The 139,784-nt window shown below is 48.4% G+C and overlaps 7 protein-coding genes across 12 annotated transcripts; 2 read left to right on the forward strand and 5 right to left on the reverse strand.

The window, feature by feature from the left end:
- Positions 1-485: 485 nt before the first annotated feature.
- On the reverse strand, positions 486-14,539 carry LOC310684414 (cytochrome P450 2B2-like). Its single transcript, XM_083455538.1, has 9 exons — positions 14,111-14,539; positions 12,719-12,881; positions 10,528-10,677; positions 7,860-8,020; positions 7,465-7,641; positions 5,811-5,952; positions 4,151-4,338; positions 3,129-3,270; positions 486-850 (listed from the first exon to the last, which is right to left on the reverse strand). The coding sequence occupies exons 1-9, from the start codon at positions 14,285-14,287 to the stop codon at positions 669-671; spliced, it is 1,482 nt and encodes a 493-aa protein (XP_083311664.1). The 5' UTR covers positions 14,288-14,539; the 3' UTR covers positions 486-668.
- Positions 14,540-22,145: 7,606 nt separating this feature from the next.
- Positions 22,146-35,394, reverse strand: LOC310684415 (cytochrome P450 2G1-like). Its single transcript, XM_083455539.1, has 9 exons — positions 34,624-35,394; positions 33,596-33,758; positions 32,652-32,801; positions 29,782-29,942; positions 29,387-29,563; positions 27,392-27,533; positions 26,176-26,363; positions 24,883-25,024; positions 22,146-22,499 (listed from the first exon to the last, which is right to left on the reverse strand). Exons 1-9 carry the CDS (start codon positions 34,798-34,800, stop codon positions 22,318-22,320), a joined length of 1,482 nt encoding a protein of 493 aa, XP_083311665.1. The 5' UTR covers positions 34,801-35,394; the 3' UTR covers positions 22,146-22,317.
- A 9,679-nt stretch (positions 35,395-45,073) lies between these two features.
- Positions 45,074-69,517, reverse strand: CIPC (CLOCK interacting pacemaker). 5 transcript variants are annotated; one of them, XM_083455535.1, is made up of 5 exons: positions 69,421-69,517; positions 66,959-67,100; positions 49,700-49,919; positions 46,918-47,099; positions 45,074-46,740 (listed from the first exon to the last, which is right to left on the reverse strand). In XM_083455535.1, exons 3-5 carry the CDS (start codon positions 49,896-49,898, stop codon positions 45,862-45,864), a joined length of 1,260 nt encoding a protein of 419 aa, XP_083311661.1. In that variant the 5' UTR covers positions 49,899-49,919; positions 66,959-67,100; positions 69,421-69,517; the 3' UTR covers positions 45,074-45,861. The 5 variants fall into 5 exon arrangements, with proteins under 5 accessions (XP_083311661.1, XP_083311659.1, XP_083311660.1 ...); XM_083455533.1 differs by lacking the exons at positions 66,959-67,100; positions 69,421-69,517 and adding an exon at positions 58,699-59,378 and having other exon boundaries at positions 49,700-49,911; XM_083455534.1 differs by lacking the exons at positions 66,959-67,100; positions 69,421-69,517 and adding an exon at positions 58,737-59,377.
- Positions 69,518-71,417: 1,900 nt separating this feature from the next.
- Positions 71,418-85,022, forward strand: LOC310684628 (uncharacterized protein). The gene is made up of 5 exons (XM_083456039.1): positions 71,418-71,715; positions 78,021-78,279; positions 80,343-80,376; positions 81,009-81,129; positions 83,856-85,022. Exons 1-5 carry the CDS (start codon positions 71,658-71,660, stop codon positions 84,161-84,163), a joined length of 780 nt encoding a protein of 259 aa, XP_083312165.1. The 5' UTR covers positions 71,418-71,657; the 3' UTR covers positions 84,164-85,022.
- A 4,537-nt stretch (positions 85,023-89,559) lies between these two features.
- Positions 89,560-111,623, reverse strand: LOC310684810 (uncharacterized protein). The gene is made up of 7 exons (XM_083456413.1): positions 111,120-111,623; positions 110,935-111,024; positions 108,491-108,580; positions 105,492-105,764; positions 101,293-101,462; positions 91,462-91,538; positions 89,560-89,939 (listed from the first exon to the last, which is right to left on the reverse strand). The coding sequence occupies exons 1-7, from the start codon at positions 111,187-111,189 to the stop codon at positions 89,810-89,812; spliced, it is 900 nt and encodes a 299-aa protein (XP_083312539.1). The 5' UTR covers positions 111,190-111,623; the 3' UTR covers positions 89,560-89,809.
- A 5,553-nt stretch (positions 111,624-117,176) lies between these two features.
- On the forward strand, positions 117,177-131,771 carry ERCC1 (ERCC excision repair 1, endonuclease non-catalytic subunit). 2 transcript variants are annotated; one of them, XM_083455849.1, is made up of 10 exons: positions 117,177-117,597; positions 119,453-119,532; positions 121,145-121,456; positions 122,176-122,279; positions 123,074-123,173; positions 125,785-125,861; positions 127,484-127,583; positions 128,425-128,496; positions 129,639-129,707; positions 131,477-131,771. In XM_083455849.1, the coding sequence occupies exons 2-10, from the start codon at positions 119,464-119,466 to the stop codon at positions 131,528-131,530; spliced, it is 957 nt and encodes a 318-aa protein (XP_083311975.1). In that variant the 5' UTR covers positions 117,177-117,597; positions 119,453-119,463; the 3' UTR covers positions 131,531-131,771. The 2 variants fall into 2 exon arrangements, with proteins under 2 accessions (XP_083311975.1, XP_083311974.1); XM_083455848.1 differs by lacking the exon at positions 117,177-117,597 and adding an exon at positions 117,663-117,708.
- On the reverse strand, positions 131,675-136,254 carry POLR1G (RNA polymerase I subunit G). The gene is made up of 3 exons (XM_083455678.1): positions 136,165-136,254; positions 134,148-134,286; positions 131,675-133,110 (listed from the first exon to the last, which is right to left on the reverse strand). Exons 1-3 carry the CDS (start codon positions 136,205-136,207, stop codon positions 132,060-132,062), a joined length of 1,233 nt encoding a protein of 410 aa, XP_083311804.1. The 5' UTR covers positions 136,208-136,254; the 3' UTR covers positions 131,675-132,059.
- Between the last annotated feature and the right edge of the window lie 3,530 nt (positions 136,255-139,784).

Consider the following 139,784-nt stretch of genomic DNA (forward strand, 5'->3'; position numbering starts at 1 on the left):
ATCACTACAAAAGACTGGACAGGCTCCACAGGCAATCCAATCAAGTAACCTGCCAGACAGGAGATAAACAAGAACAAGAGAAAAACAATATTGAAATTTCTGTTTTAAGACCACCTTTTCTGTGATGTATCTGAGGGGTGGTCTTAGGTTACACCCCTTCTGTGATGTATGTATGATGTTTCTGGGGGTGGTCTTGATCTACATGGTGGCAATTTCAAAAGTCTTTATAAGGCCTTGCAGGCCATTTTTCTGGGTCCTCTTCCTCTCCTGCGGGTGAGGGGAGCACCCTGTTGCAACAGATCAATAAAGATCAAGCTTACTAGCTGCTTTGCTTCTCAATATTCTCTGCTTGGCCTCTGTTATTTTCTCCTACCAATAGGGAACCTATGTAAGGACTCTATATGGGCTCTTGGATACCCCATAAGGGAAAAGGGCATATTTTTATTTACAACCATGAGAAAAATCAAAAACAGAAGAAGCACAAGCAGGGCAGACTCCTTTTATATTGAGTTCTACACATCACACACTTTAGTCACAGTGATTTTCAAAGCAGTTTTCCAGCCACGAACCTTCTCTGTGTTAATATTATCTCCCAATCAGAGAGAGAGAGACATAGAAGAGGCACCTGCAGACCCCAAATATTTCAGCGCTCATGCAGCAGGGACCATTTACCGTGGAACCACGCAAAGATTATAAGGCCGGGGAAGCTTTGAACTGCCTCGCACATCCGCTGAAATGTCTATTTCCTCCCTCTCCTGGAGGGATTTTAGGTGGAAGTTTTGCAACACCGTTGTGAAGAATAGGAAGAGCTCCATACGGGCCAAACCTTCGCCAAGGCAGACCCTTTTCCCTGGAGAAACAAGAAAGACAGTGGTACCTCAGGTTACAGACGCTTCAAGTTACAGACTCCACTAACCCAGAAATAGTACCTCGGGTTAATAACTTTTTTATGTTGCGAACTGCCCTAAGATCTTCGGGTGAAGGGCAGTGTTATGTACTGAGTTGAATAGGATCCAAAAGGCAGCAGTCTGATTGGTCCTAGAATAATAGGGTCCAGAATACAGGAGTCTGATTGGTCCACAGGAGCCACCCAATCCAGCTCCATGTGGAAGTGAATCCACAACCTGATTGGCCTACAGGTGAATCCTGGAATTAGCCAGTCACGTGGGGCCCATTGTGTAAATAATATTCAGGCCCGTGCAAAGGGTGGGAGGGGCAGCTGGGGACACTTGCCCTGGGCTTCCGAATGATAAGCTGGCCAGGGGGCCCCATCAGACTTACGCTGCCATGCCAGGAACACCCTGTTATTCCCAGATGACCGAGAACCCCTGCCCCGGGCCACAGACAAGCTCTGCACTGGCCTGATAATTATAATAAAGGTAAATGTAAAGGTACCCCTGCCCGTCCGGCCCAGTATTGACCGACTCTAGGGTTGCGTGCTCATCTCGCTCAAGAGGCTGGGAGCCGGCGCTGTCCGAAGACACTTCCGGGTCACGTGGCCAGCGTGACGAAGCTGCATCTGGCGAGCCAGCAACAGCGCAGCACACGGAAACGCCGTTTACCTTCCCACTATAAAGCGGTCCCTATTTATCTACTTGCCCTTAGGGGTGCTTTCAAACTGCTAGGTGGGCAGGAGCTGGGACCGAACGACGGGAGCTCACCCCGTCGCGGGGATTCGAACCGCCGACCTTATGATCAGCAAGTCTTAGGCACTGAGGTTTTACCCACAGCGCCACCCGCGTCCCTGATAATTATAATAGTAATATTAATGTTAGAACAATATTCCTCCAACTGTGGTGGTGGCCCAGAGGGCCACAATAAATGTGATAATGTGTATCCCTGTAACTCCTTGAGTGTGTTTCTACTAGAGGAGTTATGGTAATCTGTTGCCTTATGAAACTGATGATTTTGCAGGCTGCCCCATTGGGGCAGGAATACAGCTAACAGGTGAATCACAGAGATTTAGCTCACAGCTGGGACATGGGTTGCTACATGGTGCAAATGGCTACATGTAATGCGGGTCCCCAACATGCATACTATCCATGTAACAGAACACGGTGGGATTTACCTGCCCCAGTGGTCCATGGCTATCCCACCGGTTCTTTGTGAGCAGACAGAGTCTGCTTGAGAATGCCCCCCCAAAAGTTATTTACAACAGCGTTGACAATCATGTACTGGTGGGGACTTGCTTATGTAGCAGTTTATAATCTTGCTTTGGACATGCACATATATTATGTCACGTGACAAGTTGTTTGTTCAGTACTATAAATGCCCAGCTGCAAAAGGAGTATAAATTAATATTTCAGTTAGGAACCTTATATCCAAAGGGTTTGAATACTGAATTCGATCTGGGATGCTGTGTATGAGTTAATATGTATACTGTTGTTTGGTTGTATTCATGTGATGATTGAATCTATACACCTGTATTGTATTTAACTGCTTGTTATGAGTCTGAACACTAGCTGGGCCTGTGAATACTTTCTTTATCCTGAGAAAACTGTTGCCCACTTGTGCTATTCTCACCAGGGTGGTGGCTTTGATTTGCCTTCCCATGATTAATCCATGCATACGACTTTGTGTTTCCAACTCAAGACCCATTAAAGAACATCTCATCCCGTTCAGTCTTTGAAAAACAGCTTTGAAAAACTTTCATATTCTCCAGTGTGCTACCCTTGCCGTTGTGGTGGCACAGGGTTGCCGTTCTGTGATTGGACTTATGCTGCTTGTTGAACGGTTCATTTATCCAGTCTGTATAACGTTTACTGCACATGTAACTTGTTAAGATAGAGTTGTACATTTATCCACTCCATGTTTGCAGTATCTCCAGGCTTTGTCTTGCACATGGCACCTGAGTATGTTTGTTGCTTGAATGGTTACAAGTCTATCTCTATTCTAGCCAGTTTGTGGTGGTGGTGTTTCCTTGGAAGAACCCATGTCGGCTTTACTGGAAAAGATTCCCGCTACACTAACACAATGCTCAATCCAAGACTTATTTTCCTATTAATTAATTGAACATCCTTGCCCTTCTCACTCTTTCTTTCCTCCTTCACATCCTTAATTCCTTCTAAGGTTTAGCCTAGCCTGCCCTCCCATGTGTTCCTCCCTACCATGAAGCTGATGTGCAATACCTGTTGAAAATGGGAGGGAGGCCTCATTCTTCTTGAAGGACCCTCTTTCATCCAGGAAGTGCTGAGGATTGAACTTCCTCGGTGTCTCAAAGTGCTGGGGGTCATGCAGGGAGGACGACAGGAATGGCACAACTGTGGTTCCCTGAAGAGGAAAGACAGAGACCCCAAAAGCAACGGTTGCTGATATATAAAATATATCAGAATTGGAGAGTAGCCTCTACCAAAGGCAGCATGGACTTTGAAGGTTTTAAGTGTTTTTAATGTTCTGTTGAAAGTGGCCCAGAGTGGCTGGGGAAACCCAGCCACATGGGTGGAGTAGAAATAAGAAATTATTATTATTATTATTATTATTATTATTACTACTACTACTACTACTACTACTACTACTATTACTGCAACTGATTCAGTTCAGGGCCTCCTGTTTCCTCTTTATCCTGCATTTGGCCTTTCGCCCTGTGCCAGACCCACCTACAGCTTAAACCTCTTGAACTTTCTGCATTAATAACACAATAAGAAACGTAGTCAGTTCAAACCTGCTCAAATGCAGGAGTGGAGATGGCTCAGGTTATTTAAGGTAAGACAGCTCAATTATAACAGGATGTTGTGTGTGACTGAGTTTGCTTCCACAGTGATGAGGGACTGCTTTTCTGTCCATCAGGCATGATTTGCACCACAGGCATCGAGTTTGCTGCACTACACAGACGCACATCTCCTTCTGCTTCCTGTAAATGATGGAAAGTGGAACCACAACCATCTAGGCCAGGCATAGGCAAACTCCAGCTGTTTGGAACTACAATTCCCATCACCCCTGACCACTGGTCCTATTAGCTAGGGATGATGGGAACTGTAGTCCCAAACATTTGGAGGGCCAGAGTTTGCCTATGCCTGGTCTAGGCCACTGCAGCTTCCTACTCTTTCACAGTGGAGTGCGAACACACATGTGCACAGCTCTATCTGTACACCTGCAGGTAGGCTTTTGGACCTGTCACTAATGCTTCTGTTGGCCACATGCCTCACCGCACCTTGGGAATGCTGAAGCCCCGGAAATGTGTGTCACAGGTCACCGAATGAGGAGGTGCCAGTGGGGAGACGTCTATAAAGCGCTGGATCTCATGAATGACGGCATCCGTGAAGGGCATCTGACTCCGGTCCTCTAAGGAGGGGCTGCGGTTTCTCCCAATGACCCGGTCAATCTCCTCTTGGACCTTAGCTGTAAAGAAGAGAGAAGGGTTAAAACTATAAACTGTGGTACCCAGGTGGTGGGAGGTGGTTAGATATATGCATTTATAGGAGGGGGAAAGATTTTTGATAGCCTTTCTTTCCTTGGCAATCACTCTTGGCTGATTAAGATTGTTTTCCATGAATGTGGTCTTAACAGTGTGTCCATAAGTGACTGTGGAGGCCAATTCTGGATCCACACATCCTTCCACATTAGGGACATAGGTTTCTGGGCGGGAGTTGATCACAGTGAGGATTTGCCAAACGTGTCTCCCTTTCATCCTGAGTTCATGCTTCTTCAAAGTTCCCTGATGCCTTTGGTAGAGGCTATTCTCCAATTCTGATATATTTTATATCAGAGCGGTATAGAAAGTAAAATCAAAATGCAGCTCAAGCTTAGCATACAGAATATTATTTTTCTGGCATCTCCAATTAAAGGATTAATGTAGAAGCTGATGGAAAGAACCATTCTCCACCTGAGAGCCTGGGGTTCTGCTGCCACTCAAAGCAGATAATAAGGGGCTAGACTCGGGGTTAGGAAGACCTTTTTGAAACCAGGGACCGTAGTCTTTTGTGTAGAACCTTTCAGGGACCACATGACAATGGTGGGTAGAACCAAAGCCAAACGTGGATGGAGCAACTCTCTTAACACTGGACAGTCGGCTACCTTCCGGTCATGCAAAAGACAACAACCTGCGCCATCATCTCAAGAAGCTGCTAGGAATGGTCTAAAACTACTCCAGATTATTCCCAGCAGCAATTTCACATCAAACCACCACTGTTCCAGTGTGAACCCTAGAATAGTAAGAGTGCTTGCCATAGATGTTCTGGCCCCGGGGTGATCAAAGAAAGGACCAGGGCAGGCTAAAGTTCGGGTTTTGTCCCAGTGGAACTTTCATAGGCTAGAGCTAAGAGGGAGCCCTGGTTTATTTGGCAAGGAAGGAACCCATAAGGCAGCCCAAAAGACGGGCAACAAGACTGAGTGAGGAAGATTTGGTCTTGTTTTTTCACCTTCTATCTCTGGGTATCGGAGGAGGATGAGAAGCCCGTATCTGAGGTTCCCAAGGTGCGGTGAGGCATGTGGCCTACAGAAGCATTAGTGCTAGGTCCAAAATCCTACCTGCAGGTGTAGAGATGGAGCTGTGCACATGTGTGTTTGCACCCCCCTGTGAAAGAGTAGGAAGCTGCAGTGGCCTAGACCAGGCATAGGCAAACTCCGGCCCTCCAAATGTTTGGGACTACAGTTCCCATCATCCCTAGCTAATAGGACTAGTGGTCAGGGGTGATGGGAATTGTAGTCCCAAACATTTGGAGAGCTGGAGTTTGCCTATGCCTGCCCTAGATGGCTGTGGTTCCACTTTCCATCATTTACAGGAAGCAGAAGGAGATGTGGCGAAAGGCCAAAATGCACAGGCACAGGGCGAAAGGCCAAATGCAGGTTAAGATTTGGTCTTGTTTTTTCACCTTCTATCTCTGGGTATCGGAGGAGGATGAGAAGCCCGTATCTGAGGGTGGTGCTGACTGTCTCTGTCCCTGCAAAGAACAGGTTAAGAACCGTAACAGCCAAGTTCTCATTATGGAATTCCGAAGTTGTGTTCTCTTTCTCCTGGCGCAGGGAGGAAGAAGAGGAGGAAAGAAGAGAGCAAGTTATACAACCAGGAGCCAATCAGCATGCCTACACAAATATTTTATGGAAGGCTGGTGTATGGCCAGCAGGATTTCCTTTCTGTATATTTAGATCAATTATGAAAGATCAATTATGCTGTATATTGTCACCCTCTATTATATAGAAATATTTTGGTTTATACATTCCCTGAATGAGATTGACTGGATAGGAGTTAATGAAAATGAAGACATCTGTACTTGACAGAAAATATTTAAGTTGAGGTGGTCCTCCTACGAGATTTTGCCCTGTCAATTTATTTTGACAGCAGATACTTTTGAGATTGTGGGACGCAGGTGGCGCTGTGGGTTAAACCACAGAGCCTAGGACTTGTCGTTCAGAAGGTCGGCGGTTCGAATCCCTGTGACGGGGTGAGCTCCCATTGCTCAGTCCCTGCTCCTGCCAACCTAGCAGTTCGAAAGCACGTCAAAGTGCTCTGGCAGGAAGGTAAACGGCATTTCCGTGTGCTGCTCTGGTTCGCCAGAAGCAGCTTAGTCATGCTGGCCACCAGCTCCCTCGGCCAATAAAGCGAGATGAGCACTGCAACCCCAGAGTCGGCCACGACTGGACCTAATGGTCAGGGGTCCCTCAGGTTACAGACACTTCAGGTTACAGACTCCGCTAACCCAGAAATAGTCCTCCAGGTTAAGAACTTTGCTTCAGGATGAGAACAGAAATCGCGCAGCAGCAGCGGGAGTCCCCATTAGACCCCCACACTTGGGGGTCTTCCAAACTTACATTTTGCCCCGTGCCTTCTAGGCAGAGGTCTGTGCTTTAAAGCTCCAGGGCCAACCACTTTTTGATTGTTTGTTAGCCCTGCCACTTTCCCCAGGAAAATCCACTTTTCAATGCTGGACATTGGTGGAGGAAGCCGCTCAGGCGCCTGGGGCGGTGTGCCCAAGGGCGGGGCGAGTCGCCCATAGGGGCAGGGCACACTGCGGGGCCTCTGGAGTCTGCCTGCCTCCTCCCACTCAGCCGCCCTACAGCTGTGGGGAAGGCAGCGGACGGACCGTTTGGGCAGCACAGAGCCTGCAGGCGCCCAAGCCACCGTGTCTCTCCCAGGAGAAATGTGTGGCTTGGGCGTGCTGCAGGCTCCACGGTGAGTGCCGTACGGAATTTTGTCACCTCCCTTAGTGGTGACACCCAGGGCGGTCCACACCCACCGCACCCCCCTTGCTCCGCCCCTGATGCTGGACCAGAACAAATGGCAATTTGGGTTTTTCCATGGATTGCTGTTTGCTCCGATTCATTGGCAAAGAGTAGATTGTAATGGAGAAATCATGGGACCAAAAAGAAAAAGGGGGGAGCATTTAGACATGGTGCTTTCAAGTGTGGACCTGTGCCTAGAAATGCAGCACAAAAGGAAGTCTGGATGAGCCCTTTATGGCAGAACAAAGACTGGTGAGAAGGTCAACCTCCAATAACTGGGAGACGCACGGTTCCCCCAACAAGTACCTGCTCCATTCTGGCCAGGAAACAGTCAATGAAGTCCCGGGGGCAATTTGGATCGAAGGATTCCCGGTGGATCTGGACCCTCTGAGAGATGAAGTTTATTAACTCCTTCATGTACTTGGGAATTTCTTGGTGAGGCCCAGGCAGGATCCGCATCAGGCCCGGGAAAAAATTCTTCATCTTTGAAGAAAAATAACAGACGTAACTGTCTAAGCTTCCTCATTGTATTGCACACCATGCTCTGGACCCCTTAATGCCCAGGCCCTGTACTATGTCCTCCCAACCCACACCCAAATAAAAATGAGCCATTTTTTAAAAAGTGGAGGGCATGAAATAACCAGGTTACAGGAGGCTATGGATGCATTCTCTTGTCCCAGGTGAGCAGGTGCCTCCATTACCTGTGACGCTGTGGAAAACATGAGCCGGAAGGATTTGTTGATCACATCAAGTAAAAAGACAAACTGTTTGTCTTCATATTCGAACCGCTGGCCAAAAACCACAGAGCAGATGACATTGGAGACGGCATGGCTGAGGTAGAAGGTCGGGTCAAATGGGTGCCCTGTGGAGGTGGAAAATGGGGACAACATCACCTAAGATGCCAGGATGCATCTGTGGTCAAAGGAGTTATAATAATAATAAATAATAATAATAATAATAATAATAATCGTTAAGTTGTGGGTGAACATATCAGACGACACAGCGATTCTTCAAACAGCTCTTGTTTATTCGCAGGCCAGGACAGAACTGAACTGAAGGGTTCAGTCAGCCTGCTTATATAGAGCTCCACTAGAACACAACAGTAACCATTTTCTGTAACTATCCAATCACTGAACGTCACTTTCAATCCCTTATTTGCATAACTATCAACAGTATCCCCCTGCTGGCCCAGGGTGAAAACTTCAGTAGATAACAATAATAATTTACTTATACCCTGCCCATCTGGCTGGGTTTCTCCAGCCACTCTGGGCAGCTCCCAACAAAATATTAAAAACACAATAAAACATCCAACATTAAAAACTTCCCTAAACAGGGCTGCCTTCCTCAGGAGAAAGAATATGCCTAATGGACACTGGTGCATTTAGCTAAAAATGGCTCCTGAATGTTTTAACAGCATCCAGAAATATGCAAACGATGCTTCTCCAGCTAGATGAAGCCAAATAAACCTCTGCACATGGTCAGGATCTTGCCATGCCGTGGAATACTAGAAAGCTTGGGGGCTGTCCTTCCTCTTAATTAGGCAAGATATAGAAAGTCCCCTCAATTCTATTAAAAACTTTCCAGAGGGACAGAGAAACAAGAAAAATTATTTTACATTTAAAGAATGCACTCTTATTTAATATTAAACTGTCAAGGCGTAGGCAGAAAACACAGAGGGTTATATCCACCCTCATGTGCAAACTGTGCCCAAAAAAATTAAACTCTATATAGTGAATTTCAAGAGATCCTTAAGACAATGACTTGGAAAGTTGTGGTAAAAGAGAGGCAGCTTTGCCTTTTCAATAGCTGAGGGAAAAGCCTAAGGAAACGAGGAAAGGGGACAAGGCCATCTTGCAGTTTCACCCAGCAATGCAATTCCAAGCCATCCTCTAGGGGGGACCTTCCAAATTCCTCAGGGACTCGTGAGGCGTGTTTAGTGATTAATTTATTTCAGAATGACGCATGTGTAGTGATTAATTTATTTCAGAACGAGGTATGTCTAGTCATTAATTTATTTTGGACGGTCGAGCTGTTCCGAAGGTCTTACTCTGTGGGGCGGGAGGGCAGGAAAACCTTTTGAATCCTCCTTAAAAAACAAAATCCTGAGGCAACTCCTGTGGCCCTCTAAAGGCCCATGGCCTTGGAAAGGCTCCCCTGACCCTCCAGGCCTTGAGGAGAGAGAGAAAGGGAGAAAGGAAGAGGCAGAAAGGCAGCCATTTTGAGCCTGGCGTTCATCAAGCGTCTTCATGGCGGGAGAGTGGGAAAAGGCGGGAAAAGGACTCCACTAGAGGATGGCTCCCTGGTCTCTGCTCAGTTTGCTCACATCCCTTGTCTGGTCTGAGGAGAAAGAAAAATGGGTCTTATTTCTCCACAGAAACAATCCTGGTTCCTCACCAGATGTCTCACCCCTTGAGTCTCTGAGGGAAGAGGGAACGGAGGCAGAGAAGCCCAAGGTTTATACAGGGGTCAGCAAATTTTTTCAGCAGGGGGCCGGTCCACTGTCCCTCAGACCTTGTGGGGGGCCGGACTGTATTTTATGAGGGAGAAATGAAGGAATTCCTATGCCGCACAAATAACCCAGAGATGCATTTTAAATAAAAGGACACATCCTACTCATGTAAAAACACACAGATTCCCGGACTGTCCATGGGCCAGATAGAGAAGGCGATTGGGCCGGATCCGGCCCCCAGGCCTTCGTTTGCCTACCCATGGTTTATAATAATGATGATAATGTATTATTTATACCCCACTCATCTGGCTGAGTTTCTGAGGGAAGGCGCTGGGTGCTCAGAAAACCACAGCACCACAATGGACCCCTCTGTGGTGATTAAACCCTTTTTTGCACATCTGGGCTGGAACACGAGGAGGAAGGAGATCCTTTACAGTGGTACCTCGGGTTAAGTACTTAATTCGTTCTGGAGGTCCGTTCTTAACCTGAAACTGTTCTTAACCTGAAGCACCACTTTAGCTAATGGGGACTCCCGCTGCCGCTGCGCGTTTTCTGTTCTCATCCTGAAAGAAAGTTCTTAACCCGAGGTATTATTTCTGGGTTAGCGGAGTCTGTAACCTGAAGTGTATGTAACCTGAAGCATATGTAACCTGAGGTACCACTGTATATGCCACAATCTTCCTGAGGGACTAACGCCATCTCCTGAAACCAGATGACAAACTCTGTGGGCAAAGCGGCAGGTGCAAAGGAGGAAAGCCAGACCCACTTGTTTGACAGGGGACTGAACGGTTGTGAGGAAAGCACGGCGGGTGTCTTGGCAGGATGAGCGGCCGTTCCTCAGTTACAACATCGTTTTCCTCGCCTCCTGCTACGGCAATGTCAAAAAGAGCACAGCGCCCCTTCTGAGGGGAAACGTTCACCTTCCGTTTTCCTCAGGGCTTCCACCAGGAACTGGGCCTCCTCCTGGATCCGCTCCTCGATGGACCTCTTCCCCATCCCAAAGTTCCTCAGGGTGGTGAGGGAGAAGCGACGCAGCTGCCTCCACCGTTCCCCGTTGGTGGAAACCACGCCTGGAAATGGAGGAAAACGCCACAGAAAAGGCAGAAGACGGGGAGAAGATGGAGGTGCTACATGGAAAACAATGGCACACAGAACCTCCCTCCAGTCCAACAATCCCATTCTCACAGGGGCAGCCATATGTTCCAGGGGGGACATTTTCTTCACTACAAGTCAGGTCCAAAAGAAGATGGAAGGGCCACACAGAGAACAGTGGGAAAAGCAATGTTTTTTCTGGTTTCTCTGAGATGAAGAGGGATAGAATCACAGTATTGTAGACATGGAAGGGACCCCAGGGGTCTTCTAGTCCAACCCCCTGCATTGCAGCAGTTATAGAGGAAGCCCTGGCATGGAAGTCACCGCACAGAAAGATGGAGGGACAGTTGGCATGAGTTGAGGGGAAGCAGACTTGTGGTATAATTTCATCCCCTTGAATCAGCTCCAGGGCAGCAGGCCTGTGGATCGCAGGAACCAACCATCAGGCCTATGGCTCTCCTTCTTGGGACCTCCCAACCATCCCAACAAGCGTTTGGCTTTCCAGTGGTAACAAGAAAGAAATGGAAGAAGGAGAGAGAGAAGGCGAGAATAAGGGCAGGGAGGAAGAGGCAGCTGTGAAGGGAGAGAGAAGAAGCAGCTTACCTACATTAAATAGGGATGGGCATAAAATTAGATTCGGTTCACATTTAATTCACACTCATTTATACTTTGCAAAACAATAGGAGCCACACTTCAAAATCTGCACTTATCCAAATTTTGCAGTGCGTTTCTCCAGTCAATATTTATAAAAACAGTGGAAAGCAGGCATTAAGATATATTCGTGAAACAGTGAAAATAACATCAAAATGCATTGTACCGGGGGAACTTGCTTGCAATGATAAAATGTGTACATTAGTCACAACGGCACACAAAAATGTGCTTACTAGAAATCGGAACTAAAACACTAAAGAATTTTGGAAAGGTTTGTTGATGTTTTTACAGAAAAGTGGTGTGAAAATGTGGAGAAGTGGAAAAAGGAGAAGTCTAGAAAAGCCAAATTGGTTGACCTTGCCATTCCGAGGAGTGAAATGGGGGAAAGTGAGAGCACTGGAAAGTGAGAAAATCGAGTCAAATTTCTCCCCCATCCCTAGAAAAGGAAGATAGGAAAGCTGCCTTAGAATGATAGAGTTGGAAGGGATCCCCATGAACGTCTAGTCCAACCCCCTGCCATGCAGGAATGCAGGAATACGGAGTCAGACTCTTTAGTTCATCTAGCTCAGATAATACTGAGAATAGAACAGATGGAAGGATGATGCGTGTGTGGCAGAAAGAAGGCGAAAGGGGGGAAGGAAGGGAGGGAGGGAGGGAGGGAGGAAGGAAGGAAGGAAGGGGGAAAGGCCATGCAAACCTTTTCCTCTTCTTTCCCCCCACACCTTGGCTCCAGCACCACTTACCACAGTCATGCACATCACTGAAAAGTTTCCTACAGTGGAATGCAATTTTCAGGCTAAAAGTAGTCCTGAGCTATATTAAATTATAGAATCACAGTGCTCCTTCTCCCTCTGGTGGCTTCAGTTATAGGTTCATGTTTTGGTATATCTTGTAAATCAAGTGCACCACACCTCTTGTTTTCTCATTTATTATGATGGTACTCTCCACTTGTATGTTATCTCATCGCAAATATCCAGATAAATTGCTTTATTATTGTGGATGTAGAATCCCAGGCTGGGCTTGGTTTGATATACTTTTTATATGTTTGACTCATAAAGTTCTATTTTTTTATTGGGTTTACATGGATAATGTTCAAAAATAAGAAGAAAAAGACAGGGATCATAGAAAGCTGCCTTCTATCGAGTCAGGCGTGTGGTCCAACCAGCTCAGTATACTGACTGGCGCCTGCTCTCCATTATTTCAAGTAAATGCCAGAGACTGTAGCTGGGACATTCTGCATTCAGAGCAGGTACTCTTGACACTGAGCTATGGCCCTTCCTCTAATATTGCAAGATAAATTTATCCCATCCCAGCTTTCGGTTGCATTCATTTCTGCTACAAACACTCTATTTTCAAGCTGCCACTTACCATAATCCCTGATGCTTTCATCCATACCCATCATCAGTCCTCTCCCTCCAAATGCTTCTGCATTATCTATGAGTGCTTCCTTTATGGTTCCATAACCACACAGCACCACAATTGGCCGGGAGCCCATGTAGACTGTGAAGACTGAGCCATACTGCTCCTGGAACTGCCAAGAGACAAAGAACACACCTGATACTTGGATGGAAAGCAACAGCGTGAGGAGTCCCCACCTCCAGGGCCGGCTGAGCTGGGGCAGGGGCTTGAATCTGAAGGGCCCGCACCTCAGGAGCAGACACCAGATGAATCCACTCTGGCTTCGGAGGCTCAGGGCAGAGAGGGGGAGGGAACTAAGTTCTCTCAGGAGGAGTGCATGCCTTAAGGCCAGGAGAGGCGAGTCACCTGTGGGCCGGGACCGCCCTAGGCCTTAGAGGAGATAAAGGCCAGTCAGCCCAGTCCCAGGTTGCGGGAGCAACATCGCTGGAACAAACTGGAAGGTGTCCAGAGGAGGGCAACCAAAATGGTCAAAGGCCTGGAAACGATTCCTTATGAGGAACGGCTAAGGGAGCTGGGCATGTTTAGCCTGGAGAAGAGGAGGTTAAGGGGTGATATGATAGCCATGTTCAAATATATAAAAGGATGTCACATAGAGGAGGGAGAAAGGTTGTTTTCTGCTGCTCCAGAGAAGCGGACACGGAGCAATGGATCCAAACTACAAGAAAGAAGATTCCACCTAAACATTAGGAAGAACTTCCTGACAATAAGAGCTGTTCAACAGTGGAATTTGCTGCCAAGGAGTATGGTGGAGTCTCCTTCTTTGGAGGTCTTTAAGCAGAGGCTTGACAACCATATGTCAGGAGTGCTCTGATGGTGTTTCCTGCTTGGCAGGGGGTTGGACTTGATGGCCCTTGCGGTCTCTTCCAACTCTATGGTTCTATGATTCTATGATTCTATGGAAACCTGTTCCTGTCAGCACCCTGACCTGTTCTTCCGGAGTTCCTGACCAAGCCCGGCTCCTTGCCTTGGAACCCGCTTCGCCCTTGACAGACAGCCTCCAGACCCTCGACCCAGGATCGGACTCAGACCACGCTGCACGGTAACCCCCCTGGGAACAGCACAGTGTGATTCAGTGGAAGACCACATGCTTTGCATGCAGAAGGACCCAGGTCCAGTCCCTGCCATCTAAAGCCCTGGAGAGCTACTGCCGGACAGTGCAGAGCAGGAAAAAACATGACTAGATGGATCAATAGTCTGAATCTGTATAAGGCCGTTTCCTCTTTTTCTGCAGTAACAAATCCTGCCTAGGGGTAGCTCCTCCTCTTCCACTCCGAATGGCACTGAGACACCTCCTTCACATAGCAGCCCCCAGCCCTGCTGGCAGCAGAGACCCACACTCACCTTCTGAAAAGATGTTATGATGTTCCGAACATCCAACTGGAGCAAATTGCCCAGCAAAGGCAATGGGGTGGGGCCTGGGGGCAGCTTGCCCTTTGTGGCATCTCTCCTCCGGATTAGGATAAGCAAGAAGGTGATGCAGGAGACAAGCAAGAAGGACAACACTCCAAAGAGGCCCATTTGGGAGCTGACGGCCGTCGTTGACTTTGCTGCTCCTGGTACTTTGGTTCTGCAAAGAAGTGGATGGGCATCCCAAGCGCTGCCTATAAATCCAAGGAGCCTGAACTCATTTAAAGATTAACTATTTTCCACGAATGAGCCTGTGTTAAGAATAACAGGGATAAAGGTCAGTTTGCATAACTTATCTATTATGAGTTTTGCCAGCACACTTTGGTGTCCTCTCCACATTGGTATCAGCAAGGAAGGCAACAGAGGACACTCCTCATGACTAGATAGGTTAATCCCCCCCCCCCCGATTGCCCCAGGGCAATGGTCTGAGTGAAGAAAAGTTCATTCAGTGACATTATTTTGGGAGAAAGTCTACATAGTTTCATGTATTTGGGCTGTTCATTGGCCAGACCTTTGCTGCATAGGGGAGGCTGAGTCTGTTCCCAGCAATAGCAGCGCCTCTGGGTTCAGCGCGCAGAGACAACTCTAGAGGACTGTATCCAGTGGGGCCATACCAGGCACAGAGCTTCTGGGCCTCACTGAAATTCAAGGCCAGCCTTTTCTCCCCGAGGCCCAGGATCTCCAGGATGTTGTTCTTTGCAGATCGCATTGTCCTTTTGGGGGCATACCACACTGCCCCACACCTGACATCATGCATGATGCGAAAGGTAGGGTGGGATGTGTGGCTTGGCCAAAAGGGCTTAAGGGGCCAAAAGGTAAAGTCTGATAGGCCTAATTGGAGATGCCCCACTGCTGGTCTGGACATAGCTGAGCCAACCCTACACTCTGAAATTTCTGAGAAATTCAACTTCCCCCAGTATCCAGAGGATCTGTCTATCGCCTCTTACCTCCTTCCAAAAAAACTTGAGCTCTGACATTTAAGACAACTCTTAAAACTAATGCTTTTTTCCTAGAAAAATAGGTGCTGGTACTCACCATGAAATTGTTACACTAAGTACCACAATTTTTTAAGCAAGAGAGAGAGGGGTATGGGTACTGGGTGCCCTTCAGTACCCCCTAGGGGGAAAGCCCTCTTAAAACAATTCCACTCGTTGATTTCCCCCCCTGCTGTCATCCCACAGAGAAAGCTTAGTTTCGGAAATTTTAAGAGAAATAAAGTTATATCAAGTTCAATATATGCAAATGATAAATCAAGATATAGAATGGAAAATTAGACAAATGAGACAGTAAACCTTTGAATCGGCAAATAAGTGCGGGAAACTATTACCCTGGCAAATGAGGAAGAGACAAAAGTTAAATACAATAACTAATTTGGAGGTGGAAGGAAGGACTATACAGAACCCAGCTGAAATTAGAAGTTCTTTTCAAAGGTATTTCCAACGGCAATATTCACAACAACCACAGAAAGAGTTGGATATAGATGAATTTTTGAAAGAAAATGGATTACAAAAAATCTCTCAAGAGAATAAATTGATGTTGAACTATAGAATATCAGAACAAGAGATAGAAAGTGCCATCCAGAATATGCAACTGGGCAAATCTCCAGGGCCTGATGGACTGACTTCTAGATACTACAAGACGTTGAAGGACTGGCTGATTCAACCTCTGAAGGAAGTCTGCAATGATATATTGGAGGGGGAAAAGGCACCAGAGACGTGGAAAGAGGCATTTATTACACTTATACCAAAAACAGAGATTGAAAAGACACAGCTTAAGAACTACCGCCCTATATCATTACTTAATGTGGATAACAAAATTTTTGCAGACATTTTGGCTAGAAGACTAAAGAAAGTTTTAGCAGAGGAGATTCATAAAGAACAAGCAGGCTTTCTCCCGGGTAGACACCTATCTGATAATGTGAGAAATGTAATTGGCATTTTGGAACTTTTACAGGAGAAAATTAATATGAAAGCAGTTTTGATTTTTGTGGACGCGGAGAAAGCCTTTGATAACATTTCTTGGAGCTTCATGAAGAAGAATCTCCAGGGGATGGGGGTAGGACAAGAATTTGAAAATGGTATAGGTGCAATCTATTCTGAACAAAAAGCTAGATTAATTGTTAATAATGTTGTAACAGAAGAGTTCAGAATAGAAAAAGGTACACGTCAAGGTTGCCCAATCTCTCCATTGCTTTTTATATTGGTCCTGGAGGTTTTGCTTAAATATGATCAGAAAGGACCAATTGGTTAAAGGGATACAGGTCGGAGCTAAACAATATAAATTAAGAGCATTTGCAGATGACCTAGTTTTGACTTTACAGGAGCCAGAGTCTAGTACAAGAAGAGTTTTAGAACTGATTCAAGAATTCGGTCGAGTAGCAGGATTTAAATTGAACAAATCTTTTCTTTGGAAAAGAATCTAACAGAAACTGAGAAAGAAAGGTTTCAGATTGAGACAGGGTTGACAGTGGTTAAGAAAGCGAAGTATTTGGGGATTAATATGACAGCTAAAAATGGGAATTTATTTAAAGACAACTATGATAAATGTTGGACTGAGATAAAGAAAGATTTAGAAATTTGGTCAAAATTGAAGCTTTCACTGTTAGGCCGTATTGCTGCGATAAAGATGAATGTATTGCCTAGAATGTTGTTTCTATTCCAGACACTGCAAATTATTGACAAGATGGATTGTTTCAAGAAGTGGCAGAAAGACATCTCTAGATTTGTCTGGCAGGGCAAAAAGCCAAGAATAAGATTTAAAATACTAACAGATGCAAAGGAAAGAGGAGGCTTTGCCCTGCCAGACTTAAAACTTTATTATGAATCAGCAGCTTTCTGCTGGTTGAAGGAATGGCTACTTCTTGAAAATACTGACACCTTGGACTTAGAAGGATTTAACAATGTATTTGGCTGGCATGCATACTTATGGTATGAAAAGGTTAAGGTGCATAGAATGTTTAAAAATCACATTGTCAGGAAAGCATTGTTTAACGTTTGGACAAGGTACAAAGATTTACTTGAAAATAAAACCCCAAGGTGGTTTTCTCCAATGGAAGCAAAAGCTCTAAAAAAAGCTCAATATGGAGGCCAACTGGCCAAAATATTGGGAGATTTTGGAGCAGGAGGGAGATAAATTAAAACTGCAGAGTTTTGAAAAATTAAAAAGTAAAGTGCGAGACTGGCTTCATTATTACCAGATAATGGAGGCATATAAATTGGACAGGAAAATTGGCTTCCAGGTGGAAAAATCAAAATTGGAAACAGAACTGCTAGAACCCAAAACTAAGATTCTGTCAAGAATGTATAACTTGCTGTTGAAATGGAATACACAGGATGAGACAGTAAAATCTGCAATGATTAAATGGGCACAAGATGTTGGTCATAACATAATGATGGCTGACTGGGAACGGTTATTGTCAGGGAACTGCCATCGGCAGCACAAGAGGTGCCAAGGCTCTCTGAAGTAGAGAGAGACGTAACACCTGAAGAGGGAACCAGTAGGGGGCGAACAGGAATGTCAAGGGAAGGGGAGGCGGAGGAATGGCTCAGAGATGCTTCCAGCGAAAACAGTGGGGATGTCTCAGGTCCTCCTATAGGGACACCCGTTCCTCGCCGGAAACTGTCACGCAGAGAGTCCAGAAGACGTGTTTCCGTTAAGGAGCTTTTATGTTGGAAACGTTTCCGAAAGCAACCACTTTCGGATTCTGCTAGCGACTGACGCAGCCATGCTGGAGGGGCTCCGTCACAGGCAGAGGTTTGAGAAACTGTTCAAACTCTGAGGGATTTGCAGTTTACACACAAGCAGCTCTTCATCCCATCACAGTTATGGACCGCTGGCATGAAATTCACAGCATGTAATGCCTTAAGAGAGAATATTATGAAAATGATATATAGATGGTACATGACACCAGTCAAGCTAGCAAAAATCTATCATTTGCCCGATAATAAATGTTGGAAATGTAAAGAAACTGAAGGCACATTCTTTCACCTTTGGTGGACGTGCCCAAAGATTAAGACCTTCTGGGAAATGATCTATAATGAAATGAAAAAGGTGTTTAAATACACCTTCCCGAAGAAACCAGAGGCCTTTCTCCTGGGCATGGTCGGCCAACAGGTACGAAAGAAGGATAGAACCTTTTTTATGTATGCCACAACTGCAGCAAGAATACTCATCGCACAGCTTTGGAAGACACAAGAGCTACCCACTCTGGAAGAATGGCAGATGAAAGTAATGGACTATATGGAATTGGCCGAAATGACTGGCAGAATCAAAGACCAGGGAGAAGAGACGGTGGAAGAAGATTGGAAGAAATTTAAAGATTATCTACAGAAATATTACAAGATTAATGAATGTTAGAATGACATCAGATTGAATGTAAAAGGTTATTAGTAAAAAGGTGTAAAATTAAAAGATCCAATATTTCAAGATACCAAGGAGATTAAGATATATTAAGATACTAAAATTAAGACAAAGATCAATTAAGATAGAGGGAAGGGATTTGCTGATTAAATATATGATTTGGAATACAGTGAAGGGAGGTGTGGGGAAGTCGGGGAAATAAGTAAATGCAAGAAATATTATGAAGATGGAATTGTTTTTATTACTTCTTTTTCGTTTTCTTTTTTTCCGATGCTTTTTGTTGTTTTGTTGTTTTGTGCTTTTGTAATTTTGTATTTTTCTGTTGTTTCTTGTTTCACTTTTTATGTAAAAAGCTTAATAAAATATTATTTTAAAAAAAAGAGAGAAAGCTTAATTTCATTTCAATTGCACTGACTTCCATTTTAGAAACCGACTGCTTTTAACAAATGGGCTGCTGCCGTTCTGCTTTTGCTGTGATTGTATGTGATGTGTGTGGGGTGTGTGTGGTTTTAATTTTATTAATGTTTAATTGTTTTATTTTATCCAAAAGCTTCCTTGAGACCCTGTCAGGGGGAAAAGCTGAGGTATAAGTAAATTGTTGTTGTTGTTTGTTTTTTGTTGTTAATAATAATAATAACTTTCTCCAGCTCTACAATTTCCTTTTGGAGGTCAGGCAAACAGAATCACACATAGTATTTGTAGCAGGAACCCCCCCCCCCTCATTCAGTTTGTACAAACTTCACACACACTCACACACTACATACGCTACACTTCTGTTATAAATTCATAGAAAATCAACCATACATCGGATTTGCACTGTTGCAATCAGCAGAATAATAGAAGGGGAGGAAATGGAGGCAGTGAGAGATTTTACTTTCTTGGGCTCCATGATCACTGCAGATGGTGACAGCAGCCACGAAATTAAGAGACGCCTGCTTCTTGGGAGGAAAGCAATGGCAAACCTAGATAGCATTTTAAAAAGTAGAGACATCACCTTGCCAACAAAGGTCCGTATAGTAAAAGCTATGGTTTTCCCAGTAGTGATGTATGGAAATGAGAGCTGGACCATAAAGAAGGCTGATCGTCGAAGAATTGACGCTTTTGAATTATGGTGCTGGAGGAGACTCTTGAGAGTCCCATGGACTGCAAGAAGATCAAACGCATCCATTCTTAAGGAAATCAGCCCTGAGTGCTCACTGGAAGGACAGATCGTGAAGCTGAGGCTCCAATACTTTGGCCACCTCATGAGAAGAGAAGACTCACTGGAAAAGACCCTGATGTTGGGAAAGATGGAGGGCACAAGGAGAAGAGGACGACAGAGGACGAGATGGTTAGACAGTGTTCTCGAAGCTACAAACATGAATCTGACCAAACTGCGGGTGGCAGTGGAAGACAGAAGTGCCTGGCGTGCTCTGGTCCATGGGGTCACGAAGAGTCGGACACGACTGAACGACTAAACAACAACAATAACAATCAGCAGAATAGCACAGCAGACACGTGTGATGAAAAGAGGATTCCCAAGACGTTGCTTCTGTTTTTAAAGTCTCTTTATTGTCCCAGAAAAGCAAGTATTTACAGATCAAACTCCATCTGAATGTAGCTGCATGTTTCTGCCTCCCTCTTCCCTGCTATGCAGTTAGCAGACTGCACTTTTGATTTCGACTGAGCTCAAACAGCATTCCAAACTGCTCACGTCACATCCTCCTGGCTCACTTCCCTCGCAAGCCCTTCCCCTCAGCCTCGAGGCACAGAAGGTTAACCCTTCACTACACCCAACAATACGCTACACTTCTGTTATAAATTCATAGAAGATCAACCATACATCGGATTTGCACTGTTGCACTTTTATTTTACTCCATGAAGGAAAGACTACAAAATGGGGAAGGTTGGATACAGGGCGCCATAATCCCTTCACCATACCAGCACATCCGCAGGAGCCCTGCCTAGTTGCTATGCCAACCCTGATGATCCCAGACAGAAGACAATCAATATCACAAAGAACTTGCATATGGGAGTGGATTCAGCATGGACTGGAACAAAAGACAATGATCAGATCTACCCTCAGGGGGCAGGAAAGTGCGACTACCTTTTGTCTTCAGAAAATGACTCATGGGGAGGGGTAGAAGGGAACCAGCCAGGTGACAGGACACTCAGGTTACCACCACAACTCCTCCCTCAACCCCTCCTTTCTGTAATGTATGCATGATGTTTCTGGGGGTGGGCTTGACCTAGAGGAGGGGAATTTCAAAAGTTTTTATAAGGTCTTGCACACCATTTTCTGTGTCTTTCCTCTCTCTTGCGAGTGAGGGGAACACCCTGCTGCAACAGTTCAATAAAGGCCAAGCCTACAGGCTGCTGATTTGCTCCAATTTACTCTGGTTGGTGTCTTTACTTTTTGTCCAAGGGAGCCCTCGGGTTTTTCCGGTAACATATTCCAAGGGCAATTGCAGCATTGATTCATATATTTATCGAATCATATTAATCAAGGGAGACGGGGCACGTTCACACTTCTTGTGTTCCTGCTTCGTATTCTTTTTCTCACAGCTAGCAATGATCGCTCCACTTTCATTTTCTCATGTTCTTTAGTGGCAGGGAACAAAAAAAGATACTGAAATTTCTATCCATTTAAATCTTTAATTCCACCATCAATCAAGCTTTCTGCTTTGCTTTCAACAATTTAATAATTACTTTCTTTTGTTTTTCCAGCAACAGAAGGCAGTACTCCCAAATCTCTAGTCTTTGGATTGCTTTTCTTTAACATGATGGCAATGAACCTTTCTTGTATGGAAGTCAAGATTGTTCTCGGAACTGGTTTTGGGTCATTGTCACTGATATGGTGTCTCCCTCTCCAGCTACTGATGAAGTGGGGCAGCACCTGCCATTTCTGAACTATGCTTTGTTGTTTGGAATTTAAGATTGCTCCCCAGACTGGTGCTTTTTTGTGGGTGTATTCTGCAACATGCCATTTATGTAATAATAATGCATTCTCAATGGATTTATACAGGACTACCAGCAGGTGGCGCTGTGGCCTAAACCACAGAGCCTAGTGCTTGCTGATCAGAAGGTCGACGGTTCGAATCCCTGCGACGGAGTGAGCTCTCGTTGCTCGGTCCCAGCTCCTGCCAACCTAGCAGTTCAAAAGCACGTCAAAGTGCAAGTAGATAAATAGGTACCACTCTGGCGGGAAGGTAAACGGCATTTCTGTATGCTGCTCTGGTTCGCCAGAAGTGGCTTAGTCATGCTGGCCACATGACCCAGAAGCTGTATGACGGCTCCCTCGGCCAATAAAGCGAGATGAGCGCCGCAACCCCAGAGTCGGCCACGACTGGACCTAATGGTCAGGGGTCCCTTTACCTTTTTACCCATGCAACATTCCAATTTATTAGTAATTCTCCAACGTTTTCCCAATGCAACTACATGATTGCTGCCAAGAGGGGCACACTTGTGCTATAGCACAACGAAAGCAAGATATAAAGCAATGCTCCACAACATCTGTCATGTGAAAAGACCCGGGATGGTTTTTTAAAAAATTATTTACTTGGTTTTTCAAATTAAAATTTTGCAGAGATATATAAAAAAATAAATAAATCAAAAACAGAAGAAGCACAAGCAGGGCAGATTCCTTTTATATTGAGTTCTACACATCACACACTTTAGTCACAGTGATTTTCAAAGCAGTTTTCCAGCCACGAACCTTCTTTGTGTTAATATCTCCCAATCAGAGAGATAGAAGAGGCACCTGCATCCCCCAAATATCTCATCGCTCATGCAGCAGGGACCATTTACCGTGGAACCACGCAAAGATTATAAGGCGGGGGAAGCTTTGAACTGCCTCGCACATCTGCTGAAATGTCTATTTCCTCCCTCTCCTGGAGGGATTTTAGGTGGAAGTTTTGCAACACCATTGTGAGGAATAGGAAGAGCTCCATACGGGCCAAACCTTCGCCAAGGCAGACCCTTTTCCCTGGAGAAACAAAAAATAGGATTTTATTATGTATTTTGTCTTCTCATTTTGTATTTTTTATGTTGTGAACTGCCCTATGATCTTCGGGTGAAGGGCAGTATACAAATTTGATAGTAATAATAATCAGCCAGTGAGAGAGCCAGTGTGGTGTAGAGGTTAAGAGTGGTAGACTCGTAATCTGGTGAACTGGGTTTGCGTCTCCGCTCCTCTACATGCAGGCCCGTGCAAAGGGTGGGAGGGGCAGCTGGGGACACTTGCCCTGGGCATCTGAATGATAAGCTGGCCAGGGGGCCCCGCCAGACTTACGCTGCCATGCCAGGAACACCCTGTTACTCCCAGCTGACCAAGAACCCCTGCCCTGGGCCTGGTAATTATAATACAGTGGTACCTTAACTCGTTCCAGAGGTCCGTTCTTAACCTGAAACTGTTCTTAACCTGAAGCACCACTTTAGCTAATGGGGCCTCCCACTGCCACTGCGCCGCCAGAGCACGATTTCTGTTCTCACCCTGAAGCAAACTTCTTAACCCGAGGTACTATTTCTGGGTTAGCAGAGTCTGTAACCTGAAGCGTATGTAACCTGAAGCGTATGTAACCCAAGGTACCACTGTAATAATATTAATTTTAAAACTTTTTTCCACCAAATGTGGTGGTGGCCCAGAGGGCCACAATAAATGTCATAATGTGTGTCCCTATAACTCCTTGAGTGTGTTTCTAATAGAGGAGTTATGGTAATCTTTTGCCTTATGAAACTGATGATTTTGCAGGCTGCCCCATTGGGGCAGGAATACAGCTAATAGGTGAATCACAGAGATTTAGCTCACAGCTGGGACATGGGTTGCCACATGGTGCAAATGGCTACATGTAATGTGGGTCCCCAACATGCATACTAACCATGTAACAGAACACGGTGGGATTTACCTGCCCCAGTGGTCCATGGCTATCCCAGCTATTACCGGGGAGGGGGGGACATCTTTAAAGTTGTTAAATGTAACAAATATTATGCATAAATGTATCCTTTCAACTTGACAGCTCAGGGAAGTTACCTAGCTTTAACAATCATATAAAATCAACTCCTTTGCCACTTTCCTCCATTTCAACACCATTTTGCCCTTGGAAAAACAACTATTTTCCCTGCCACCTCCTCAAGCGAGGACATGTACACACACCTCCTACCCCAGGAAGGGCCCAGAGGTGACAATTGCTGAGCTGATTGTTGGCCAAGGAGAGCCTAATCCCATCACCAGTCTTGCCAAGGGGTCCAGACATGCAAAGGAAGTTCTATTGTACTTTGGGTGGTGGGACTCCCGAGGTGTTGTCCTCTGCTAATCTTATACCTGGGTGTCGTGGGGAAATGTCTGCTTATGCTAATCTTGTACCAAAGACTTGTCTGGACATGTTTGCCAAGGTTAAAGTAGTGTAACCCCTGTCTACCCCTCCCCTTTTGAGACATGTCAGTGATGTAGCAATTATCCTGTATGAACTGTATTCTGGGATATGGTGGGAAAGTTTTAAAAGTCATTGTCACCTCATCCTCGGGGTTCAAAATTCCTCTTTGAACCTGTTGCACAATAAACTTTGGTCTACAACTTTGGTGGCTGGGCTCCTTCCTTTATTCCGCAGGGACCCGCGGGTTCTGCCCGACCAGCTGGGTGACTGAGCAGCCTCACACCTAGATTTTTCCGTAACAGCAGGCAGAGTCCGCTTGAGAACCCCCCGTGGAGAGTTATTTACAGCAAGGTTGACCTGTTCCCAGACTTTGCAAAAGACAGCAGTCTCTGAGAAACGGATCGAGGAAGTGAGAGTCTGGGTCTAATCTTGAAACTTGCTTCTAAAATCATCATGTACCGGTAGGGGTAGGATTATTGGTACTTCAGCTTTTGCTTATGTAGCAGTTTATAATCTTGCTTTAGACATGCACATACAGTGGTACCTCGGGTTACATACGCTTCAGGTTACAGACTCCGCTAACCCAGAAATAGTGCTTCAGGTTAAGAACAGTTTCAGGTTAAGAACGGACCTCCGGAACGAATTAAGTACTTAACCCGAGGTACCACTGTATATTATGCATGTGACTTGTTTGTTCAATACTATAAATACCCAGCTCTGGCTGGAGTTGGGGCTTTTTGCTTTTGGGAAAAGATCCCACGAAAAGCCTGCTGCAGCAAAGGCTTTACTCGGAAGAACCCATGTCGGCTTTATTGGAAAAGATTCCCGCTACACTAACACAATGCTCAATCCAAGACTTATTTTCCTATCAATTAACCCGACATCCTTGCCCTTCTCACTCTTTCTTTCCTCCTTCACATCCTTAATTCCTTCTAAGGTTTAGCCGAGCCAGCCCTCCCATGTGTTCCTCCCTACCAGGAAGCTGATGTGCAATACCTGTTGAAAATGGGAGGGAGGCCTCATTCTTCTTGAAGGACCCTCTTTCATCCAGGAAGTGCTGAGGACTGAACTTCCTCGGTGTCTCAAAGTGCTGGGGGTCATGCAGGGAGGACGACAGGAATGGCACAACTGTGGTTCCCTGAAGAGGAAAGACAGAGACCCCAAAAGCAACGGTTGCTGATATATAAAATATATCAGAATTGGAGAGTAGCCTCTACCAAAAGCAGCATGGACTTTGAAGGTTTTAAGTGTTTTTAATGTTCTGTTGAAAGCGGCCCAGAGTGGCTGGGGAAACCCAGCCATATGGGTGGAGTAGAAATTATTATTATTATTATTATTATTACTACTACTACTACTACTACTACTACTATTACTGCAACTGATTCAGTTCAGGGCCTCCTGTTTCCTCTTTATCCTGCATTTGGCCTTTCGCCCTGTGCCAGACCCACCTACAGCTTAAACCTCTTGAACTTTCTGCATTAATAACACAATAAGAAACGTAGTCAGTTCAAACCTGCTCAAATGCAGGAGTGGAGATGGCTCAGGTTATTTAAGGTAAGACAGCTCAATTATAACAGGATGTTGTGTGTGACTGAGTTTGCTGCCATACTAAAGTCCTTCCACAGTGATGAGGGACTGCTTTTCTGTCTTTAGGCGGGATTTGATGTTAGGATATAGTTTCCGTTCCTCCTTAAAAGAGTCAGGCATGATTGTTGTGTGTCCCATGCCTGTTTACTCCCAGAACTGTTCTCACTGGGAACTTCCGTTTTGTATATAGCTTTTGTTCTGGCTGTTTCCTCGACCCGGATGCAAGCAGTCATGTTTTTCCTTTGTTCTGACCTACGTTGAATAAAGCTGTAAATATGCTCTTCTGTCTGAATCTTCCATTGCAGAGACTGCTGAAAAGGGCATGCATGAGTCTTGGAATGCGTCTGAGGCCAGTGTCGCTAATTGACTGATGCTGTTTCCACGGGAGACCGGTGATCGTCCGGAGACGACGATGGAGGCCTGCCTGATTGCCTCTGTCTCCCTGGCAGTATCCCAACATTTCTACCACAGGTATCCTGCCTCACTGATTACTCCTCAAGTTTGCTGCACTACACAGACGCACATCTCCTTCTGCTTCCTGTTAATGATGGAAAGTGGAAGCACAACCATCTAGGCCACTGCAGCTTCCTACTCTTTCACAGGGGGGTGTGAACACACATGTGCACAGCTCTATCTGTACACCTGCAGGTAGGATTTTGGACCTGTCACTAATGCTTCTGTTGGTCACATGGCTCACTGCACCTTGGGAATGCTGAAGCCCCGGAAATGTGTGTCACAGGTCACCGAATGAGGAGGTGCCAGTGGGGCGACGTCTACAAAGCGCTGGATCTCATGAATGACAGCATCCGTGAAGGGCATCTGACTCCGGTCCTCTAAGGAGGGGCTGCGGTTGCTCCCAATGACCCGGTCAATCTCCTCTTGGACCTTAGCTGGAAAGAAGAGAGAAGGGTTAAAACTATATACTGTGGTACCCAGGCAGTGGGAGGTGGTTAGATATATGCATTTATAGGAGGAGGAAAGATTTTTGATAGCCTTTCTTTCCTTGGCGATCACTCTTGGCTGATTAAGATTGTCTTCCATGAATATGGTCTTAACAGTGTGTCCATAAGTGACTGTGGAGGCCAATTCTGGATCCACACATCCTTCCACATTAGGGACATAGGTTTCTGGGCGGGAGTTGATCGTGGTGAGAATTTGCCAAACGTGTCTTTCTTTCATTCTGAGTTCATGCTTCTTCAAAGTTCCCTGATGCCTTTGGTAGAGGCTATTCTCCAATTCTGATATATTTTACATCAGAGCAGTGTAGAAAGTAAAATCAAAATGGAGCTCATGCTTTGCATACAGAAGGGTCTGTTTCTGGCATCTCCAAATAAAGGATTAATGTAGAAGCTGATGGAAAGAACCATTCTCCACCTGAGAACCTGGGGTGCTGCTGCCAGACAAAGCAGATAAGAAGCAGCTAGACTGGGGGTAAGGAAGACCTTTTGGAAAGCAGGGACCGTAGTCTTTTGTGTAGAACCTTTCAGGGACCACATGACAATGGTGGGTAGAACCAAAGCCAAAAGTGGATGGAGCAACAGGTGTGACTCTCTCAACACTGGACAGTCGGCTACCTTCCAGTCAAGCAAAAGCCGACAACCTGCCCCATCATCTCAAGAAGCTGCTAGGAATGGTCTACAACTACTCCAGATTATTCCCAGCAGCAAGTTCACACCAAACCAACACTGTTCCAGTGTGAACCCTAGAATAGTAGGAGTGCTTGCCATAGATGTTCTGGCCCCGGGGTGATCAAAGAAAGGACCAGGGCAGACTAGAGTTCAGGTTTTGTCCCAGTGGAACTTTCATAGGCTAGAGCTAAGAGGGAGTCTTGGTTTATTTGGCAAGGAAGGAACCCATAAGGCAGCCCAAAAGACGGGCAACAAGACTGAGGGAGGAAGATTTGGTCTTGTTTTTTCACCTTCTATCTCTGGGTATCGGAGGAGGATGAGAAGCCCATATCTGAGGGTGGTGCTGACTGTCTCTGTCCCTGCAAAGAACAGGTTAAGAACCGTAACAGCCAAGTTCTCATTATGGAATTCCGAAGTTGGGTTCTCTTTCTCCTGACACAGGGAGGAAGAAGAGGAGGAAAGAAGAGAGCAAGTTATACAACCAGGAGCCAATCAGCATGCCTACACAAATATTTTATGGATGGCTGGTGTATGGCCAGCAGGATTTCCTTTCTGAATATTTAGATCAATTATGAAAGATCAATTATGCTGTATATTATCACCCTCTACTATATAGAAATATTTTGATTTATGCATTCCCTGAATGAGATTGACTGGATAGGAGTTAATGAAAATGAAGACATCTGTGCTTGACAGAAAATATTTAAGTGTACAGGTTGAGGTGGTCGTCCTACGAGATTTTGCCCTATCATTTTATTTTGACAGCAGATACTTTTGAGATTCTGGGATGCGGGTGGCGCTGTGGGTTAAACCACAGAGCCTAGGACTTGTCGTTCAGAAGGTCGGCGGTTCGAATCCCTGTGAGGGGGTGAGCTCCCATTGCTCAGTCCCTGCTCCTGCCAACCTAGCAGTTCGAAAGCACGTCAAAGTGCTCTGGCAGGAAGGTAAACGGCGTTTCCGTGCGCTGCTCTGGTTCGCCAGAAGCAGCTTAGTCATGCTGGCCACATGACCCGGAAGCTGTACACCAGCTCCCTCGGCCAATAAAGCGAGATGAGCACTGCAACCCCAGAGTCGGCCACGACTGGACCTAATGGTCAGGGATCCCTCAGGTTACAGAGGCTTCAGGTTACAGACTCCGCTAACCCAGAATTAGTCCTTCGGGTTAAGAACTTTGCTTCAGGATGAGAACAGAAATCGAGCAGCAGCAGCGGGAGTCCCCATTAGCTAAAGTTAAGCTCAGGTTAAGAACAGTTTCAGGTTAAGAACGGACCTCCAGAACAAATTAAGTTCTTAACCCGAGGTACCACTGTAGTTTAATAAATATTATATTATTATCTTTTTGGATAAGCCGTTGACAAAGGCATTTTTGGCCAAACCGTATTGGGCAAATTGTGTAAATTAAGAACCCATCTTTTAGGGAAAGAGATGTTCTTTTTTGGACATCATCCTTGTATGCTTTCTGTTTGTGTGTACATCATTCTTCAGTGGAGAAAGCACAGTGTAAGTCCCACAGACATCTCACTTTCTGGGCTCTTTCTCATTCCATGGCCCTTGCATGAAGGAAGCCACACTTGGGGGTCTTCCAAACTTACCTTTTGCCTTCTAGGCAGAGGTCTGTGCTTTAAAGCTCCAGGGCCAACCACTTTTTGATTGTTTGTTAGCCCTGCCACTTTCCCCAGGAAAACCTGCTTTTCAGTGCTGGACATTGGTGGAGGAAGCCGCTCAGGCGCCTGGGGCGGTGTGCCCAGGGGCGGGGCGAGCCGCCCATAGGGGCAGGGCACACCGCGGGGCCTCTGGAGTCTGCCTGCCTCCTCCCACTCAGCCGCCCTACAGCTGTGGGGGAGGCAGCGGACGGACCGTTTGGGCAGCGCAGAGCCTGCAGGCGCCCAAGCCACCGTGTCTCTCCCAGGAGAAATGTGTGGCTTGGGCGCACTGCAAGCCCCATGGTGAGTACCGCCCAGCATTTTGTCACCCCCCTCAGTGGTGACACCCACCACACCCCCTTGCTCCGCCCCGATGCTGGACCAGAACAAATGGCAATTTGGGTTTTTCCATGGATTGCTGTTTGCTCCGATTCATTGGCAAAGAGTAGATTGCAATGGAGAAATCATGGGACCAAAAAGAAAAGGGGGGAAGCATTTAGACACAGTGCTTTCGAGTGCGGACCTGTGCCTAGAAATGCAGCACAAAAGGAAGTCTGGATGAGCCCTTTATGTCAGAACAAAGACTGGTAAGAAGGTCAACCTCCAATAACGGGGAGACACATGGTTCCCCCCAACAAGTACCTGCTCCATTTTGGCCAGGAAACAGTCAATGAAGTCCCGGGGGCAATTTGGATCGAAGGACTCCCGGTGGATCTGGACCCTCTGAGAGATGAAGTTTATTAACTCCTTCATGTACTTGGGCACTTCTTGGTGAGGCCCAGGCAGGATCCGCATCAGGCCCGGGAAAAAATTCTTCATCTTTGAAGAAAAATAACAGACATAACTGTCTAAGCTTCCTCATTGTCTTGCACCCCATGCTCTGGACCCCTTAATGCCCAGGCCCTGTACTATGCCCTCCCAACCCACACCCAAATAAAAATGAGCCATTTTTTAAAAAGTGGAGGGCATGAAATAACCAGGTTACGGGAGGCTATGGATGCATTCTCTTGTCCCAGGTGAGCAGGTGCCTCCATTACCTGCGATGGTGCGGAAGTCGTGAGCCGGAAGGATTTGTTGATTACATCAAGTAAAAAGACAAACTGTTTGTCTTCATATTCGAACCGCTGGCCAAACACCACAAAGCAGATAACATTGGAGACGGCATGGCTGAGGTAGAAGGTCGGATCAAATGGGTGCCCTGCGGAGGTGGAAAATGGGGACAACATCACCTAAGATGCCAGGATGCATCCTGTGGTTTAAAGGAGTAATAATAATAATAGTAATAATAGTAATAATTTACTTATACCCCACCCATCTGGCTGGGTTTCTCCAGCCACTCTGGCAGCTCCCAAAAAAATATTAAAAACACAATAAAACATCCAACATTAAAAAATTCCCTAAGCAGGGCTGCCTTCCTCAGGAGAAAGAATATACCTAATGGACACTTTTATATGCCTGTTGCTTTTGTCCATGGAGTAAACACAGAGGAATTATACCAGAAAGATATGGATGTCTCGTGTACCCCAGGTAGTGTGGTTCCTGACCTTGAGCCAGACATCCTGGAGAGTGAAGTCAAATGGGCCTTAGAAAGCACTGCTAACAACAAGGCCAGTGGAAGTGATGGTATTCCAGCTGAACTATTTAAAATTTTAAACGATGATGCTGTCAAGGTGCTACACTCAATATGCCAGCAAATTTGGAAAACTCAGCAGTGGCCAGAGGATTGGACGAGATGGATGGACAGTGTTCTCGAAGCTGCAAACATGAGTCTGACCAAACTGCGGGAGGCAGTGGAAGACAGGAGTGCCTGGCATGCTCTGGTCCAGGGGGTCACGAAGAGGCAGACACCACTAAACGACTAAACAACAACAACAACAATGGACACTGGTGCATTTAGCTAAAAATAGCTCCTGAATGTTTTAACAGCATCCAGAAATATGCAAACGATGCTTCTCCAGCTAGATGAAGCCAAATAAACCTCTGCACATGGTCAGGATCTTGCCATGCCGTGAAATACTAGAAAGCTTGGGGGCTGTCCTTCCTCTGAATTAGGCAAGATATAGAAAGTCCCCTCAATTCTATTAAAAACTTTCCGGAGGGACAGAGCAAGGAAAGAAGAAAAATTATTTTACATTTAAAGAATGCACTCTTATTTAATATTAAACTGTCAAGGCGTAGGCAGAAAACACAGAGGGTTATATCCACCCTCATGTGCAAACTGTACCCCAGAAAATGAAACTCTATATAGTGAATTTCAAGAGATCCTTAAGACAATGACTTCGAAAGCTGTGGTAAAAGAGAGGCAGCTTTGCCTTTTCAATAGCTGAGGGAAAAGCCTAAGGAAACGAGGAAAAGGGACAAGGCCATCTTGCAGTTTCACCCAGCAATGCAATTCCAAGCCATCCTCTAGGGGGGACCTTCCAAATTCCTCAGCGACTCGTGAGGCGTGTTTAGTAATTAATTTATTTCAGAATGAGGCATGTGTAGTGATTAATTTATTTCAGAACAAGGCATGTCTAGTCATTCATTTATTTTGGATGGTCGAGCTGTTCCGAAGGTCTTACTCTGGGGGGCGGGAGGGCAGGAGAACCTTTTGAATCCTCCTTAAAAAACAAAATCCTGATGCAACTCCTGTGACCCTCTAAAGGCCCATGGCCTTGGAAAGGCTCCCCTGACCCTCCAGGCCATGAGGAGAGAGAGAAAGGGAGAAAAGAAGAGGCAGCTCCTGGCAGAACGGCAGCCATTTTGAGCCTGGCGTTCATCTAGCCTCTTCATGGCGGGAGAGTGGAAAAAGGCGGGAAAAGGACTCCGCTAGAGGATGGCTCCCTGGTATCTCCTCAGTTTGCTCACATCCCTTGTCCGGTCTGAGGAGAAAGAAAAATGGGTCTTATTTCTCCACAGAAACAACCCCAGGACTCGTTTGGTTCCTCACCAGATGTCTCACCCCTTGAGTCTCTGGGGGAAGAGGGAACGGAGGCAGGCAAGCCCAAGGTTTTTACAGAGCTCAGGAAATTTTTTCAGCAGGGGGCCGGTCCACCGTCCCTCAGACCTTGTGGGGGGCCGGACTATATTTTATGAGGGAGAAATGAACGAATTCCTATGCCCCACAAATAACCCAGAGATGCATTTTAAATAAAAGGACACATCCTACTCATGTAAAAACACGCGGATTCCCGGACTGTCCATGGGCCAGATAGAGAAGGTGATTGGGCCGGATCCATCCCCCAGGCCTTCATTTGCCTACCCATGGTTTATAATAATGATGATAATGTATTATTTATACCCCGCTCATCTGGCTGGGTTTCTGAGGAAAGGCGCCGGGTTCTCAAAAAACCACAGCACCACAACGGACCCCTCTGTGGTGATTAAACCCTTTTTTGCACATCTGGGCCGGAACACGAGGAGAAAGGAGATCCTTTACAGTGGTACCTCGGGTTAAGTACTTAATTCGTTCCGGAGGTCTGTTCTTAACCTGAAACTGTTCTTAACCTGAAGCACCACTTTAGCTAATGGGGCCTCCCACTGCCACTGTGCGTTTTCTGTTCTCATCCTGAAGGAAAGTTCTTAACCCGAGGTATTATTTCTGGGTTAGCGGAGTCTGTAACCTGAAGCGTATGTAACCTGAAGTGTGTGTAACCTGAGGTACCACTGTATATGCCACAATCTTCCTGATAGACTAACGCCATCTCCTGAAACCAGATGACAAACTCTGTGGGCAAAGCGGCAGGTGCAAAGGAGGAAAGCCAGACCCACTTATTTGACAGGGGACTGAACGATTGTGGGGAAAGCATGGCGGGTGTTTTGGCAGGATGAGCGTCCGTTCCTCAGTTACAACATCGTTTTCCTCGCCTCCTGCTACGACAATGTCAAAAAGAGCACAGCGCCCCTTCTGAGGGGAAACGTTCACCTTCCGTTTTCCTCAGGGCTTCCACCAGGAACTGGGCCTCCTCCTGGATCCGCTCCTCGATGGATCTCTTCCCCATCCCAAAGTTCCTCAGGGTGGTGAGGGAGAAGCGACGCAGCTGCCTCCACCGTTCCCCGTTGGTGGAAACCACTCCTGGAAATGGAGAAAAACGCCACAGAAAAGTCAGAAGACGGGGAGAAGATGGAGGTGCTTCATGAAAACAATGGCACACAGAACCTCCCTCTAGTTTAACAATCCCATTCTCACAGGGGCAGCCATATGTTCCAGGGGGATATTTTCTTCACTACAAGTCAGGTCCAAAAGAAGATGGAAGGACCACACAGAGAACAGTGGAAAAAGCAATGTTTTTCTGGTTTCTCTGAGATGAAGAGGGATAGAATCACAGTATTGTAGACATGGAAGGTGTTGGGATATTTCCGTTCCACCTTAAAAAGGAGCAGGATTTTTGTGTCACAGCCTGCGTATTTCCTGTTCACAGGATGTTTCTGTTGTGTCTTTTGCTTTCGTTTCTCTCTCACTGCCGGAACTCTCTCATGCAGGCAGTCATGGTTTTTCTCTGTTCTGATCAACACTGAATAAACTTCTATATAATGCTCTCCTGGGTGCAACTTTTGCTGTGTGAACTCTGCTGATAGAGTGTGCAAGAGCTCTGGATCTTTGGCAAGCTATTTCTGGAGCTCCTGTCGCTAATTGCTGATACTGCGTGTCTACAGGAGATTGATGGATGTCCGGAGACGACGTGGAGTCAAGATGGACTTTTTCTCCCTGGCAGTATCCCAACAGAAGGGACCCCAGGGGTCTTCTAGTCCAACCCCCTGCATTGCAGCAGTTATAGAGGAAGTCCTGGCATGGAAGATGGAGGGACAGTTGGCATGAGCTGAGGGGAAGCAGACTTGTGGTATAATTTCACCCAAGCTGCCACTTACCATAATCCCTGATGCTTTCATCCATACCCATCATCAGTCCTCTCCCTCCAAATGCTTCTGCATTATCTATGAGTGCTTCCTTTATGGTTCCATAACCGCAGAGCACCACAATTGGCCGGGAGCCCATGTAGACTGTGAAGACTGAGCCATACTGCTCCTGGAACTGCCAAGAGACAAAGAACACACCTGATACTTGGATGGAAAGCAACAGAATGAGGAGTCCCCACCTCCAGGGCCGGCTGAGCTGGGGCAGGGGCTTGAATCTGAAGGGCCCGCACCTCAGGAGCAGACACCAGATGAGTCCACTCTGGCTTCGGAGGTGACTGAGGACCCATTGCCTGCAGGTGCTCCTCTCCCAGCCCTGTCAGGGGAAGGTGAGGTTGCCTCTAGGTCCAGTAACCCTCCAGCCTCTCCTGAGCTGCAGAGGCTCAGGGCAGAGAGGCGGAGGGAACTAAGTTCTCTCAGGAGGAGAGCTCGCCTTAAGGCCAGGAGAGGCGAGTCACCTGTGGGCCGGGACCACCCTAGGCCTTAGAGGAGATAAAGGCCACTCAGCCCAATCCCAGGTTGTGGGAGCAACATCGCTGGAAACCTGTTCCTGTCAGCACCCTGACCTGTTCTTCCGGAGTTCCTGACCAAGCCCGGCTCCTTGCCTTGGACCCCTCTTCGCCCTTGACAGACAGCCTCCAGACCCTCAACCCAGGACCGGACTCAGACCACGCCGCACGGTAACCCCCCTGGGACTAGCACAGTGTGATTCAGTGGAAGACCACATGCTTTGCATGCAGGAAGGACCCAGGTCCAGTCCCTGCCATCTAAAGCCCTGGAGAGCTGCTGCCGGAAAGTGCAGAGCAGGAAAAAACATGCCTTGATGGCTCAATAGTCTGAATCTGTATAAGGCCGTTTCCTCTTTTTCTGCAGTAACAAATCCTGCCTAGGGGTAGCTCCTCCTCTTCCACTCCGAATGGCACTAGGACACCTCCTTCACATAGCAGCCCCCAGCCCTGCTGGCAGCAGAGACCCACACTCACCTTCTGAAAAGAGGTTATGATGTTCCGAACATCCAACTGGAGCAAATTGCCCACCAAAGGCAACGGGGTGGGGCCTGGGGGCAGCTTGCCCTTTGTGGCATCTCTCCTCCGGATTAGGATAAGCAAGAAGGTGATGCAGGAGACAAGCAAGAAGGACAACACTCCAAAGAGGCCCATTTGGGAGCTGACGGCCGTCGTTGAGTTTGCTGCTCCTGGTACTTTGGTTCTGCAAAGAAGTGGATGGGCATCCCAAGCGCTGCCTATAAATCCAAGGAGCCTGAACTCATTTAAAGATTAACTATTTTCCACGAATGAGCCTGTGTTAAGAATAACAGGGATAAAGGTCAGTTTGCATAACTTATCTATTATGAGTTTTGCCAGCACACTTTGGTGTCCTCTCCACATTGGTATCAGCAAGGAAGGCAACAGAGGACACTCCTCATGACTAGAGAGGTTAATTCCCCCCCCCCCCCGATTGCCCCAGGGCAATGATCTGAGTGAAGAAAAGTTCGTTCAGTGACATTATTTTGGGGAGAAAGTCTACATAGCTTCATGTATTTGGGCTGTTCATTGGCCAGACCTTTGCTGCATAGGGGAGGCTGAGTCTGTTCCCAGCAATAGCAGCGCCTCTGGGTTCAGCGCGCAGAGGCAACTCTAGAGGACTGTATCCAGTGAGGTCATACCAGGCACAGAGCTTCTGGGCCTTACTGAAATTCAAGGCCGGCCTTTTCTCCCCGAGGCCCAGGATCTCCAGGATGTTGTTGTTTGCAGATCGCAATGTCCTTTGTGGGGCATTCCACACTGCCCCACACCTGACATCATGCATGATGCCAAAGGTAGGGTGGGATGTGTGGCTTGGCCAAAAGGGCTTAAGGGGCCAAAAGGTAAAGTCTGATAGGCCTAATTGGAGATGCCCCACTGCTGGTCTGGACATAGCTGAGCCAACCCTACACTCTGAAATTTCTGAGAAATTCAACTTCCCCCAGTATCCAGAGGATCTGTCTATCGCCTCTTAAGGTAAAGGTAAAGGTAAAGGTACCCCTGCCCGTACGGGCCAGTCTTGCCAGACTCTAGGGTTGTGCGCTCATCTCACTCAAGAGGCCAGGGGCCAGCGCTGTCCGGAGACACTTCCGGGTCACGTGGCCAGCGTGACAAAGCCGCATCTGGCGAGCCAGCGCAGCACACGGAAACGGCATTTACCTTCCCGCCAGTAAGCGGTCCCTATTTATCTACTTGCACCCGGGAGTGCTTTTGAACTGCTAGGTTGGCAGGCGCTGGGACCGAACGACGGGAGCGCACCCCGCCGCGGGGATTCGAACTGCCGACCTTCCGATTGGCAAGCCCTAGGCGCTGAGGCTTTTACCCACAGCGCCACCCGCGTCCCACCCGCTATCGCCTCTTACCTCTTTCCAAAAAATAAAAAAACTTGAGCTCTGACATTTAAGACAACTCTTAAAACTAATGCTTTTTTCCTAGAAAAATAGGTGCTGGTACTCACCATGAAATTGTAACACTATGTACCACACTTTTTAAGCAAGAGAGAGAGGGGTACGGGTACTGCGTGCCCTTCAGTACCCCCTAGGGGGAAAGCCCTCTTAAAACAATTCCACTCGTTGATTTCCCCCCTGCTGTCATCCCACAGAGAAAGCTTAGTTTCATTTCAATTGCACTGACTTCCATTTTGGAAACCGACTGCTTTTAACAAATGGGCTGCTGCCGTTCTGCTTTTGCTGTGATTGTATGTGATGTGTGTGGGGTGTGTGTGTTTTTAATATTATTAATGTTTAATTGTTTTATTTTATCCAAAAGCTGCCTTGAGTCCCTGTCAGGGGGGAAAGCTGAGGTATAAGTAAATTGTTGTTGTTGTTTGTTGTTTGTTGTTAATAATAATAATAACTTTCTCCAGCTCTACAATTTCCTTTTGGAGATCAGGCAAACAGAATTTGGAGGTCAGGCAAGGGCAATTGCACCATTGATTCATATATTTATCGAATCATATTAATCAAGGGAGACGGGGCACGTTCACACTTCTTGTGTTCCTGCTTCGTATTCTTTTTCTCACAGCTAGCAATGATCGCTCCACTTTCATTTTCTCGTGTTCTTTAGTGGCAGGGAACAAAAAAAGATACTGAAATTTCTATCATCCATTTAAATCTTTAATTCCACCATCAATCAAGCTTTCTGCTTTGCTTTCAACAATTTAATAATTACTTTCTTTTGTTTTTCCAGCAACAGAAGGCGGTACTCCCAAATCTCTAGTCTTTGGATTGCTTTTCTTTAACATGATGGCAATGAACCTTTCTTGTATGGAAGTCAAGATTGTTCTCGGAACTGGTTTTTGGTCATTGTCACTGATATGGTGTCTCCCTCTGCAGCTACTGATGAAGTGGGGCAGCACCTGCCGTTTCTGAACTATGCTTTGTTGTCTGGAATTTAAGATTGCTCCCCAGACTGGTGCTTTTTTTGTGGGTGTATTCTGCAACATTTATGCAATAATAATGCATTCTCAATGGATTTATACTGGACTACCAGCACGTGGCGCTGTGGGTTAAACCACAGAGCCTAGGACTTGCTGATCAGAAGGTCGACGGTTCGAATCCCCACGACGGAGTGAGCTCTCGTTGCTCGGTCCCAGCTCCTGCCAACCTAGCAGTTCGAAAGCACATCAAAGTGCAAGTAGATAAATAGGTACCGCTCTGGCAGGAAGGTAAACGGCATTTCTGTATGCTGCTCTGGTTCGCCAGAAGCGGCTTAGTCATGCTGGCCACATGACCCAGAAGCTGTACGCTGGCTCCCTCGGCCAATAAAGCGAGATGAGCGCCGCAACCCCCGAGTCGGCCACGACTGGACCTAAAGGTTAGGGGTCCCTTTACCTTTTTACACATGCAACATTCCAATTTATTAGTAATTCTCCAACGTTTTCCCAATGCAACTACATGATTTCTGCCAAGAGGGGCACACTTGTGCTATAGCATAACGAAAGCAAGATATAAAGCAATGCTCCACAACATCTGTCATGTGAAAAGACCCGGGATGGTTTTTAAAAAAATTATTTACTTGGCATTTCAAATTAAAATTTTGCAGAGATATATCAAATATTAATCATAAAAACAAGATTGCAAGGAATCTCCTGGTCTTCCATCCTCCCCTTTGTGGGTCCTATTATTATTCATTTCCTCCCGCATCTTTTATGATGATCCAAATCTTTTACATCTCCACTGTGTCTGGAATCCACCCTTAAATTACAAGAGATATTCCAACCCTATTAACCATTTTAACTGTTTACAATGGTCTTTAAGATAAGTTATAAATTTCCCCCATTCCTTATTTAAATTTCGGTCTTCCTGATTTCTGATTCTTCCAGTCATTTTGCCATTTCAGCATAGTGCATCAACTTCATGTGCCATTTTCTCTGGTAGGAACTTTATCTCCTTCCCATCTCTGAACCAATAACATCCATGCAGCCATGGTCGCATACATAGTCTTTTCTGATACCTTGGGATTTCAGCACCTAGAATTCCTTAAAAGATAGCTTCAGGTTCTTTAGCAAAGGTTATTTTTAACATTTTTTTCAACTTGTTATATATCATTTCCCAAAACCCTTTTACTACCTTACAATTGCATCACATATGATAGAAGGAGCCTTCTTTTTCCTTACATTTACAGCATACATTTGAGCATGTTTTATCCATTTGTGGTAATTTACTAGGAGTTAAATACCATCAGTGCATTATTTTCATACGCAACATATATTTATATGCAAATTTAAGTTGTTGGTAGACTCTAAAGACAGAGGCAGATTCCCCCTGCCAGATTTATGATATGAGGCGTCCTGTCTATGCTGGCTAAGGGAATGTCTATTATTTTAAAATACTGATGTTTTAGACCTGGAAAAGTCCCATGGTTTTAGCAGGAGACCTCTTGCAAAGAACAAAATACGAATGCCTGTAAGTGTTTGCAGGAGCAAACAGTACTGAAATCATGATCCCATATGTTGTTGTTGTTTAGTCATTTAGTTGTGTCTGACTCTTCGTGACCCCATGGACCAGAGCCCACCAGGCACCTATAACCACCCCAGCTGCACCACGAGCACAGATCATGAACAATGCTCAGTAAAAATAATCTGGAGGGGCCAATCCATGATTCCTTCCCCCTAAATCCTTTCATTATTATTTGACTTGCTCTAAGGAAGAACATTTTTGCCTTTGTATCTCTCTTTTTTTTTTTACTTCGAATGCATATGTATACTAAGACAGAACACTGAGTCTATATGTACAAGAACTTCCACCTTATCCCCTTCTGGAATTCCATTAGGGTTAAGACTAGGTTTACATTGTGGATTATCAAGCTCCTTTAGTAAGTCCAAATTTGTCTCATTTGCCTGACTGAGTTTCAAATTCAATACCTCAACTTTTCCCCCTAAGTGAACTACCTCAGTTGTCATTTCTTTGATATTCAAATTATGAAGCTCACTTTCACTTTCAAGATCTTTGCTTTCTTCTCCTGGGTAATAATCCATTTACCTTTTTCTACCATGAGAACAATCAGAAACAGACGAAATTCAGAAATTCCTTTTATATTGAGATCTGTGCATGCGGCAATATAGTTGTAGAAATTTTCAAAACAGTTATTCAGCCATAAAACGTTTACACTGAAATCTACGCAGAAGGTTTTCTAGTGAAAGAGATTTTCGCAGCAGTTATTCGGACACAACCCTTCATTGTGTCAATATTATCACCAAATCAGAGAGACAGAAGGAGTTCAGATTAAGAAGAAACACACACAAGGAACAGTCCCCTGAGTCTCCCAGAGATTTCAGCTCTCTTGTATCAAGGACCATTCACTGTGGAACCACACAAAGCTGATCATGCCGGGGAGCGTGTCCATTACTTTCCACTTCTGGCGCAATGTCAATTTCTTCCCGCTGCTTGGGCGTTTTCAGATGGAAGTTTTGCAACAGTGTTGTAAGGAACACAAAAATAATCATACGGGCCAAACCTTCACCAGGGCAAGCTCTTTTTCCTGGAAAACCAAGAAACAGGAGTTCCATTTATATATACAGGATGAGTCCTAACCCAATTATTTCCCAGGCCATACAATCCAACATTTTATGCTCTTCTTTTGCATCCCCCTCTCTTTCCCACTACAGATCCTTAGATTCCTTCTAAGGTTAAACCAAGCCAGCCCTCTCATTCGATCCTCCTCTCTATTCTGGATGTATAAAACAGAGGCCCATCACCTGCTCCGAATGGCAGAAAGGCTTCTACCTTCTTGAAGGCCCCGTTTTCATCCAGGATTGAACTTCCTGGGTGTCTCATAGTACTTGGAGCTCTTCATGATGGATGACAGGAAAGGAATAACGGTGGTGCCCTGCAGAGGAAAGACAGAGACCGCGGAGGCAACGGTTACTGCAACTGGCCCAGCTCAGATATTTCCTCTTTAGCCTGCCTTTATCCCTGGTTCAAATCCCTTAAGGACTGGACAATGCTCTGCTGATTAGGAGATGGTACCCTCCATAGGGAATCATTCAATTTATCTGAAGAGTCTCATGGCTTGGCACGAGCCAGGGGCATACAGTGGTACCTTGGTTCTCGAACTTGATCTGTTCCAGGAATCCGTTCGACTCCTGAAACCGTTCGAAAACTGTAACAGTTACAGAACTATACCGGGAAACAAGCTTCTATCAGAGCCCTGATAGAGGTTCAGTTAAAACATTGCAGGCCTTGCCCTGGGTAGCTGCAGGGCCCCACCTCAAGACCCCACCTCTCCGGATTACATCCTTCCAGTTCGAGAGTTGAGTACAAACGAAACAATCTCTCATTCTTCCAGCACAGAAGCTGTGCATGGTCAGGTAGGGAGAGTCCCATAGGGGCATGTAACTTTCTAGCAGCATTGCCCAGAGAAATGCTTGTGCAAGTCGAAATTCCCCTGAATTACAGGTTTTTATTCTTTCTGCTTGCACTTTTACAAAAAAAAAGTCCATCTCTGGGAGGGGGAGGCTCCTTGGATTTATAGGCAGCGCTTGGGATGCCCATCCACTTCTTTGCAGAACCAAAGTACCAGGAGCAGCAAAGTCAACGACGGCCGTCAGCTCCCAAATGGGCCTCTTTGGAGTGTTGTCCTTCTTGCTTGTCTCCTGCATCGCCTTCTTGCTTATCCTAATCCGGAGGAGAGATGCCACAAAGGGCAAACTGCCCCCGGGTAGTTGTTTATCTCTTTGACATCTGATGGGAGGGCATTCCACAGGGCGGGCACCACTACCAAGAAGGCCCTCTGCCTGGTTCCCTGTAGCTTTGCTTCTCATAGTGAGGGAACCGCCAGAAGGCCCTCAGTGCTGGACCTCAGTGTCTGGGTAGAACGATGGGGGTGGAGACGCTCCTTCAGATATACAGGACCGAGGCCGTTTAGGGCTTTCAAGGTCAGCACTAAGACTTTGAATTGTGCTCGGAAACGTACTGGGAGCCAATGTAGGTCTTTCAAGACCGGTGTTATGTGGTCTCGGCGGCCGCTCCCAGTCACCAGAGAAATGTCCCTATTTTCTCCTGAGGAACATAGGAGGGTACCTGCACCTTCAGCTTCCAGAGGATGCTGAAGATTGCCCCCCCCCCTTTACCCTGTCCTTTTGTCACTTGATGTCTCTGTTTTTAGGACCCACCTTGCTTTTATAATTGCAGGTTGTTTTGGACAAGTTTCCAATGTTGTGACCTGCTCTGGGACCTCAAGGTGAAGGGATGGGAGCAAATAACAAAATCATTTATTATTTTTATTTCGTTACCTTCTGCGTTGCTTTTGATGCTTCCTGGCCGTGGAAATTGCTTGTGGAATCTGTTACATCAGTTTCGGTCGTCGCGGATAGCAAGGCCGACTAATGTTTTAGCTGAACTGCAGCAGGGTGGAAATGGCAGAGACTGCAACCAACTCAGGATGGGACCGAAATCACTGCCTCCGTAACATCCCTACTGCCTAGTAGCTGACTCAGAAGCCGCCAGTAGGGGGCTTCCTAAGCTTTTTGAAAGTCTAAGTGCACCACGCTGACTAGATTTGCTACTATCTAAACACTTGTGTCCGTATAGTTCAAGCTATGCTTTTCCCAGTAGTGATGTATGGAAGTGAGAGCTGGACCATAAAGAAGGCTGATCGCCGGAGAATGGATGCTTTTGAATTCTGGCCTGGAGGAGACTCTTGAGAGTCCCATGGACTGCAAGAAGATCAAACCTCTCCATTCTGAAGGAAATCAGCCCTGAGTGCTCACAGATCCTGAAGCTGAGGCTCCAATACTTTGGCCACCTCATGAGAAGAGAAGACTCCCTGGAAAAGACCCTGATGTTGGGAAAGATGGAGGGCACAAGGAGAAGGGGACAGCAGAGGACGAGATGTTTGGACAGTGTTCTCGAAGCTACAAACATGAGTTTGACCAAACTGCGGAAGGCAGTGGAAGACAGGAGTGCCTGGCGTGCTCTGGTCCAGGGGGTCACAAAGAGCCAGACACGACTAAACGACTAAACAACAACAAAACAAAACAAAAAACACTTGTGGACTTGGAAAACTCAAATAAATAGGTGAGACAGGATTTGCCTACGCCCGATGGTTCTGCTCCAGCAAAGTTGCTGTTCTCATGCGTGGGAGTTCTTGCCTTTATCCATGCTTTCCACCAGTTTTCCTGAAATCCACTCCCTATCTGTTGCATTCTGCACTTCCTTTAATCTTGCTGTTGTGTCAGTCGTCAGGCTAGTGGGTTGTTTGCATTAGGTACAAGCCTAACGCCAGCAGCCATCCAGCCCCCATTCTGGCCCTTGTAGTGGAAACAATAATATAAATGCTTTGATAGGTAAAGGACCCCTGGACACAGTGGTGTAGCTAGCCGCTCAGGTGCCTGGTGCAGGTGTCCTGCAGCCAGGGGTGGGGTGACCCACGCCCATGGGGGCAGGGTGAGCTTCTCCAACCTTAGAGCCTCTCCGGCGCCTCTCCCTCAGTTGTATTTTATTTTTTTCCAAAAAAAAATACTCATTTTATAACACAAATAAAAAACACAGACAGAAAAGACAAACAATACGGACAAATTTTTGTCATACCCTTATTTTTCTAAACATCGTTAAGTTGGCTTCCCCAAGTCCCACCTATCTGATTTTCATTTTACTTCATCTTTAGTTTACATATATCGTCATTTCTAACCATCTTTTTTTAAAAAATCATACTTAAAATAACTTCACATTTTATCACTTACAAATAATACTATTTTAAAATACCCTATCTTCTACTTCTGGGTGGGATGCGGGTGGCGCTGTAGGTTAAAGCCTCAGTGCCTAGGGCTTGCCGATCGTAAGGTCGGCGGTTCGAATCCCCGTGGCGGGGTGCGCTCCCGCTGTTCAGTCCCAGCGCCTGCCAACCTAGCAGTTCGAAAGCACTCTCAGGTGCAAGTAGATAAATAGGGACCGCTTACTAGCGGGAAGGTAAACAGCGTTTCCGTGTGCAGCTCTGGCTCGCCAGAGCAGCGATGTCACGCTGGCCACGTGACCCGGAAGTGTCTTCGGACAGCGCTGGCCCCCGGCCTCTTTGAGTGAGATGGGCGCACAACCCTAGAGTCTGTCAAGACTGGCCCGTACGGGCAGGGGTACCTTTACCTTTTTATCTTCTACTTCTAACCCTACAGCCTATATCCACTTCCAAAGCTATTCTAAGGTTTAATATTCCTTAAACTTCTTCCACCATCTCTTCTCTCTGGTCTCGAAGTCTCCCGGTCAGTTCGGCACGTTCCATCATCGCCTCTCCCTCAGTTGTAGGGCAGCTGAGGGAGAGGCAGTAGACAGACGCAAGCTCCACACAGCCATTTCAGGCAGTACAGAGCCTGCAGGTGCCTAAGCCACCACGTCACTCCTAAAGTTTCATGAGCCCAGTTCTTTAAAAAATTAACTCATTTTGTCACACACCCCTCAGTGATGACACCTGGAGCAGGCTGCACCCACACACACCTCTTCCTCTGCCACTGCATGGATGGTTAAGTCCATTCAAAGGCGACTCTGGGGTTGCAGCACTCATCTCGCTTTCTGGCCAAGGGAGCCGGGGTTTGTCCACAGACAGATTTCCGGGTCATGTGGCCAGCAGGACTAAACCACTTCTGGCACAACGGGACTCTGACGGAAACCAAAGCGCACGGAAACGCCGTTTACCTTCCCACCGCAGTGGTACCTATTTATCTACTTCACTGGTGTGCTTTCAAACTGCTAGGTAGGCAGGAGCTGGGACAGAGCTTTATATTTGACTTTCTTCAGAAATGTTTGTCTGGATTGTTTTATTGATTTAATATGCTGTAAACAGCTTTGAGATTTTTCTTCAAAATATAAAGCGGTACAGAAATGAAATGAATAATAACAATCCTTTTCTCCACCTGCATTACATTTGGCGGCCTGGAGGCAAACTGGACTCAAAAGGCCTCAGGATTAGCAAAAGCCTATGAGTAAAAAGAGTGAGGTGAGCAAAATTAAAATCAAAGATACAGAAGCAAATTCTAACACTGAGCGTAATTTTTCGTTTGCTTATTGTAGGAGCTCTTGGTGTGACTGAAGATCTTTCCCCACTCCAACCCCTTCTAAGATGTTTCTTTGATGCTTAGCCAGGGAGCTACTGTGACGAAAGCTCTTGTCACACTACAGTCATACCTCATGTTGCGTCCGCTTCAGGTTACGTGTTTTCGTGTTGCGTCCCGTGGCAACCCAGAAGTACCGGAACGGGTTACTTCCAGGTTTCGCTGCTTGTGCATGCGCAGAAGCACTGAATTGCACCATGCGCATGCGCAGACGCAGCACTTCGGCTTGCGTCAGTTCCATGTTACGGACGGGCCTCCAGAACAGATCCCGTCCATAACACGAGGTTCCACTGCACACCAAACATTTCTAAGGTTTGTTCTTTGTGTGAGTTACTTTATGTCTAGAGAGGTGACTACGCCGAATGAAGCTCTTTCCACACTGCAAACATTTAAAAGGCTTTATGACGCCATAAAATCGTAGTTTCCACACGTTGTTTTGGAAATTGTGAATTGCGTAGGTTCACCTTTAAATGCAAACTGGATCCGGTATCTTCTTGCTAAATCAGGCATCCAGCACTGATAACGCAGGCATGCTTTTCCTCAGACCAAAATAAAGCTGACTGGTGCAGTGGCTGAAGAAATCCACAACACACTATTTGCATTCGATTTCAATCACATTAGGCGTCAAACAAATGAAGGTGAAGACAGAAATGGAAATAGTCCCCATTTGTTTTCTTTGCCACATCCACTGGCAAAGGGAGAGGGAAGAAATCCAGCGTCTTACCCTCCGGCCATCCCATTTCACTAGAGAGACTGCCAGGCTTCCAAGGGTCCTGACCTAGAAGAAAGCCCCCAAAGGGGCAAACTCTTTCTCACCACAAACAGCAATGGACCTTTTACAGTTAATAACACACCAGATTATCATCATCACCATCATCATTTCTTTATTATTATTATTGGACCATCTTCTGTCGGCAGTGGAGCAAAACAAGCTTTTAGTGAGGCAGAACTCCTAACGGGGCAGAATGTCGCTCGCTAGACCCTTCAGTCTGAGCATCATTGAATCGCTTCCCCCAAAACCAGAAAATGGGTGAGCGGAGGCTATTCTGCCAAGACGGAAACAGACTCCTTCTGTAGCAAAGGAGCAACTTAGTGGGCAGGAGAGAGTGCTCCTTACCAGGGAGGCATGAGTTAAAATACAACACTTCCTTAGACGGGCCTTGGCCACATTGCTCTCCCCATCTTCCTCTCAGGGCTGGCTGTTTCAAATATTAAAACATTTGCTGCTCCGAAATCCCAGCTGAGAGCAAATGGGATGAATCGAGACAAAAGCAGCAGCTGCACCTTTCGTGCCGGCTGCCCAAGGCCTCGCCCGGTCGGCCTCCAGGAACACAATTCCTCTGCTATTTCAATCCTAAACTGGACCAACAGAGCCCAGCCCAACCCAATTCCCCATGCTGAGATTATCGGAGCCCAAAGATTATCTCAGGAACCCTCCACAAGCACACGGCAGGCTTCAACAGCCAACAAACCCACTGAAAGGTCAGCAGTCCAGTCAGGAGGGGCCTAATCCGGCCTTCCACGCTGGCCTCCTCAGCCTCACCAACGACAAGAGGCTGGGGTTGCTGAGGGCTTGGTGGCCACGTCACAAATTCTTGCGAAGAGGTTTTCTTCCGGAGCAACACCCTTCAGCCCAGGGCATGATGGCAGAGGAGCTAAGGCAGCGCCACGTGCTCTGAAGTGTCCGGTGTGGGCGACAGGCTCATGGGCGAGCTGGGCAGGGGCTCCCCGGCGGTCTCCGTGCTGGGGCCTGTGGGCTCGGCGGCCGGCCTCTGCTGCCACGCCCGTGTGTAAGATGAGCTGGCTCCCTTTTTGGCCCAGTAGCTGGCAGAGCGGTCCATGGCCTCCTGGAGGCGGGCCCAGGCATGGAAGTCATTGCTCTGGACGGCCTCGCACAGGAGCTGGGCGTGCTTTCGCAGCTCGGCCAGCTCCCACTGGGTCCTGTTGTTCTGCCGGATCAGCTCCTTGGTCCTCAACGTGATGCCCAGCAGGCCTGACTTCCTCAGGACCTCCACCGTGTTGTGGAAGCGGCGCTGCTTCCCCGAGCTGCTGCAGCCCAGCTTTTTGGAGGCTCTGGAGATCATCCTGCCCTCAGCCGAGTCCAGCCCCGTGGAGGAGGACACCGTGTTCTGGGAAAGCACCTCTGGGCCGAGGAGCTGGCCGGAGGAAGCGGCGGGAGCTTCCTTGCGCTGCTTCTCCCTGCCGGCTTTCGGGGTGGCAGCTTCGGAAGACGACACCCAGGCCTCCTCCAGGCAGAAGCGTTTGTTCTTGCTGGCGCCTCCTGCCGGGGTGGACCCTCCCATGCCCTTGGCCTGCGGGTCGCAGCCCGGGTGAGGAGCGATTTTGGGGTAGGTGCTGAGGATGGGGAGGTAGGCAGCCTCCTTGGTGGGAGACTTCTGGCCGGGAAGCAGCGGCTTCAAGGGTCCGGATGGCGGCTGGATGAAGAGAACATGGGTAGGAGAGCCCTGAGTGCTGCTGAGAGGGTGCTGGCCGTTCCAGGCTAAGAGCTGGGTGGCGGGGGACGCTGCGTGGGGCTGAGAGGAGGAAGAGCAGAGAACAGAAAGTCAGAAAAGAAGGCCACTGGGTAGATGAAACTCCGTCCCTCCCCATAATCCACAGGGGGCTCCCTTGACTTGCACACCCCTCGGGGCAGGGACCTTCCCTCCTGTACTTTGCAAAGTGGACCACGGCAATGAGCGAAAAGGGGCTACCTGTTTGAGGATAACGTTTTTGACAATGTAAACGGGGGTGAGGCCAGGGAAGGCGCCGCCCGCAAGCCCCCCGTGCCCTTTCTGCGCCGCCCGCTGCAACGTGCCCCCCTGGCGCGATGGGTAGGCAGGCTGGTCCTCTGCGTCTGTCTGCTCCACGGCGCTCAGGTGCTCCGAGCTCTCGTCTGCCAAAGAGGGATGGGGGAGAGGAGGGGTTAAGGCAGTCAGGAAGGGAAAAGCAGGACAATCATTAAACCCTCAGCAGCAGCCAGCAGCCCTTCCTCATTCCCTCCCCCAGGAGCCCCTGACCTCTGCCTGCTGAGAAGCACCTGCGTTAACCCCCAAGGAGGGAGAACGGAGGACGGCTTTGCCAGAGATTAGACGGGTGCCTCTCCTCAGATCTAAACCAGGCAGAAACGTATCTGAGAACCAGTGTGGTGCAGTGGTTAGAGTGCCGGACTAGGACCTGAGAGACCAGGGTTCGAATCCCCACTCAGCCAGGAAGCCTTGGGCCAGTCACTGCCTCTTAGCCTAAACCACCTCGCAGGGTTGTTGTTGTGGGGACTGAATGGGGAACCATGTGCACCACTCTGGGCTCCTCGGTGGGGAAGATGCGATGTAAATGTAAGAAATAAATAAAGTAAAATCCAGTGCTACATTATACAGGGGTACCTCAGGTTACATACACTTCAGGTTACATGCGCTTCAGGTTACAGACTCCGCTAACCCAGAAATAGTGCTTCAGGTTAAGAACTTTGCTTCAGGATGAGAACAGAAATCGTGCTCCAGCAGCAGCAGGAGGCCCCATTAGCTAAAGTGGTGCTTCAGGTTAAGAGAAGTTTCAGGTTAAGAACGGACCTCCGGAACAAATTAAGTACTTAACCCAAGGTACCACTGTAAAGGGAGTCGACAGACCGGAATGCCAAATATAAGACTTTGACCGTTCACATCCTCATCTCCATTTACCCAGGTGGGATTGCTCTGACTTAAGGAGACTGCCAATCTAGGAGCGTCTTAAGTATGAAACTCTCTTGTGAGCAGAGGTTATCCCTACAAACATTGTTACACCAGCCTCTGAGACTGGAAAGAACCGCTCTTCTTAGCAATGCACCAAGCTGCAAAAGGAAACCTGTGATTTGCTCAACAACCTAGTTGACCCACAAGATGTGCATTTTATAAAAAAAAAAACTTCAACCAGTTGTAGCTGCACTTGTGTGGTTTATGCAAAACGTTGGTCAGACAACACAAGCTTTGGAAAGGGTGCAACACAGGAGACCCGTGAATAGAACCCATAATTGCAGCTCATGGTGCTTGGTGTCACGACTTTGAAATCAATCTCTGAAGTCGCTTGCTCTCTCTTTTTCTCGACAGCGGCACCTTCTCAGGTTGGTGTTGCAGGATGACAAGGAAATCCTTCGCCCCCTTCTCAAGTACAGTGGTACCTCGCAAGACGAAAGAGTTTTTCGTTTTCTAAGTTGCTTCGCAAGACGGATTTCCCTATGGGCTTGGTTCGCAAGACGAAACGTCTTGCGCCTTTTTTTTTTAAAACCGCCAATGCATTCCTATGGGAAACCGTCAATACACAGCGGTGCTTCGCAAGACGAAAAAACTCGTAGAACGAAAAAACTCGCAGAACGAACTAATTTCGTCTTGCGAGGCACCACTGTAAGTATCAGCTGATGTTAACATGAACTAACAATCCCCTCTCAAATTATTCAGCTTCCTCTCCTTAGAAGCAGGCCATCGCATAACCAAACCATATTTCCAGGGTGACATTCATTCCGGGGCCTGTCTCTGGCCGCCCTCTTTCTGCACGTGCTCAGGCTGAGATGTGCTGGTGGGAGCCACATACAAATGCAGCTTTGGAACTCCCTGCCTCATGAAATCAGGCAGGTGCCTTCACGGTGCTCTTTTTGATACCTGCTAAAAACCTTCTCACCTGGGCAAGCCTAACTAGATGAGAGTTCCAATCTGTTTTTACCGTTATTTTAACTTTTTGAAAAGTTATAAATTGTTGTTGCCATTTCTTTTTCTTGGTGACAGGTATACTGCTTTATCTTATCTTGTAAACCGCTTTAAGGTTTGTTTGTACGATATACGATATATTTATTGTCACTGTCCCATACAGAACAATGAAACTGGAAATCTACATAAAACATTCAAAAACCCCTAAAAACTCTGAAACCCCGTTTTAAAATACAATATACTATTGTTGCTGTTGTTGTTGTTTAGTCGTTTAGTCGTGTCTGACTCTTTATGACCCAATGGACCAGAGCACGCCAGGCACAATATACTATAGAGACTGCTTATGCTGCATTTAGAACCAGAATTGCATTTGTGTAGAAACTGTTTCTCAGGCGGCTAGTCCAAGTCTTTATAACCCTGGACCTTCTTCCGGAAGGCAGAAACTGAAAGAGATAATTTCCGGGGTGCATACTATCCTGCGCTATCTCTGTACCTTACAGCATAGATTTGATCTAAGGTGGGAAGAGTGCACCCAATTATTCTCTCTGCACTCTTTACAACCCTGTATTTACACTCTCAAGCGGTGTAAAAAAAATTATAAATAAAATAAATAAAACATGTCGGCCGAGGAAGATGCTGCCATGCTTGAGTAGCCAGTCTCTCTGCCTCCAGGCTGCAAGGAGCTAGACAAGGAGGCCTCTCGAATCCGAGAGCTAAGGTAGCAAGTGGGGAAACGGGCCTCATTTTCTGCTCACACTGGAGCCCCACAGTCCCGCTCTTAGCCTGACAGCAAGGGGGCAACCACTGGGAGGGTCTGTACCTGAAAATCCAGAGTCCTTCTCCCCTTCGCTCGCAGGAGGGCGAGGCCTCCTGCCAGAGCCTCTCGTCATTGTGGGTTTAGACTGCTCCGTGTGGCCCTCGGAGTCGGGGCTGCCTGCCTTCAGGGACCCAGGCAGGGCGGTCTTCTCCTTCCCAGGCTTAGAAGGGTGCGCAAGAGGAGAGGTCTTGTCCGAAGGCATGGCTGAGACTCTCCTGGGTTCCTGAGGGGCAGAGAGACAAAAGCAGGGTGTTAGTGGAACAGGAGAGACATCCTTGCCAACAAAGGTCCGTATAGAGAGACATCACCTTGCCAACAAAGGTCCGTATAGAGAGACATCACCTTGCCAACAAAGGTCCGTATAGTAAAAGCTATGATTTTCCCAGTAGTGATGTATGGAAGTGAGAGCTGGACCATAAAGAAGGCTGATCGCCGAAGAATTGACGCTTTTGAATTATGGTGCTGGAGGAGACTCTTGAGAGTCCCATGGACTGCAATAAGATCAAACGCATCCATTCTGAAGGAAATCAGCCCTGAGTGCTCCCAGGAAGGACAGATCCTGAAGCTGAGGCTCCAAGACTTTGGCCACCTCATGAGAAGAGAAGACTCCCTGGAAAAGACCCTGATGCTGGGAAAGATGGAGGGCACAAGGAGAAGGGGACGACAGAGGACGAGATGGTTAGACAGTGTTCTCGAAGCTACAAACATGAATCTGACCAAACTGCGGGTGGCAGTGGAAGACAGGAGTGCCTGGCGTGCTCTGGTCCAGGGGGTCACAAAGAGTCGGACACGACTGAATGACTAAACAACAGTGGAACAGGAGAACTTAGAATCGTAGAACTGTTGAGTTGGAAGGGACCCCGAGGGTCATCCAGTCCAAGCCCTGCCATGAATCCCTGACAGATGACCACCTGACCGCTGCTTAGAAACCTCCAAGGAAGTAGAGACCACAACCTCTCGAGGGAGTCTTTAAGGCAGGGGTCAGCAAACCTTTTCAGCAGGGGGCCAGTCCACTGTCCCTCAGACCTTGTAAGGGGGCGGACTATTTTTTTTTTGGGGGGGGGGGAGATGAACGAATTCCTATGCCCCACAAATAACCCAGAAGTGCATTTTAAATAAAAGGACACATTCTACTCATGTAAAAACACGCTGATTCCCGGACCGTCCGTGGGCTGGATTTAGAAGGCGACTGGGCCGGATCCGGCCCCCGGGCCTTAGTTTGCCTACCCATGCTTTACGGATCTGCAGATTCACTAACCGTGGGGAAACCACCAGGCTTATTCATTAAAGAAGAAGAAACTAGTCATACCTTGGGATAAATGTGCTTCAGGTGGAGCATTTTCAGGTTACGCTCCGCGGCGACCTGGAAGTAACGCACTCACCGCTTGCACATGCGCAGATGCTCAAAATGACATCACATGCATGCGTTGTAGCGGCGGATCGCAACTTGCGTAGTCATGGGTTACGTTCTACTTAGGATGCGAACGGGCTCCGGAACAGATCCCGTTCGCATCCAGAGGTACCACTGTAGGTTGGAAAACTTAAGAAGAACTATGATGCAGGATCAGGCCAAAGGGGGCCCATCTAGTCCAGCATCCTGTTCTCACAGTGGCCAATCAGATGCCCATTGTGGGAAGCCAGCAGGCAGAATCTGAGCACAAAAGTAACTCTCCCCTCCTGTGGTTTTCTGCAAGTGGTCTTCAGAGCAGAGCCACCCTAGCTAGTAGCCATCAATAGCCCTCTCCTCCTCCATGAATTTGTCCAGTCCTCTTTTAAAGTCATCTAGACTGGTGGCCACGGCTGCCTCCTGTGGCAGGGAGTTCCATAGTGTAACTTTGTGAGGAGGAGGAGGAGGAGGTCAATGCAGTGCTTGGCACTTAAAAGCTGGGAGCATGCATGTGCTCCCAGGACCAAACACTCCTCGAATCACAGAACGGTGTCGCCAGGAGGGAACTCAGGGGTCATCCAGCCCAACCCCTTTGCATGCAGAAGATTTGCACGATGGGGGAAGTGACCGTGCTGGATGCCTTTGGCTCCCCACGATTTCCCCCCTACTGACAGGTTTCATTTTGTACGGAGGAGCAAGCTGTCACGAAAGGCCTTCCAGAAACAGGGGTCCTCACTTCCTTCTCTGCTGTTTTGGGAGAAAGAGGTCAGAAGGAGAAATCAATAGCGGCTTCTGCTGCTGCTGCCAAGAAAGTGTGGCAGGAGGCGAAGGGGGGGGGGGAGTTCATTGATCTCCTTGCTTGCAGGCAGGCCAGAACAGGCTGAAACTGGGAGGGGGGAGAATTCAGATAAGCGTCAGGACTACACTAGACAAACAGACTTAGCATTTACTCATTATTCTTTCCTCCAAGGAACCCAATGCATTGAACTTTGTTCTCCATCCTGTAAACACCACAATCTTTATGCTCACAACAGTCCTGCGAGGTAAGCTGGCCTAAGAGGCAGGGAGGTGGTGCCTGGTGACCTCCAGGGATAAATGGAAGCAGCGTGGCATAGTGGCTAGGATGGCGGGAGTAGAGACCAGGGTTCAGATCCCCGACTCGGCCATATGCTCACCGGGATTGTCACTTGCTCTCGGCCGGACCTACCTCACAGGGTTGTCGCATTTGTGATGGTTTAAAGGGCAAGGGGGAGGAGAACCATGCAAATGGCAAGTAAATAATCCTGGCTCGCTTAATTGGTAGAGCATGAGACTCCTAATAATAATAATAATAATAATAATAATAATAATAATAATTTATTTATACCCCACCCATCTGGCTGGGCTTCCCCAGCCACTCTGGGCAGCTTTCAACACAATATTAAAAGACAGTAATGCATCAAACATTAAAAGCTTTCCTAAACAGGGCTGCCTTCAGATGTCCTCGAAACGTCTGGTACAGTGGTACTTCAGGTTACAGACTCCACTAACCCAGAAATAGTGCTTCAGGTTATGAAGTTTGCTTCGGGATGAGAACAGAAATCGTGCTCCAGCGGCACGGCAGCAGCAGGAGGCCCCATTAGCTAAAGTGGTGTTTCAGGTTAAGAACTGTTTCAGGTTAAGTACGGACCTCCGGAACGAATTAAGTACTTAACCTGAGGTACCACTGTAGTTGTTTTTCTCTTTGACATCTGGTGGGAGGGCGTTCCACAGGGCGGGTGCCACCACCGAGAAGGCCCTCTGCCTGGTTCCCTGCAACTTGGCTTCTCGCAGGGAGGGAACCGCCAGAAGGCCCTTGGAGCTGGACCTCAGTGTCCGGGCTGAACTGTGGGGGTGGAGACGCTCCTTCAGATATACTGGGCCTTTGAGGCCGTTTAGGGCTTTCAAAGTCAGCACCAACACTTTGAATTGTGCTCGGAAACGTACTGGGAGCCAGTGTAGGTCTTTCAAGACCCGGTGTTATGTGGTCTCGGCGGCCGCTCCCAGTCACCAGTCTAGCTGCCGCATTCTCAGGGCTGTGGGTTGGGCAAAATATTCCTGACTTGCAGGGGTTCCACGAGATGAACCTCATGCTCCCTTCCCACTCCACAACACGGTGACTCTTGAGGAGGCCCATGAGGTACTTGGCTGCAGCCTCGACTCCCTTTGCAGGATGAGCACAGCAACCTGGTTTTGGCAGGAGCACTCTATGCATGAGAATGTGCGTCGGTGCAAAGTCCCACCTTGCCAGCGCCAGCGAGGGAGGGACAGGGCGGCGGGGCACACGGCCCGCAATGTGTCTGCCTCCTCCTCCGCCTCTTGCCTTGCCATGTGCTTGAGGACACGCTGAAGGAAGGGCCAGGCGGCAGAAAACCAAAAGCAGGAGCAGGCTGCAGATTAGAAGCAGCTGCTCTGCTCTGCTCCTCCTGCACTGAAACAGGGAGGGCTAGCTATTACATAACAAGGAGGTGGCTGCTGCTGCTGCTGCTGCTCCAGAGCCTCACACCTAGCTGGGCGGATGCTTTCTGGGGCTTGGCCACACAGCCTCGCCTGGAAGGAAAGAGTAAACAAGCGTCTTGCTTGCGTAGGGAGCACGCAGCTGAGAACATGGGAAAGAGCCTGGCTGCTGGGTCAGGGCCCATCCTGCCCAGCGTCCTGGTCTCGCAGTGGCCAAACAACCTCAAGAAGTGGCAGGTCCAGGTAGACTGCCTCTGGACCGTGAAGCTCCATAAGAAGAGCCCGGCTGATGATCAGACTAGCGGCCCACCTAATCCAACGTCCTGTTCTTGCTGTGGCTGCCCGGATGCCCCTATTGGGAAACCTGCAAGCAGGATCCGGGCTCAAAAGGGAGTGCCACAGTTTCAATCGACGCAGGAGAATGTTCCTGGCTAGCAATGTGAAATGAAGGGTACCTCTGGGCCTTGGGGGGGGGGGTCATGGGCACATTTTAAATTTTCTTTTTCTTTTTAAAATATTTTCATTAAACAATTTCAACCTAACAAATTATCAGTCCAAATTATCAATTACATTATTTTCCCCCCTTCCCACCCACCCCTCCCACCCCACCCCGGACTTACCTCAGCTCCCCTCTCTGGTTTCTTTGCACATACAGTATTCTTCTCTCCATGCTATAAAATTGTACATATCCTTGCCTTATCTATCATGCGTTCAACTAATAAATTTGTGGGTGCTTATTCAAAACCTGCCAAGGAGTCCAGATCATTTTGTTGTCATTTTAAGTAATTTGTAAAAAGTTCCCATTCTTCCTTGAAGTCACAATTGTCTTCGTGTTATAAAGGTAAAGGGACCCCTGACCATTAGGACCCCTGACAATTAGGTCCAGTCATGGCCGACTCTGGGGTTGCCGCGCTCATCTCGCTTTACTGGGCAAGGGAGCCGGTGTACAGCTTCCGGGTCATGTGGCCAGCAGGACTAAGCCGCTTCTGGCGAGCCAGAGCAGCGCACGGAAACGCCGCTTACCTTCCCGCCGGAGCGGTACCTATTTATCTACTTGCACTGCACTTGACGTGCTTTTGAACTGCTAGGTTGGCAGGAGCAGGGACCGAGCAACGGGAGCTCACCCCGTCGCGGGGATTCGAACCGCCGACCTTCTGATCGGCAAGCCCTAGGCTCTGTGGTTTAACCCACAGCACCACCCACGTCCCTGCTTTGTGTTATAGACATGTGGAATTCTACAGCTGGAAGGGACCTCTGAGGGGCATCTAGTCCAGCCCCCTGCAATGCTAAAATCACAGCTAAAGCATCCGTGGCAGACAGCCCTCCAACCTCTGCTTAAAAACCTCCACGCTTCCAAGGTAGTCTGTCCCACTCTTACAGTTTTTACTAATGTTCCATCAGAATCTCCTTTCTGGACATTTTAATCCCTCGCTTCAGGTCCCGCCCTCCTGAGCCGCAGGAAACAAGCGTGATCCAAATTCCACGTGACAGCCCTTGAGATGCCTATCTTCTCTCCGTCTCCTCCTCCCCTACAGGGATCCAAAGGTGGCTATCATATATCTAAAGGATTGTCACATGCAAGACGGTTCCTAACACAATAGGGAACGTTGTTTCAGAGGACGCAGGAACATCCAGCGGCCACAAACACATGCAAGCATTCACACATTCGGCACCTTTAAGAAGGGGATCTGTGCAGGTGAATGCGCAAGGGATCTTGCTCACAAGTTTTCCTTGCACACCTTAGAGAGGCAGTGCCGCATAGTGGTCAGAGCGCTGGACTCTTGACCTGGTAGGGACCAGGATTCAAATCCGACTCGGCCATGAATAATTTGTTTCAGCATTTTGTCTTTTGTACGCATAAATGTGTGGTTGTTTGCTTTCCTTGCTTTTACCTTTTTTAAAACTGGTTTGAGGTTTTTTTGTTTTGCTTTTAAAAATGTCAATCCGTGTATAAGCTTTATGGAACGAAGAATAAATAAATTAAGGCAAGTCACTGGGCGGCCCAGGGCCACCGTCCCTGCTTCCCAGTCTAACCTACCACACAGGGTTGTTGTGGGGAGAAAACCCATGTTTTACCACCTTGAGCTCCTTGTAGAAAAAAGGTGGGATAGAAACACAATCAATAAATAAAGAGAATGTCAGAGAGGAATCAGAAGAAGGGGAAGAAGACACTTCCCCACCGCAGATGGCGATTCATAGAATCACAGAACTGGGGAGGAGGGGTTGGAAGGGGACCCCCAACGGTCATCTAGTCCAACCCCCTGCCATACAGGAATCACAGGGTTCACGCTGGACTCGAGTTGCATGCAATCTTGGCACTGGTAGCCGGTAGGACAACTTTCCCCAGCGCACGTCAAAACTGCTTCTAAGTGGCACCTCTGTTAAATTTGCCTACATCCATCCAGCCCGCCCACCCTGCAGTGTTGCACCAATGCTTTATTACTAATTAATTAATTAATCCGTGTGGCCAAAGATACAACAACAATAAAACAACAACAACAAAAAGAAAGAAAGCATTGCACAGTTAAAATAACTATGCATTCTCTCAAATAAAAAATTGCTCTCCTGAAGGATTTCACTTTTCGAGCTCCTACAAAGTCCTACACCACTTAGGTCGAAGCTGCTTGAAATACCCTATTCCCACATAGGAACCTTGCCCAGGTTTGGGGATCTTTGCGGGAGGCCCTTCTCTCAGCCCCCGCACCTTCTCAGGTCCCCTTGGTGGGGATGCAGGATACGGCCTTCTCGGTGGTGGCTGCTCCCAGGCACCTTCCAAGAGAAGTTAGACCGGCTTCCGCCGGCAGGTGAAAACTCTTTTATTTCAAGAGGCCTTTGGGAATGGACTGGTTTGAGTGAAAGGGCTGTTTTTCGGGTGGCTTTTAGAAGACACCTGAAGGCAGCCCTGTTCAGTTATTAAGGGTTGATGTTTCAGCGTGTTTTTAATATTTTGTTGGGAGCTGCCCAACCCAGTCAGATGGGCAGATTATTATTATTATTATTATTATTATTATTATTATTATTATTATTTCTTGCAATTATATTTTCATAGAATTGGAAAGGGGCCCCAAGGGCCATCTAGTCCAACCCCCTGCAATGCCACTTCCATATATTTTATATGTGCATATTACAGTATTTATATATTAAACACAGAGTTTTAATTGCACTAATGTTTAATTGGGTTTTTAAAATGATTTTTATTCTATCTCTATGTTTTTAGCTCCTCTTATTTTATACGTAAGCCGCCTTGAGTCCCTGTCAGGGTGAAAAGCAAGGTAGGTAGGTAGGTAGGTAGGTAGATATAAATAAATAATAAAATAAAATAAAATAAAAAAGGAGGAAAGTGAATAATCAAGTACCCTGTAAGCTGGGAGAATTAAATCTTTGAGCAAGGCTGCCCTTAAGTCCTTGTGGATTGAGGCAGCCCTGTTTAGGGAAGTTTTGAATGACTGGCGTTTTAACATATATTTTTATTATTATTTTTAGTTACAACTTTGTAACATGCAGAAAACAGCAGTCTCAGAGAAACCAAAGACTGGAACTGAGGGAAGTGGGGGGGGGGAGGGAGGAAAAATGGGGGGGGGGAACAAGGATGATATGTTTTTGGATAATATGTCTTGTTTGAAATTTTAATTAAAAAAAACTTTTTAAAAAGTATTTTTTATTCTTTTGTTGGAAGCCACCCAGAGTGGCTGGGGAAACCCAGCCAGATGGGGCGGGTAAAAATAATAAATTATTACCATTATTATTATTATTCAAACAACTACGTCCTCAGGCACTTATTCCCCCCCTTTCCTGCAGAATTCAACCACGATATGGGTTTTTTCTCAAGCGTGCTCCTTCCTCCTCCAGTCCACATGCTTCCTCATGCCACACGCAGCAGCCAAGGGTTCCTCGCCAGCCACAGTCAGCTGGCCAGCCATGTGCTTTTGTTTACACCCCGCCCAGACTGGGGGGGGGGGGCAGGAGAGAGGCAGGCTCAATTACTACGTTTCCCGAGCAGAGCCAAAGATTACGCAATGGTGTACAGCGTGTTCCCAGCACACGGAGACCCACACGCACCTCGCGTATAGGCATGCGTCCCTGTCCCCACCCCCCACCGCCTTCCTTGGGGGAAGGGAGGGAGGCTGCACTCTGTGGGGCTCAGCCTCTGCCCCACCCCTGCCACGGTTATAATTTTATGGATCCGGCCAGGGTGGAGGCGTGTCGCAGAACTGCAGAGCTGGGAAGGGACCATCACTTTCCCCTTTTTTCTTGCGAGGAATCCTATTCGGAATAAGGGAATTTCCCTTTAAGAAAGGGGAAAGTTGGCAGCTATGGAAGGGCCCCCCAGGAGTCATCTAGTCCAACCCCTTTGCAATGCAGGAAAGCGGCAGCTGATGTAGGCAGGTGTGTGCGCTCAGGTTGTTCCCTGCAGGGCAGGCGGAAAGCCTGGTCCAAAACCACCTCCCAGACGGGTTCCGCCTCTTCTACCTTGCACCCCCCCACCACCACCTTCAAAAGCAAAATTCACCCGCTGCCCACATGCCAAGGGTGTGCTCCCATACTCTCGGCCCCTGGGAACTGTGCCACAATTCCGGGACGCCAAGAACGAGGTGGCACCTAAATTGTGGGGATGGTGTATCAGGCAGGTGCACAGGAACTTGGCACGGAACCACCCCATTGTCCCTACCCGGAGCTTCCATACATCTCCAAGCTTCTAGGAGGAAAAAAAATCAGGAAAGGTAGTGCAGTGCAATGGTTAGAGCGCCGGAATAAGACAGGGTTCGAATCCCCCTACTCAGGCATGAAGCTCACTGGGTGTGACCATGTGGCCCTAGCCTACTCCACAGGGTTGTTGTTGTTGTGGGGTTTCAATGATGTGGGGGAGATGAATGGATGGGCTCCTAGGAGGTAATAAAAGCTGGCATAAAAATGCAAGGAATAAAAGAAAAAACCAGTGGGCGACGCAGGGGAGATCTGGGGGTCAGCCGGGAAGATGCGCTTGTCTGGGTGCCCCCCAAAAATCCCCAAAAGCCGCAGTGAGATGTCGAAGACGGAACGAGGCATGCCCACGATGCCAGCCGTACCCAAAGGTCCACCATTGATACATCGCAGCCCCACAAGCCGCCAGCCTCCCCTCCTTCGCTCGAGGGAGCCCCACATACCTGCTCGGCACTCACCCTTGTCCGAAATCCCTACCTCAAAGGCTTCCTGTCTCCATCATCTGTGGTGAGGGCTCAGCTCCCCTCTCCAGCCAAGCCGGGGAGAAAATAACCTTTCCGCCATAACTGGACGTGCGGGGAGGTGTCTAGGGGCAGGGCCGTCCGATCTGCCATGGGAAAGTTGTGGGAGAGGGGAGGGGAGAGAGGAGCCCCCCCCCCCTCTCATGCGTGCTTGCACATGGGGGGGGGGGGGAGGCAGAGACTCCGCTGTCTAAATATGGACACAGTTTAGAAGCGCGGCGTCACATGGAGCAGCACACACATGCGGCGCAGCTGGAGGAAGGGGAAGAGAGAGCACGCTCCATTCATCATCTTCTCCCCACGCACCCTTGCCACACCTCCCTCCCACCCAGGCAAGGGGAGCAGGAGGCGGGCAGAACTAAATCTGGATCAGGCATGAGGCACGGGCAGACAAAGGAAGAGTCCCCCTTCCCTCCCGACGGGGAAGGCGGACGCATCTTCCGGCTTTCGCTTCCGGTCCCAACAGTTTTGTGTTGTTCCAGGAGCACAAAATATAAAATAGTTCGGAAGACCCGGCATGGGTTTCTAAAAAACACAAGCACTGCCAAACAAGCTAGCTTCCTTGCTTCCTTCCTCTTTCTTTCCTTCCTTCCTGCCTTCCTTCCTCTTTCTTTCTTTCTTTCTTTCTTTCTTTCTTTCTTTCTTTCCTTCCTTCCTTCCTTCCTTCCCTTCCTTCCTTCACTCCTTTTCTTTCTTTCTTTCTTTCTTCCTTCCTTCCTTCCTTCCTTCCCTTCCTTCCTTCCTTCACTCCTTTTTTCTTTCTTCCTTCCTTCCTTCCTTCCTCTTCCTTCCTTCCTCTTTCTTTACTTCCTTCCTTCCTTCCTTCCTTCCTCCTTTCCTTTCCTTTCCTTTCCTTCCTTTCCTTTCTTTCTTTCTGACGGAGTCGCAAGCTTGTTGGAACAGGGGAATGCTGTGGAGGAGCTGTTCCCAGGGCGGAACAGACTCTCATGAGAGGTTTTGAGTCTCCTGCCTTGGAGGTTTTTAAGCAGAGATCAGGTAGCCACCTGTCATGGGTGCCTCAGCTGAGATTCCTGCATTGCAGGGGGTTAAGCTAGATGATCCATGGGGGGGCCCTTGCAACTCTGCAATTTGACAATTCTATGGGGAGGCACCAACGGGAAGTGAAACTCTCGATTCTCTCTCGGAAAAGCCACTGCCTGCCTCCAGGCAGAAACATCCTAACTTCTTCCATCAGGAAGCCAAGGAAGATTTGGAATGCAAAGCAAAGCCACGCTTCAGATTCTGGGGACAGAAAGGTGTGATCTGGAGGTACAGGATGCCAAGCCCGGGCCAAGCTTGCAGCCCCCAGACCGTACAGTAGTAATAATAATAATAATAATAATAATAATAATAATAATATTTATACCCCGCCCATCTGGCTGGGTTTCCCCAGCCACTTGGGCAGCTTCCAACAGAATATTAAAATTGTTGTTGTTGTTTAGTCGTTTAGTCTTGTCCAACTCTTCGTGACTCCATGGACTAGAGCACACCAGGCACGCCTGTCTTCCACTGCCTCCCGCAGTTTGGTCAAACTCATGCTGGTAGCTTCGAGAACACTGTCCAGCCATCTCGAGAACACTATCCAACCATACAAAACCTATTAAACATTAAAAGCTTCCCTAAACAAGGCTGCCTTCAGATGTCTTCTAAAAGTCTGGTAGTTGTTTGTCTCTTTGACATCTGGTGGGAGGGCGTTCCACAGGGCAGGCGCCACCACCGAGAAGGCCCTCTGCCTGGTTCCCTGTAACTTGGCTTCTCACAGCGAGGGAACCGCCAGAAGGCCCTCGGAGCTGGACCTCAGTGTCCGGGCAGAATGATGGGGGTGAACGTCGTTGTACCCGGAATTGCTGGAGCTGCATTTTTAACGCAGTGTTTTCCCACCCCACAACAACGTGGACAACTTTTCTGGGCTGGCCTTTCAACTTGTAAGAAGAGAAAGCACGTAGGGAACGGCACTTTGCCGCCCCGGACTATTCCTGGAGCAAGAAAGAGGATTTTGTCCTGCGAGAGCTTCTGTTAAGCTCGGTCAGCTCTGGGCCATTACCCCACCCCCACCCCAACCCCCAGCCTAAGCAGGTGTGTGGCTACTCTGCACCGAAAGAGGCACTGTAAGCAGCCAGTTGCTGCCAGCGATTCAGCAGGAACCCAAAATCCAGGGCGATGAAAAATGCAGCGCAGAAAAAACAAGCAAAGTCTAGCCCAGCCCATTATAATGAATCCCTCATGCAGCAATTTCCATTTGCAAAGCATTTTCCTTTAACCTGTATGGAACATCATGACGCATTTCTATAATTCACAAAAAGGAAACTGAGGCTGATGGATGCAGCAATGACCGGGGTCACAAAACCCAAACCACAGCAGAGGGAGAATCTGAACCCACATCTCACAAGAACTGCAAAAAAAAAGGGCAAATTCAAAAAAGAGCAACACTCCTGGGTCATCCATGCAGATCAGTAAGCTAAAGGAAAAGGTGATGGTGATGCAAATTGCGGCCTAGGGACCGCCTCTCCTGGTATGCCCCGCGGGGGACCTTAAGGTCCACAAATGACAACATTTTGGAGGTCCCAGGTCGCAAGGTGGTTAGACTGGTCTCAATTAGGGCCAGGGCCTTTTCAGTACTGGCCCCGACTTGGTGGAACGCTCTGTCACAAGAGACTAGGGCCCTGCGGGACTTGACATCTTTCCGCAGAGCCTGCAAGACAGAGCTGTTCCGCCTGGCCTTTGGTCAGGACGCAGCCTGACCCTTATGCTTCCCTCCCCTTATGGTTTTGATCTATGGGCTACTTTTAAAACGAGGCTGCATTTTAAATTGCATTTTAACCTGTATTTCAAATTGGGTTTTTTTTTCTTATTATGTTTTTACTGTAATTTTACAGGTGTTAGCCGCCCTGAGCCCGGCTCTGGCTGGGGAGGGCGGGTTATAAATAATAATAATAATTATTATTATTAAATATCAAATAAAGGTAAAGGGACCCCTGACCATTAGGTCCAGTTGTGGCTGACTCTGGGGTTACAACGCTCATCTCACTTTATTGGCCAAGGGTAAAAAGGTAAAGGTACCCCTGCCCGTACGGGCCAGTCTTGCCAGACTCTAGGGTTGTGCGCCCATCTCACTTAAGAGGCCGGGGGCCAGCGCTGTCCGGAGACACTTCCGGGTCACGTGGCCAGCGTGACAAAGCTGCATCTGGCGAGCCAGCACAGCACACGGAAACGCCGTTTACCTTCCCGCCAGTAAGCGGTCCCTATTTATCTACCCGAGAGTGCTTTCAAACTGCTAGGTTGGCAGGCGCTGGGACCGAACAACGGGAGCGCACCCCGCCGCAGGGATTCGAACCGCCGACCTTTCGATCGGCAAGTCCTAGGCACTGAGGCTTTTACCCACAGCGCCACCCGCGTCGGCCGAGGGAGCCAATATCGAATACCCCATCTTAATAGAGTCCTTGAAGCAGAGGAATGGTGGCACCTCAAGCAGAGAGCTTTCTACTCAGCAGAGGCCTTTCGCACATGCACTTGCCAAGTCACCAAACAGTTGCCCCAAAGCGAAACCCACAAGCAGGATCCGACCACAAGAGCAAATCTCCCCTCCTGTGGTTTCCAGCAACTGGGATTCAGAAGCAGCACTGCCTCTGACTGTGAAGCACAGAGCAAAGCCGTTGTGGCTAGTAGCCACCAATAGCCCTCTCCTCCTCCATGAATTTGTCCAATCGTCTTTTAAAGCCATCTAGGCTGGGAGCCACGGCTGCCTCCTGTGGGAGGGAGTTCCACAGATTAACTATGCAATGTGCAAGGACTTCCTTTTCTTTTACCTGTCCTGAATGTGCCACGTCTTAACTAAACATGGCAAATGGCGTTGAGGACGGAGGGCTGCCAAACCCGGCGATGAGCCGGTGATGGAGCAGGTGACAACAGCCTCTTGCGACGAACTTCTTATTCCGCCCGACGACAAACATCTGTGGCCTTGCACCCAAAAGACCTCACCGCGAGAAAGGGAGAAGAGCCACGCAGGGCCATACCAATCGCACAAAGCGGCAACTCAGAATCATGGAATCATAGATTTGCAGAGTTGAAAGGGACCCCAGCGGTCATCTAGTCCAACCCCCTGCATGGCCGAAAAGGATTGGAGCATTTGGGGTGGGGGACCCTCGTACGCATCGGGGAAAAGAGCCAACTTACAGAGGCATAAAGCTAGCTGTGCTGTTAATCAGGGCCTTGACCAATCTGGCATGGAAATCATTTTGACGGCCCTTTGAGGACACCACAGATACTGCCTGTTTGCAGCAGGCTAAGCAGGGAAATTTAAAATAGTCCTGGAGTCAACATGAGAGCTGCCTGTCTGGTTCCCAGAACTTTCTCCAGCCTCCTTCTGCTTGCCCGGGGCTCGTCCCTGCCCAAAAGCTGTCTTCTGGTTCAACTGGTTCCACTAAATAGGACCCACATGACGCAACCCTGGTTATGAGTGCGAGATCAGACACGGCAGAAGCGGCTAGAAGAGGCAGTCCTGGGCTACTGGCCCACATGCAGAGCTGGGGAAACAAGACACGGTCTGATGAATGGCTCTGCATTTGGGAAGGAAAGCTCAGGGCTTCCACCAGCCCCACACGCTAAGGAAGGGCGTGGATCCTTCTATTTCGACGGGGAGGGGGGTGCTCGGGGATTGGCCATGATCCGTGCACACTCCAAAACTAAGGCGCCTGCAAAGAGAAGCGTCAACTTGCACATGTGAACTGGGCAGCGCGGGTGCGACCTCACATCACCCTGAATACACACTGAGCAGATTCCCCACATTCAAAGGTAAAGGAATCAAGGGGTACACATCACCCCTTGGCAGAAGCTACAATTCCCATCCTGGTGAACTGGCTGGGGCTGATGGGAGTAAGTGCCTGGAGGGCACCAGGTGGGCAAAGGCTGGTGTAGGCACAACATACATAAACACATGCAAATAATAATAATAATAAATTTTATTTATATCCCACCCTCCCCAGCCAAAGCCAGGCTCAGGGCGGCTAACAACCCTAAAATAGTGCAACATTATAATAACATTATAAAAATTAATTAAAATCAAAATTGATGGCAACCATAAACTAAAGTTTTGTAAAGATTGGTAAAGGAGGGAGTCAGGCTGCACCCTGACCAAAGGCCTGGTGGAACAGCTCTGTCTTGCAGGCCCTGCGGAAAGATGTCAAGTCCTGCAGGGCCCTTGTCTCTTGGGACAGAGCGTTCCACCAGGTTGGAGCCGCAGCCGAAAAAGCCCTGGCTCTAGTTGAGGCCAGTCTAACCTCTCTGTGGCCTGGGACCTTCAAGATGTTTTTATTTGAAGACCGTAAGGTCCTCCGTGGGACATACCAGGAGAGGCGGTCCCGTAGGTACGAGGGTCCTAGGCCGTATAGGGCTTTGAAGGTTAAAACCAGCACCTTAAACCTGATCCTGTACTCCACCGGGAGCCAGTGAAGACCTAGGACACAAAATACAACAGGTCTGATCCCATACTGTCAATGACACTAAGCTCAGCAATATTCACAGGGCGCCTGTTGATTTCTTGCAACCAAGCCTTAAAGGTGTACGTAGGACAATCGGGTTGCTTGTGGCATGCGCAACTTGTGTCCCATGTTTGTCTTCCTGCCTAAGAACGTGCAAAACCGCACCTGCAGCAAGTGCAACCTGGCTGCCTTCCTGGAAAAGAAGGTAGAGCGACTTCAGTCCCACCTATTCACACTTCGAGCCACCGGGCAAGATGACGAAATTCTCACTAGACAGGAATGGACTGACCTGGAAAAGAGAGGCAGGTGGGGTGCCCCTAGGGAGAAAGATCGCCCAACCCTGGAGGAATGTGACCCAAAAAGGCAAAATTGTCTGGAGCCTTGTTGTGTCTCTGGAACTACAAAACTGATTCCATGCCCTCACCTCGGACACCGGTTTTCAGCCAGAAGAAAGCAAGTACAGTAGTTTCAAACCCCAGAACAAACAAAAGTTACAGTTCCTGCTGCTCCTCAGAAAAAGGAAGAGGCATGCAGTGCTGGCAGGTGACTCCCTGCTGAGGGGGAGAGAGGCAGCAGCGTGCCGAGGAAGGACTAGTGATTTCAGCTGTGTCTATACTAATGCACAGTGTATGGGAAACAAGCAAGACAAATTTGATCACTTACAACAGGTTGGCAAATATGACCTAACAGACAGTACTGAAACCTGGTAGGATAAGACTAATGACTGGAATGTAGGAATTGAGGTGATCAAAAGAAATAGATCAAAAGGAAGGGAGGAAGAGGAGCATTATATGTAAAGAATGTCTACACTTGTGAAGAAATCCATGACCTGGAGCATGAAAAACAGATTGAGAGTATATGGGTAAAAAGTATAGGAGAAAGAATCAACACTGATCTTACTGTGGGCGTCTGATATAGATGATGCCTAACTAGAACAGGTTACCAAACAAAGATATTGTAGTCATAGGAGACTTTGACTACCCCGATATATGCTGGAATGCAAACTCTGCCAAGAATGTAATATCCAACCAATTCCTCCATTGCCTCGCTGACAATTTCATTTCCCAGAAGGTAGAAGCAGCAACAAGGGGGTCATCTATCTTGGACCTGGTCCTCACCAACATAGAGGAACCGATCAACGAGGTGGAAGCACTGGGAACCTTGGAAGGAAGTGATCGTGTTTTCTTGGGTTTCATTACACACAAGCAAGGGAACAATGAGTGTAGTCAGGCACGCACTCTGCACTTTCAGAAGGCTCATTTCCAAAAGCTTAAGGACAGGGGTACCAGCATGAATAAAATGGGGAGGGGCAGTTAAGCAGCTGAGGGGATGCAGGTGACACCAGACTTGGGGGGGGGGGGTAGCTAATGCCACAGACGACAGAATCAGAATTCAAAATGACCTTCACAGATTGGAGAACTTACAAAATGAGTTTCAGTAGAGACAAGAGTGAAATTCTGCACTTAGGCAAGAACAACCAGATGCACAAATATAAGATGGGGGATACCTGGCTGTCAGGGACCCGCCATCGGAGCTGGAGGCGGAGAGAAGGCTCCAGAGGGATGCCGGAGAAGGTCCCAGTAGGGAGAGAAGCAGCCCATCCGCTGGGGAAGGAAATCAGCGTAACACCAGTGGAGAAGGGGGGCAGATGGGGGAATCGGAGAGGTGGCTCCAGGACTCCTCGCCGGAGACCAGCGGAGAGAGTACGGGTACTCCGCTGCCCACACCCACTTTGCGCAGACTTCCGCGCAGGCAGAGTAGGAGGAGACTGGGCGTCAAACAGCTTTTATGCTGGAAAAGATTCAAGAAACGCCGACTGACGGATTCTGCCAGCGACTGAGGCAGCCATGGAACTTGAGGCTGTCCAGACAGAAAGGGTTCAACCAGGTAACCTAGCTAGGAGTGGCGGCAACTTACGCACGAGCAACCCCTAGTACCATTACACTGGCTTATTAGCAGCACATGTGGAAAGTATCTAGGGGTCTTGGTGGACCAGCAGTTAAACATAAGTCAACCGTGTGATGCAGCAGCAAAAGAAGCTAATGCTATTCTAGGCTGCATCAACAGAAGTTTAGTGTCCAGATCAAGGGAAGTAATAAAGGTAAAGGGACCCCTGACCATTAGGTCCAGTCGTGACCGACCCTGGGGTTGTGGCGCTCATCTCGCTTTACTGGCCGAGGGAGCCGGCGTACAGCATGACTGAGCCGCTTCTGGCGAACCAGAGCAGCGCACGGAAATGCCGTTTACCTTCCCGCCGGAACGGTACCTATTTATCTATTTGTACTTTGACATGCTAGGTTGGCAGGAGCAGGGACGGGGCATTGGGAGCTCACCCCCCGTTGCGGGAATTCGAACTGCCGACCTTCTGACTGGCAAGTCCTAGGCTCTGTGGTTTAACCCACAGCGCCACCCGCGTAAGGGAAGTAATAGTCCCAGTCTATTCTGCCTTGGTCAGACCACACCTGGAATACTGTGTTCAATTCTGGGCGCCACAATTTAAGAAGGATGTTGACAAGGTAGAATGTGGGCAGAGGAGGGCAACCAAGATGCTAAAGGGTCTGGAAAGCAAGCCTGATGAGGAATGGTTGAAGGAGCTGGGTATGTTTAGCCTGGAGAAGAGACTGAGAGAAGAAACGAGAGCCATCTTCAAATATCCCCTCATGTTGCAAGGGAGTCCATTCCACAGCTGAACAACTCTTACCCTCAAAAAGCTCTTCTTGATGTTTAGACGGAATCTCCTTTCTTGCAATCTGAATTCACTGGTCCAGGACTCTGGAGCAGCAGGAAACAAGACCTGGAAGGGTCCTGGGTTTCAGACAGGGAGGCAGGAGAGCACAGCCACCCTGGGACAAGGACAGCAGACGTTTAGCTGAAACACCTACATTGCAGCGGGTTGGGCTAGATGACCCCTTGGAGTCCCTTCCAACTCTACAATTTTATAGGGTGTTTTTAAAATCCACGATTCCTGCTTCCGCCCACCACCACAGAGGATTCTTTGCAATAGGTGCCCTCACCTGCCCCTCCCTTAAGAGGTTCCCCCCAGTCCTGAGCCCCAAAGCAGACACTTCTCCCAGGGTTATAACCAGGAACAACCACAGAGACCACCCACCCCTAAAAAACCCTCACAGAACACCACCATTCCCAGAGCACAGGGTGGGCAAGGGGGGCATTTAGCTGAACGGCAGTGGGGGCATCTGGGGTAGTAATAATAATAATAATGATAAATTTTATTCATACCCCGCCCTCCCCAGCCAAGACCAGGCTCACGGCGGCTAACAACCAATAATAAAAACAAGTTGATTTAAATACAATTTAAAAAAACAAGATTAAAATACAACATTAAAACATTAAAATGCAGCCTCTTCACAGGAGAAAGGACAAAGAAAGAGTGGAAGGGGATCAAGTTGATTCCAAGCCAAAGGCCAGGCGGAACAACTCTGTCTTACAGGCCCCGCAGAAAGAAATCAGATCCCGCAGGGCCCTGGTCTCAAGAGGCAGAGCGTTCCACCAGGCCGGGGCCAGTGTTGAGAAGACCCTGGCTCTGGTTGTGGCTAATCTGACTTCCTTAGGGCCCGGGACCTCTAGGGTGTTGCTGTTTATGGTCCAGATTCCAGGCATCACCAGCAGCATCTCAATCCAGGAAGGACGGGCAGAAGATGAATTTGAAGGGGGTCGTTTGGAAAACTGTTATTATTGGGGGCGGCAAGAGACCTAAGAGGGGATTTAACCCTGGCAACGGTCTGTCATCAGCGGTGCAAAGCCAGCAGCCCCCTTTTCTGCCCCACACTGGGAGCAGCAGGGGAGCAGGTGGACAGCTCATGGCACTCAAATGAAAAGGGGTTCCCTAGTCCTCATGGAGGAAGGCAAATCATAGAATCAAAAGGGTGGGAACTGGGGGGTCATCTAGTCCAACCCCCGGCGTTGCAGGAATCGTAACTGAAGAATCCCTGGTAGATGGCAGCCCAACCCCTGCCTAAAAACAGGCAAGGAAGGAAGGCCACCACCTTCGGAGGGAGTCCGTGGGGCTGCGGGGGGGGGGGGGCTGTCAAACCAGACCCTGTAGCTCTAGTCCTCACTGAGGATGGTGAAGAAGGGGCCGTCAAATCAGAACCTTTAACCTGGGGCGGTTCTAGTCCCCAATGAGGATGGCGAGAGGCTGTCAAATGAGGGCCCACAACATGGGGTGCTTGAAGGGGGAGCCTGTCTAATCAGACTCCATGACATGGGGTGCTTCTAGCCCTCATTGAGGATGCCGAAGGGGGGAGCATGTCAAATTAGGGACCATGACACAGGGACAGTTCTAGCCCCCATTGATGATGATGATGGGGGAGACTCTCTAATCATGGCCCATGACACGGGACAGTTCTAGTCCTCATTGAGGATCCTGAAGCAGGGAGCCTGTCAAATCGTGGCCCATGACACAGGACGGTTCTAGCCCTCGTTGAGGATCCCTAATCATGGCCCACGACATGGGGGTGCTTCTAGCCCTCATTGAGGATGCTGAAAGGGAGGGCCTGTCAAATTATGGCCCATGACTTGGGGGTGCTTCTAGCCTCGATTGAGGATCCTGAAGCAGGGAGCCTGTCAAATTATGGCCCATGACATAAGGACGGTTCTAGCCCTCATTGAGGATGCTGGAGGGGGGAGCATGTCAAATTAAGGCCCATGACATTGGGGTGCTTCTAGCATCGATTGAGGATCCTGAAGCAGGGAGCCTGTCAAATTATGGCCCATGACATAAAGACGGTTCTAGCCCTCATTGAGGATGCTGGAGGTGAGCTGTCAAATCAGGCCCTGCAACATGGGGGTGCTTCTAGCCCTCATTGAGGATCCTGAAGGGGGGAGCCTGTCAAATTACGGCCCATGACACAGGACGGTTCTAGCCCTCATTGAGGATGCTGGAGGTGAGCTGTCAAATCAGGCCCTGCAACATGGGGGTGCTTCTAGCCCTCATCGAGGATCCTGAAGGGGGGAGCATGTCAAATTAGGGCCCATGACACGGGACGGTTCTAGCCCTCATTGAGGATGCTGCAGGGAGGGGGCTGTGCAATGGTGGCCCAGGCGCGGGGGCGGTTCTCCACCCCCCTGCAAGGCGCCCTCTTCCCCCGCGCCCTCCCCGGAGCCGCGCACCCGAGGCGGAGATAGGGGGGGGGTGGTCTTTACCTGCGCCCTCCTGCCCGCTCTTCCTTCCTTCCCCGACACAAAGGTCGCGGCAGCAGCGGCGGCGGCGGCCGTAGCCCCGCCCCTCGGCTCTGAGCGGCGGCCCCGCCAGCCAATGGGCTAGGCCCTCGCCAGGCGCCCGGGTCGCCCGGGCGGCTCCGCCAGCCACGTGCGAGGCGAGGAGCCCGGTGCGCGGGCACGTGACGGGGCGGGGACAGGACGCGGAGACATGTGCGGGGGCGGGGCCGGGCGAGGAGGCACGTGCAGGAGGGCGAGCGGCGGCGGGGGGAGGGGTCTCGGCGGCGCCCCGTTCACGTGTACAGACCGTTCCGACGTTACGCGAGCGCCGACGCGTGGATTTCCCAGGCGAGGGGCGGCAGGCGTCGCCCAGCGACCACCCGCCGTAGCCTCAGGCTGCCCAGTGTCCTGCCCCGACCCCGCTCCGCGAACCTCCTTATAATCTTGCTAACTCATTCATAGAATCGTATACAGTACGTAGCTGGAAGGGACCCAACTGAAGGATCATAGAATCATAAGAGCTGGAAGAGACCCCAAGGGCCATCGAGTCCAACCCCCTGCCAAGCAGGAAACACCATCAGAGCACTCCTGACATATGGTTGTCAAGCCTCTGCTTAAAGACCTCCAAAGAAGGAGACTCCACCACACTCCTTGGCAGCAAATTCCACTGTCGAACAGCTCTTACTGTCAGGAAGTTCTTCCTAATGTTTAGGTGGAATCGTCTTTCTTGTAGTTTGGATCCATTGCTCCGTGTCCGCTTCACTGGAGCAGCAGAAAACAACCTTTCTCCCTCCTCTAGGTGACATCCTTTTCTATATTTGAACATGGCTATCATATCACCCCTTAACCTCCTCTTCTCCAGGCTAAACATGCCCAGCTCCCTTAGCCGTTCCTCATAAGGCATCGTTTCCAGGCCTTTGATCATTTTGGTTGCCCTCCTCTGGACACGTTCCAGTTTGTCAGTGTCCTTCTTGAACTGTGGTGCCCAGAACTGGACACAGTACTCCAGGTGAGGTCTGACCAGAGCAGAATACAGTGGCACTATTACTTCCCTTGATCTAGAGGCTGTACTCCTATTGATGCAGCCCAGAATTGCTGCATCAATAGTAGTATAGGGTCATCTAGTCCAACCCCCTGCAAGGCAGGAATATTTTTGCCCATCGTGGAACTCGAACCCAAGACCCCGAGGTTGATAGTCTCATGCTCCCACGACTGAGCTATTCCAGCTGTTCCTGGGTTGGCTGAGAAGAAAGGAAGTAGAAAAAGAAAAGAAATTGCAGGGGTGCAGCTCAGCCAGATGGGCAGGGTTCAAATAATAAAATTAATATCATCATTGTTATTACAGTGGTACCTTGGGTTACATACGCTTCAGGTTGCATACGCTTCAGGTTACAGATTAAGTACTTAACCCGAAGTACCATTGTATTTGGAATCATAACTGGAATTGTAGAGTTGCAATATTAGCTAAAGTAAACCTGGCAGGGGGGCATAATAATAATAATAATAATAATAATACTGTAATCATCATCATACAAACTAATAGCAGACCTAAAAACTAAAACGGCAACCAAGCTGGCAAAGCCAGAGTGTTGTAGTGGTTAAACTTAAAGCTTGGCACTAGGACCCGGGAAAGACCCGGGTTCAAACCCCGCCAGTGGGCTTGCCCTTGGGGGCCCATCACTGCCTCTTAGCCCATCCTACCTCGCAGGGTTGTTGTGAGGATAAAACAGAGGCAGGGGCACCATGCGTGCCACCCTGAGCGGGAGGGAAATAAATCAAATAAATAATAAAAAAGGGAAAAGTCACAGAACCGGCAGCAGGGTGTAGAAATGGCCCTGCCCGGTGCCTCAGTGAGGGTGAGGGTGCCTTCCAGAGTGCCTTGCGAAAGCGAGGAGCCACCACAGAAAAGGCTCCGTCTCCTCCCCCTTCACCCCACACGGGTATTGAGGCATCATCCCTGGTCTTTCCCAGTCCAAGAATCCAGCCAGTGGCCAGACTGGTTGAATTGGGAGGCCACCCTCCGTACACACAGCCTGCCTTCCATGGATAGGTGAAGAGGCTGCTCCCAGCTGGGCTCTGATTGGCTGAGAGGGATGCTGCTTCAGGGATGCTCGGGGATTAGACGATCAGAGCAGCAGCATCGGCTTGTTTTCAGAGCCTCTGCCTGCCTGCGCCTGCCCCCTCCTCGCCACGCCGCCCTCTGATGGGTGGCTCCCGGCGGGATGAGCAGCGCCGCAGGGATTCCCCCGGGGATCCATCAGGGCTACCTCCGCAAATATGGTGAGTTACCCCAACTCTCACCCACCCCACGACCCTGGAACTCTGCTCCATCAGGGCAGACATGCATCATCCTGCCCCTGGCATCTTGTTGGGGGGCGGGGTGGGAACAAGAATCCATGTTGTTGTTGTTGTTTCTGTTGCCTAGGTCTCCTGCTTGTCCCGCACCCCCTCTTTTAAAAAATGCTTTTTAAAGAAAGAAACCACTTTTGCTTGCAGGGCTGCTGAGCGTTTTGCAAAAGACCTTGTATACTTCTCCCTCTCCCCATTTCATCCTCACGACAGCCCTGTGAGGGAGGTTAGGCTGAGAGTGAGGGGCTGGCTCCAACCACTAGGCCATAGCTGTCAACGTTTCCCTTTTTTATTCCCGTATTCCGAATAGGATTCCTCGCAAGAAAAGGGGAAAGTTGACAGCTATGCACTAGGCACCCACAGCCACTTCCCAGCTTAATTGGCTCAAAAACCTGTATTTGTGTATAAACGTGTATGTGTGGGTATGCAAATTGGTGGAACTTTTGAGTTGCTAGCCCCTGTCTAGATTAAGGGATGTTGCTGTTGTTTAGTCGTTTAGTCGTGTCCGACTCTTCGCAACCCCCTGGACCAGAGCACGCCAGGCACTCCTGTCTTCCACTGCCTCCCGCAGTTTGGTCAGACTCATTTTACTAGCTTCGAGAACACTGTCCCACCATCTCGTCCTCTGTTGTTCCCTTCTTCTTGTGCCCTCCATCTTTCCCAACATCAGGGTCTTTTCCAGGGAGTCTTCTCTTCTCCTGAGGTGGCCAAAGTCTTGGAGCCTCAGCTTCAGGATCTGTCCTTCCAGTGAGCACTCAGGGCTGATTTCCTTCAGAATGGAGAGGTTGGATCTTCTTGCAGTCCATGGGGCTCTCAAGAGTCTCCTCCAGCACCAGAATTCAAAAGCATCAGTTCTTTGGCGATCAGCCTCCTTTATGGTCCAGCTCTCGCTTCCATACATCACTACTGGGAGAACCATAGCTTTAACTATATGGACCTTTGTTGGCAAAGTGATGTCTCTGCTTTTTAAGATGCTGTCTAGATTAAGGAATATGGAAAGGCAAATGCAAGCCCGGAGAAATCGCTGGGACAAAGCTTATGGGGAGTGGGACTCAAAAGTAGCTGGAAGTAGCACCCTCTCTGCCCCAGAAGATGCCTGCTTCATTCCCTAATCCCGGCTGTGTAGGATCTCAGGGTTGCACAAAACAGCGCTCTGCACATGTTCAAAGGGCCCATTCATCTTTCCTAGCAGTTCATCGTGTCTTTTCCATAACAACAGGTTAATGACTTCTCAACCAGAAGCCAGGTGCTCAGGCTGCTTAAAAATCTCCAGCTTAAAATGTGTAAAGGTTGTTCTTTTTCTCAATTCTAATCAAAGCTGGGGGTGTTTTTTGGAGGGTGGGGACATCTAAATACAGCGTTTTGCAAGAAAGAAGAGGATAGATATGTGATTGTTCCCAAGTAGCTGGTCGTTCTGAAGCTTGCTCTGTACTGCTGTTAATGAGTTTTGTTCCGTATATTGTTGTCCCGGCCGTGATATTTCATGAGGGCGGTATACAGATATTTCTGTAAATAGATAAATATACAAAAGCAAGCAAGCAAAGGAGCAATGAGGCTATGCGATTCAGCCTTGGAGGAGACTTGTGCTCAGGCTCAGCCCTGAAACTAGGTTTGTTGATTTATCATTTGGGGAATATTCAGAATTAGAAGTGAGATTAAGAAGAAGAGATCCCTTCCCTTTGAATCTGCCATTTGAGATTCCCAGACTCCAGGGATTCCTAAAGTCCTGGCTAAGTGTAAACAAGAAGCAGCCCCGTCCTCCTAGCAAGCCCCTGTGTTGTGCCAGCAGCTATGCAGGCAGAAATTCAACAGTTGGAGGTTGCCTTCAGCCTTGTCGGGGAGGGAAGCAGAATGGTTATAGTGATGAGCTGTGCCTGTTGAATTTCTGTCAGCCACACTTTGAGGGTTATTTCATCTTTATTTTTAAATGTCTTAAAAAATCCACAGCTAGGCAGCTTCTACCCAACAGGGGGCTAATTTTGCATTGTGGCAGGTACTAAATTTCTAGAAAGCAGTGAATGCTCCCTCTCATCCTCAGTGAGAGCGATTTACACTCTGTACCTGCTCAGAGGCAGGGACAGCTCCTCTTTCATACATCCCAGGGCTCATTCCTGCTACTGGAGTGGAAGCAGGTGCCAGGCAGGGAAAAAACCCCATAACTTTCTAGGTCAATTGGGATGCTTTTAAATTACATTTTTTTAAAAATCTGCTCCTAGAGCTTTAATTAATTAATTGCATAATTTAGTTGATTAAACCCAAAGCACCAGATCTCCCAGCTGCGCAAAAGGATCAGCTCACCCCGAACCCTGATGACGAGGGGACCCCAGGCCCAAATTTAGCACACTAATAACAATAATAACTTTATTATTCGTACTCTGCCCGTATCACTGAGTTGCCCCAGCATCTCTGGGCAGCTGAGTAACCTTCCTGGCCTGCAAAAGGAAATAACAAAGCTTTTTATCGTTCTGTGATATCGTAATGTTGCATTTTATTGCTTCTTCTGCGTGCGCGAGCGCCTTCCGGGGAAGACGTGTCACTGAGTGGCCTGCACAGATAGAGTCAACAAATAAATAGCTCTTACTGGTTACAGTTTGAGGAGCTTTTAAAACTGGACTGCCAACCACTTCCTTTTTTATTTTATTACTCAGGCCTTCCAACGCTGCAGGCATTAGCAGCAGACAACATCAGCCTCCAAGCTTCCCTCGAGGATTTCTCCTCCTAAAGGCAGAGGAGCCAGCTGGGGTGGCTTTGGGTTGATAAGTTGGCAGCCCTGTTTCACACACACACACAGACCCTCAACCAGTTCTGACTGTGAATTCGTCCCAATGCTTTTCCTTCCGCAATTTCCCCTCCTGCTACAAGATGAACCTTTTCCTCCAACTTCTGCAATAGGGAAGAACGCTGCTTGAAACCTGTTGGTTTATCTGAGCTGCTCTGCTGCACACTGGCAACCACAGACCCTCCCAGGTGCCCCTATTTCCCAGGGACAATCCCGGATTTACAGAAGCCGTCCCGGTTTCTAATTTGATCCTGGAATGTCCTGCTTTTGCCCAGAACGTCCCTATTTTCATCGGAGAAACGTTGGAGGGTCTGAGGTTATGCTACCCCTGAGCCAAGGAGATAAGTAACTATGCAACTTCATATTTTTTTTATTGACTTAAGAAAATTATGTTGTTGTTGTTTAGTCGTGTCCGGCTCTTCGTGACCCCCTGGACCAGAGCACGCCAGGCACTTCTGTCTTCCACTGCCTCCTGCAGTTTGGTCAAACTCATGCTGGTAGCTTCGAGAACACTGTCCCACCATCTCGTCCTCTGTCCTCCCCTTCTCCTTGTGCCCTCCATCTTTCCCAACATCAGGGTCTTTTCCAGGGAGTCTTCTCTTCTCAGGAGGTGGCCAAAGTCTTGGAGCCTCAGCTTCAGAATCTGTCCTTCCAGGGAGCACTCAGGGCTGATTTCCTTCAGAATGGAGAGGTTTGATCTTCTTGCAATCCATGGGACTCTCAAGAGTCTCCTCCAGCACCAGAATTCAAAAGCATCAATTATTCAGTGATCAGCCTTCTTTATGGTCCAGCTCTCACTTCCATACATCACTACTGGAAGAAAATTATACAAACAGCAAAACAAAGAAGTCTGAGTTAACATTGCCTTCTACCAATCAGAGATATATATCTACATACCACCCAATCAGAGATAGTAATAACTATTACAATAGTGAAAATACTAAAAATAGATTTACTTCCCCTTTTGAACTTTTATTCTGGTTACAATATATTACTATTCTGTAAGAATCTATTATATCCTTTGCTGTCCCATATATTATTTTATTTCCCAAATTCAACCTAACCCTCCCCTCCTCCCCACTGCTTCCCTCCACCTGTGTGAGATCTTCCCAACATAATATTTTATCTAGTTGCTTTAACAAAATAAAATAACATGAAAACTTATAAATTATAATTACTTCTTTTGTCCTTACACAATTGCCTATTAAGAGTTCTGCTTTAACACCACATTTCTTCATGTATTCGCCTATGCATTCCCAATCTGTATAGAATTTTCAATTGGAGCCGCCCATGATTGATGGAGTCATTTTTGCCATCTCGGCAAACTCACAAATCATTTGTGGTACTTTTTCTGTTTTCCAATATTTTGCCATAAGTATTCTTGCGGCTGCGGTTATATACAAAAATATATTCCTTTTGTCCTTGGGTATGTCTATAGAGTCGGACCCGACTAAACAACTAAACAACAACATGTCTATACAACTTTTAAATGACATCTGAAGGCAGCTCTGGTTTTGTTTAATGCTTGTTGTTGTTTAGTCGTTCAGTCGTGTCCGACTCTTCGTGACCCCATGGACCAGAGCACGCCAGGCACTTCTGTCTTCCACTGCCACCCGCAGTTTAATGCTTAATGTTTTATGCTTAATGTTTTATTAATGTTTTTATATATGTTGCAAGCCATCCAGAGCGGCTGGGGGAACCCAGTGAGGTGGGCAGGGTATATATAGTAAAATTATTTGTAGTAGTAGTAGTATGGAATAGGACATCCCTATTTTCATCAGATAAATGTTGCAGGGCATGAAAGTGCCTCCCCCAGCCCCCCAGGCCTTTTGGGATTATTGCCGCTAGCATTTGATTGAATCCTAATCCCAAAGCGCCCATGAGAGAATTTAATCATTGTTTTAATCTGTTTGTTGCTGTGCATGATGTTTGTCCCGTCGTCGGCCTGCGACAGATTGATGGAAACGGAATCTCCTTAGTAGCAAATTACTCTGTGGGATAAACGAGCCATCCGTCCACTCAGTAATGAGAGAGCCTGATGAACAGCGGAGGAGAGGGCCAGAGAGGCATAATCCCCACTTCCGTCCAAAAGGGAGCAGAGGAAGTTGCTAGTCCCCAAGAGGCAAGGGTGTTCTGGGGGTTGGTCTGGATGACCCCTAGGGGTCCCTTCCAACCCTACCATTCTATACGATTGAGGTTGAATCCTGACAAGACAGAAGTACAGTGGTACCTCGGGTTAAGTACTTAATTCGTTCGGGAGGTCTGTTCTTAACCTGAAACTGTTCTTAACCTGAAGCACCACTTTAGCTAATGGGGCCTCCTGCTGCTGCCGCGTCCCCGGAGCACAATTTCTGTTCTCATCCTGAAGCAAAGTTCTTAACCCGAGGTACTATTTCTGGGTTAGCAGAGTCTATAATCTGAAGCGTATGTAACCTGAAGCGTATGTAACCCGAGGTACCACTGTACTGTTTTGGGGGGACACGAGGCGGGTGGGTGAGGAGGACTCCCTGGTCCTGAATGGGGTAACTGTGCCCCTGAAGGACCAGGTGCCCAGCCTGGGAGTCATTTTGGACTCACAGCGGTCCATGGAGGCGCAGGTCCATTCTGTGTCCAGGGCAGCTGTCTGCCAGCTCCATCTGGTACGCAGGATGAGACCCTCCCTGCCCGCAGACTGTCTCGCCAGAGTGGTGCATTCTCTCGTTATCTCCCGCTTGGACTACCGCAATGCACTCTTTGTGGGGCTACCTTTGAAGGTGACCCAGAGACTACAACTATCCAGAATGCGGCAGCTAGACTGGTAACTGGGAGCAGCCGCCAAGACCACATAACACCGGTCCTGAAAGACCTACATTGGCTCCCAGTACGTTTTTGAGCACAATTCAAAGTGTTGGTGCTGACCTTTAAAGCCCTAAACAGCCTCAAAGGCCCAGTATACCTGAAGGAGCATCTCCACTCCCATCGTTCTACCCTGACACTGAGGTCCAGCACCGAGGGCCTTCTGGCGGTTCCCTCATTGCGAGAAGCCAAGCTACAGGGAACCAGGCAGAGGGCCTTCTCGGTGGTGGCACCCTCGTTGTGGAACACCCTCCCACCAGATGTCAAAGAGAACAACAACTACAGGACTTTTAGAAGACACCTGAAGGCAGCCCTGTTTAGGGAAGCTTTTAATGTTTGATGCATTACTGTATTTTAATATTTTGTTGGAAGCTGCCCAGAATTCCTGGGGAAGCCCAGCCAGATGGGCGGGGTATAAATAATGATTATTATATTATATTATTATTATAACCAGATTGGGTTGCCAATGGAAAGGTCCCGGGGCTCATATCCGCCTGCAAGTCACACCTTCCGCCCTTGAAGCTAGTCGGCTGAGATTCCTTGGCCTTGAACCAAAACAAATGCTCTCACGCTTCTGACGTCTATTTCCTTGCCAACCTTGACCTCAAGTGGTCCTTTGCAGGAGGCTTCCTTTTCAAGCAGTGGAAGGAGAAGTTCCTCGTCGTTTCGCTGGACGGCAGCCTGCTCATCTGCCCGGATGCCGACTCCCCGGCCGAGCTGGGCATCTCCCTGGGCACCAGCTGCGAGGCCATCCTGGAGGGCAGCGAGATCTGCGACCTGCCCCGCCTTCCTCTGGGGGCCCATATGGACAGCTGCCTGGGGCTGAGTCTCCGCGATGGCAAGTTCCTCCTCTTCCTCGCCCCTGACGGCCAAGTGTGCAGGTGGGCCTGCCCTCCTTCTGTAGTTTATGCTGGGCGCTGGGAGCTGTGGCTGCATGAGGGGTCTCCGCAAATTCACCCAGTCCCCTTTCAAAGCCATCCAAGTTAGTCGTCGTCACTATAACTTGCGGAGGCGATTTCCAACATTCCTAGCATTGTTGCACACCGTGAAATTGCATAATGGCGTGTGACTTAGCTGTAGCGTTCCCAATGCAAGGAAAGATTGGACTCTGATTAATAAAATACACACAAGGCTTGACCAGCAAGATTCCACCTAAACATTAGGAAGAACTTCCTGACAGTAAGAGCTATTCGACAGTGGAATTTGCTGCCAAGGAGTGTGGTGGAGTCTCCTTCTTTGGAGGTCTTTAAGCAGAGGCTTGACAACCATATGTCAGGAGTGCTCTGATGGTGTTTCCTGCTTGGCAGGGGGTTGGACTCGATGGCCCTTGTGGTCTCTTCCAACTCTATGATTCTATGATTCTGTTCTATGATTCTAAGACTCTGGGAGGGGTGCCAATAATAATCATCCTCTCCACCCCTCGGCCCAGGTCGTTTTATTCACAAAAGAAATTTTTACACAGTGTTCTTAAGAACCAATCAGATTTCCTCTGAGCATTTCAAAAACCCCACGTGAGACAAAATCAGATCAGAAGAAAGTCTTTTAACTACAAAGAAACTATTTCCTACTTGAGCATGCATACATTCTGGGGTAAATAAAACAGGATAAAAGGAGGAATGCATTCAGCAAACCAGCGGGACGTGGGTGGCGCTGTGGGTTAAACCACAGAGGTACTGCTCCGGCGGGAAGGTAAACGCCGTTTCCATGCGCTGCTCTGGTTCGCCAGAAGCGGCTTAGTCATGCTGGCCACATGACCCGAAAGCTGTACGCCGGCTCCCTCAGCCAGTAAAGCAAGATGAGCGCCGCAACCCCAGAGTCGGCCACGACTGGACCTAATGGTCAGGGGTCCCTTTACCTTTACTTATTGTTGCACCTTTATGCAATTTATTATTATTATTATTATTATTATTATTATTATTATTATTATATCACAAATATGGAGGACAGTTTTAAATAGTAATGAAATACATGGTGTAAAGTTGGCACAGAGCCTAGAAGCATTTTATTCATACCAATGTTGCTCACATTTTCACATCAAAACTTGATTTTCATATGCAGCCAATATAAAAAATGGCTGAGGGCTCACCACTCTGACTTTTTGCCCCAGGCACATGTGTGCGCTTAAAAGCGACATAGGATCATAAAACTGTTGAGATGGAAAGGACTTTAAGGATCATCCATTCCAACCCCCCACAAGGCAGGAATAAGCCGCTTCGAACCTGCAACCTTGGCGTTATCGGCACCACGCTCCAGCCAACTGAGCTATCCAGGCTCTAGCTTGGATATACAGTGGTACCTCGGTTTAAGAACAGCCCTGTTTACGAACGATTCGGTTTACGAACTCCGCAAAACCGGAAGTAGTGTCCCGGTTTGAGAACTTTACCTCGGTCTAAGAACGGAATCCGAACAGTGGAAGGGCACCAGCGGCGGGAGGCCTCATTAGGGAAAGCGTGGCTTGGTTTAAGAACAGTTTCGATTTAAGAATGGACTTCCGGAACGGATTAAGTTCGTAAACCGAGGTACCACTGTATGTCTGATTTGCTTGGCTTTGCCCCAGAACTTTCCCCATGGAAACCTGCACTTTCGGACTCAACCGGAGCAAATGTCAATTTGGGTTTTCCACCGCTGGCCATTGGCCTGCTTTAAAGAGCAGATTACCACACAGAAAGTTCCAGAACAAAAAGGGGGGGGGGGGCTGCTTTGACACTGAGCTTCAAAGCTCAGACTGCCTTGAAAGATCAAGTGTGGATAAGCCCTGAGTGGGGGAATTTGAACCCAGGTCTCTCCCAGGTCCTGGTCCAACACTCTTAGCCCTTAGGCCAAGGCAGTTACAGCACCGTAAGATGCCAGATGGGTCAACGGAGTGATGCTTGCAGGGGCAGCGTACGTGATGAGGCACAACGGCATCCATAACACAAAATCCTGTTTTCCTTTTTTCCTGCAGACGGTGGCTCGACATCTTGAGAAAAGTCAAAGAGGTAAGGATTTGAAATGGAAACTGTTGTATACAAAAATTGCCCTTTTCCCTTATGGGGCATCCAAGAGTCCACTCCTCTATCAGTTTTTGGTCTGATTGGCCTCTTACTACTGCTGTAAGTCTTGCTGATTCTATATACAGTGGTACCTCGCAAGACGAATGCCTCGCAAGAAGAAAAACTCGCAAGACGAAAGAGTTTTTCGTTTTCTGAGTTGCTTCGCAAGACGGATTTCCCTATGGGCTTGCTTCGCAAGACGAAAACGTCTTGCGCCTTTTTTTAAAAACCGCCAATGCATTCCTATGGGAAACCGTCAATGCACAGTGGTGCTTCGCAAGACGAAAAAATTCACAAGACGAAAAAACTCGCAGAATGAATTAATTTCGTCTTGCGAGGCACCACTGTATTCACAAAATATATAGCCGGACCATATTTTGGAAGGAAAATAAATGAACGCATTCCGATGCTCCACAAATAACCCAGAGATGCATTTTAAATAAAAGGGCACATTTTACTCATGTAAAAACATGGATTTAGATGGCGATTGGGCCAGATCCGGCTCCTAGTTTGCCTACCCATGATCTAGATGACTCTCTGGGGTTCTTCCAACTGTGATTCTCAGCTTCTTTCTGCAGAGCTTTTCCCAGGGATCCCCCTCCAGCTGCAAGCTCCACATCAACTCGCCGGTGAGAAAACGCTTCTGGAAAGCCGCTGGGGACAGCGGGCCTCCCAGCCCCAGCACGGAGAGACGAGAAGGTAGTGGTTCCAGGGGTTGTGTGGGGCACCAGTGGGCCACATATGGGCATCCCTGTCAGGAGCTCAGCCTACTCTCAAGTAGGACCCAGGCAGAGACACATGCCCAACTGCCATGTTCTCTCCCTCCTCGTCGTTCATTCGGGAGCTTCATAAGCTTTCTTCAGCCCGAACATCACAGTGATGCCAACAGACATCAGCACACTTAGGGATCCCCAGAGTCTTCGCAGTTCGTGTGACAGACCTCAGCAACTCAGCATTTTGGCTAATCGACTTTATTTACATATAAACGCACACGGAGCACTGCAACATGGCTCCCTCTCTAGCATCAGACAGAAAAGAGGAAAAGAACAAAGGACAATAGTCCCACTTCACGGAACACAGGAACACAAACATCCTGTCTCCGTCACTTCCCACTCTGTGGAGTCAAAACATCCACCGTCATGTGATAGACAACAATCCCATGACTGCAGTCACGGAGCAGGAATTCTAACATCCCCTCTTGGGTCAGGGCAAGGGAGATACCAATCAGACGGGATTAGCTGGAAGGGTGGCAACCATAATGAACACAGAGGAAGCTGGTATGCTCTACATTCCCCAAACTGGTGCCTTCCAGATGTTTGGGACAACATGTCCCAGCCAGCCCAGCCATATCTTCATTTCCTTGTGGAACTCGCTGCTGCAGGAAGCACTGATGGCTACCATGTTTAGCCTGGAGCATGTTTAGCCTGGAGAAGAGGAGGTTAAGGGGTATATGATAGCCATGTTCAAATATATAAAGGGATGTCACATAGAGGAGGGAGAAAGGTTGTTTTCTGCTGCTCCAGAGAAGCGGACACGGAGCAATGGATCCAAACTACAAGAAAGAAGATTCCACCTAAACATGAGGAAGAACTTCCTGACAGTGAGAGCTGTTCGACAGTGGGATTTGCTGCCAAGGAGTGTGGTGGAGTCTCCTTCTTTGGAGGTCTTTAAGCAGAGGCTTGACAGCCATATGTCAGGAGTGCTCTGATGGTGTTTCCTGCTTGGCAGGGGGTTGGACTCGATGGCCCTTGTGGTCTCTTCCAACTCTATGATTCTACCAAACCAGATGGCTTTAAAAGAGGATTAAGACAAATTAATGGAGGAGAGGACTCTCAGTGGCTACTAGCCAGGATGACTGTATTCTGCCCTCCACAGTTGGAGGCAGCAACGCATCTGAATCCCAGTTGCTGGTGTTGTAAACAAAAATCTGCCCTTTTTCCCTTATGGGGTATCCAATAGCCCATATAGAGTCCTTACATAGGTTCCCTATCGGTAGGAGAAAATAACAGAGGCCAACCAGAGAATATTGAGAAGCAAAGCAGCTCGTAAGCTTGATCTTTATTGATCTGTTGCAACACGGTGCTCCCCTCTCACGCAGGAAAGGAGGAGGACCCAGAACCAAGGTGTGCCTGCCCTTATATAGATATTTTAAATTCCCTGCCCTGGAGCTCAAGACCACCACTCCCATACATCATACATACATCACAGAAGGGGTGTAACCCAAGACCACCAACCCAGATACATCATACCTACTTCACAGAAAAGGCGGTCTACAGCAGAAATCTGAGTGCATTGTTTATCTCGTCTGACAGGTTACCTGTTAATGCTCACTTGATTGGATAACCTGGGGAGCCTGGCCAGTCTTTTGTAGTGATAAATACTTAGTTCCTGAACCAGGTCACAGGCTCACCCTATTCATACACAGACATGCACTTAAGACAGGATTTGTGAAGGAAAAGACAATGGGGAGGCTTTTCCATTTTCCTTTGACCTTGCAGAGAAAACATTTGGTCAGTTTGGGAATCAAAAATGGTTTCAGGTCGGTCTTCCTGTGCTGATCTATGTACGTGCTTGGTTGGTACATTTATGAACATTTATTATATATCCAAGAATTTAAAATTCCTATCACACTGGAAACCACAGAAGGGGAGAGGGCTCTTGTGGCCGGATCCTGCTCGGGGGTTTCCCATTGGTAGGCAGGCTGTATAGCCTTCCGGGTGCTACCACAACAACCATCCACCACAACTGCCCAGCTAGGCTAACTCTCCTCCAATCCTCTTTCCTGGGTCTCACAGTCTCCTTGCAGATGCCAAGACCCAGGTCTGGGGCAAGAAATCTTTGGTGAGAGAACCTCTCCAGAGATTTAACAATCACAAAATAGGCAGCATAGGAAAGCATGGAACTTTGGCTGTAAAACCTTTAAAAATATGTGAACCCCGAAGTATTCCCTAGCACGTGAATAGACCACACATTTGGTCAGCTATAAAACGGTTTACTTACCAAACTCTTCAAAGGTCAGATTCATGTGGTTTTCCGTACAGCAGTCATAAAAAGTTGCACAGGCAGTAAAACGTTTCTTGGTAACAAAACGGTAAAAGTTCCTAAAGTTATCAGGATAGGAGGAAAAGGCTGGAGTTTCAGACTCCATCCTTGTCTGGAACGAAAGAGGCTGGTTAAAGCCATGCAGTTGGAGGGAGCAGGTCAGAGCTCCTCACATGCCGAATCCACATGTAGGCTGAGTACAACAAAAGGCTTCGTTGCCCATTTCCTCCCAAGGTGAGAGGAAGTGACATAGGCAAAGACTGGCAGGACATGTTACTCTATGGCATTAACCCCTTCATGTGCTAACTAGACTCAAGCATGATGGCTATATGAGGCTGGTTACACCCCCCCTCACTCCCCTTGCCCTTTGCTTCTCTCTCCAGTTGCCAGGTCCAGCCTGTGCCATGAAACCTGCTCCCCGCACTGCCTCCGCCACGGCCCCAAGCCCCCCAACACAGGGGTGAAGGCCGCCTGCCTCCTGGTGGGGGGCGCCGCCGCTGGTCCCAGCATGGGTCACATGGTCAGCTCATCCACAGCCGGACCCCCTGCGGACCCCAACCCACCGGACTTCAAGGAACTGGGCTACCACCCCTCGGCCTGTGATTCTGAACCGCAGTACGAGGCGCCCCTGGATTACGACGGGATGGAGCAGGACTTAGACATGGTGGATTTTGGGGGGTTCGCCTTCTAGGCTCTGCCGTTGCCTGGGAGCCCCAAAGGGAGAGAGGTCTAAAGGGCTAAATCGCAGGCCTTCTAATCCGGAGCTGGCCAAAGGGGGTGCTCTGCTCCCTCCCTCTCCCCCAGGACTCAATCGTCTGGCACCCCCTCACAGACATTTCCCACACATGCCCTTCGTTTGGAAAGGGTGGGGGTTCCTGCTTCAGAGATTTACCTCCTTTTCCTGTCCCCCCTCCCCATTTTTTTAAAAAAAATATTTTTTATTGAAGGATTTTTAAAACCAAGGCAACGAAATACAGAAGAGAGTAATGGGATCGCCCCACAAAGAGAGTGGGGAAATCACGAAGGGTTCAAATGAGCACAAAGGACTTTCTCCGTCGGGTGGGGGTGGGGGGCAGCCTAGAGCAAAAGGACTAAAGCTAAGCATTGTGTAGCTACAAAACTACCACAAGGTTTGACCGTGAATTCTTACGGAATCAACCATGCCCATTTGCATTCGGCCAGGGTTTCTTGTCCATGCCTTTTGTCGTTAACGTGAGCAATAAATCCATACCAAACTAGAAGAAAACTACTTTCTTTTTCTTTTTTTGCTCTGTCCTCTGGTGTGTTAACTTTTCTAACAGGGCCGACTCCCATCTTTTAAAACACAAAGCAGCCACATCCACCTGCTTCAGATGTTTCCGGAAACGAGCTATAATGGCTCTGGCTGCGGTAAGAAAATGGGAAATCAACCCTTTATGCTCCCCATTAAACAGATTTTAAAGGGTGGGTTGGGGGTATAGGAGAAACTTCCTTTCCAATGATCTTCCTGGTTTCTTTGAAAACTAGTAGCCAGGCTTTCTTAACCTTGGCGCAGTGCCACCAATGGTGGAGATAGGGTCCTACTCTCCCCCTGTTTTAAAGTCTTTATCTCCCGGTGGAGTACAGGATCAGGTTGAAGGTGCTGTTTTTAACCTTTAAAGCCCTATACTGCCTAGGACACTCGTACCTACAGTACCGCCTCTGCTGGTATGTCCCACAGAGGAACTTACGGTCTGCAAACAAAAACATCTTGAAGGTCCCAGGCCACAGAGAGGTTAGGCTGGCCTCAACCAGAGCCAGGGCCTTTTCTGGTGTGGCCCCGATCTGGTGGAACGCTCTGTCATAAGAGACCAGGGCCCTGCGGGACTTGACATCTTTCCGCAAGGCCTGCAAGACAGAGCTGTTCCGCCTGGCCTTTGGCCAGGGCAAGCCTGACTCCCTCCTTTGGCAATCTTCACAGAACTCCAGCCCAATAGTTGCCATCAATTTGATTTGAATTAATTTTATAATGAAATGATTTTAGAATGTTGTATTATTTTATTGTTGTTAGCTGCCCTGAGCCCAGCTTCGGCTGGGGAGGGCGGGATATAAATAAAATTATTATTATTGTTGTTGTTGTTGTTGTTGTTGTTGTTGTTATTATCAGAAGAGCTGTGGTCTGTAGCTGTAGGTTCCATGTCATAAAGGGGTGCTTGGGCCAAATCTCTGTCTCTTCCCCACCACAGCTAAAGAGTCCCTGACAGATAGCCATCCATCCTCTCTTTGAAAACCTCCAAGGAAGGAAAATCTGCCACCTTCTGAGGATTCCAAGGACCCTTCACCCAGCCTAAGATGCATAAAGGACATTCCACATCCCCTTTATTTTTTCTAGCTCAGGGCTTTCTAGCGCAGGGCTTCTATTCTATATTCTGCTTAGGACCAGCAGGCCAGTCTTTGCACAACAGAATAAAGGTAAAGGGAGCCCTGACCGTTAGGTCCAGTCGCAGACGACTCTGGCATTGCGGCACTCATCTCGCTTTATTGGCCGAGGGAGCCGGCGTACAGCTTCCAGGTCATGTGGCCAGCAGGACTAAGCCGCTTCTGGCGAACCAGAGCAGTGCACGGAAACGCCGTTTACCTTCCCACTGGAGCAGTACCTATTGATCTACTTGCACTTTGACGTGCTTTCAAACTGCTAGGTTGGCAGGAGCAGGGACCGAGCAACGGGAGCTCACCCCGTCGTGGGGATTCGAACCGCTGACCTTCTGATCGGCAAGTCCTAGGCTCTGTGGTTTAACCCACAGCGTCACCCATGTCCCTCATACAACAGAATAAATGCACACAAATCTGACATCGGAAATGGCAGTATCTGAAAAACTTTGCATCTTTCCAGGAGGACCCTCTGTTGCTGACCTCAGCGTGGCAGTTCTTGATTTCCCGGAAGAGATTCCAGCATCAAATTGCTGAATTGCAATTTTTATGGATGTTCGATTCTATCGCCTCAGGCTTACATTTAGATAATGGTTCCCTGTGTACTATACAGCTATTGATTGACTTAGCAATGTTTGGGTGATTGTGTCATCGCTTATTAGCAATTACTGCTGTTGTGAAACATCACTAGATGTATCGCGAACTTGACATAGAGTTGGCACAAGTTCCATTGCCATTCCCCACAAGCACATTGTGTGCAAAGCATACATAGACCGGCCAACTGCAAATAACACATAATGAACCTGTTTGCCTTTGAGACACCACGAGAATTCGTAGTTGCAATGCTCAATGCTCCTAAGTGGTGCAGCTCTATGGGAGAACTGCTCAAAATATGTCAATAATTTCTCAGAACTTTACCATTAATATAGCATCCCTGGTGTGGAGATTTTGATCTAAAAAGAACCTTTCTATCCTAGAAAGACTGGTGACTGGGAGCAGCCGCCGACACCACATAACACCGGTCTTGAAAGACCTACATTGGCTCCCGGTACGTTTCCGAGCACAATTCAAAGTGTTGGTGCTGACCTTGAAAGCCCTAAACGACCTCGGTCCAGTATACCTAAAGGAGCATCTCCACCCCCATCGTTCTGCACTGAGGTCCAGCGCTGAGGGCCTTCTGGTGGTTCCCTCATTGCGAGAAGCCAAGTTACAGGGAACCAGGCAGAGGGCCTTCTCGGTAGTGGCACCTGCCCTGTGGAACACCCTCCCACCAGATGTCAAAGAGAAAACAGCTACCAGACTTTTAGAAGACATCTGAAGGCAGCCCTGTTTAGGGAAGCTTTTGATGTTTAATAGACTATTGTATTTTAATATTGTGTTGGAAGCTGCCCAAAGTGGCTGGGGAAACCCAGCCAGATGGGCGGGGTATTGTTATTGTTGTTGTTGTTGTTGAAAAACCAAAAACCCATTGGTAAGGCACTCCAGCTGCTGGGTGGGTGGGTGATTCATTCATTCATTCATTCATTCATTCATTCATTCAGATGTGGGGTGCTCAGCCTCTCCTGGTCTAAATTCCACTGCTGATTGAGTTTTCTCAGACTTGTTCAGCCACAACAAGTGCTTTGGACTGCCCCTCCCATCAGATCCAGAATCATACGGCTGTGCAAAGAAGAAGAAGAAGAAGAAGAGTTTGGATTTGATAACCCACCTTTCACTCCCTTTAAGGAGTCTCAAAGCGGCTAACAATCTCCTTTCCCTTCCTCCCCTACAACAAACACTGTGTGAGGTGAGTGAGGCTGAGAGACTTCAGAGAAGTGTGACTGGCCCAAGGTCACCCAGCAGCTGCATGTGGAGGAGCGGGGATGCGAACCCGGTTCACCAGATTACGAGTCCACTGCTCTTAACCACTACACCACACTGGCTCTCAAACTGGGGCTGATGGGTGTGGGATGTAATCCACTGGAGCAGTCCAAGTACAACGTTACCTGTCTTGCTAGAGTGGACATGCAGGGATTGTTGGTCCAGCCAGTTGAACTTCCTGTTACACCTGGCTGTAGCATCTTTCCTTTGCATGTGACCAGTAGGTGGGCATGATCTTTCCAGACCTGGTAAAAGGCCAAGTCACGTAGCCACCTCCCTTCTTTTTCATCTTGCCTGCTTCCTGCTTCACTTAGACTGCACTGCTGCTCTCAGCCAGCAGTCCCTGGGCAGTGGCGGAGGAAGGGGGGTGCGGATGTACGGGCCCCCCCAGGTGTCATCACTGGGGGGGGTGACAATATGACAAAAATATGAATTTAAAAATAAATTGGGCTCATGAAACTTTTTAGTTCAGTCAACAAAACGCCGCTGGCACTGGGCGCCACATCGCGAGGGCTGGCACTTACTCCTGGGGCCTGCAGTGTGCCCGGGCCATGCGTCTCTCCTGGGAGTGACATGGTGGCTTGGGTGCCTGCAGACTCCGCGCTGCCTGAAACGGCAGTGTGGGACTTGCGTCTGCCCTCCGCCTCGCCCTACAGCAGAGGGGGAGGCGGCAGGGAGGCTCCACGCAGCGTGCCCCACTCCCATGGGCGGATTGCCCCGCCCCCAGCTGCAGGACGCATGCGCCGCACCCGAGCAGCTATCTCCGCCACTGTCCCTGGGCTATCTCCCATATGGGGTAAACCTATTTCTATGTACAGTCATACCTCGGGATAAATATGCTTCAGGGTAAGTATTTTCGGGTTGTGCTCTGCTGCAACCCAGAAGTAACGGAGCATGTTACTTCCGGGTTTCGCCAACGGTCAAAATGACTTCACGCGCATGTGCGGAAGCGGCGGTACATGACCTGTGCACGCACAGACGTGCAGTCGCTTCTTACGTTCTATTCAGGATGCAAACGGGGCTCCGGAACGGATTCCGTTCGTATCCCGAGATACTACTGTATTTGTAACTTTAAGCCTAAAACCTGCCTTCAGGGATCACACTGTGCTGTGCCTGGGCGTGAGTAAACTTCTTTTTGTTACAAATGAATAAGACTGTGTGAAGAGAACCAGAGCTTACAGGGTTAATAGCTCAGAGTGTGTGTCCTGCCCGATGGGGGGTTAGTCCCATATAGAGGGGGTGGTTGTTCTTTGTTCTGTGAGACAGAATACTTTCGGTTTTGCTGATGACCTCCCGGAATGCTGATTTATTGCTTCTGTAAATAAATGCTTCTTAGATTAGAAGAGGGACCTGGGTGGGCTTGCTGATCAGAAGGTCGGCGGTTCGAATCCCTGCGACGGGGTGAGCTCCTGTTGCTCGGTCCCTGCTCCTGCCAACCTAGCAGTTCAAAAGCACATCAAAGTGCAAGTAGATAAATAGGTACCACTCTGGTGGGAAGGTAAATAGGTACCACTCTGGCGGGAAGGTAAATGGCATTTTCATGCGCTGCTCTGGTTCGCCAGAAGCGGCTTAGTCATGCTGGCCACATGACCCGGAAGCTGTCTGTGGACAAACGAGTCGTCCGTGACTGGACCTAATGATCAGGGGTCCCTTTACCTTTACCTAAGGAGTCTGTATGGGAGTATATTGTATTTAAAAACGGGGTATCAGAGTTTTTAGGAGTTTTTGTGGGAGGCAGTGGAAGACAGGAGTGCCTGGCGTGCTCTGGTCCAGGGGGTCACGAAGAGTCAGACACGACTAAACGACTAAATGACTAAACAAGTGCCAATTTATTCTGAAATAAGCAGTTTATTTTAAACTCCTTACAAAATAGGCAGTATCATAAAAACATGGATATCGATTGCTATTGTTAGCCTTTGTTTGAATACTGGGCAAGGTGTGTGCGCAGGCAGGGCCAGGAGCATCTTGTAAAAAAATAGCTGTCACAATACCAGACAGACCAGGGGTTAGGAGGAGATAGATCTGGGTGATCTCTGGGTGATTTGCAGCAGATCCAAAAATGGGGTAGAAAGTTCTGACTCTCAGCTGTTCATGACCAGGGACTGGACTTGGCTATCTTTTGACAGATGTACAGAGACTTTCTCCCACAGGATTCTCGTTTCAGGCCTTCTTGGCTCACTTGCACACAGTCCTTATTACCATGTTTAGGTATCAGAGGTCTGAAAGAAAATTAATCAACAAAGCAAAAAGGTCACAGCTTGCCTTGCCATTTGTAATGCTCACATCTTGAAGTATCTGTAGGGACTTTGGAAGCCAGGTTTGACCATCGCCAAACGGCTCAAATGTGACCCAGGCCAGCTGCCCTGGGCTCATCTGCGCTCCCTCTGGCCCCATATCTATAAGGCCTGGGTCCAAGCAGCTGCCCTGCGCTTTCTAGGCATGGGTCCAAGTGGTTTTGCCCCTGCCCCACCACTTTTCACAGGGGGAAACCAGCTCATGAGTGAAAATTTGGAGCAAACGTCAGCCCAGAGAAAACCCAAATGATATTTGCTCCGATTCAGCAGTAAAGATCAGGTTTCCCTGGGGGAAAGTGGCCTTGCACAGGCCAATACTTATTTTCATACCCTCCAACATTTCTCTGATGAAAATAGGGACGTCCTATTCCATTGTTGTTGTAGTTGTTGTTACCCAGTTCATCTGACTGGGTTGACCCAGACACTTTGGGTGGCTTCCAACATACAGCCGTACCTTGGTTCTCCAACAGAATGCGTTCTTGGAGTCCGTTCGACTCCCAGAACCGTTCGAAAACCAAGGTGCTGCTTCCAATTGGCTGTAGGAGCGTCCTGCAGCCAATCAGAAGCCATGGAAGCCGTGCCGGACATTCGGCTTCCAAAAATTGTTCGAAAACCAGGTTTTGGTCGTTTGGGAGTCAATTTGTTCAGGAGCCAAGGTGTTTGAGAGCCAAGGTACGACTGTATATAAAAGCATAATAAAACATTAAGCATTTAAAAAAAACTTCCCTCTACAGGGCTGCCTTCAGGTGTTTTCTAAAGGTTGCATAGTTACTTATCTCCTTGACTTGGTGGTCACATAACTCCAGACCCTCCAACATTTCTTCAGTGAAAATAAGGACGCCCTAAGGAAAAGCGGGACATTCCAGGATCAAATCAGAAACCGGGACGGCTTCTGTGAATCTGGGATTATCCCTGGAAAAAGGGAGATTTTGCACTGTGAGTTGTCAATCCTTGCAAATGGCCAGTGGGCCTCTGCTTGAGAGAGAATGGACAAGGGCAACCATTCAAGCTAGATTGTAAAAGGCCAAGAGTCTGGCTGGGCATTAAAAAGAGGCAGAACCAAGTCATCATCATCATCATCATCATCATTTATTATTTATACCCCACCCATCTGGCTGGGTTTCCCCAGCCACTCTGAACGGCTTCCAACAGAATATTAAAATACAATAACCTATTAAACATTAAAAGCTTCCCTAAACAGGGCTGCCTTCAGATGTCTTCTAAAGGTCTGGTAGTTGTTTTTCTCTTTGACATCTGGAGGGAGGGCGTTCCACAGGGCGGGTGCCACCACTGAGAAGGCCCTCTGCCTGGTTCCGTGCAACTTGGCTTCTTGCAGCGAGGAAACCACAAGAAGGCCCTCAGCGCTGGACCTCAGTGTCCGGGTAGAATGATGTGTTACGTTCTGCTCCTTAGTGAGTGGCAAACAGCTCGGTGCCTCTCTACTTACCCTGAATAGGGTGAATTATCCACCCATTCCATTGTTCCTTTCAGCCCAATCCAAAATGGCGTTGAACGCGGAGAGTTCTAGAGTTAGGAGAAGAAGCAAAGCATTGGAGTCCTGAATGACCAGCCTCTCACCATGTCTACTGAGGGAGGGGGCTGCTAGTTTGATGGCTGGGTGGGAGTGCCTTCTTCCAAGGGGCTCACTCAATTTCCCTCTCAGCGGGGCCAGATCAGGAAGACAGCTGAGGGAAACCGTCCCTCCCCACAGCCGCCCCAAAGACAAGAGGGCCATCGCTGAGGTCCCACAGAGCTCTTTGCTGCTGTCTGTTCAGCTACTTAACACGGTCTCTATAGGAGTATATTTCCTGCCAACCTAGCAGTTCAGTGCAAGTAGATAAATAGGTACAGCTCCGGTGGGAAGGTAAACGGCGTTTCCGCGCGCTGCTCTGGTCCGCCAGAAGCGGCTTAGTCATGCCGGCCACATGACCCGGAAGCTGTACGCCGGCTCCCTCAGCCAATAAAGCGAGATGAGCGCCGCAACCCCAGAGTCGGCCACAACTGGACCAAATGGTCAGGGGTCCCTTTACCTTTTTATAGTAGTATATTGTATTATAAAATGGGGTTTCGGAGTTTTTAGGGGTTTTTGAATGTCTTATGTAGATTTTTCAATTTCATTGTTCTGTATGGGTCAATGACAATTGATACGGAAGGGGGGGCATGTCTTCTTCACCTCCTTCTTCGCTACAATATATCCATTTATTTCCAACTGTCAATGACAGAAGGGACTAAAATCTATAAATCATAGAAAATCAACGTGCCAATTTGCTCAATTTCTCTAGAACTCCATGACACCTTCCCTGTCCTCCATAATCCCTCAAGCAAAGTGTTAAGACCCTAATCCTGTCAAATCACTCTGCCAAGCCTTGCCTCTGGGCAATGCCAGGTGGCAGACTATGCATACATGGACCATTGTCTTCTCATCACCTGAACTCAGGATGTGCTTATCTACGCATATCTCCAGCTCTGCATATTCCCCCCTCCCTCCTCCATATGTTAATCCTGTGGAACCCAACCTCTTCTTAATATATTCATGATGTAATCTGTGTAACCCAACCTCTACTTAATGTATTCATGATGTAACTGGGATGTATTTTGCACTGTATTCTGGGACATGGAGGGAAGTTTCAAAAGTTCATGTCACCCATTTCTCGCTGTTCAATCTCGCCTTGAACCTTATTGCGCAATAAACATGGATCTTCTGCAGTTTGCTCCTGTCTCCGGCTGAACTCATTTTCCTCCACAGGGACCCGCGGACCTAGTCCGACGAGCTGGGTGGCAGAGCAGCCTCGCACCCAGATTTTGCCGTTACAGGATGGCGCCCAACGTGGGGCTGGAGGTTCTCCTGCGTTGCTGACCGGGGGCCCCGAAATCTTCAGCCGGCTCCGGGCCATTTTGCCTGGGAAGATCCTTTGGACCCCCGGCCATCTTCCAGGCAGTAATCGAAAGCCACAGGAGTTCAGCCGGGGAGCAAAGAGGGATCCAGCCGGCTTATTCATCAATCCAGGGATCATAATTGAAGACGCGTGAGTATAAGGAAAAGGGAAATTAAGTGCACTGGTGGAAAGGGGTGGAAGTCTCCTGGCAACCGAATTCTCTGCCCTCCTCTCTATCGTTCTTCTCACCTTTCTCTTGGTCCGGTTAGTGAGAGAGACCGTGGACCGCTGCTCAACCCGAAAAGGGGGTCCTGAGCTCTATCTCTTCCTCTTAAAATCTCCAGCCAGCCGCACCAATTGGGAGCCCGAGCGTAAGACGGAGAGACCCGACTTGAAAAATAGCCGACTCCCCGCAACGGGCATCCCAGTTGAAAGCAAGGGGTTGGAGCTCTCTTTCCGATCTTCCCTAGCGTCCTAGCAAGGGGGCAGGAAGTGGTCTTGCTTTCTATCATCAATCCCAGCCGCACTGGTCAGTGCCACGTAACACGTGTATCGTGCGTGAGCCTGCTTCCAAAAGCAAGGGGGATTTTCGGTTCAAAACTCTATCCAGGGATCACCCGATCTGGCACCGCATGGTGCGGGCGTCCAGTAGGGCCCCTTTTCCTGAGATTGCGACGATAGGTAGGAGGTTGCCAGGAAGGATAGCCCAGAAGGATTGGGTGGGCAGAGTGGAAAGGAACCCCAGATTATTGAATAGTGAGTAAGGATAAGGAAAAGGGAATAGGATAGTTAGAGCTCGTTAAAAACCCCCATAGGAAGTTGCCAAGCAACAGGAGAAACCCCAAAATAAACCCCTATACAGGTTACCCCTAATCCTAATCAACCCCTCTCTTTCTCCTGTCCCTATCCCAGACACCCCCCAAAAACAAAAAAGCAACAAAAAGCAACAACAGCAACGCATGCATATATAAAAAGGGGTACCCAGACAGCCAAGCGTTGTGAGCCCTGCCAGTTTGATTAACTGGTGGTGTATTTGAAGGGGCAAGGAGGCTCATAAAACCATGTGGGACCTTCCTACTAATTTCACTTAATGAAGCCAAAGGAAGCGGCCCAACTCCTTGCAATAACCAACTAAAGGATGAGAATATATATGTTTACATGTTGTCTGTTATATGTGTTGTCTGTTAATTCATATATGAGAATATGTATGTTTACATGTTGTCTGTTACATGTTGTCTGTTACGTGTGTTGTCTGTTCCTTCTGTCTCTGGCAGACTGCCTTTCTTAAGGCTGCATGGTTTAAACTACAAGTTTGCTCCAAAATTTTAAATCTAAGAAAGCCATGTTGGGCCTTATCAATCTTAAACAAGACAAAAATGAGAATGAAGTGTGCAAATGTTTGTTATTTGAGAGAGGCTCTAAAAGAGAGTTTTCCTCCCAAGTGGTAAAATCCTGTATATGTGCTACTTGTGCTCTGAAAAGAGGATTACCCCACCTCCTTCCTAAGTGAGGAGGGTGATTTTAAGTCTAATGGTAAATTATGTTTTGTTGTAACTTTTGAGTTTGTGAGTACACCTGTGTTCCAGTCTATCTTGGAATGTGAAGTTAACCTAATGTTTCTGCTGCAAAAGCCTAGTTGAGCACAATTGCTCTCTCAAGTTAAAATGCAGTGTATGTATTAGATTAAGCATATTCCTATGAAAGTATGGTGTTCCTTCTAAGAAAATATCTGAGTCCAGTTTTAACTTTGATTTGGTTGGACAGAAGAGTTATTGTAAGGCTCCTGATATCAGTCTCTATAAGACTTCCTGGTCTCTTTTCTTAGAAAATGCCCCCCTTGTCTCATTCTATCTCTTTCCGGGTTTTTTCTTCTTACTTCTGTGCCAGGTAAATTTACTCCCAAGTAAGCTTCCTTTAAAGGAAACTGCAAAGGGGGGGGGGGGTATAGATTAGGCTTACTATTCCTCTGCAAGTTTAGGAAATCAAATCTATGGCTGTTTTAACTATGCTCTTCCTTAGTACATGATAGGCGCATGGCTTGTGGTCTCTTCCCCAGTTGTGTCTGTGTACATAAGTATGTGTGTGTGTTCTGATGGTACAAATCTTGCTATAAACCCTGTATTTTAGGGTTGGACTACATGACCCCAGGGTCCCTTTCAAGTCTCCCAATTTGTGGCTGTGTGGAGGGCCATGTGTTTACAAGCATGTGATGAGTTGAAATTCAGCCCAACTTTGCTCTTTGTTTTTTTTAAAAAGGTGAGAGGTGAAAGCCGTGATGTTTTGAAGCAGAACTGGTGAGGTCAGGCATTTAAGTGATTACAGTATTTATCATTTTGCCTATTATTTAAAAATCAGACTTAAAAGTCTACTCAAAGTTTAAGCACATACAAATTCATAATCAAGCAGAATCAGCCTTTACCATCTTGTAAATAAAGGGCAGGAAAATTTGTCTGCAAATGGTAATGCTGAAATGAATGAGAATATTAAGATCTTATGAATTCTGACTCTCTGGCCATTTTCCCCATATATAAGGGCGTGGCATTGTTCCGCGAATGACCAGAGGGAAATCACACAAAATGATAGCCCTTTCCTGTAAATAAAGGAAGCAATCATTTGCTTGGGCTGAAGGAAACATGATCCCTTAGAAAACTGCTAGCTTTGGTGAATACTTGCATTGCTGAGGTTTTTTTGTTTGTTTGTTTGTTTTAAAATCTAACCCTATTTTTAAAAAAAATCTACTCCTTACCCTTCCCTTCCTTTATTCTAATTTAGCCAAAAGATGCAACATTTCAATGGTGTAAAATTTTTGCTGAAATATGAACTCTGCACATGCACAGAGGTTAGGTCAGTTTAAAAAAAAAAAGGAGAGAGAGAGAGAGAGAGAGAGAGAGAGAGAGAGAGGAAGGGGGGGAGGAGTAGGAGTTTTTTTTTTTTTTTTTTTTTTTTTTTTTTTGGAGAGCGTGGGCTGCAGGGAAAAACTCATCCAAATTTCCTTATGTAAAACTTGGAACCATTGAGGAAAATCACCCTTAATGTATCCTTTCCTCCAGGGGCTACGTAAGACAAAAGGGTTAAGTACTCGACCATCAAAAGTCAAGAGGTTTCCAAGTTTCAAATCTTAACATGCCAAATTCTTTTCACAGGTAAATATCAAAGCACTCCAACTGTGAGCTCCTCTCAGTAGTTTCCCCAATCTAACATGCAAAATTCTTTTCACAGTTTTCCCACTGAGTTTGTCTTTTATCTGGTTTTGTTTTGTGAGTACTATATACCTATGCATTTTAGGAACAGCATTCCTGACAGAGATTTTCACAGGAAATAAAAATGTCCCTTTCAAACAGGATACTGAAGAGAATTCGGACCCACATAAGCAAAATGTTTAATAACTTGCCTATTGTGTTCAAATTAACAAAGGTTTTGTCCCTTCGTTTCTTCCACAGCCAAACTAAGTGAAGGAAATTAAATGTAAATGATTATAATATTTAAATGAATAAAAGGCTTAACTATGAGTTTGTATTCACAGCTTCCCAAGAAAGAAAATTTTAGAATATTCTCTCCTTTCTTGACTATTATCTTCCTCCTAAAACAAAACAAAACAAAAAACAACTAATTATGTCTTCAGATCCCAACCCCCCAACCCCTTTGCAGGCCTATTTCAAAGGATTTTATTTTTCCAAAGGATTTTTTTTTAAGCCAAGGCCTCACAGTGGCCACAACAATTTCTTCCTATAAAAGACTTGAGAAACTGACTAACTGAATTTTGAAGAACATTTTATCTTTTGACTACCACCCAAGAAGGAAAGGACTTAGAAAGCTATAACATTTCAGCGACGTTTGGAAGGGCTGCTAACTTCCTCCCATTGACTCAAAGGCAGGCAAGAAATGCCCTTGTGCCCAAGTTTGGAAATACATGTAAAAGCAGCAAGAATTGTCTCAAGATCACATTATTGCCTCAAGATATGGTGTAGAATTAATAATTTGTATGTTTTGTGTATTATGTGTTATTGTGTTAGTGTGTTATCTCCACAAAGGGGGGACAAAATTTCTGTGTGTAATTGTTTCTGTATAATGTAGGGTACATAACTATGAACAACAGAGGGATATGGCTTACACCCCAAGTTTTTCATGGAGGATTCTCATATATTACATGCTTTCCGATAGAGCAGGCTATCTTTAGATTCCGGAAAGAGATTACCTTTTACTATTTCTTTCTTTCTGTTCCAGAAAACTATTTCAAATCTCTTCTATGACTTCTCTGTATCTCTTGCAGATTCAGTACTGTCTTTAAGTAGCAATTGTTCTGTATTTATTAATCTTGGGTTTCCCGTATACCCGTGAAATCTAACCACAACCAAGTATTATTCTTGGAACCATATTTTATCAGGTAGTTTTGAAGCAACACTCTTTATTACTATTTGAGATGTTTTGATTAGAATGCCAAATGAAAAGGGGTGTAGATCACGTCCCGAATTTTATTTATTTATTTGAGGACACGACTACCATATGTGGAATAAGGTCCCTTCACTTTCCTTACATCTCCAACATATTATTACTATTATTGATAACAAGAAACGTGTATATGCCTTGATGTAGCAGGAATGGTCCCTTATAGAGTTAAATTGACTCATTTGGAGAAGTGCCCCATTTAAGAATGGTTTTGTTTAACATATTGGTTTTGAAAAGTTGAGAACCATGGGGCAAGATAAATTCAAATTGGACTCTGTTAGAATTGGGCATGTGTATCCAGGCTGCAATTAGCTTTTGGTCCTTAAGAGCAAGCGAACAACTTTCCATGAGTGCAAGACCAGAGCCTGCAATAATAAAACCCAATTGAATGGCCATGGCAAAGACGTTTCCCTCACGATATGTCTGAAACCTGTGCCAGCTATGATGAGTGACAGGCGACATGGTTAAATGAAAGCCCTGAGGGGATTCAACAGGATGTGTTGCTGTAGCACTATGCCAGTGTGAGACCACAGAAGAGCTAGCTTGACACCTGAGAAACACACAAAAATGGCAAAGGACAAAACACCAACTGTATTTTTCAGTCAGTAGTGGACCTTCCTGCTAAATGTAAAGCATAGACACTATTGAGAAAATGTTTCTCCCAAGAGCTAGAATGGCACAAGTAATTTAGTAACAAAATACAACAGATGTTCCTTTTAAGTAATATCCTATATCCAGCTATCTGCACTGCTATACTTGCAAATGACCGTAAGAGGCATGGCTTGCAAGTCCCTTTCAGGTTTGCATAAACCCACACATCTGGTACGGTTGATACCAAGTCATTATTTAGCGCATATCTATATAACGCACGTACATTGTATTGCTCCGTGTTGTTCCCTCCTTCGCTGTCCTCTTCTACCTTCCCAGACTATGTACAAATGCGGCAAATGGGGGAAGGGTAGTACAAGATCACCGAAATCTAGGGTGCGGAGAAAAGATTTGCAAGTTCTTACAGAACTTTAATGCAAATCTATCTCCGAATGGGGGACTGATACGGAAGGGGGGGGGCATGTCTTCTTCACCTCCTTCTTCGCTACAATATATCCATTTATTTCCAACTGTCAATGACAGAAGGGACTAAAATCTATAAATCATAGAAAATCAACGTGCCAATTTGCTCAATTTCTCTAGAACTCCATGACACCTTCCCTGTCCTCCATAATCCCTCAAGCAAAGTGTTAAGACCCTAATCCTGTCAAATCACTCTGCCAAGCCTTGCCTCTGGGCAATGCCAGGTGGCAGACTATGCATACATGGACCATTGTCTTCTCATCACCTGGACTCAGGATGTGCTTATCTACGCATATCTCCAGCTCTGCATATTCCCCCCTCCCTCCTCCATATGTTAATCCTGTGGAACCCAACCTCTTCTTAATATATTCATGATGTAATCTGTGTAACCCAACCTCTACTTAATGTATTCATGATGTAACTGGGATGTATTTTGCACTGTATTCTGGGACATGGAGGGAAGTTTCAAAAGTTCATGTCACCCATTTCTCGCTGTTCAATCTCGCCTTGAACCTTATTGCGCAATAAACATGGATCTTCTGCAGTTTGCTCCTGTCTCCGGCTGAACTCATTTTCCTCTGCAGGGACCCGCGGACCTAGTCCGACGAGCTGGGTGGCAGAGCAGCCTCGCACCCAGATTTTGCCGTTACAACAATAAAGATATCATATCATATAATAACATATCATATCATATCATACTTTCCTGGGGTTAGAACTGATGGGAGAGGGAACACGTTTCCTGCTCTGGGACAAGAGAAGCCACAGGACAGAAGTCTTGGAAATAGCGCATCCTTATCACAGCCCTTATGATATACGATATCTTTATTGTCATTGTCCCATACAGAACAATGAAATTGAAAAACTACTTGGGAGTCCTTCTCCAACACAACATGGGCTGGAAGGTCCATCTTGCATATGTATTAAACAGAGCTAAAGCCCTTTCCTTTGCACTACTGCGTTTTTTCTTTTCAGATGGGGCTTTCCATATTCCATCAGTATTAAAAGTTTTCAAGGCAAAGGTGATTGCAACAATAGCATATGCAATCCCATTATGGGGGTCTTTTGTTAATCTAACCCATTTGGAGGTAATCCAAAACCAGCTTCTAAGAAGGTTGCTAAGATTACCCAGGTGTGTAAGCAATACTGCTATATGGCTGGAACTAAATGTTACATCTCTAGAAACTACATTATGGAAATGCATCCTCTGTTACTGGTTGGCATTATGGCATAAACTTCCAAATCTCCACTTGATACAGTGTCTCTGGAGAGATGACTTCCCCAGCCCCTGGGCAAAAATAATACATGGGAAACTTGTGTCCCTAGGACTATCTCCATCTGAACTATTAAAATTGGATTTAATTTCTGCCAAGAGAACTATAACTCACAAATTAGAGGAGATGGATTTACAATTTAATATTGCGACAGGTGGTGGCACCTGTTCGCCGATAAACCTTGGCTTAACACCACCAACGAAACTCCCATCTTATTTAACTACCTTATCCGTGGTGACGCACAGGTACGCCTTTATAAAGGCTAGATTCAGTGCTTTCCCATCAAATGTATTGGGTAACAGACTCTCCAACGGACAGATCTCACTCCTCTGTGACTGTAAAAGTGGATCTATAGAATCGTTATATCATATAATCTGTTGTCCATTACATTCGGCCTCACGGTCCAAGTTTCTGGCCCCATATTTATCGAGAATTGCTGACGGACCTCAGGAAGCCCCAATAATATACTTATTAAACGCTGAAGATACAAGTAGATCCTTGCTGTCGCTAGATACCTGATTAATGCTTTATTTCAAAAGAGGAGAAATGGATCACTGTATGACTCTGACAGCTTAGCTAAACTTAAGAACCATCAATAAGTGCCAGAACTAAGATGCATACCCCCAAAATCTGATGGATTTGAATTGCGGTTTACATAGAGGGAGCTTATTGTGTACAGTGTTTACTTAACTGAAGTAAAATTGGTTTTATATGGGTGTTTTAACTTGGAACTGTTTAAATTGTATTGTTTATGGATAAATTTTGATGTATTGTTTTCGATATGGGCCAATGGCCGCAAATTAAAGAATTTCGATTACATAAAACATTCAAAAACCCCTAAAAACTCTGAAACCCCATTTTAAAATACACGATACTATACTATAAAAACCCCTAAAAACTCTGAAACCCCATTTTAAAATACACTATGTTGTTGTTGTTGTTTAGTCGTTTAGTCGTGTCCGACTCTTCGTGACCCCCTGGACCAGAGCACGCCAGGCACTCCTGTCTTCCACTGCCTCCCACAGTTTGGTCAAAAAATCCCCTTCATGGATCACTGCCCCTTCACGGATCCCTGCCTTGCCGTGGCGAAGGGGCTTGAAGAACTCAGAGAAGCTATGAACTATGCCGAGCAGGGCCACCCAAGATGAACAGGTCATAGTGGAGAGTTTTGACCAAACGTGATCCACCTGGAGGAGGAACTGGCAAGACACTCCAGTATCCCTGCCAAGAAAACTCCATGGACAAAGATAACAGGCATATAAAAAATACACTATACTAAAAAATACACCATACTTGCCTCATTTCGCAGCTCACGCAGGCGGCAAGGAGGAGTGACATAAAGGGGAAAAGCAGGAAGGCAGGGGCCCAATCCTGCTCTGATCTGCAGTCAGTCTGCATCCCTCAACAGACGGCCCCAAGAGAGGTGGCAAAGTTGCAACAGGGTCCCTTCCGCTTTATAAAATTGGCTGTGAACGCATCGCTGCCCTCACCTTTCCCCTTTCTGTGCTGTGAGCATGGAGTGGCCTTCAAGTTCCCCCTTCCGGATTGACGGTGGAGCCCCTCCCTCCCTCCCTCATCCCACCCATTAGGCCATGCTACCTGTTTCCACCAGACCATTAAGACTTGGGAACGCAGCAGCTCCTCAGCACTCCAGTGGTCTCTCAAAACAAGCAGCAGGGATTCGTTCTTCGCACAGTCAAAGTTGCTTTCTGTCCAAGTCCTCTTTTCTGCTGAAATCCACAGGCATTTCCATCGGAAGAGCTTCCACTGAGAGGGGCAGCAGCCTGGGAAGGAGACACAAAGGGCCAGGAGAGGGTCTTGGCTGCAGCTCTTCCCAGCTGGGCTCAGGGCACCTCAGAGACCCCCAGCCAATGGGGTGAGATCCTATTTGTTCAGAGGCCACAAGCTCCAGAAGTTGGTCTGTGCTATGTCTGCAGGGTGGCAGGGATCATTTGGGAACAATTAAGGACTCGTCCGGGACGCGGGTGGCGCTGTGGGTTAAACCACAGAGCCTAGGGCTTGCCGATCAGAAGGTCGGCGGTTCGAATCCCCGCGACGGGGTGAGCTCCCGTTGCTCGGTCCCAGCTCCTGCCAGCCTAGCAGTTCGAAAGCAAGTACAGTGGTGCCCCGCAAGACGAATGCCTCGCAAGACGGAAAACCCGCTAGACGAAAGGGTTTTCCGTTTTGGAGGTGCTTCGCAAAACGAATATCCTATGGGCTTGCTTCGCAAGACGAAAATGTCTTGCGAGTTGCTGCAATTTTTTTTCGCTCCCCACCCCCTTTTTCTAAGGCACTAAGCTGCTAATAGCCTTTTAGCAGCTAATCCGCTAATCCCTTAAGCCTTTAATAGCCGCTAATAGCCACTAAACCGCTAATAGCGATAATCTGCTAATCTGCTAATGGGGTTGCTTCGCAAGACGAAAAAACCGCTAGACGAAGAGACTCACGGAACGAATTCTTTTCGTCTTGCGAGGCACCACTGTAGATAAATAGGTACCGCTCCAGCGGAAAGGTAAACGGCGTTTCCGTGCGCTGCTCTGGTTCGCCAGAAGCGGCTTAGTCCTGCTGGCCACATGACCCGGAAGCTGTACGCCGGCTCCCTCAGCCAATAAAGCGAGATGAGCGCCGCCACCCCCGAGTCGGCCACGACTGGACCTAACGGTCAGGGGTCCCTTTACCTTTACCAGCAATATGAAAAGATTCTTTAGTTTGGCAAGCACTAGTAAAAGGAGGGGAATCTCCCATTGCCATGGGGGCAGAACAGGGGAAACTCATTCTGGTGATTCACGAACCCCAGCCCAGCGCAAGTGGGGATTCCGCCCCCCCCCCCCCCCCGCAGAAAGAATGTGGTTGGTCAAGGGAGCTGTGGGCTCAAAATGGTGAAAACCAGTGTTCCAGGGGATTCTGGTAAGTAAAACAAAGGAGTGGTGGCCATTAGGGAGAAATCAGCAGCTAAGAAGAGATGAACAAATGGCAGTTTTGACAACAAAAATTATGGCAGAGATGCAGCTCATCGCCCACATTTGCTGGAGCACCAGAGCATGAAGAGCGCTCAGCTGCCGTCGCACAGACAGTGGAGGAAGTGTGAGCACATGTCTTTTGCGCGCAGGTTCTGCTGGGCAAGAATCACCCCGTTACGGGAAAATTAATGAAAGTGTCCTAAATATAGTGCGCCTAATGAGTGCATCATCCGCATGTCTGAAATAGTACGTGGTGCAATGCAGCAGCCATGTTTATGTTAGGATTTTTATCTCTCTGAGCTGTTTCAGCGAGTGGTACTGTTGTAATGTGTTTTGTATACATCATGTGAGTGTCTGAGTGAGAGTGAGACAGAAAGTCTGAGTACGGTTGGAAGTTAGTTTCACTTCTGTTTGTGATGCTGTCTGTACTGTATTACAGACTGTAAATAAAGTAGTTTTAGAGCTACTGACTGAGTCTTTCTTCTGCAATGATATGCCAGAAGACGAGTGTGCTCCTCTCAGGAGAGAGGGGTCGCTCAGCACTGATCTCTCTGGACTAAGGGAGATTTTTATGTGTGACATTTTAATCTATTTTTCATTTTTGTTGGAAGCCGCCCAGAGTGGCTGGGGAAACCCAGCCAGACATGTGGGGTACAAATAATAAATTTATTATTATTATTATTATTATTATTATTATTACCCAGTTTTCCTGAAAATAAGACAGTGTCTTATATTAATTTTTGCTCCCAAAAATGCACTACCGTTTTCCCGAAAGTAAGACATCCCCCCAAAATAAGATCTACTTCCAGTTTTGCCTCTCGCTGTAATATAAGGCATCCCCTGAACATAAGGCCTCCCCGGAAAATAAGGCCCCCGAAGCTACCGTAAGGCATAGCGCATCTTTGGGAGCAAAAATTAATATGAGACACTGTCTTATTTTCGGAGAAACAGGGTAGGTCTTATTTTCAGGGGATGTCTTATTTTTCCATGAAGAAGAATACGGTACACATTCATTGTCTAATTGTGAGTCAGCCAGACTCCGTCAGGGCAGAGCGAGCAGCAGGCGGCAGTTTGTCCTGGTGATTTAAAGAAGTTCGGGGCGGGGCTTTATTATCGGGGAGGTCTTATATAACAGCGAGAGGCAAAACTGGAAGTAGTTCTTATTTTCGGTGGATGTCTTACTTTAGGGGAAACAGGGTATTATTTACAGCCAGAGAGGACCACCGAAGAGACGCCCCAATGACTTGGGCAGTTAGCAGCCTTCCTGGGCATGTTTCCAACGTGTTTCCAACCTCTCAGAATCCTAGAAGGGGCCTCAAGAGTATATCCAGTCCAGCCCCCCTGCAAGGCCACATTGGCTCCTCGAGCCCCATAAGAGGAAACTCTTGCTGAATTTCCCATCTCAAACTGGCCAGCAGAGGCAATGAGCAGGTAACGAAGAAAGTTAGGAAAAAGTTTTCAAGGGTAACGGCCATTCGACAGTGGAACAGACTCCCTTGGGAGGTGGCGGACTCTCCTTCCTCGGAGGTTTCTAAAGAGATGGTGGATGGCCATGGATTCTTTAGCTGCGATTCTTGCATCGCAGGGGGTTGGACTAGATGATCACTGGGGGTCCCTTCCAACACTACAACTCCATTGAAATAAAAAAATTAAGGTCTTATATATATAATAAATGTTCATAAATGTATCAAGCAAACTTGTACATATATATATATATATATATATATATATATATATATATATATATATACCACATATCTGAATCAGCACAGGAAAACAGCCCTGAAAACCATTTTGATGCCCAAACTGACCAAATGTTTTCTCTGCAAGGTCAAAGGAAAATGGAAAAGCCTCCCCATTGTCTTTTCCTTCACAAATCCTGTCTTAAGGGTATGTCTGCCTGTGTTTGAATAGGGTAAGCTTGTGACCTGGCTCAGGAACTAAGTATTTATCATTACAATAGACTGGCCAGGCTCCCAAGGGTATCCAATCAAGTGAGCATTATCAGACAACCTGCCAGACAGGAAAAACAACAACTTTCTAATTTCTGTTGTAGACCGCCTTTTCTGTGATGTAGGTATGATGTTTGGGGGTGGTGGTCTTGGTTACACTCCTTCTGTGATGTATGTATGATGTATGGAAGGGTGGTCTTGAGCTCCAGGGCAGGGAATTTAAAATGTCTATATAAGGGTCGGGACGCGGGTGGTGCTGTGGGTTAAACCACAGAGCCTAGGGCTTGCCGATCGGAAGGTCGGCGGTTCGAATCCCCGCAATGGGGTGAGCTCCCGTTGCTTGGTCCCTGCTCCTGCCAACCTAGCAGCTCAAAAGCACGTCAAAGTGCAAGTAGATCAATAGGTACCGTTCCGGTGGGAAGGTAAACAGCGTTTCTGTGTGCTGCTCTGGTTCGCCAGAAGCGGCTTAGTCCTGCTGGCCACATGACCCGGAAGCTGTACACCGGCTCCGTTGGCCAGTAAAACAAGATGAGCGCCGCAACCCCAGAGTCAGCCACGCGGACCTAATGGTCAGGGGTCCCTTTACCTTTTACCTATATAAGGGCAGGCACACATAGGTTCTGGGTCCTCCTCCTTTCCTGCATGAGAGGGGAGCACCCTGTTTCAACAGATCAATAAAGACCAGGCTTACAAACTGCTTTGCTTCTCAGTATTCTCTGGTTGGCCTCTGTTATTTTTCTCCGACCGATGGAGAACCTACAAAGGACTCTGTAAGGGCTCTTGTGTCCCCCATAAGGGAATAAGGGCAGATTTTTGTTTATTACACCATGATCCCTGGCAGCAGCGATCAGCAAGGGGAGCCCTCCCAGCCCGGCTGGAAAAAGTGGTAAACTGGACGTACCGATCTGCTGACAAGATCTGGCGTGCGTCAGGTTGGTCTCCATCTCCCGGTTCTTCTCTTCCAGTCTGCCGTGGTCCTGATTCAGGAGGGTCAGGTTGCTCTGTGCTCGCCTCAGCTCTTCCCCGGCGCGTTTGAGTCCCGCCTCGGCCTCTCGTAGCATCTCCCGGGCCTCAGCCAGGTTCTCCTCCTCGGTTCTGAGCCTCTGGGCCAGGGCGCTGCTGTTTGCAGCGTGGGCTTGGGAAGCCTTGCCTAGTTGCCGGGAGACCTGCCAGTCTGCAAAGCACAGGGGAGCGAGATGACCGGGGGCCGACAATGCTGTTCCATTGGGGGCTCTGGGCTGGGCTGCAGGCAGCAGGGCAAAGAGGCTGGATTACCGCAATGCGCTCTCTGTGGGGCTTCCCTTGCATCCGGAAGCTGCGGTCATTGCAAAATGCCGCACCGCAATTGCTAACAGGTGTGAGGCCCTGTCGGTTTAGGAAGTTTTAATCTGATTCTTTAGTTGATTCTAAAGAATAATGGCAAGAAAAATTGACGGACTATGCAGAACTGGCAAAACTGACACATAAGCTACGGGACAAGGATAACTGTGACTTTAAGGATGAATGGGAACCCTTTACAAAGTACAGTGGTGCCTCGCAAGACAAAATTAATTAGTTCTGTGAGTTTTTTCGTCTTGTGAATTTTTCGTCTTGCGAAGCAAGCCCATAGGGAAATTCGTCTTGCGAAGCAGCTCAAAAAACAAAAAACTCTTTCGTCTTGCGAGGCATTCGTCTTGCGAGGTACCACTGTATCTGAAGACCCAACAAAGCGAATTGGACTCCTTGGAAGGTTTTGAATAGACATTCACAAACTTTTTATTGATAATAATCAGCTAAATAGTTTGAGGATCTATACAACTTTGTAACATGCAGAAAACAGCAGTCTCAGAGAAACCAAAGACTGGAACTGAGGGAAGTCAGGGGGGCGGGGAGGAAAAATGGGGGGGGGGCAAGGATGATATGTTTTTTGATAATATGTCTTGTTTTAATTTTGAATAAAAAAACTTTTAAAAAGGAAGTTTTAATCTGTTTCAAGTATTTAACTGTATGTTTCAAAGTATGGCTTTGAATTTTTTCTTGGTTTTGGGTTGTTGTTTTTTTTTTTTTAAAAAAAGCAATCCAACGGTATATAAATTTTATGAAATAAAATAATAAATAAATCCCATCTTGAAGGCCATGAAGTCTACTAGGGTTGACGTTGGGCCAGCCACTGCCTCTCAGGTTGAAAGTTTTAAATCACCGCTGTTATTTTTTCTTAAGTGGTAGCTGGATTGTGTCAATTTTTGTAAACCCCTTTGAGGTTGCGGGGGCAGAAGGGGAGTCTTTTACTGTTGAGCGATGCATACATTTTATAAAATAAAAACAAATAAAGACACGCCCAGAGCTGTTTTGGCTCCGTTTTGAAGAAATCCTCAGTTAGGCTATGTGAATTTGCATTTTCCCACCTCTCCCATTCCCCTGGAGGGGAAACTGCTGGAGGCTGGCTGCCTCTGAATACCACTGAGCTGGTGTATTTAGTTCCTGCCTACAGTCTTCTTCCCACCATGTCTATCGGATTGACCACTGTGCAAACAAGATGCTGGACTTAGATGGACCACTGGCTTGAGCCAGGCTCTTTCTATGGAGGCCTATGGAGATAGCAGAACCTCCATGCCCAGGCACAGTCTACCTCTGAATACCAGATAATGGGGATCAACAGTTGGAGAAGACATTTGCACTCAGGACCGGCTTTGGGGCCTCCCTTTCGGGCACTGGCAGTCCACTGCGTGAATGTTTGGCCTGACCCAGCCTGAGAGCTCTTTTTAGGTACAGTGGTGCCCCGCAAGACGAATGCCTCGCAAGACGGAAAACCCGCAAGACGAAAGGGTTTTCCGTTTTCAGAGGTGCTTCGCAAGACGAATTTCCCTATGGGCTTGCTTCGCAAGACGAAAATGTCTTGCGATTCTTGAGGTTTTTTTCCGCTCCCCAACCCCTTTTTCTAAAGCGCTAAGCTGCTAATAGCCTTTTAGCAGCTAATCCGCTAATCCCTTAAGCCTTTAATAGCCGTTAATGGCCCTTAAACTGCTAATAGCGCTAATACGCTAATGGGGTTGCTTCACAAGACGAAAAAACCACAAAACGCAAAGACTTGCGGAACGGATTCTTTTCGTCTTGCGAGGCACCGCTGTATTAGTGCTCTCATGGGAACATAGCGGCTACTGAGCACCAGTGCTAGCAGAGCTCCAGTGGCAGGTAAATATTTGAGCAGGCATTTGGCCTCTCTCGGCTTGTGCAGTTACGTTCTCTGTATATTGCTTGCTTCAACACTGGTGATCTTTGCTTCTTCCAGTACACTAATATTAGTTTGCCTGTCTTCCCAAGTGATGTGTAAAATCTAGAAAAATGTAGTATAAACACTGACAACTGGGAAACACTGGCCTGCGAGCGCTCCAGTTGGAGAACAGCCTTTACCAAAGGTGTCCTGGGCTTTGAAGACACTCGAACTCAGGACACAAGGGAGAAACGTGCTAAGAGGAAGGCACGCTTGGCAAATCCACACTGGGATCAGCTCCCGCCCGGAAACCAATGTCCCCACTGTGGAAGGACGTGTGGGTCCAGAATTGGCCTCCACAGTCACTTATGGACTCATTGTTAAAACTGTGTTTATGGAAGACAATCTTACTTGGCCACGAGTGATAGCAAAACAAGATGAAGAAGAAGAAGAAGAAGAGGAAGAGGAAGAAGAGGAGGAGGAGGAGGAGGAGGAAATGGAGGAGGAAGCAGAAGAAGAAGACGAAGAAGAGAAGAAGAAGAAGAAGAAGAAGAAGAAGAAGAAGAAGAAGAAGAAGAAGAAGATATTGCTTGATTCCCCATCAGGCTGTGTTTCGGTTAAATACTGTGTTTCTGCAAGTTGCTCCTCAATCTGGGACCATGTGAATCCTGAAGAGCGGCAGATTACAAACAGCTTAAATAAATACTCACAACCGACTGCAAGTCCGACAGTGGTGGCAAAGAAGAAGAAGGAGACGGCCAGGAGGGCCACAGCTGCGTAGTAGGTCTGACGCCTCGGCCCTAGAAGAGAAACCCGGGGAGGGGATGAACTGTGGAACTCCCTCCCACAGGAGGCAGGAATGTCCAACTTGGATGGCTTCAAAATTGAGCTGGGAAAATTCATGGAGGAGTAGGAGAGGGCTACCAAAAGCTCCTAGCCAAAGTGGCTCAGCTCAGTCTCCACAGTCAAGAGGCAGGAAATGATTCCGAATCCCAGTTGCTGGAAACTGCAGGAGGGGGAGAGATCCTGCTTCCTGGTTCTTAAAAGAGGTCTTATGGCTACCTGCCAGGGACTCTCGAGTTGTGATTTCTGCAGTGCAAGGGGTTAGACTAGAGGACCTCTGGGGGGGGCCACCTTCCAAATCTACAATTCTATGATCCCTCCCCTAATAATACTATAATTTATTACTTATACCCCACCCATCCAGCTGGGTTTCTCCAGCCACTCTGGGCGGCTCCCAACAGAATATTAAAAACACGATAAAACATCAAACATTAAAAACTTCCCTAAACAGGGCTGCCTTCGGATGTCTTCTAAAACGCTGTGGATGGGAGGGAAAGGGAAGAGGAACCACGGATCTGCATGTCCAGAACAAAGCAGCTCACACCATGCTGTTTCCAAATTAGAACTACGAAAGAAATGCATTTGTGAGGGGCAGGGAAAGATCTGGCTGGGTTTCCCCAGCCACTCTCGGCGGCTTCCAACAGAATATTAAAATACAATAACCTATTAAACATTAAAAGCTTCCCTAAACAGGGCTGCCTTCGGATGTCTTCTAAAAGTCTGGTAGTTGTTTATCTCTTTGACATCTGGTGGGAGGGCGTTCCACAGGGCGGGGGCCACCACCGAAAAGGCCCTCTGCCTGGTTCCCTGTAACTTGGCTTCTCGCAGTGAGGGAACCACCAGAAGGCCCTTGGCACTGGACCTCAGTGTCCGGGCAGAACGATGGAAGTGGAGACACTCCTTCAGGTATACTGGGCCTTTGAGGCCGTTTAGGGCTTTCAAGGTCAGCACCAACACTTTGAATTGTGCTCGGAAACGTACTGGGAGCCAGTGAACTTTGCAGCAAAACAGAGAAGTGTATAAGAAACATCCTATGTATGCAGAACATTTAGTTCCTAAGAGCTCAGAAGCAGGTGCTGTCGTTATGCTTTTGTTTGAAAGATAACCTACCACCCTCCCTTTCCTAAATGATAGTCCAAAGCAGCAAACAGCATCACTACTGGAATAATAACTAAAGCATTAAACACAAGAATTGACTCCTGGGTCAAGCCCATCTAGTCCTGCAGACACATCTTTCATTACCCAAATGTCCCAGGGAGGGTAACAGCAATTAGAGCACAATATTTAAAACAAACTACAGTCACACAAAAAGGGACATGGGTGGCGCTGTGGCTTAAACCACAGAGCCTAGGGCTTGCTGATCAGAAGGTCGGCGGTTCGAATCCCCACGACGGGGTGAGCTCCCGTTGCTCGGTCCCTGCTCCTGCAAACCTAGCAGTTCGAAAGCAAAGTGCAGGTAGATAAATAGGTACCGCTCCGGCGGGAAGGTACTGTTTCCGTGCGCTGCTCTGGTTCACCAGAAGCAGCTTAGCCATGCTGGCCACATGACCCGGAAGCTGTACGCCGGCTCCCTCGGCCAATAAAGCGAGATGAGCGCTGCAACCCCAGAGTCGGCCACGACTGGACCTACTGGTCAGGGGTCCCTTTACCTTTTAATGACTCATCCGCACTACCCTTTTGCCCCTCACTTCCTAGGCAGAATTTTTTCAGTCCGTGTCCAAGTCACTTTTCCCTCCAGGAAAATCTACTCTTTAATGCTGAATTGGAACAAATGGCAATTTGGGTTTTCCAAAGATTGCTGTTTGCACCGATCCGTACACTGCTCTAGTTCGCCAGAAGCGGCTTAGTCATGCTGGCCACATGACCCGGAAGCTGTACACCGGCTCCCTTGGCCAATAAAGCAAGATGAGCGCCACAACCCCAGAGTCGGCCACGACTGGACCTAATGGTCAGGGGTCCCTTTACCTTTACTTACAGTCACACAAAAATAAGGTGGGTCCTTAAGAACACACACAGCCAGGGTCAAAAGCCAGGGGGAAGAGGTGTGTCTTCAGCATCCTCTGGAAGCTGCGAAATGAGGGTGCCACGGCTTAGGGGCCACCACAAAGGAGGCCCTGTCCTGCTGGACCAGCCCAGAAGCCTCTGAGGGGAGAGGAACCACCAAGAGGGGCCCCTCTGCCAATCTCAACACCTGAGAGGGTCTGCAGGTAAGGAGGTGGTTTTTGAAGCATCTTCCATTCAGTCCTTACTGGCAGGAGGTCTCCCTGGCAGTGGCAATACCTACCTCACCAGGACAATACTCAGCACTCACCTTTTGCAGGCTCTAAGCTGCTGGGGGCCTTTTCCTCCTCAGGCCTGGCTCCCTGGACGTTCTCGTAGGCGAGCTCCTCCTCAGTTGTCTCTGGAAAAGGAGAGTGAGCAGCAAACTTTGCCGTATTGAAAAAGCTGCAAAGCCGTTGGGAGGTTTGGACAGACAGAAAGACACTCTCGCAATACCTTGCTGCTGGATCTTCTCCAGAGGAACCTTCCCGAATCTCAGGTCCGCGTAGGTCACATCCTGAGACATCCTGGGGATGGGAGAACCCGGGTCACTGCTCTCGCGCCACCCGAGAGTGACTTATGGTACTTTGGAGGGAAGTCACTTGGTCTCTGCTGAAAAGGGGTTTCGTCGCCGCTGGTTCCAGTAAGCAGAAGTTTGCGGAGACCAGATGGAGTCAGCCATGCATGAGTAAAAACCCTCCCTTGACTGTGCTGATGTCATTTGAGAAATGAAAGTCTTCTCTCATCTCTAACTTTCTCTTCGCCTCTGTTTCCCTGGGGGCAGCAGAAGGCTGCCGAGATTGGCAAGTGATTCTTCCGATGTGTAGTTTTTGAGATGTGCTGTAGGAGTCTAAGAGCAGCTTGCTTTGGGCAAGAGATGTTGGGCACAATATAAGGTTGGAAGACTGGGAAAGGCTGTGGAAGAAAGGGATTAAGTTTACTGCATGTACTGTGTTAAAAGAAAATAACAGGTGGCGCTGTGGGTAAAACCTCAGCGCCTAGGACTTGCGGATCGCATGGTCGGCGGTTCGAATCCCCGCAGTGGGGTGCGCTCCCGTCGTTCGGTCCCAGCGCCTGCCAACCTAGCAGTTCGAAAGCACCCCCGGGTGCAAGTAGATAAATAGGGACCGCTTCCCAGCGGGAAGGTAAACGGCGTTCCGTGTGCTGCGCTGGCTCACCAGAGGAGCTTCGTCACGCTGGCCACGTGACCCGGAAGTGTCTGCGGACAGTGCTGGCTCTAGAGTGAGATGAGCGCACAACCCTAGATTCTGTCAAGACTGGCCCGTACGGGCAGGGGTACCTTTACCTTTAATCCTGGTGAAATTAGCAAAGATCTACCATACAAATGATAATCAGTGTTGGAAATGTAAAGAAAAAGAAGGTACTTTTAATCATATGTGGTGGATGTGTCCCAAGGTGAAAGACTTCTGGGAAAATATTTATAATGAGTTGAAAAAAAATGTTGAAAAATACATTTATTAAGAAACCAGAAGCCTTTCTACTTGGAATACTAGGACTGGAAATGCCCCCAAAAGATGTTAGACTGTTTTTGTATGCCACTACAGCGGCAAGACTTTTATTAGCCAAAAACTGGAAATCACAAGAAATACCAATAACAGAAGAATGGCAGGTGAAGATGTTGGACTTTTTGGAACTGGCCGACCTGACTGGAAGAATCCGCGACCAGAAGGAGGAGGAGATACATGAGGATTGGAAGAAATTCAAGGAATATTTAGCTAAATATTGAGATATGAGATAAATAGAAAATTCTTGTAAATAATAAATAGGCTCAGGGGTAGAATATTTGATAGTAAATATTAAGGATTAAAATGTTAATAAAGGAGAGGTTAGTAAATAGGAGGAGTTAATATTATTAGAAATATGAATTTGGAGAACAGTTATATAGGTGATATAATGAGATTTAGTTAGAGGGGTTTCGAGGAAGTCACTTACCAATGTAATGAGAATTAGGTATTTGAAGAAACAATTTTTCTTTGTGTTTAATGTATTGTAGTGTAATGTGTTTTTCTTGTGTGTTTAGTTATGTCATTTTTGTGATAAATGTGGAAAATCAATAAAAAAAAATTGGGGGGGGGGGGGAGAAGAGCCTGCTGGGCCAGACCAGTTGCCCATCTCCCATGGCATCCTGTTCTCACAGCAGGACCCAAGCACAGGAGACCTTTCCCCAGCAACGGTGGAATCGTGGCCACTAGCCATCAATAGCTTTCAACAAGCAGGATTCAAACACAAGAGTGTTTTCTCTCGTCTTGTGTCTTCCAGCAACTGGGATTCGGAAACATTGCTACTGCCCCAGACTATGAAGGCAGAGCAGAGCCATCCTGTTTAGTAGACGTAGGTAGCCCTCTCCTCCTCCATGAAATTCCCTTGTCATCTTTTAAAGGATGCGGGTGGCGCTGTGGGTTAAACCACAGAGCCTAGGACTTGCCGATCAGAAGGTCGGCGGTTCGAATCTCTGCGACGGGGTGAGCTCCCGTTGCTCGGTCCCTGCTCCTGCCAACCTAGCAGTTCGAAAGCACACCTGTGCAAGTAGATAAATAGGTACCGCTCTGGCAGGAAGGTAAACGGTGTTTCCGTGCGCTGCTCTGGTTTGCCAGAAGCGGCTTAGTTATGCTGGCCACATGACCTTGAAGCTGTACACAGGCTCCCTCAGCGAATAAAGCGAGATGAGCGCCGCAACCTCAGAGTCAGCCACGACTAGACCTAATGGTCAGGGGTCCCTTTACCTAACATAATGCTATGGGATGCAGGTGGTGCTGTTGGTTAAACCACAGAGCCCAGGACTTGCTGATCAGAAGGTCAGTGGTTCGAATCCCTGCGACGGGTGAGCTCCCGTTGCTCGGTCCCTGCTCCTGCCAACCTAGCATTTCGAAAGCACGGCAAAGTGCAAGTAGATAAATAGGTACCACTCCGACGGGAAGGTAAACGGTGTTTCCGTGCGCTGCTCTGGTTCGCCAGAAGCGGCTTAGTCCTGCTGGCCACATGACCCGGAAGCTGTACGCAGGGTCCCTCGGCCAATAAAGCGAGATGAGCGCCGCAACCCCAAAGTCCCCTGACCATTAGGTCCAGTCGTGGCCAACTCTTGGCTTTACTGGCCAAGGGAGCCGGCGTACAGCTTCGGGGTCATGTGGCTAGCATGGTCAAGCTGCTTCTGGCGAACCAGAGCAGCGCACGGAAATGCTGTTTACCTTTCCGCTGGAGTGGTACCTATTTATCTACTTGCACTTTGACGTGCTTTCAAACTGCTAGGTTGGCAGGAGCAGGGACTGAGCAACAGGAGCTCACCCCGTTGCGGGGATTCGAACCGCCGACCTTCTGATCAGCAAGCCCTAGGCTCTGTGGGTAACCCACAGCACCACCCGCGTCCCTCTACTACTGTAAGATAGGGACAAAAACCTTTCTCTACCATCTTTCTCTGTGCTATGCATCAGTTTATTAACTTCTATCATGCCACCACCTACTCGCCTTTTCTCTAAACTAAAAAGTCCCAAACATGGCAACCTTTCCTCATAAGGGGAAGCCTTTCCATCTACCTTGACCATTTTTGCAGCCCTTTTCTAAAACCTTTTCTACCTCTACGATACCCTTATGGAGGGGAGGCGACCAGAACTGTACATGGTATTCCAAACACAGTCACACCATAGATTGCATAATGGCAATTGGGAAAGTCGTATAAGAGTCTTTAAAATTAGGGATTAGATTACAACTGTGTACACGTTACTGGCAAAAAATGCAGGCTAGGTCATTTTTTGAGTTTGGATTGAAGCTGGTTGAGGGTGAAATAAAAATGCAGTATTTCATAAGAAACATGATAGATATGGATTGTGACTAATGTGTGCAGTGTGTTCCCCAAACCACCGATGAGAGCACGCTGCATGCAGAGTAAATAGACTTGGTCCCAGATGGAGTTTCAGAACTGAGGTAAGTACTTTTTGAGGTAAGAGCTCCTAGACTTTGGAATTCTCTTCCTAGAGAAACCAGGCTGGCTCCCTCCTTGCTGCCAAGATCTTATTCCAACAGGCTTTTGGGGAATGACTGCTTGTAATGAGGCGACTGGTGCCATGTTGTTTTTACAGTGGTACCTCGGGCTAAGTGCTTAATTTGTTCCAGAGGTCCCTTCTTAACCTGAAGCACCACTTTAGCTAATGGGGCCTCCCGCTGCCGCCGGAGCATGATTTCTGTTCTCATCCTGAAGCAAAGTTCTTAACCCGAGGTACTATTTCTGGGTTAGCGGAGTCTGTAACCTGAAGCATCTGTAACCTGAAGCGTATGTAACCCGAGGTACCATTGTACTATCTTTTTGTTTTTAGAAATCTTATCAATGTTTCTATAAACAGTTTTAATTCTATTAATGTTTAATTGTTTTCTTAATGACTGGCCCTACCTCCCCTTTATGCTTTTAGCTGTTCTTATTTTTATCTGTAAGGCACCTTGAGTATAAATAAATATATACTAACAATAATAAATGCGGGGTGGAAGGAAAAAGCATATGGGTTGCAGCATTTTGCTCTTTCTTGCCTGCCTAATCACAAGAGAAGTAAAAAAAGCAGACCTTCAGTTATTTCAAAAGCTTTTTTTAAAAAATAAAAATGTTTTGGCAACTTGCTGCTCCTCCCAGACGCAGGGGGGCTCCCTATGGAGGGAAAGGGGCAGGCAAGAGAAGGCCTCCTTCAGACCTATGAGTTACATTTATTTTATTCATTTATTATACTGCACTTCATCTGAAGATCAGAGGGTGGTTCACAACATTAAAATACAAAATAAGAGCATGAAATACATAAAATAAAAGCAGAAGCAGACCAGGAAACCCCCCCATTCCCACAAGACATTTAGAAGGACATTGAATGTTAGTCAGCCCAAGGCCTGGCTTCGCATTTTGAGCATTTATAAGGTGCATTCTTTTACGTTTAAAAAGATTTAAAGGAGAAGCAGAGCCCTTGTGGCAGTCCAAGCATTCTTATGCCCTCACCACTTCATGGGTTCTCTGGTGTGCAATAAGCTGTGTGCTGAACTGGAAGCCCTGCTCACATTCCGAGCAGTTAAAAGTCCTTTTGTTGGTGTGGACAAGTTGATGTCTAACAAGGTTTGATTGAGAACTGTACCCTCTACCACAGTCTGAGCACTTGTGCAGCTTCTCTCCTACGTGGCTTCTCTGATGTGCAGTAAGCTGTGTGCTAAGCTGGAAGCTCTGTTCACAATCTGGGCATTTGTAAGGCCTCCCTTCAGCGTGGATTTTCCGATGTTTAACAAGGCCCGATAGAGAAGTATACCTCCGATCACAGTCTGAGCACTTGTGAGGCCTCTCCCTTGTGTGGCTTTTCCAATGAACTTTAAGGCTGTTCCTGTAATAGAAGCTCTGCCCGCATTCTGAACACTTAAAAGGCTTCTCTTCCGTGTGGATTCTCCGGTGCACACTAAGGTTGGAATGAGAAGTATACCTCTTGCCACAGTCTGAGCACTTGTACGGCCTCTCCCCTGTGTGGGTTCTCTGGTGCGCCTGAAGGCTGGTGCTGTAATTGAAGCTCTGCCCACATTCTGAGCATTTATACGGCCTTTCTCCGGTGTGCGTCCTTTCATGCTCGATCAGCTTTGCCTTGTAACAGAACCCTTTCCCGCACACTCGGCACACGTACGGCCTCTCGGCGGTGTGGGTCACCTGGTGCACGGTAAGGCTCGACTTGCGCATGAAGCTCTTTTCGCACCGCGCACACTTATACGGGGTCTCCCCCGTGTGAATCCTCCGGTGGTCCGTCAGGGCGGAATTGCGCTTGAAGCTTTTCCCACACAGCTCGCACTTGTAGGGGGCTTCTCCCGTGTGCACCCTCTGGTGCTCCGTAAGGTTTGACTTGGATTTGAAGCTTTTCTCACACAGGCTGCACCGAAAGGGTCTCTCGCCCGTCTTCTGGGTTCTGTGCGCGCTGTTCCCATTCGCCTCTATGCGCTCAGATCCTGCTGGCAGGATTGCACAAGGTCCTCCTTCGTGCATAGGATCACCTGCCAAACCTCTGGCCTCCCCGTTTTCCTTCTGCCACTCTTCGAGGGAACACAGAGTCTGGCCTGCCTCTTCCTCCTCCTCCTCTTTTACTACCACCTGGAGGGAGCGCAGGACCTCTTCGAACCGCCCCGGTTCTCCTCGCCAGGCAGGATCCGAGGGGTCCGGGGCGCTGCTTCCCCCCAGGGAGAGAACATTGGCGTAGTTCTCCAGCGTGACCTCCTTGTAAAGAGCCCTCTGCCACGGGCCCAGCAGGTCCCACTCACCCGGACTGAAGCGCACCGCCACCTCCGCGAAGGACACCCGCAGCCCGGAGCGGGACAAGGCAGGCCCTCCGGGAAGCGAAGGCCCCGCCTGGGCCTCCTCGGGCGCCATGGCTCTCGACGAGGAGCCGCTTTCCCCTCAGCTTCACCCTCAGCGACGCTTCCGGCGGAAGCCCAACGCGGACTGCCATAGAGGACGGGGGCTAGAGTGACTTCCGGTTCCGCCTGGTCCCATGGCGGCGCCCAGGTCGAAACCGGAAGTGGGTGTAAATTCGCTTTTTCCTGAGGCGGTTGACTGTGAGGGAAATAAATGTTTGAGAGGTTTTTTTATACGATTGTTATGGAGGCGGATTCGCCCCAGAGACAGGAATAGCCTTGCCTGGCCTTTCTTTAACCATAGAGTTAGGCGCGAAGGAGGAGGCTAGAGCGCCCGGAAGAAGAAACATCCGGGTTCCTTTCGGGAAACGGCGGTTGCCGGAAAGAGTCGCCTCACGCGCTGCCCGCCTTTCCGTTATTCGGATTAAAAGCACTGGCGGCGAAAGAAGCCTCGGTGGCCGCTCTGCGCTTCGCTCGGCGTCGGTGTCTATCGTCCGGGAGCCAGAGAGGCCCACTGGCGGAGATCGAGCCGGCCGCGGGAACTGATGCGCATGCGCCTGAGCAGGTGAGCCCTGGCTGTCCAATCAAGAGGCAGAATTTATGATGGACGAGGTGAAGGGAAGGGGCGGGCGTTTCCCCGTTACCATGGTGATTCTGACACGACCCAAGTTTGGAGGTCGTGACCCCTCCCCATATCCCAGTAATAAGGAAAACATAAATTGCAATTGACAAAAGAGCAGAATGGAAGGTCCCTGCCTGCAAAGAGCTCACAGTTGTGGGCATTTGGAAGAGGGAGGCTGGGGCGGGGGAGCAGGACCCCCTCCCAAATATTCTGATTTTAATGCTTTTTTTATCCCTTTCCTGTCGAGGGTTTCCCATAATTCGCATCTAGATGGTCGGCCACTTTGAGAGCAGGAGGCTGGACTGAAATGGGTCGATTCATTGGCCGGATCCAGCAGCCAGGCTCTTCCGACACTCTAATGATCACTGTTATCCCTTTGTTGTTGTTTAGTCGTGTCCGCCTCTTCATGACCCCCTGGACCAGAGCACGCCAGGCCCTCCTCTCTTCCACTGCCTCCCGCAGTTTGGTCAGACTCATGCTGGTAGCTTCGAGAACACTGTCCCACCATCTCGTCCTCCGTCGTCCCCTTCTCCTTGTGCCCTCCATCTTTCCCAACATCAGGGTCTTTTCCAGGGAGTCTTCTCTTCTCCTGAGGTGGCCAAAGTATTGGAGCCTCAGCTTCCGGATCTGTCCTTCCAGTGAGCACTCAGGGCTGATTTCCTTCAGAATGGAGAGGTCTGATCTCCTTGCAGTTCATGGGACTCTCAAGAGTCTCCTCCAGCACCAGAATTCAAAAGCATCCATTCTTCGGTGATCAGCCTTCTTGATGGTCCAGCTCTCACTTCCATACATCACTACTGGGAAAACCAGAGCTTGAACTATACGGACCTTTGTTGTCAAGGGGATGTCTCTGCTTTTTAAGATTAGTCCATCTCTATCCTGCCTTTCCTGCAGCACAGAACTCAAGAGTCTTTACGGGGTTTTCCCCAGGCAGTGTCTCCTCCAACCACTCCAAATCACATCCAGACCTGTTTAGCTGGAGCAAAAGGGCAGGTGCCCTCATATGATTCCCTTAGGGGCCCATTGCTCCCATTTAATGGGTGAGAAAGCCGATAGAACGTCCTGAATAAACGAACTGTGTCCGCTCAACAGGTCGGGTGGAGCCAAAAGCATTTCAGCAGTTTTCACCCACTCAAGGCAAAACCACATTTGCCTGGAATGCAGAAAGCATTTAGTTGTCATAAACATAAACATGTTTTCATTGACCCTCTGCGATGCATATATAAACTATTGATTTATAATAATAATAATAATAAATAATAAATTTTATCTATATCCTGCCCTCCCCGGCCAGAGGTTCAGGGCGGCTAACACCAGTAAAATTACAGTAAAAATATAATAGGGGGGGGGGGACACCAATTTAAAATACAGGTTAAAATGCAATTTAAAATGCAGCCTCCTTTTAAAAGTAGCCCATAGATCAAAACCATAAGGGGAGGGGAACATAATTCCTAGCCTGCCCCCCATGCCTAGGTCTACTTCTCACATAAAATGACCCCCAGTGATTCCTTCCTTGCAGGGGTTGGGCTAGATGATCTTGTTGCTCCCTTCCAACTCTGTGATTCTGTGCTTGGGAAATGGGTGAGTGGCTGGTGGGTAAGGTATTCCTCCTGGATTCTGGCAGCTGCTGAACATCATGAAATAAGAGGAGAATCTTTCACAGCTGTTCTGTGCCAGCTTTTAGGCTGCTGCTCTTGTAAAACACATGTGCTGCCATAGGGCTACACGCTGGCATCCCACAGCAGCAGGTGGAGAGACTGAGCAAGGCTTTCAGATGTACCTTCTTGACTCTTGCCAGGAACTGGAGACATGGAGCCCCCAGCAATGGAAGGGAGGAAGAAGTTCACTGTGAAGATGGACGATGAAGACGTCGCTCCGGTATGACAGGAGGTTTTGGGTGAGGTTGTGAAGATTTCTCTTGGAGGACTATTCCCCCCACCCCTGAAATCTTACTGGACTGTTGTGGTTCTGGACAGTTAAGAGTTAACACTCCAGGAGCGTTCTTCATTCACTGGGTGCATTGCCCACATGACCTGGGCATTTTCCTTTGATCTGTGCTCTGTGGGGGCTGAGCTCTCTCTGGAGAGCAGTCTGTCTGTCTGGGAACGTTAGCCAGGTTGTGTCATTTTTGTTAGAGACAGAAAGCTGCGAACATGCAGCTACAGTGGTGCCTCGCAAGACAAAAAGAATCCGTTCCGCGAGTCTTTTCGTCTTGCGGTTTTTTCGTCTTGCGAAGCAAGCCCATTAGCGGATTAGCGCTATTAGCGCTAATCCCAGTTTAAGGGCTATTAACGGCTTTTTAAGGCTTAAGGGATTAGCGGTTTAGCTGCTAAAAGGCTCTTAGCAGCTTAGCGCTTCAGAAAAAGGGGTTGGGGAGCGAAAAAACCCTCAAAAGTTTTCGTCAATTTTCGTCTTGCAAAGCAAGCCCATAGGGGAATTCATCTTGCGAGGCGCCTCTGAAAACGGAAAACCCTTTCGTCTTGCGGGTTTTCCGTCTTGCGAGGCATTTGTCTTGCGGGGCACCACTGTAGATTCTATAGGTTTTTTCTTTTCTGTTTTTTTTTGAATGCTTCTAAATAAAGAGTTATAGAATAGAAGCACTGGTGTCGAGCCGAGTTATTGAAGACACCACGCAGACACAGACAAAGCCATTTTACGCTGTGTGTGAACTCTGCTAACGTCCGACAACTGAGAAGAGTGGCAGCCCATGAGTGGAAGCGTGTGGGCGCCACTGAAGTTTGTCGGAGTGGCAATAAATCAAATTTATTGCAGTGCTGTTGCAGCAGACTCTGTGGGTCAAAGGATTTACGACCCAGAAACTTTAACATGGACATCAGTTGGTTTCATGACCGGGAAGGTCTGACCTCTGTAGTTCATGCAGACTGGATTGCTGCAATGCGCTCTGGGTGAGGATTCCCTCACACTCATCCCAGAAGTTGCAGTCAGTGCAGAATGCTGCAGCATGGACCAGCTCGCCTGCGAGATCACCTTACCCTACAAGTGCCCACTCGACAGCTTTGATCGGCGGAACTGGCCCTGTTACAGGTGCAACATAATACCCATTCCACATTTGTAAGAACGAAATATTTTAGTGTCTACACTTAGGAACTCCCTGCCAAGGGATATCAGGCAGGTGTCTTCACTGAACTCTTCCCGGCACCTGCTAAAAGCATTTTTGTTCAGAAAAGCCTAGCCAGAGATGCAAAATGAGCATGCAGAATGTTGGTGCATGTTTTAATCTGTTTTTGGTTTATTGCTGATTTCATAATGATATATAGAGTTGTTTTTACTGATAATTTTGTGGTATTATTCCCATTGTAAACCACTGAGCTTTGTGTGTTTTATGAAATAATCAGTAAATAACCACACTGAAACCCAACACATGCACAGAGCACCCTCCCTCACAGAAGCCACTGTCTCTCCTCTCCAACAGAGCCAAAATTAATTCCTCAGTCACCCAACATTCTCTCCCCACCCTCTCTATCTCCAGGTGAAACTTCTTTTCAAACCCTCTTCTGCAGCCAAAGCCTCGCCAGCCTCTGAGGCCCCAGTTGCGCCAGGGGGTGCATCGTACGCAGACTATGTCGTTGGACAAGTGGCAGCCTCCTCAGCTCCTCAGGTGAAGCAAGGAGCACATGTTGCCACAACCGCCGCCTCTGCTCTCCCAAGAGTGCCCCCTCCACATTGCGAAAACAGGAGCCTCCCTGTCGTGCAAAGCGCAACGGAAGACAGAGCACCCCCCTTGAACCCAGCGCCGAAACCAGGAACCAAACACAATAGCATCATCGTCAGCCCCCGTCAGGTGAGAGGGGAGCGGGCAAGCAGGCAGGGGACTTCGACTCTGGCGTTATGTGTTACCCAGAGGCTCCTCTAGATAGGTCAAGCTGTGGTGGATTTCAAACAGAGCCCAGGGCAGTTCCGAAATCCCAAATGAGCCATAGAATTGTAAGGGATCCCAAGGGCCATCTACTCCAACCCCGTGCAATGCTGGAATCACAGCTAATGTGTGGAACCGACTGCGCTTACTGTATAAACTCCCATGGCTTTGCAGGAATTCCAGTCCAGACCTCCTGAACTCAAATCCAGAAACTCTTGCTTATTGGACAACCCTGCTTAGTTTCGCAGAGGGAAAAGCCCCAAACCCCACCTTGCTTGTAAACCGTTCTTGCTCCATCTTGGCAGCCTTCGAGGGGGCAAGGAGAAAGCACTTTTCACATGTGCAGAGACTACCTTCTCTGTATGAGCAGGCTAGGCATTCACAACTGCTTCCAGGGCTGAGCCCCAGTTTAAATCTGAAAGGGTCACGTGCTCACAGCCGTCAAGAAAATCGTTCCAGGTGTCCATGTAAAAGGGCTTTGGCAGAATTTGGCAGATCTCTTGCCTCTCCTTTCTGGCCCCTTCCTCCTGTCTGTCTTCCCACTTTCCTCTCTCACCCCACATCCTAGTTGCTTCCACGACCTCGGGCTGCGTCTGAAACCCTGACACCCATTGACTCCTCACTTTACCCCCTTCTTTCCTCAGAGGGGGAACCCTATCCTGAAGTTCATCCGCAATGTGCCCTGGGAGTTTGGCGAGATTGTCCCGGATTACGTGCTGGGCCAAAGCACCTGTGCCCTTTTCCTGAGGTGAGAATTGGCAGACACAAGCATCTGAGCACACCCCAAGCAGCTCAGGCAGCCTGCAAATCAAGCATTGAACCATATAGCATCTTTGCTGGGAAAGGGGTCTCTCCAGCAATGTAACATTTCACCTGTGCCTCGAGATTTGGCAAAGACCATTTAATAGTGCCACTGTATTCTGCTCTGGTCAGACCTCACCTGGAGTACTGTGTCCAGTTCTGGGCACCACAGTTCAAGAAGGACACTGACAAACTGGAACGTGTCCAGAGGAGGGCAACCAAAATGGTCAAAGGCCTGGAAACGATGCCTTATGAGGAACGGCTAAGGGAGCTGGGCATGTTTAGCCTGGAGAAGAGGAGGTTAAGGGGTGATATGATAGCCATGTTCAAATATATAAAAGGATGTCACATAGAGGAGGGAGAAAGGTTGTTTTCTGCTGCTCCAGAGAAGCGGACACAGAGCAATGGATCCAAACTACAAGAAAGAAGATTCCACCTAAACATTAGGAAGAACTTCCTGACAGTAAGAGCTGTTTGACAGTGGAATTTGCTGCCAAGGAGTGTGGTGGAGTCTCCTTCTTTGGAGGCCTTTAAGCAGAGGCTTGACAACCATATGTCAGGAGTGCTCTGATGGTGGTTCCTGCTTGGCAGGGGGTTGGACTCGATGGCCCTGGTGGTCTCTTCCAACTCTATGATTCTATGAAAGGGCCCGGCAGCCTCTCCCACACAGCTGGTGCACCCCTTTTCACAAAATAAAACTTGCCCTGAATGGTTTCTTTTCTCTCTCTCTGCCACCCGCAGTCTCCGGTACCACAACCTGAACCCCGGCTACATCCACGAACGCTTGCGCCAGCTCGGAAAGACGTACATGCTGCAGGTGCTGCTGCTTCAGGTTGATGTGGTGAGATACCTTGAACCACCTCACCTCCTCTGACTCCAGCCCTCTCCCTCCCTCCGGCTCGGGCTGCCAGCTCCACAAAATCTGCCAACCCCTCTTCTCAGTCCCTGGACCACAGAAGCCACTTCTTTTCAATCTTCTCTTTTAATTTAGAGCAAAGGCAAGCAAGGTGTGTCAGGGTAGCTTATAAAATTACACATGGCAAGGAGAAAGCAGGTAAGAGAGACGTTTTCTCTCCTAATCGTAGAACTCGTGGCCATGCAGCGAAGCTGAATGTTGGAAGATTTGGGACAGACCAAAGGAAGTCCTCCTTCAGCAGAGTTAAACTGTGGAACTCACGCCTGCAGGAGGAAGTGAAGGCCACAAACCTGGATAGTTTTAAGGGGGTTGGACAAATTCATGGAAGATAAGGTTATCAATCATGGCTCAACTCTGGCTCCACAGCTGGAGGCAGCAATGCTTCAGACTGCCAGTTGCTGGAAACCTAAATTAAGGGAGAGGGGATCCTGCTTGTCAGTTTTATTTATTAATTTATTTATATTTATATTTATATTTATATTATTTATATTTATACCCCGCCCTTCCCAGCCAAGACCGGGCTCAGGGCGGTTAACAACCAATAATAAAAACAAGTTGATTAAAATACAATTTAAAAAACATGATTAAAATACAACATTAAAACATTCGGATGCAGCCTCTTCACAGGAGGAGAAAGGGAAAAGAAAGAGGGGGAGGGAATCAAACTGATTCTAAGCCAAAGGCCAGGCGGAACAACTCTGTCTTACAGGCCCTGCGGAAAGAAATCAGATCCCACAGGTCCCTGATCTCATGAGACAGAGCGTTCCACCGGGCCGGAGCCAGTGTTGAGAAGGCCCTGGCTCTGGTTGAGGCTAATTTAACTTCCTTAGGGCCCGGGACCTCTAGGGTGTTGCTATTTATGGACCTTAAGGTCCTCCGTGGGGCAGACCGGGAGAGGCGGTCCCGTAGGTACAAGGGTCCTAGGCCATGAAGGGCTTTAAAGGTCAAAACCAGCACTTTGAACCTGACCCGATACTCCACTAGGAGCCAGTGCAGCTGGAAAAGCACTGGGTGAATATGTTCCCATGGCAGAGACCCTGTGAGGAGCCTTGCTGCAGCATTCTGCACCCGCTGGAGTTTCTGGGACAGGTTCAAGGGCAGCCCCACACAGAGCGAATTACAGTAGTCAAGCCTGGAGGTGACTGTCGCATGGAACACTGTGGCCAGGGCGGGGCGGGAAAGGTAAGGGAGTAAGTTTCCCTTTGGAGTATATGTTTGGCCACTGTGAGAACAGGATGCTGAACTAAGCCCTTTGTGGCTTAGGGCCCTTGTATCTCCGGGACCGCCTCTCCTGGTCTGCCCTGCAGAGGACTTTAAGGTCCATGAATAACCATAGTTTAGATGTCCCAGGCCCTAAGGAAGTCAGACTATCCTCCACCAGGGCCAGGGCCTTTTCAGTGATGGCTCCTACCTGGTGGAATGCTCTGTCCCAGGAGACCAGGGCCCTGCAGGATTTAACCTCCTTCCGCCAGGCCTGTAAGACAGAGCTATTCCGCCTGGCCTTTAATTTGAACTCAGCCTGATCTTTTATTTCCCTTCTCTTCCCTCCACCTCCCCCTTTATGAAGATCACCCACTCTGAGACCCCACAGCTAATTCTCCCCTGGCCTTCTCGCTGGCCCAATTAGGACCAATTCAGCCAGCTAGCCCTGGGGATTATCAAATTGATTTTTGATTTTTATTATTATTCATGTTTTTATACTGTATTTTATGCTGCTTTTATAATTGTTTTAAAATTGTTGTTAGCTGCCCTGAGCCTGGTTTTTGAACCGGGAAGGGCGGGGTATAAATAAAATTTTATTATTATTAGCCATTGGCCTGAACCAGGTTCTTAAGTCCTTATGCCCAGAGGCAGTCTGATCTAGATTCCTAGGTTCATTAGGGTATTTAGCCACTGGGAGAAGAGGATGCTAGACTAGATGAGCCCCCTTTGGCCTGATCCGGCAGGCACTTCTTGTGTTCATTCCCTCTCTGTGACGTCAGAGGAATCCCCAGACACCAATTGTGAACTGTCCCCTTCACGTTCTGCTTGAGAGAGGGGATGCTGGGCTGGGTGGGTCTTTGCTTTGATGCAGCAGCCAGATTCCCTTCCTTCCACAGGTAAAGGTAAAGGAACCCCTGACCATTAGGTCCAGTTGTGACCAACTCTGGGGTTGCGGCACTCATCTCGCTTCATTGGCTGAGGGAGCCGGCGTACAGCTTCCGGGTCATGTGGCCAGCAGGACTAAGCCGCTTCTGGCGAACCAGAGCAGCACACGGAAACACCGTTTACCTTCCCGCCGGAGCGGGACCTATTTATCTGCTTGCACTTTGACGTGCTTTTGAACTGCTAGGTTGGCAGGAGCAGGGACCGAGCAACGGGAGCTCACCTCGTAGCGGGGATTCGAACCGCCGACCTTCTGATCGGGAAGCCCTAGGCTCTATGGTTTAAGCCACAGCGCCACCCACGTCCCACTCCTTCCACAGACACCCCTCATTCTCTACCCCGTCCAGACCTGTGTGGCTCATTTTCCCAACTCCTTCCTTGTTCCCTTTAGAAAGACCCACACCAGGCACTGAAGGAGCTGGCCAAGATCTGCATCCTCGCTGACTGTACCCTCATCCTGGCCTGGAGGTGAGGACCAAAAACTGGGGGGGGGGGGGGGGGGAGGCGCCCGCACAAACTTGAAACAACAGCATAGAGGAAGTTCCCAGCTTCTGAATCACTGGCCTGAATGCGGTCTAGCTCTGGTCCAAGGTAGTTTGGAGGGGGCAGGGATTCAGCAGCAGGGAAAGCACTTGGTGTGCAGAAGACCCAGGGTGCAAATCCAGGTTAAAAAGCCAGATTTCTAGCAGCAGGAGCTGGAATTGGCTCTGCCCCAGAAAACGGTGGATGGCTGCATTCTTTCACGGGCTGGTCTGTGTGCTCAGCGAGTTTCCTCTCAATCCAGCCCTCAGCCTGCCTCTTCCCATTGCAAAGACTTTTCTGCTGCTAGAGTCCATGGCAGAGGGTGTATTCCTGTGCGTCAGGAGGCAGGCTGCCCCAGCCCACCCCTGTGGGTAATATATAATAAATAATAATTTATTATTTATACCCCGTCCATCTGGCTGGGCTTCCCCAGCCACTCTGGGCGGCTTCCAACAAAATATTAAAATACCATAATGCATCAAACATTAAAAGCTTCCCTAAACAGGGCTGCCTTCAGATGTCTTCTAAAAGTCTGGTAGTTGTTCTCTTTGACATATAGTGGGAGGGTGTTCCACAGGGAGGGCGCCACTACCGAGAAGGCCCTCTGCCTGGTTCCCTGTAACTGGGCTTCTCGCAGGGAGGGAACCGCCAGAAGGCCCTTGGTGCTGGACCTCAGTGTCTGGGCAGAACAATGGGGATGGAGACACTCCTCCAGTTATACTGGACCGAGGCTGTTTAGGGCATTAAAGGTCAGCACCAACACTTTGAACTGTGCTCGGAAACGTACTGGGAGCCAGTGTAGGTCTTTCAAGACCAGTGTTATGTGGTCTCGGCGGCCGCTCCCAGTCAGCAGTCTAGCTGCCGCATTCTGGATTAGTTGTAGTTTCTGAGTCACCTTCAAAGGTATCCCCACGTAGAGTGCATTGCAGTAGTCCAAGCGGGAGATAACCAGAGCATGAACCACTCTGGTGAGGCAGTCCGCAGGCAGATAGGGTCTCAGCCTGCATACCAGATGGAGCTGGTAGATAGCCGCCCTGGACACAGAATGGACCTGTGCCTCCATGGACAGCTGTGAGTCCAAAATGACTTCCATGCTGCTCACCTGGTCCTTCAGGGGCACAGTTACCCCATTCAGGACCAGGGAGTCCTCCACACCTGCCCGCCTCCTGTCTCCCCAAAACAGTACTTCTATCTTGTCAGGATTCAACCTCAATCTGTTGGCTGCCATCCATCCTCCAACTGCAGCTGCATTGCTCCAAAGATCTAGGGAATGAGACGCTCCCTTTTGGAAAGCATTTCCCAGCCCCCAAAATCTTGTGAGATGACACCTGCCTCCCCTCCCCTGCCGAGGTGGCGACACACATTGCACCACCTGCAGAATCCCCAGCTTGTCAGCTACTCGAGGAACCTAAGTTTCCAGTCCTCATTGTCAATAGATTAGATTTTTTCCCCCAGGGGAAAAAAAAGGCAACCATGAAACTTGCTGTCAAGCTTTGCTCATGAAACAGGGGGTGTTGTGTTCCGAGGTGGGTCTGCTGAGCCCTCCGGCTTCTCTTTCCCCTCTCCAGCCCGGAGGAAGCAGGACGCTACTTGGAAACCTACAAAGCCTACGAGCAGAAGCCGGCTGACTTGCTGAAGGAGAAAGTGGACCGGGACTACCTGTCGAGAGTAAGAAACTCCTTGCCACCAGCCTCAGCCGTGTTAGCTAGAGAGCCACAGGCCTAGATCAGGCTCATTTCCCCCAGTGGCTGATTGCCCCCTTTTTATTCCCACTCTCACACACAGAGAGCCCTTTCCAACTCCGCCACTTGGGTAACAGGTTGTCAGCATCTATTTCCTCCCATGCCTGTCATCCAAATAATCCCAGATGGAAAAAGGATGAAGGCGGCACTGTTTTTAAGGAGACAGTGGCCATAAGTCCTTGACCGCCATATGTATGACAGATCACCCTTTGCCCTCCTGTTCTTTGCCATCTCTAAAACAAAGCATCTCCCTCACGGGCTTTTACTGAAAGCACCTGAAATGCTGCTAGCATTCATTCCTCTCTGAAGCTTGCAAAATGAATAGAAACACCAACCATGGTCAGGGGCTCCAGAGCTTTCCACAGAATCATAGAGTTGGCAGGGACCACGAGGCTCATCTACCGCAACCTCTTGCAGCACAGGAATCTCTTGCCCGACATGGGGCTTGAACCCACAACCCTGAGATTAAGAGCTATCCGCTGTACTGACTGAGCTATCCCAGGCTTGGCCAGTGTGGTGTAGTGCTTAAGAGCGGTGGACTCGTAATTTGGGGAACCGGGTTCGCGTCTCCGCTCCTCCACATGCAGCTGCTGGGTGACCTTGGGCTAGTCACACTTCTCTGAAGTCTCTCAGCCCCACTCACCTCACAGAGTGTTTGTTGTGGGGGAGGAAGGGAAAGGAGAATGTTAGCCGTTTTGAGACTCCTTCGGGTAGTGATAAAGCGGGATATCAAATCCAAATTCTTCTTCTTCCATCTCTCATTGCAGGTGACAGACTGCCTGACCAGCGTGAAATCGGTGAACAAGACAGACACCCTGAGTCTGCTCACCACCTTCGGAGTGAGTGTCTTTCCTTGGCATGGGAGGGGCAAGTTTTCAAGAGAAGCACCCATTTCAAGGCTGGCAGCCTATGCCCTTTGACCCAAAAGCCCTTCCCTTTAATCCCAGAAATGAGATATTCTGGGGGGACAGGACTGCTTCAGCGCTAAAAATACACTCAGGGTACCGCCAGCCCCACTCCCTTTTGGAAACACTTCCTGTGGCCCTCCTACAGAACAGGGCTGGGGAACCTCAGGCCTGGGCACTAAATGTGGCCCTCTAAGCCTCTTCTGCCTGGCCTTCAGAACTCTCCCCAGCCCCCACCGCCCGTCAGCCCTGCCTCAAACTCTCCTTGAGCATTTCTGACAAGCTGGAATGTTGCAATAATGCTTCTTGGGGCGGCCAGAGAGGGGTGTGGGTGTCTGTGTAGCAGCTAGCTCGCTGTACAAAGGTAGTACAGTGGTACCCCGCAAGACGAATGCCTCGGAAGACGAAAAACTCGCAAGACGAAAGGGTTTTTCGTTTTCTGAGGTGCTTCGCAAGACGGATTTTCCTAAGGGCTTGTTTCGCTAGACGAAACGGCCCTGCCTCTCGTGTCATGGCGACGGGCACTGCACGCATGCACGCCCGCTTCCCTGCTCCTCTGGCTTCCTCCCACCTTCCTGCTGACAGCTCCTCCGGCACCCTCCCACCTTCCGGCTGACGGTTAGTGCCTCGCGCCGCTGCCCACCCCCCTCGTGCACTCCCCTCAGAGAGCCGTTGCCGCCAGCACCTCTCTCTCCCAGGAGTCGCGCTCCTTAGCCCCGCCGCAATTGCACGGTGGCCACAACACGAGGGTGAGTCTGAGGTACCGGCTGCGGCAGCTGTCCTGCTTCTCCCTGCCCCTCCCCGCCGTTGTCAATGTTTAAATGCAGTGGTGCTTCACAAGACGAAAAAACTCGTACAACGAAAAAATTCACAGAATGAATTAATTTCGTCTTGTGAGGCACCACTGTATTTGCATCCACAGCTCCACCTGCCTTGGCCTCTGGTCCCGCCCGGGGAACACGGCCCCTAGACTTGAAAAGGGTTCCCCAGCCCTGCTGCAGAACACTTTGTGAACTCTTAAGCCCTGTTCTTCCTCCTTAGACTTGCTTTTTAACTTTTGAACTCTTGCCTTGTAGTCGCTGCAAAGCATCGTCCAAGCTTCCAAGGAGGATCTGTCCCTGTGCCCAGGGATCGGGCCCCAAAAGGTACAGCTGTCCAATGCACAAATAGTTTTTCGTCGGCTTGTGGGAGGTCAAGGCCTGCCACATCGTAGTACTGTAGTCAGGTACTTTGCAAGGTAAAAGGTAAAGGACCCCCGGACGGTTAAGTCCAGTCAAAGGCGACTATGGGGTTGTGGCCCTCATCTCACTTTCAGGCCAAGGGAGCCAGCGTTTGTCCACAGACAACTTTCCAGGTCATGTGGCCAGCATGACTAAAACTCTTCTGGCACAACAGAACACTGTGATGGAAACCAGAGCACACGGAAACGGAGGTGGCGCTGTGGTCTAAACCACCAAGCCTCTTGGGCTTGCCAATTGCAAGGTTGGCGGTTCGAATCCGCATAATGGTTGTGAGCTCCCGTTGCTTGGTCCATGCTACTGCCAACCTAGCAGTTCAAAAGCACACCAGTGCAAGTAGATAAATAGGTACCACTGCAGCATTTCTGTGCGCTGCTCTGGTTTCCGTCACGGTGTTCCGTTGCACCAGAAGCGGTTTAATCCTGCTGGCCACATGACCCAGAAAGCTGTCTGCGGACAAACGCCGACACCCTCGGCCTGAAAGCGAGATGAGCGCTGCAACCCCAGAGTCGCCTTTGACTGGACTTAACCATCCAGGGGTCCTTTACCTTTTTTACCTTTACTTTGCAAGATCTCCCAGGAACTACTTTTGAGGCCTAAATCTTCTCGCTCTCAGGACTGAAGGGAGAGAAAGTGTGAAATGGCTGGATTTGCATCCTGGGCTGCATTTCCCGTGGGTGATGCAGCAGCAGCAGCAGCAGCAGCGTAGCCTCATGGGCCCTATCAAAACTGACTTTAAGATTGGAAGGGAGTCAGGGATGTCATTGTGGGAAACTTAAATGTGCAATGACTGGGAGGCTGCTGCTGGTGGTGAACAGGGAGCACAGTAGAAGCAGCAAATTGAAGCAGGTAATAAGAGCATCTCAGGGCGCAAGCAGCTAAGCTGTGGGCCTTATCCTGAAAAGTAAACACCCCAGTCGTCACGATTGTCAACACAGAGCTAGCTGATTTACATAGCAGCGGAAGCTGCTGCCTGATACCACAATAGGCCATCTAACTGGCAGCGAGCAACGTGTCCAGAGGAGGGCATCCAAAATGGTCAAAGGCCTGGAAACGATGCCTTATGAGGCTAAGGGAGCTGGGCATGTTTAGCCTGGAGAAGAGGAGGTTAAGGGGTGATATGATAGCCATGTTCAAATATATATAAGGATGTCACCTAGAGGAGGGAGAAAGGTTGTTTTCTGCTGCTCCAGAGAAGCGGACACGGAGCAATGGATCCAAACTACAAGAAAGAAGATTCCACCTAAACATTAGGAAGAACTTCCTGACAGTAAGAGCTGTTTGACAGTGGAATTTGCTGCCAAGGAGTGTGGTGGAGTCCCCTTCTTTGGAGGTCTTTAAGCAGAGGCTTAACAACCATATGTCAGGAGTGCTCTGATGGTGTTTCCTGCTTGGCAGGGGGTTGGACTCGATGGCCCTTGGGGTCTCTTCCAACTCTATGATTCTATGTTTCAGGCATCTGTACTGTTGGGGACTGAGCGTAGGACTCTGATCTGCAATGGCTTTGGGGTCTCCTAGGGCTGGGACTGCTTTGGGGAAGAGGGTGACAGAGAGCCTCCTTTTCCACTCATAGGTTCCCCCAGAGCAGCACCCATGAGAATCCCCACAACCACTTCTCCCTCCTCCTACACACACATTTTTCTCCCCAGTTTTCACCAGCACCCCTTTTCTTCCAGGCCAGAAGGCTCTTTGACGTCATGCACCAGCCGTTCCTCAAAGCTGCGAAGTGAGCAGGGGCCTCCGTGGCGAGAAGACCAGGAGCACGTTCTCTGCAAGTCTGTTGTCCCGTCCCCCCACCCTTCAAACTTCCCAGCTCAAAAACTCAGCTGCCTGCAGAGCCTCGAGGAAGCCCGGCAGAGCAGCACAACCTCCTGGAAGGGGACAAAACCTTTTATTTTTCTAGCAGCCAACAGTATTTCTCTTTTTCCCTACCCACTTTGCAATAAAACAACCACTGTGCGGCAAAACCCACTCCCCAAGATTCTCCCTTATTCTTCTTGGAGGGAGCAAGCTTTGTTGAAAAAGAAAGTTTGGTTCCTGCTTCACAGCTCCTTATCTAATCCAAAGGCAGAAAATAAGGATCTGAGCAGCTGCGGGCAAACCAGGGACCCCTTCAAATCTCTGTCTCCTGTAGCAACCGGACAAGCTGCATAGAGTTCGTAGAGGTGGAGGGGACATTGTTCTCAGAAAAAGCAGGAGTTTTTGTCACCCCACCCCAACCCCGCAAGATGTCCCCAACCTGAGCTGGAGGGCAGCTTTTCATTCCTGCTCGCTCGCCGGCTCCTCCTCCCTCTTGTGCTTCTTCTTTTTCTTCTTGTGATGCTTCTGGCTGAGCTCCTCCGCTCTGGGCTCAGAGGACTCCCCTTCCCGCTGCCCCTCTCCTCCTCCGGGTGGCCCAGAGGGGGCTTCCAGCTCCCCCCAACCCCCCAGCTCCTGCTTCACAGAGCTGGGCTCCAGCGACACCGTCCCCCGTTCCTCCTCGGCTTTCTCCCTCTTCTTCTTTTTCTTCTTCTTGGGAGGGCTAAGCTCAGGCTCCTCTTTGACTTGTGCCAGGCAGGCCTGGGGGCTGCCCCCCAGGCTGCTCAGCTCCCTCCCCGGCTCGGTCTCGAGGTAGGCAGGGCCCACCAAGGCCGTTGGCACCGCAGCTGCCTCCTCTTCATGCCTCCGTTTCTTCTTATGCTTGTGTGCAGCCTTCCCCCCTGCCTGGGACCTGGGCTCAGCCTCCCCGGGTGCCACCACCCTCTCTTCCTCCTCTTCTTTCCTCTTCTCCTTCTTCCTCTTCTTGCTCCTGCGCTCCTCCTCCCCAGCCCCTTCCTCGGGGGCTATCTCCTCTCGCGCCACCAGCCCTTCGGAAATTGCCTCCAAACCTCGACTCTCCCGGGACTCCTCTTGCTTCACCAGGGGGTGCTCCTGGGGGTCTGCCACCCTCTCGAGGGTCCGCTTCTTTTTCTTCTTCTTCCGGGGGTGCTCCTCGGCAGCTTCCTGCACGGGAGGGGGCCGCTTCGGACAGCCTCCAAAAGGCAGGAAGCGCTGCTTGAGGCCTTCGGGGATTTGGGGGGCCGGTCTGGCTGCCACAGGGAAGAGGGGCTGGTTGGCACTGGGGTCTCCATACCTCTCGCAAAAAGTCAGGGAGCTGCTGAAAGGGGGTGCGCAGGTGAGGAGGTCCAAGTGGCCCGACGGGACGAGCAGGCGGGCACTGCTGCCCCGGTCCCCTGGAGTCGCTTGGACATGGTAGACCTTCTGGGTCCCGTCTGACTGCGGCGCCTTTAGAATCTGGAAGCCCACGAGGGGCACGGCGTGGCCTTCAAGGCTGCGGGGCAGGAACCAAGGAACATGTTGACAGAGTTAGCCATGGAAGAGAACACAGAGGCATTTCCACACAGACGCAACAAAGCTTTTAAAATGGATTATTTTACAGGATGTTGGTTGCACAAGCGAACTCTGTATTTGCAGAACCTGGGAACAACCAGACCTGACTACACACTCGTTCGCAGACTGTCCCCACTCCTCCCCAAGGAAAAGAGCGATTGGGGGGGGTACTGCTGGTTTTGACCTACAAAGGTCTCAGGACCCCAATGCCTCAAGGACCACCTCTGCCCATGTGAACCAGCCTGGACCCCGCAACCATCATTCAAGGCCTTTCTTTGTGTTCCCCCTCAATGAAAGGTCCACAGGGTGGCGACACGAGAACGGGGCCCTTTCAGTGGTGGCTCCTCACAAGATGCTCTCCTGGCATCATTACTCCATATCTTCTGGCAGGCACCAGAAAAAACATTCCTTTTTAACCAGGCCTTTGACTTTTAAGTCTCTATGGCCTTTTTGCATGGATGGGACGCTTTAGTGTAAAATAAATACGGTCAAACCTTGGTTCCCGAACGGCTGAGTTGCTGAACAAATCAGCTCCCAAACGCCATAAGTGTTCCGGTTTGCAAACATTTTTTGGAAGGTTTTCAAACGGTTTTGGGAGTCGGACGGACTTCTTGAACGGATTAAGTTCGAGAACCAAGGTACCACTCTAAATAAATTACATCATTGTGTTTTAGATTTTTTCAAAAGTTGGTTTTAAGGTATATATGCGATTGCTTAAAATACGGCAAGTTGCTTTTGAGCAGCAAAAAAAGGTGAATAATAAATGCAATTAACAATAATAATACCCCCCCATCTTCAGGCAGCTTTCTCCAACCTGGTCCCAGGACTACAACTCCCCTCGGCTGAAACCAGTGTGGCCCTGTGACGCTGAGGCTGATGGGAGTTGTAGTCCAACACGCCTGCAGCGCACCAGGTTGCAGAAAGGGGCATGAGGCTTCCTGAGCTCGCTCATGCTCACATGCACACAAACATGCCTACCTCTCAGGGCTGAAGTTAGCGGGGGCTCTGATCAGCACCAGCTGCTTCGAGGGGCTCCGGAGCGACTCAGGGCTGAGGGGCGGCCCCGGGGCAAACGGGCTGGCAGCGAACTCCTCAGGGCACTCAAAACGCAATGGTCCTGGGGGGGGGGGAGAGATAGGAGAGGTCAGTAAATAGCCCCCAGTATTATGGCAATTAAGGGATGCGGGTGGCGCTGTGGGTTAAACCGCAGAGCCTAGGACTTGCCGATTAGAAGGTTGGCGGTTCAAATCCCCGTGACGGGGTGAGCTCCCGTTGCTCAGTCCCTACTCCTGCCAACCTAGCAGTTCGAAAGCACGTCAAAGTGCAAGTACAGTGGTACCTCAGGTTACATACGCTTCAGGTTACATACGATTCGGGTTACAGACTCCGCTAACCCAGAAATAGTGCTTCAGGTTAAGAAGTTTGCTTCAGGATGAGAACAGAAATCATGCTCCAGCGGCGCGGCAGCAGCAGGAGGCCCCATTAGCTAAAGTGGTGCTTCAGGTTAAGAACAGTTTCAGGTTAAGAACGGACCTCCAGAACGAATTAAGTACTTAACCTGAGGTACCACTGTAGATAAATAGGTACCACTCTGGCGGGAAGGTAAACGGTGTTTCCGTGCGCTGCTCTGGTTCGCCAGAAGCAGCTTAGCCATGCTGGCCACATGACCCAGAAGCTGTGCGCCGGCTCCCTCGGTCAATAAAGCGAGATGAGCGCCGCAACCCCAGAGTCGGTCATGACTGGACCTAATGGTTAGGGGTCCCTTTACCTTTACTATTATGGCAAGTTCTTAAAGAAATGGGAGTGCCTGATCACCTCCTGAGAAATCTCTATGTGGGACAAGAAGCTACAGTTAGAACTGGATATGGAACAACTGATCGGTTCAAAATTGGGAAAGGAGTACGGCAAGGCTGTATATTGTCTCCCTGCTTATTTAACTTATATGCAGAATTCATCATGCGAAAGGCTGGGCTGGATGAATCCCAAGCCGGAATTAAGATTGCCGGAAGAAATATCCGCTTCAGGATCTGTCCTCCCAGTGAGCACTCAGGGCTGATTTCCTTCAGAATGGAGAGGTTTGATCTTCTTGCAGTCCATGGGACTCTCAAGAGTCTCCTCCAGCAGGGTGAAAGAGGAGAGCGCAAAATATGGTCTGAAGCTCAACATCAAAAAAACTAAGATCATGGCCACTGGTCCCATCACCTCCCGGCAAATAGAAGGGGAAGAAATGGAGGCAGTGAGAGATTTTACTTTCTTGGGCTCCATGATCACTGCAGATGGTGACAGCAGTCACAAAATTAAAAGACCCCTGCTTCTTGGGAGAAAAGCAATGACAAACCTAGACAGCATCTTAAAAAGCAGAGACATCACCTTGCCGACAAAGGTCCGTATAGTTCAAGCCATGGTTTTCCCAGTAGTGATGTATGGAAGTAAGAGCTGGACCGTACAGAAGGCTGATCGCCGAAGAATGGATACTTTTCAATTATGGTGCTGAAGGAGACTCTTGAGAGTCCCATGGACTGCAAGAAGATCAGACCTCTCTATTCTGAAGGAAATCAGCCCTGAGTGCTCCCTGGAAGGACGGATCCTGAAGCGGAGGCTCCAAGACTTTGGCCACCTCCTGAGAAGAGAAGACTCCCTGGAAAAGACCCTGATGCTGGGAAAGATGGAGGGCACAAGGAGAAGGGGACGACAGAGGACGAGATGGTGGGACAGTGTTCTCGAAGCTACCAACATGAGTTTGACCAAACTGCGGGAGGCAGTGGAAGACAGGAGTGCCTGGCGTGCTCTGGTCCAGGGGGTCACGAAGAGTCGGGCACGACTAAACATCAGGGAGACCTTGCAGGCCCTTTGGCATCAAGACCAGAGGCCCCTCTGCTCCACGCCCTCCGCAGGTACACCGCCCTTGCACATCGCCCCCTTCTCAGCCTCCCCATCTTAGGCTCCTTCTGGGAAACGGGGGCCGAAAAACCTGCTCGCCCCTAAGCCAGCTCACCCTCCGGGACTCCGCTCCGGCCGCCTCCTCCCCGCACCTCCATGGCTGCAGCGCCCACGTGGAGCTCCTGGCAGCCGCAGCCGCTTCCGGGTTCTCTCCGGAGGGGGGAAACACTTGGTACGCTCCACGCTCTCAGGCACTCTCGGCCGGGTGACGTCAGCGGCGTCCCCCGGACAGAGCACAATGGTACCTTCCCGGCCCTTAAAGGGGAAACGGGCTCGCCTTTCCCCCTTTATTTTTTGTCCGCCGACATCAATGCGATTTTTCTATACAGCGCTGACGTTGTTTCAAACGGGGGTTGGCAGCAGGGGGATTTAGCAGGGGGGCAGCACAAGGGATGGGGAGGGACGGTCAGTGCATCTGGCTGCTAACCAGAAGGTTGCTGGTTCGAGCCCACCAAGGTACGGCTCTGGTGGTCAGTGTTCCTGCTTTGCAGCGGGTTGAGCTAGATGACCCCAGGGGAGCCCTTCCAACTCTACAATTCCATGCTCCTGAGTCGATGTGCTTAGGATTGGGTCTTCTCCATGCGTCTCTCCCCCCCCCCCCCCGGTTTGTCTGGGCTCTTAAGTTATACAGTGGTACCTCAGGTTACATACTTTTCAGGTTACAGACTCCGCTAGTTGAGGCTCCAAGACTTTGGCCACCTCATGAGAAGAGAAGACTCCCTGGAAAAGACCCTGATGTTGGGAAAGATGGAGGGCACAAGGAGAAGGGGGCGACAGAGGATGAGATGGTGGGACAGTGTTCTCAAAGCTAAACAGATTACTTTACTAAAGGTAAACGGACCCCTGACCATTAGGTCCAGTCGTGACTGACTCTGGGGTTGCGGCGCTCATCTTGCTTTACAGGCCGAAGGAGCCGGGTCATGTAGCCAACATGACTAAGCCGCTTCTGGTGCACCAGAGCAGCGCACGGAAACGCTGTTTACCTTCCCGCCGGAGTGGTACTTATTTATCTACTTGCACTTTGACGTGCATTTGAATTGCTAGGTTGGCAGGAGCAGGGACCGAGCAATGGTAGCTGGGGATTCAAACCGCCGACCTTCTGATCGGCAAGTCTTAGGCTCTGTGGTTTAGACCGTCCCAAAAGCTGCAACCTTAACTCTGTTGATACGGATGCCCCAGCTACCAGCAATATATCCGGGGGTTCAAAGGGGAGTTTCCCCGACTCCAACTCACTTATACAGTGGTACCTCGGGGTTAAGTACTTAATTTGTTCCGGAGGTCCGTACTTAACCTGAAACTGTTCTTAACCTGAAGCACCACTTTAGCTAATGGGGCCTCCTGCTGCCGCCGTGCCGCCAGAGCACGATTTCTGTTCTCATCCTGAAGCAAAGTTCTTAACCTGAGGTACTATTTCTGGGTTAGCGAAGTCTGTAAACTGAAGCGTATGTAACCTGAGGTACCACTGTAGTGATGTATGGAAGTGAGAGCTGGACCATAAAGAAGGCTGATTGCCGAAGAATGGATGCTTTTGAAATATGGTGCTGGAGGAGACTCTTGAGAGTCCCATGGACTTCAAAAACGAAGAGCGTATGCTTAAACTGCGGAACTCCCTCCCACAGGAGGCTGTGGTGCTTCTGAATCCCAGTTGCTGGAAACTGCAGGAGGGGAGACTTTCTCTCGCACTCGGATCCTTCTTGTGGCATCTGGTTGCCACTGTGAGAACAGGATGCTGGTCTACATGGGCCCTTGGCCTGATCCAGCAGGCTCTTCTCATGTGCTTATGTTCTTAAATGTAAGAATAATGTCAAAATCAATTCAAGTGGGTTAGTTATTTACTATTTAAAGTTCGTGTTCAGTCAGGCTTCGTGGCCAAAGCGAAGCAGAGAGGCTGATGCTTTTGCAGTGTGTGCTTGTGGGTGATGCATGAAGATCCCGATCAACTCTAGTGAACAGAGTCGTGACTCTTGGTTAATCCAAAGGAAAAGGAGAGTGATCTTGCATATTACGGTGTATAATTTGTGATCCATATGTACCCTGCAATTCTGCTTTACGCCACTGGGTGTCACTGTTGCATTGCCAGTTGGCGCTTCCGTATGTAAAAAATAATAATGTGAATTTTAATCCGGTATGGTATTTTAACTTGTATGTTTTAAAGCATTGTTGTTTCCCTTGATTTTATTGTTTTGTCTTTTTGTAAGCAGCTTTGAGGGGGGTTTTTTACTGTCAAGCGGTGTATAATTTTTACGGAGTAAATGAGTTTTAAAAAATGAATTTTGCAGCAGAGAAAAAAAAGATTTATGCACAGCTGGATGTGCAACAGTACGATTCTCACCAGACGATTATTTTAACTAAATTAAGCAATTCGAGCAGGAGAGCAGGAACCAACCAGAACTAAATCGGTGACGGCCTTATAGACATAGCTGTCAACTTTTCCCTTTTCTTGCGAGGAATCCTATTCGGAATAAAGAGAAACGTTGACAGCTATGCTTAGAGGATCAGACCTATGTGCCCCCACTTCCCTCAGAGCCCAGTACCCTCTTTCTCTCATTGCCCAGCCAAACACCCCAGCGGGGTCCCCATAAGGCAAAAGGCCTCTCCAGGGTTGGTTCATCTTTCACGCCCAGGAACTGGCGGGCAGACGGGTGCAACCATTGATCTATCAAGCTCAGCTGGCAGCAATGGCTGTCCAGTGCTCCAGGGTAGGAATCTTTCTCAGCTCTTATTTATTTCACAAAATCTATATACCACTTTATTGGTTTTTGTTTTTATAAAATCAGCAAGAAGCTCTAAGTGGTTTACAAAAGGGGGAAAAAACAATAAAATCAAGCGAAATTTACAACAATGGTTTAAAACATACAAAACCTTAAACTACTAAAATGTAAAGTTCACGCCAACTTTCTAAGCATCTGGACAGGCCTGTCTAAACAACGACGTTTTTTGCAGTCAGCAAAAAGAGCACAGGGAAGGTGCCTGCTTGATGTCAATAGGCAGGGAGTTCCGTAGTGTGGGAATGTTCAGGGTGGCAGGAGAGGATATATTGTTTATTAGTATCCTAATATTAGGTCTGTATAGGTCCGTATAGTTAAAGCTATGGTTTTCCCAGTAGTGATGTATGGAAATGAGAGCTGGACCATAAAGAAGGCTGATTGCCGAAGAATGGATGCTTTTGAATTCTGGTGCTGGAGGAGACTCTTGAGAGTCCCATGGACTGCAAGAAGATCCAACCTCTCCATTCTGAAGGAAAGCAGCCCTGAGTGCTCACTGGAAGGACAGATCCTGAAGCTGAGGCTCCAAGACTTTGGCCACCTCATGAGAAGAGAAGACTCCCTGGAACAGACCCTGATGTTGGGAAAGATGGAGGGCACAAGAAGAAGGGGATGACAGAGGACGAGATGGTGGGACAGTGTTCTCGAAGCGACTAGGATGAGTTTGACCAAACTGTGGGAGGCAGTGGAAGACAGGAGTGCCTGGCGTGCTCTGGTCCAGGGGGTCACAAAGAGTCGGACACGACTAAACAAAGTATCCTTCCTAATTTGCATTAGCCAGTTTCTTTACTTAGCAGAGTTTACACCCCCCTTTTTACATGCACAGCAGATAGCTGGTTGCAGGCTCGTGTGAGCCGCTCACTATTATACAATTCAGTCTGTCTCAGATTGAATTGTACGTTCCTGGTAT

This window comes from Podarcis tiliguerta (assembly GCF_965153285.1).
Source record: "Podarcis tiliguerta genome assembly, chromosome: 8".
NCBI lineage: Eukaryota > Metazoa > Chordata > Lepidosauria > Squamata > Lacertidae > Podarcis > Podarcis tiliguerta.

Excerpts from the sequence above, each read along its gene's own strand:
- LOC310684414 (XM_083455538.1), bottom strand. The coding sequence starts at position 14,287 with ATGGGCCTCTTTGGAGTGTTGTCCTTCTTGCTTGTCTCCTGCATCACC. Across the intron at positions 7,642-7,859 it reads TGTTTTCCACAGCGTCACAG|ATGAAGAATTTTTTCCCGGG; the intron begins GTAATGGAGGCA and ends TTTTCTTCAAAG. Across the intron at positions 851-3,128 it reads CTCCCTCCCATTTTCAACAG|GGAAAAGGGTCTGCCTTGGC; the intron begins GTATTGCACATC and ends TTGTTTCTCCAG.
- ERCC1 (XM_083455848.1), top strand. The coding sequence starts at position 117,678 with ATGGTGATTCTGACACGACCCAAGTTTGGAG. Across the intron at positions 119,533-121,144 it reads ACGATGAAGACGTCGCTCCG|GTGAAACTTCTTTTCAAACC; the intron begins GTATGACAGGAG and ends CTCTATCTCCAG. Across the intron at positions 125,862-127,483 it reads ACCCTCATCCTGGCCTGGAG|CCCGGAGGAAGCAGGACGCT; the intron begins GTGAGGACCAAA and ends TCCCCTCTCCAG.
- POLR1G (XM_083455678.1), bottom strand. The coding sequence starts at position 136,207 with ATGGAGGTGCGGGGAGGAGGCGGCCGGAGCGGAGTCCCGGAGG. Across the intron at positions 134,287-136,164 it reads CCGGAGCGGAGTCCCGGAGG|GACCATTGCGTTTTGAGTGC; the intron begins GTGAGCTGGCTT and ends CCCCCCCCCCAG. Across the intron at positions 133,111-134,147 it reads GCTAACTTCAGCCCTGAGAG|CCTTGAAGGCCACGCCGTGC; the intron begins GTAGGCATGTTT and ends CCTGCCCCGCAG.
- CIPC (XM_083455532.1), bottom strand. The coding sequence starts at position 53,316 with ATGCATAGAGTGCTCCTGCCAAAACCAGGTTGCTGTGCTCATCCTGCA. Across the intron at positions 49,920-53,112 it reads AGAATGCGGCAGCTAGACTG|GAACCCAGGAGAGTCTCAGC; the intron begins GTGACTGGGAGC and ends TCTGCCCCTCAG. Across the intron at positions 46,741-46,917 it reads AAAACGTTATCCTCAAACAG|CCCCACGCAGCGTCCCCCGC; the intron begins GTAGCCCCTTTT and ends TCCTCCTCTCAG.
- LOC310684810 (XM_083456413.1), bottom strand. The coding sequence starts at position 111,189 with ATGTCTCAGGATGTGACCTACGCGGACCTGAGATTCGGGAAGGTTCCT. Across the intron at positions 101,463-105,491 it reads CAGATCTTGTCAGCAGATCG|GCTGCTGCCCCTCTCAGTGG; the intron begins GTACGTCCAGTT and ends TCTCCTTCCCAG. Across the intron at positions 91,539-101,292 it reads TGCGTTCCCAAGTCTTAATG|AACTCTCCGCGTTCAACGCC; the intron begins GTCTGGTGGAAA and ends TCCTAACTCTAG.
- LOC310684628 (XM_083456039.1), top strand. The coding sequence starts at position 71,658 with ATGAGCAGCGCCGCAGGGATTCCCCCGGGGATCCATCAGGGCTACCTC. Across the intron at positions 78,280-80,342 it reads CCTGACGGCCAAGTGTGCAG|ACGGTGGCTCGACATCTTGA; the intron begins GTGGGCCTGCCC and ends TTTTTCCTGCAG. Across the intron at positions 80,377-81,008 it reads TCTTGAGAAAAGTCAAAGAG|AGCTTTTCCCAGGGATCCCC; the intron begins GTAAGGATTTGA and ends TTCTTTCTGCAG.
- LOC310684415 (XM_083455539.1), bottom strand. The coding sequence starts at position 34,800 with ATGGGCCTCTTTGGAGTGTTGTCCTTCTTGCTTGTCTCCTGCATCACC. Across the intron at positions 27,534-29,386 it reads TCCTGGCCAAAATGGAGCAG|GAGAAAGAGAACCCAACTTC; the intron begins GTACTTGTTGGG and ends TCCCTGTGTCAG. Across the intron at positions 25,025-26,175 it reads GGGGCTTCAGCATTCCCAAG|GGAACCACAGTTGTGCCATT; the intron begins GTGCAGTGAGCC and ends TTTCCTCTTCAG.